Here is a 144179-nt window from a genome sequence, read left to right as displayed (position 1 = left end):
TGACAGGCATGCCCACACAATGTGGTAGACATCCGAAGACTTCTCCACACAGTACGGGTAATTTCCTGTACAGGCCGGATCAGAATGTAATTGCTATCACGACGTAATTGCTATCTTGCAGGATGGGATACGCAAGGTGAGGAGCGCACCCCTGTTCAATATTTCTGCAGGCCCCTCTCGAGTCGGTAATGATGACGCGCGAGTCCTGGTCTGCGGCAGCTAGCGCGATGGAGACCTCCTCCGCATGTGTTATATTTTGGGCCCTGAATGTTAGGTCGCTCACTGCGACGTTTTGATGGACGACTGCAGCCGTGTACCAACCCCCATGGTGAGGACCGGAGGCGTCCACATAAAAGATACCATGTTTGTTCCCATAGTGGCGAGGCAGTGCCTCCGCCCGCGCAAGGCGCCTGCCACTATAACTGCGGACAGCCAAAACTTCAAGCACTGTTGGCACTGCCCCAACATGAAGCTGCGCTCAGAATTCACATTAGGCAGTATCGTAATCGTCGGTGAATGTTTGTTTTATTGCGATAGCAATTATACGGACAGTCTCGATTGGATTTTGCCGTCGCCGTCGCCGCCGTCATGCACCGTATACGTATAAGTATGTATATATATATAAAAGCCCCAAAGAAAAATAATTCAGAAAAATGCTTCCGAAGCGCGGTATCAAACCAGGGACCTCTTGCTCCGCAGCGAGTGGCGCTATCCACTACGCCACGAAACGCAGATCCTCCACGTAGCTAACGGCGAGCGTTATATACACACTCTTTACCGCTGGACGGACTCAGAGACGGCAGGCGATAATAAGCGTTTCTTCATTACCAACGAGATGGCGCAAGGAGCCCGACGGGCGCATTTAAATGTCGTCGGCGAGCTCGCTCGCTTCTTCTCATATTTGCGCATGGGAGAACCTTGCCCTTCCGCTGTCTGCTCGCGCGGTTTTCTCGTGGTGAGGGGAAGAGGTATGTTTCAAGCTTTCACTGTGATGTCCGCGCTCATGTTACGGCGCGTACGAATGTCACTCGAGCTCACGGACGCCGCTAAACGAACAAACAGAAGATGAGCGCGAACTATCAAGTGTCACAGCTCTACACTTGAAGCACGCTAGTTTCCTTCGCTGCTTCGGCCGCCTTTGCAACAGGAGCGCTGTTCCAACTGAGAGTATCCATTGGCGAGCCTCACTTCGTATAGCATTAATTTATTGCTATCGCATTCATTGCTTCGCCCTTGCGGCGAAACCGTGAATTTTATTGCGATAGCAATTATATGGACAGTCTCGGCTGGATTTTGCCGTCGCCGTCGCCGTCGCCGCCGTCATGCAACGTATATGTATAAGTATGTATATATATATAAAGGCCCCAAAGAAAAATAACTAAGAAAAAATGCTTCCGAAGCGCGGAATCGAACCAGGGACCTGTTGCTCCGCAGCGAGCGGCGCTATCCACTACGCCACGAAACGCAGATCCTCCACGTACCTAACGGCGAGCGTTATATACACACCATTTAGCGCAGGACGGACTTGGAGACAGCAGGCGATAATAAGCGTTTCTTCATTACCAGCGAGGTGGCGCTAGGAGCCCGACGGGCGCATTTAAAAGTCGTCGGCGAGCTCGCTCGCTTCTTCTTATATTTGCGCATGGGAGAAGCTTGCCGTTCCGCTGTCTGCTCGCGCGGTTTTCTCGTGGCGAGGGGTAGAGGAATGTTTCACGCTTTCACCGTGATGTCCGCGCTCATGTTACGGCGCGTACGAATGTCACTCGAGCTCAGGGACGCCGCCAAACGAACAAACAGAAGATGAGCGCGAACTATCAAGTGTCACAGCTCGACACTTGAAGCACGCTAGTTTCCTTCGCTGCTTCGGCCACCTTTGCAACAGAAGCGCTGTTCAAACTGAGAGTATCCATTGGCGAGCCTCACTTCGTATAGCATTAGTTCCTTGCTATTTATAAAGGCTGCAGGATAATTCATTAGAGTAATCACAAGATGAGTTGACACAGACCTCATTAAAGCGCAGCTCTGACGAAAGAAAAAAAAAAAGAACCGCTGTCATAGACATCAGCTTATACGCTGTCCCAGCTGTCAATCGACGAGGCGTCCTCATGTCACAGTTGTCAATGTCGAGTCACCGAGCGAAAACATTTACGCCATATTATCTTTTTGCCTTGCTTTATTACTTTATTTTAACATGTCTTCTTTTTCGGGTCTAAAACACACGCCACTATAATGAAAACATTTTTTTCGCACAACTAAGCGTGATTGTTCTAAGACGTCCGAAACTGCACCTATAGCCCACTCAGAAAAATGCGTCACAAATGGGCGATTTCGTAGAGACAGCTCCGTTATGGCAAGGCGTCGAATATCCTCGCACCGGCACACGTGCGGCGCACACGTCACGAGGTTAGCGGTGGCCAAAGCTTAACTCAAGCCTCTCAATAGCGCGTCGAGACACACGCCGAGTCAACGCAGATTATAATATGAACCATGATTATAATACGGCCTTGCGCAAACACCACGCCTAAAGTGAGGGAAAGCATATGTAAGGCGCGGAACTTTCAAGAAAATTTCCCGCTTTGGAGCTCTGTGATCGCTCGATGATAAGTTTATATTACATTTAATAATAATAATCGGTCCTTTATTTTTCACCAAGCATAAGATGAGGGAGGCAGGGAGAAAAAGCTGAAGAGCAGCTTGACTAGCTCCGGCCCCCCAAAATATACACTTCGGCGCGTTTACAGCAGACTGTGCTGAACATATTGAATAACCAAAATGTCAATGAGAATGCAAAGTGACAGGCTATTAAGCAGTGTGCATAAACAGGGCAAAGAAACATCAAGGGAAAAACAAATTAAGAGATGGAAGAGAGAAAACATTTGGGAATAATACAATTCATTTTCATTGAAAATATCATGTAATCACACAACATTTGGTATCAGAAAACATTCGTAACTAGAAAACATTTGTAAGAAAATATTCGTGACTAGAGAAACCAGTGTTGAAATTCATCAGGGGCAAACGAGACAACGTATGGGTTAGATTTATGAAATGACAATGGTGCTTAAAGAACATAAAAAATTGTTTCAGAACAAGCATTAGAAATAAGAGGGGAGAACCATTGCAAAACTATGAATACAATTAAACTTCAACGTTTGAAAAAAAAAGTACGCAGTTTTTTTGTAGATGATCTCTCCGGTGCAATGTTTGTGAACAAGCGATAGCGGCAGGGCCGGTCTCCTTCGATCGGACGCCGCTTTGTCCGGCTCACTTCCTCGATCTCGCTCCATTCCCTTTCAATTTTGAGTGGCGGGGAGACGCGTTGCTATAGGGACTCCGTGAAGCACCCAACCACTTTATCCGATGCGTTTTCAGTGGACACGCGAGGCTCCATGTGCCGCGGTAACGTTTCCTTTCGTATATAAACCCAAAATTTGCACTGCCTGCTTGATCCGAAGTTTCAACGTGGTCGGCGCTTAGAATTTCCTTAGAGTTTTAGCTTTCTCCACCACTGTGCTCTAAACGGCCCCGAAGTAAAGAAATTCTGAGTAGGCATTTTTCACGTGTATACACAGAAAGGTGTACAAACGCTTGACGTGTACGTTTCTTTGTATCACGCGATGCATCAGGTTTCGTTCTCTGATGAGATTATCGGCAATAGCGACAGGGAAGGAAGCAAGAAGGACAAAAGGAAGATAGCGACGTTAACCAGGGCTGAGCTCAGTGGGATACTCTGCACGGGCGAAGGGAGAAAGGGGAATAAAAGAGGAGGAGAGAAAAGTCACTGCTGCCGCTGACGTCATCATCATCAGCCTGTCTACGCCCACTGCAGGGCAAAGGCCTCTCCCATGTTCCGCCAATCAACCCGGTCCTGTGCTTTCTGCTGCCACGTAATACCTGCAAACTTCTTTAATCTCATCTACCCACCTAATTTTCTGTCTCCCCCTCACGCGTTTGCCATCTCTTGGAATCCAGTCAGTTACCCTTAATGACCACCGGTTATCCTGCCGACGTGCTACGTGCCCGGCCCATACCCATTTCTTCTTCTTGATTTCAACTATGATGTCCTTAACCCCCGTTTGTTCCCTGACCCACTCTGCTCTCTTCCTGTCTCTTAAGGTTACACCTATCATTTTCCTTTCCATCGCTCGCTACGTCGTCCTCAATTTAAGTTGAACCTTCTTTGTAAGTCTCCAGGTTTCTGCTCCGTAGGTAAGTACCGGTAAGATGCAGCTGTTATATACTTTCCTCCTGAGGGATAGTGGTAGATTACCATTCATGATTTGATAATGCTTGCCGAATGAGCCCCAACCCATCCTTATTCTTCTAGTTATTTCACTCTCATGGTTCGGCTCCGCGGTTACTACCTGTCCTAAGCAGACGTACTCCTTTACAACTTCCAGTGTCTCGTCACATATCGCAAAGCGCTGTTCTCTGCCAAGATTGTTCCACATTACTTTAGTTTTATGCGTATTAATTTTCAGACCTACTCTTCTACCTTCCGTATCCAGTTCAGTAATCATGAGCTGCAATTCGTCTCCCGCGTTACTCATCAATGCAATGTCATCAGCGAATCGTAGGTTACTGAGATACTCTCCATTAACTCTTATCCCTAACTCTTCCCAATCTAGGGCCCTGAAAACCTCCTGTAAACACGCGGTGAATAACATTGGAGAGATCGTGTCTCCCTGCCGTACGCCCTTCTTTATTGGGATTCTGTCGCTTTCTTTATGGAGGACTATAGTGGCTGTGGATCCGCTGTAGATTTCTTCCATTATGTTTATATAGGCTTCGTCGATGCCTTGATTCCGCAGTGCCTGCATGACTGCTGATGTCTCCACCGAATCAAATGCCTTCTCGTAATCTATGAAGGCTATGTATAGGGGTTGGTTGTATTCCGCGCATTTCTCTATCACCTGATTGATAGTATGAATACGGTCTATTGTTGAGAATCCTGTACGAAATCCTGCCTAGTACCTTGGTTGATTGAACTCTAATGTCGTATTAATTCTGTTAGCAATTACTTTTGTAAATAGCTTGTAGACAACGGACAATAAGCTTATGAGCCTGTAATTTTTCAGGTCCTTGACGTCCCCTTTCTTATGGATCAAGATGATGTTGGCATTCTTCCAAGATTCTGGTATCCTCCCCGTCGAGAGGCACTTCGTATACAGGGTGGCCAGTTTCTCTAACATAATCTCTCCACCGTCTTTCAACAGGTCTGATGTTACCTGATCCTTACCAACTGCTTTGCCTCTTTGCATTCCCTTTAGGGCTTTCTTTACTTCTCCTGTCAATACTGGTGGGATGTCAGATTCCTCTGCGCTATTACTCCTTCTTACGTTATCATCCTGAATGCCGACGTACACTCTAAGAAAAAAAAGAGTATATGTCACTCTTTTAAGTGAATCAATACTTGCCACGTATATGACTCTCTTTGAAGAGACGCGTTAACTCTCTTGCGCGTCTCACGACTCTCCGAAGAGAGTATAAGAATCTCCAAAAGAAGTTCTCGCGTCTCCTTTAAGAAAGTCATATACGTGGCAAGCCAGAACTCTCAAGACTTGACTCTTTTTTTTTTTCTTTGAGTGTAGCAACAGTTCCGCGCTTGACATCCCATATGGTGAATCAGTCCCGTGGCCGAAATTAGAGCAACGTTTTCGTTGCTTTATTCAACTTGTACGCTCTGTCCCATGCATCCAAAATCTCGCGGACGGTGAAGCCACGGTGCTGCTCCCAGTGTTCCTAAGTAATGGACTTCTGAAGCGACGGGTGGAAACAGCTAAGATAGCAGGGGCTGCTGTATTCAAGAGTTACGCTATATTTAAAACGGTGAAAAAAAATAGAACCTGCGCAAGTGCTCGACAGCAGGAGCAAGTGGAATAAATCAAATTAATAAGCGACGCGCTCATCCTAAATACAAATATTCCTTTTCAGGGATATTGCAAGCTACACGCACATACATTCCCGACGCATTTGGGTCGATGAACTTTCAAACTTGATAAAATTTGTTTTCTCGGGAGTTATACCAGAGGTCACTTTCAAAATTCATATTTCGCCGGCTGCTTCCTAATACTGTATAAATGTGATTTTGACTTTAATGACATTTTTATTTCTTCAGACCTCTTCCTCACCTTCGTCTTTCCCGCACGGTTCAATACCAAAATTTTTCACCAAGCTTCGAGCTAACTTAAATAATGAAACATTGCACGTGATTATTCGGGTGTTAATTAGGCAGCAATGTCCGCGACGGCAGTACGAAATTTAAGCTCGCCGTTTTCAAATGAAAAAAGAATGGCGTAAATTTGCTTTTTTTCTTGCTCACTTGACGGATTTCCGAAGCCAATACAGGGCAGCATTGATAAAAAAAGCTTTTCGACGAGAACAGTTCGTGAGAAGAGTTGTAGCCAACCTTTATGCCGGGGATATGATTAAAGATGGCTGGCGAATAGCGACGAGCACTTATTTCTAAAGGGCTTTCCAAAGGTGACCTCCCTGACTCTCGTTCGTGGCGGTCGTCCAGCATCGCCAGTGCATTAGCGAAGCAGCCATCACTCACAATTTGAAGACTTTTATTTTCTTGATTTAGTTTAATCAATGAGTCAGGTAACTGTGCTTGGAGCGGAGTAATAATAGCAGCTACATATGTTTTACAGCGAATCCTATATTAAGCAAATTATAGGCTACTTCGAGGCGTGGCTTAATCAAAATGGAAAAAAGATCCATGTATCAGTTTTCCATCAGTCGCGTTGCAGCATGAAGAAATCTTGTATATTAATGGATAATGTTTCCTTATTTTCTGCTTGTTCTTTGCTTTGTTGTATGTAGCCACCTCCAGACTGAATCATTTTTGTCTAGAGCGGTGGAGCGCGTGACTGTGAACGCTTTTGTCGTCCGCAGCTGCTACCTCACGTTAGCTACAAGCTTCTGTTCATGCTTTAATTATAGCACAAAGGCCTAGCATGCGGTATGACTATGTTTAGCATTATTACGGCATCCGTTTTCGCATATTCTCGCAGAAAACGGCAACTGAAGCGGCCGACTGGGCGCTCTATACAAGTGTGATTCCGAATGTATGTGTATATGTTTGCTTTGGGCTTTTGAATAAATCTTCAAATGTGAGTCAGCGCTTGTGTTCGTGAGGTTAAATTATTTTCGTATCTTTGTGTCGCGCCGTTTTCTTCATAATGCTTCGACGAAGGTGAATACACAACGCCTGTTGCTTTAATAGTGGATGCAGCAGCCCAACCTTCATGACAGTTCGCTGAATAAAAAAAAAGAAGAAAGGAATCCAAGTGAATTCACCGCGTAACCAGGTACATAATATTTTACTATTACTTCAATTAACGAGAACAACTGGAATTGACAGAGATTCCTGTTTTTGTTACGCACATCCACGTGAAGACGATAGATAATAAATCAGAATTTAGCCTACTGGACATCGCATATTACATTATTTGTTGTTTTTAGTTGAAGCATTGTAATTATGAGTCGAACAGACACGAAAGTGGGCGAAAAAAAAACAAAATTCGATGATAAATAAATAAATAAATAAATAAATAAATAAATAAATAAATAAATAAATAAATAAATAAATAAATAAATAAATAAATCATTTCAGCGATGTTACGTGCCAAAACGGCTATATGATTAGGGTGCACACGCTGTAGTGGAGGGCTACAGTGATTTTAGACCATGTGATGTTCTTTAAAGGGACACTAAAGGCAAATATTAAGTCGACGTTGTTGACATATTGGTCCAGAAACCTCGTAGTGCTACTTTTGTGCCAAGGAAGTGCTTATTTTGAAATAAAATCACGTTTTAGTGGTCCGCATCACGTTAGCGCACTTGAAATCACCCGCCTGAAAGCGGTCTTTCTGACGTCACTGTTGCCGTGCCCAACGTTGCCCGCCTTTACTGCGCGGCGACGGGCACTGGCGGCGTGCACCATTTGGGCATCCGGCAACATCACATGCATGCGGCATTTCGTCGAACTTTCTGTCAGAGCGACTTTCACGAGCGTGCAAAGCACACGGGGCGTTACGCATTACCGAAACTACCACTGAGACGCGATAGCGTGAGCGAAGCCGGGCGCCGAGCGAAGCGCAGTTCGGCGAAAACGGAACCTTTGAACCACGCGTGCCGTTCCCCATGGCAACGCCAAAAAGGTACTTTTTTTTCATGAATCAAACAGAAACGAACAAGTAGCATTTTATTACGTTTCTTGATGCACGGAAGGTTCTTTTTTATTGCAGCTAGTTTCATTAATAGTGATTAATTGTAGTCGGACGCTCACACGTCATCGGGGTCACTTCCAAAATGTCCCACACGTGGCGCACGTCGTGTAATACATCTAGCTTAATTTCTCGGTAAGTAGGGCACTGCTGTTGATAATATTGCCGTTTTAGACGTTGTCATACATTGAGCTTTCTCTCTGACACAAATTGCTATTTGCCTTTACTGTCGCTTTCAGGTTCACTGACATTGCACAGAACAAGGACCTCCAGCATTTCGTATCCATCTAAATATAAAGTCAGGGAAGTGTATTGATACTCAGCGAACAGAGTATGCAAGGTGTGAAGATACATATTTATCTGCTGTGCTAAACGCACCCTCAGACACATGTAATTAAATGTTGCTTTACGGAAAGTGCGGTGATTTTATAGGAAATGCGCAAGCACATTTTCACAAAGCATTGAATGAATGCCAGAATTGGCAGAACCCAAAGAAATGCAATGGTTACATAGTACAGAGGTCACCCACGGTGCATTCATCGTCTGCGAAGGTCACCGGTTTAGCGCACATTATGCCAAGAAGTGCAGGTTTCGAAAGTAGTTTTATTAAGTGCGGAGCACATTAGGGGCCCGGCCTGTCGTATGCTGTCGTATGCTGGCATCGTATGCTGTCGTAGCTTGGCGTAACGCAGGCAGAGCCACGAATAGCATAGCCATCTGTAGCACATTGAGCACGCGCTAGCGCCAAGGAGAATACTTATTCCTCTTGTTCTTCGAGCGCCTTGATGATAAGTGCGGAGCACTTTAGGCGCCCGGACAGTGTATGCTGTCCTATACTGTCGTCGCTTGGCGTAACGCAGGCAAAATCCCGTATCGAAATAGAAAAAAAGAGGAAGCAAGCCAGAAATAGAAAGAGAGAAAGAAAGAGAAAAAAGGAAGAAAAATAGAAAGAGCAAGAAAGAAAAAGAAATAGATAAAGAGAGGGGAACAAATAAATAGAAGAGAAAAAAAAGAAAAGAAAACGGAAAAAATAAAAAATTCGGCAGATCCCACGTACCTTGGGAATCAATGTTATGCGAAGCATGCACGGGGTGATGACTGTGGCGTAATTTTTCACATTGAGCAAAACGTTACGGAATGACGCTATAGAGAAATGTGGAAGTGGTATACGCACACTCATAAGTTGAAGAGTTGCATATGTATTATATAACCAGTTGTTTACAGTTGCGTAACGATGCGAACAGAAACATGGGTGTTACCAACACCACACGCGGTAAGCTGATATGTAGTACTTATATTATTCAATACTGGATAGCGCGAATCCGAACAAGACAAAGAAGGAACACCGATGCGCAAGACAGGCGTTGCTCGCAACTAAGCTTCGTTCAGGAAAGTTTCCCTAGATATATACACTGCCGAGTGGCAGGCGCAGGCGCACTGTACATACGTTACAGTCACAGTGCAGTTGTTGCGGTTATGCTTATACTTATCCGTTATGACGGAGAACGCACGCACGCACGCACAAACCCGTGTGCATGTGTGGAAGGGGTTCATGACAGCTCTTGAACAAGGTCATCATCACCGTGATTAGTGAGCCCCAGCAGCTGGACCGGATTTGTTATTAGGATCCGTTCATGATCGCGGCTACGAGGGGTCTGAGTGCAGTGAAGTGCGAGGTATAGTACAGCTGGTGGAAATCCTTGATGCCTCTTACGATGAAATGATCTATGATGCCTCCTGTCCTGGATGTGGCAGCGAGGCCTTTTGATTCCCTGTCCACATCCAAGCCGTCTTTGACGCAGTATAAGGAGCAGGCGTTGTTGGGTCTTGATAAATCAATGTTGAAGTCACAGGTAATGATGAGAAGCCTGGTACTCTCGGCAGATTTAATTTAGGAAGTTTTTGATCCCGGTTTCTGCGTAATCCGTGGTCAACGATTCGGACCACGTGGACGAGTGGATGGTAGTTGAGCGTCTTGCAGGGCTGTTCTGTCTTCAGCTTCCTCCCTTTCCTTGCGTTCGCCGCGGTGGTGTAGCGGTTACGGCGCTCGACTGCTGACCCGAAGGTCGCGGGTTCAATCCCGGCCGCGGTGGTCGAATTTCGATGGAGGCAAAATGGTAGATGCCCGTGTACTGTGGGATCTCGGTACACGTTAAAAATACCTGAAGGTCAAAATTTCCGGAGCCCTTCTCTACGGCGTGTCTCATAATGATATCGTGGTTTTGGGACATAAAACCCCAACAATTATTATTATGATCATTTTCCTTGCGTGTCAGTGTGTGTGTTTTCGCGGTTACGGTGTTGGTTGAGACTCTGTATCGCCTGCGGCACATACCCACAAAACATGAACTCTGGTATGCGGGTATGTGCCACACGTGACTGAGAGAAAGGGTTTCATGACGTACGAGAAAGGTATTTTGTGTTATTCATTTCATGACCAGTGGATCGTGTTCGTCATATACTGATCCCCTGCTATGCCAATTTTGGTATATTACAAGTTATGGAAACGACCTGGAGAGCGCCCGGACGTAGGCGGCTAGATAGATAGATAGATAGATAGATAGATACGTAGATAGAAACGGCCAAAGTGCTTGAGGTTCGCTAAGAAATGCTTCGCAATTAAAAAGAAACAAAGAAGGCTGCCCAGCTCCGCACTTCCTTCAGGCTTGGCACCACTATTGCGAAGCTGCCTTAATATTTTTTTTTCATGCAATGCTGTAAACTGCAGAAACACTTCAGCCCGCCTTCGCTAAAGCTAAAATCCATGGCCTGGTATTAAGGAAGATATCTTACGCTAGAAGCGCTCGCATGAGAAAAATTCCGCCAACCCGGGTGTTGTACCAAAAATTAATTAAGATTACCGGCCGATGACAATGAACAGTTGCAAAAAGAAAGATTCGCGAATTCGGTCGCCGAAGTTGCAGACATTCGGACTATTTGCATAGCTAAGCTCATATCCTTCTCTTCAAGAAAAAGAGAAGACAGAGAGAGAGTAAAGGCCGGGATGTTAACTAGTTTAAGATAACCAGTGTACCATCTTACACTGGGGAAAGGAACGGAGGCACGAGCGGCTGCACACTGCTAGTGATGACGTGTACCGCACAAGACTGACGACTGTGAGGTTACAATAACAATAATCGTTGGGGTTTAACGTCCCAAAACCACGATACGATTATGAGGGACGCAGGTGCAGGTCTCCGTAAGCTTCGACCACCTGGGGTTATTTAACGTGCACCTAAATTTAAGTACACGGGCCTCAAGCCTTTTCATCGCCATCGAAAGTGCTGCCGCCACGGCCACGATTAGATCCCGCGACCTTCGGATCAGCAGTCGAGCAACATAACTACTAAACCACCGTGGCGGGTGACTGTGCGCATGTGCGAGTGTTTGTGTGCTCTCTCACTTTCTTCACTCTTCAAACTTTAAACTCCCACCCATACTCAAAATACGTGTAAAAGCAGCCTACCTACCGGCTTGGCGACCAAGCTTTCTGCCCGCTGCACTTTTAATCACTTCTGAACTCAAACTGCGAGCGGTGCGCAAACTCCCTCGATACTCATATTTCAGAGGAACGCCACACCCACGAATAAGCGAGTATAAATTAAGAGGGGCGACGCGCAGAATGCCTGTGGCCGGCATTTCGGTTGCCGCAAAACCACCACGCGGTGATTTGAATTCCAACCCATCTCGTGGCACGAGACGAGCGAAGACACCGGCTGCGGGTCGCTGCGATCGTTTTCTGGGCCCCAGCAGTCGATGCGGAGGCCCCGGAATTCGGGGTGAGTGAGGAGGGGATGATGGCTGCGCCCAATCTGCGGAGCGCGCGCGCGCGCCACCAGCCCAGAGTTGCGGCGCTGCTGGAGGGGAGAGGAGAGGAGGTCTCGAGCCACGGGTGCTCACACGCGCTCCGAACGTCGAAGCACACAAGGCGCTGCTGCTGCGGCCGTGGCGGGCGCCCTCACTCAGCCGCGGTTCACGTGAGCTCCGAGAAGTCATCGGGTGGCGGCGTTTGGCGGAGAAGTCACGTGCGAGGCGTAGTTGCCTGCCTCCTTTCCTTCTGTGTCCCGTGTGTAACAGTGTGTATCTATTGGGACAACTCTCTATCGGTTGCTCACCCATTTCCCTTTATTTTTTCGGGAGGCACCGGAGGCGCACTACATTAGCTTAGACGTCCACCGCGCCAAGTTTTTCGTCAGTGGGGAGTGTCGTTGGCAGGAGGTCTTTCAAAGACAACGCTGTCAGTTGCCCATTGCGAAGTGGTTTACTCAATTCATCTTTGCAATATTGTGTACAAACTTATCCTACATTATCAACGGCTCGTCGGAGTGATTCCCTACGCTACTGTTTCCCGTGCTCGAGTTTGTTATCGTTTCTGCATCACACCGGAGTTTTACAGCCTGAGCGGGCTTTCGCGCGTGTGTGGGCTTGAGTAGAACGTGTGGCATACGTTTGTAGATACACCATTCTGTGCAGACTACATCTTGTTTCTGAAACAGTTTCGAAAAAAAAAAGTGTTCCCGGTTCGCTTTGACCTTTGGCAACAGTGTGGATCACAGCGGCCACGCTAACCTGTGTATGGTTTAACGACGTCGTATCGATGACAACGGAGAAGCTTCTCCTCGTGACGGGTGACGGCGCAGCGGTGAAATCGTGCTTCAACATAAACTTGTGCACGCGTTTCTCGATAGCCTGCGTGGAGTGATTATCATCTACGGATTACTGCTGCGTTCGACGGTGCACCGGCGTCACTAATGGCGCCCGTAGGAATGCTCACCTTTCTGCTTCACGTGGTTCTGTGTTTGCTTACGAATGGTGAGTTTTTTGTTCTCATTTCCGAACTGTTTGGCATACAATGTTGAACTTGTTTATGTGTACTGTAGTGCAAGGGGCGCCGATAGGTTCGGTATCATTTATTGCCTATTTTCATAAACACGCACAAATGCTTTCAAATGAAGCTTGTTACGAGTTAGATGTATTTGTGGTGGCGGCGGCTGCGTTAGAGGGCAAAAACCCGACGCCGGCGAGTGTACAGACATGTGGCCGCCTACGGTGCGCTGGTGAAATGCGTATTTGTATGCACTGTTTTCAATAATTGCCGCTCACTCGATCGCGGACTTGTTGGCGATCAGATCTTTCATCGAGGTCACTTGTCATTTGACGTTGGCACATTTCATTGTTGCCTGAATATGAAGGCATGGTCGTCGTTGTTGTCTGTAACAAGAAAAGTGTTGTGCTGCTAAGCACGTGCATCAAGACCAAATTCCCGGCATGGCGGAAGGATACAGTTAGGAGGGAGCATTTCGCAATGCGACAGGAAGAAATACAAAATTACGGAAAGAGAGAAAAAAAGAAAAGTGGTACGTCATGCATGCCAAGCTTAGCTTGCCCCCATTTTCCCGATAAAGCAAACACTCCTGAATTTTAGTAAGAGCAGATGCCATATAATCACGACTACAGACACATTATCGGCGAGCAAAAACTACCGCTGCCAATGGCAAACAACACTTAATAAAAACGAAAGGGCACCGCGAATCTTGCCTTAAAACGCATAAATATATTTTTTTCAATTACGACTTGTCCTTGGTGCATGTCTTTCGCGCCAATTGTCCGTTCTGATGACTGGCAAGAGCAATACCTTTGTTATTTAAAGAAAACGAAACACGACAACTAAGACATGTAGTATTACGCGCACATTTGGTTTATTTGTAGTTCGGTATATTCTTCAGTGCCGTACACTTAGAGAGAAAAAAAACTGTACCTGTAACTCTTTTTCGTGGATCTTGACTTGGCAGGTATATCACTCTCTTTGAATAGATATGTTGTCTTTTTTTTCTTTTTTTGGAGAGTCGCGTTTCCCACGACTCTCCGAAGAGAGTATGATGATCTAAAGAGAGTGTTAACATGCACCTTAAGACTCGCGACGGTGGTCTAGTGGATGTGGTGCTCGACTGCTGACACCAAGGTCGCGGGATCGAATCCCGGCCGTGGCGGCCGCATTTTCGACGGAGGCGAGAATGCTTGAGGCCCTTGTGCTTAGATTTAGGCGCACGTTAAAGAACTCCAGGTGGTCGAAATTTCCGGATCCCTTCACTGCGGCGTCTCTCATTATCATATCGCGGTTTTTGGGGCGTTAAACCCCGGCAATTATTAAAACGTGTACCTTTAAAGAGAGCTATATACGTGTCCAGTCAGGGCACACAAAAAAAAAGTAAAATTACCTTTTTTTTTCTTTTGCACGTCCTGCTGGTCAACGAGAAATTAACGTAAGGCTTCCGCATTTACGATTAAAATTCGCGCAGCCCAAAAGTCAGCATGGTAAACACGGCCGAACGTAGTAAAATATCTAGCACATATTTCTGCCTTGACTTGAGGTCCATTAAGCCCAGACAGTGCAAACAACGGTGCACGTGAAAAAAATGGACAAAACAAGTGGCCGTCCTGTCCGTTCTAGAGCAAAGCAACTGAGGTTCCTCCACTTCAATTATTCAACATGGGGCCATTTCCCCTCTCAGTGCCTCTGCCCGTTCGCTCTTTCACATGTCACGTCGTTTGCTCTGTTTGGCCCTAACGTAACCTAATATCATCTCGCCCGACTAAGAACCCTTGTGCCGAAATGTTCTAAAATTTGCTTTTGTATGCAGGCAACTATACGTTAAATAGGCGTTTAAGGCAATCAAATATGACCCCGAAATAGCCTGAAGCTAATCTTGCACAATGTTTTAAGTCTACATGCGCATGGTTAGCCATTTGCCGGATTTTTATTTTTTTTTCTCATTCCCTTGTGTATTTGTCGCAGCCGCTCCTCGTTTTCTATGGTTGGTCATTCTTTCGTGTGAGAGCTATCTGGAGTATACGCCTTCGTGCCAGTATTCGAACGCATTAATTCGCACAGACTCTCCATGATTGGTATAGAATTTAGCAGGCGCACAGAAATTGCTTACTTGCTACTTCGCGTGGGAAAGTGGAGTGGCGATAGAAAGACAGGGTTCTCGCTCTCTCCGTGATTGACCTGCAACATGTGCCAGTCACGTCTCGGTATTGCGTTGGACCGTCCGAACTGAGTTTGTGGACGAAAGCTCCATTACATATAGTGGCTTCGAGCTGGCATCACTTAGGATATACGAAGATATACGAAGAAGAAGCAACTGTTTACGCTGTGTTTACAAGAGCAGGCTTGTCGGAGATCAAGGTTGAAACTAGCCCGCGATTTGAGCCCAGGCATTTTGTATTTCTCGCGTCAGCCGCTTGGCATCTTCAGCATTTCTCTGTCGTATCGTAATAATATTACCACGATAAATTTATATGAGCACCTGACGTGCATATTTGCCGTCGCCGTCATGTTCCTTATAAAGTCCGAAACCATAGCATAGCCACGCGTGTCGTATGCTCTACATTCGCGTCAAAGCTTGCGAAGGCTGCAGACAGGCGCGGCTCAAGCAGAGATTAAACGTGCCATCTTGCTACATCGGGCGAAGGAGCATGAGGCGGTGCCGGTGGGGGGCTGCGTCGCTCCGGCAGCACCTGCAAACTTTGATCTAAAGGGTGCTGGCGCGCGCGCTATCTCTACAGAGATCAGTCGATGGCTCATGCCTTTTTGCGTGTTGTGCTCTCACCGCCTACTTCGCGTCGAAGTGACACACAAGGTAAATGTAACTGGTAGCGAAGCTTCCGTAGAAAGAAGCCTATACGTTCAAAAAATGGCTGCTCATCAGCTGCTCATGGGGCTTAGCGCCATCTGTGTGAGGAGGGAACTCTTCTGGCGGAACAAAAAATAAAGCGGATGTGACGCAACATGCGGTATAAAAGTGACGTCATGTTGTTGGCACTAGCACCAAATACTACCTCAAAGTAGTTTTCTTAGGCCTCTGATAGCTAAGAACACGCGCTAAGGCGAGCAGGCAAGTCCTTGGCGAGCGCGCTTGAAGCAAGCTACGCTGATATCGACTCGACTAAACAGCGGTATTTAAGTGTGCCGCCATTTAATTCGCCTTGGTTCTACCAGGAAACCTTATTCCTGGAGCTTTCATTCTGCGTTCGTGTCATCTTCCACAACGGGATTAAAGTAAGCAGCATCGTACCTCAAATGTTTGCAGTGTCGTAATTAGTCCAAAAAGTGCGTACACAACGGGCACAATGTTTTGCTTTATGTTCCGATAATTTAACTTTACGTGTAATGTATACAGGCATTCTAATTGTAGTCCGACAGGCAACTTAGCAACCTGCTCACCGATAACAGGATATATAGTAGGCATTGCGTGTTCACGAAGGAAACCGGGCAGCAGGAATACTGATCCATGAAAATCCGGCAAGCACAGTACTCCGAACCGTTGCCCCGGTGTCTTATCCAGAAGAGATGGGTCGCCAGGCGTACGGGTGTTGCGAGTGCATCCTTGGAACACCACATTTGTTTCCGCAGGTACAGAGGAAAGCGTTCGGCGTTAAATGTTCACCGCATCATCCCGTTTCCCATTGAACACCGTAATCAACACGTTCACCAACGATGAAACGCACCTCGCTACACCGCGCACAGCAAAAATCAAATTCTCACCACAATAATTCCCAATACGCATGCAAGAGCGAAGCACTAGAACACGTCAGGGGGCGTGTCGTCACATACAAACTTTACGGCCGCGCCTTTCCATCCACCGCAGGGGCTGCACTGAATAACAATGACGTGTGCCTCTATTCAGCGGTCGCTAAGAAAAAGGTTTTTCGTAATGATTAAACGTGATACATTCTTGGTACATTGCACACACATAATATTGTTCAGCAAATAAATGCCATTTGTAAAACATCAAGATTGCTTCATCCTTGAATAAAACGTGGTTTTTCGCTATTAGTGTTTAGTCCCTCCAAACAGAGTCGTGCTTCAATCGCAGCACCCGAACCCCACTTGCTGGTGTCGTTGGCAATAGGTTCTGAACCATTTTTCGCCCGAAGCTTCGCGACCTATTTGGATCGACCTTGTGACTTACAGCATGAATACCGCTTGGCTCACAGGAGCGACAGTATTTTCTTACGCCATCGTAGCGTAGAACTACGCCAGATCGGATCCTAATGGAGCTAGCTGCTAGCCTTTCTCTGTATAAGATTAAGCACTTGTTGTTATCGCATTCATTACTTCGCCCTTGAGGCGAAACTGCATTTTTTTTTTTTTTGTGCTGTCACGACCACTCGACGCTGGTGCCCACGGGCAACCCTGTAGCATTAAAAGCGCTTTGACCACATGCGCCCTGAATCACAAACCACTTCCATCTTCATTTATCACCTTCTGGGCCGCTTCTACCCATTTTTTTCCTCGGTTAGATTATTTTGGACATTTATCCCTGCTTTCTGACGTCGGCAGTCTCGACCTCAGTTACTATTTCTTATGGAGAACTGAAGCGCTCTGTTTGCTGGACTTGAAAAGGCTTGCTGAACTATTATTCACCATGCGCTTTAATATATATATATATATATATATATATATATATATATATATATATATATATATATATATATATATATATATATATATATATATATATATATATATATATATATATATATAAACTGGTTATTTTTCAACTCTTTGCGGATCTTGCAGGAGGATCCGGAAATCCGAAACATGATACAGTGTGTTGGCAAATAACATCAAGCTCGTTTAAAGAGATCTCTTTTGACCAATTTTCAGGTCAGACGAGAACATTGTATCTGCAGTACAATGCTGAAATTCGACGCAGAGATAAAAACAAAGCGGTCGGCGTTCTCGAAGCCCGAAAGCAATTACCCGATGTTTACTTGCTTGGAAGGCGAAACGAGGTCTTCGTGGAAAAAGAGGATCGCAACAATACGTCAATTTCTTTTTTCCTTTTATGGCGTTTAAGCTAAGAAGTACTGAGGTTATGTCTACTTGTCCGTTAGGTTCACCGTTCAATAGCTAGTCTTCAGCGTTTGTGAGTGTGCCTCTACTTTGACATTAGATGTAGAGAAATCGCATTAAACGAATCTACTAATTTATTATATTTTAATGCTATCTAGCCAGTTCAATCGTGATGTGCTTCTGAATATAGCTCTCATATGATCTCTTGATTTCATAAACAGAATTATTCTGGAAACTCACACATATATTCAATAAGTTTTTATGATATCCTGCTATTCTTAATCCTTTAGTGTCAGAAGATATGTGGCACATACTGTGTAGTTCTAAGACTGCGTCGAAGTACATTGTCTGACGTCTATTAGGTTCCTGCGGTCACCCCTCTTTTTCGAAACTGAAAATCGTGAGAGCGCGTTAAGTAATATGTTAATAGTAAACGAATCTCTACTGAGTGTTTCATTTATGTACCTCGTACACTAACAGCTTGTAGCGGAGGACTGCGTCAGAATTAAATTGCTTGTACTCAGGTTGTATACACTCGCTAGCGTCTTCATGGCACTCAAGCATACGCAAATTTGTTCTAAACGGGTTGAATGAGATTCAAGTTTTAGTTACACGCTCGGCTTCAAACTGCAGAGGCATAGTCTGCTAGCAGATGGTATAAAGGTTAACGCAAAAACACGAAAGAAGCAGGGGAGCCAGAATAATTTGACATTAGACAAACAATGCCATGGGAGCGAATGACACGTTACTTTGTAACATCTAAGCAGGAAGAGAAGTTTAGCGGTCTTTTTTTTTTTTCGAAGTACACAAAATCTTGTTTTATTTCGTTGATGCTTGGCAATGGAGCATCGCAAAGTGCGTACGAATATTGCACATGATGTTCAATTTCGGAATGGTAGTCACATTGTGTCCGTGTAACTCTGAATGACATTTATTCATGAGATAGCTTTCCTTCGCCTTTTTTTTTTGTTTTGTTTCTGTGATCGGAGTATGTCGCCTCTGATTGCTCGGGAGATCCCATCATAACGAGCGAAGACGCTGCAAGAACGGTACGGTTCCAGCTGGCGTGATCATGGGCATAATCAAAGCCGCGGGAGAACGACAAAAAAAATGAAAAAAAGAAATAAAACATATGCCAGCCTTCCCGAAATATGCAGTATGCACGAAAAGGAATTCGTTCCTTTTTCGATTACCAGCGGCTTTAACAACTCCACTTCAAAAAGGTGAAAAAAAAGAGGATTTTTATTTCAACCTACCAGAAAAGATTTTTGTGCGATATAAACACTTACAAACGAAAGTGTTGTAAAGTAATAGCATGCATTTACTACGTTTCTGCACCCATTTTTAATGTATTATAGGTTGCGCTAACGAAAAGAAAACAAAGAAAACAAAAGAATGGCGTGGTAACAGAAACCACGAGATAAGCATCAGAGAGCCGCAGCTTCATGACCGTGTGGTATCATAGCGTACAGAAACCGTAATTTCCCTCGCCTTTCAAAAGCAGAAAAAAGTAATGTAAGGCACGTGTTCGCACTTATTTCGTCCTTTTTTTATTTTTTTCTACAGAGCTGTGCTTTCGCATTATGCGTTGCGTAAATTGTTTCTTCGCGCATTCACCGGGTCATTCACTTTCAATCTGCTCGGTTTATATAGGGTTTCTATATGCCATGTTTGTTGTTGCTGCCTTCACGCATGACTGAACTCCGAGAATTCACGCCGTAATTTTCTTTGCAACAAGACCGCGTACCAAAGTTCAAGAGACACAAAAAATGTAAGCATAAGCTAAGTACGAGTCGAGCCATTTGCAAGAACAAACACAAACGCAAAATTTTTAGCGCTTTCTTTCAGCTTCCTTCATTGCGCGTACATTAAACTTTTTTTTCGCAAGTTTCGCAACACTGTGTGCTGCGCGCCATAGGCCTGAATTTGAGCCCGCCTATAACTCTCTTATACAATTTGATGACTCTTCTCTTTTTTTTGTTCTTCGTTTGCGGTACTTCGCAGCCCATCTCCTCAAGCTACTCCGTGTTCGCAAATATGCGTTGTAGAGAAAGAGCAAACATTTTTTTTTCTTGGTCTTTTCCTTCTTATTTGAAGGTCTTCTTTGTAATATCGCCTTGATGTTCGGCGCTTCGCAAGCTCCCTCCTCGTGTCGGCTGGCTCCGGCGGGCGCTTGCGGGAACGGCGCAATTTCAGGAAAATGTGCACGTGTAATCTCGGCGCCAAAATACCTTTACTCCTGCGTCTTCAACGCTTTTATTATTTTTTTTCATTCGTGAGCGTTTTTTTTTCTGTACTCTGCTGGTAAGTGCATCACGTGGTACTGTCGGGCTCGGTAATTTTCGCGAACCTGAATTACGCTTTTTTTTTCCAAAAAAATTTCAGTCAGAAATCAAGCGACCCTATCTGCTTTACACATATACGCATATGAAGCGTTTCGTAAGTATAGAAAGTGATACCGCGGCAGTGACCACCTTTTAGTTCTTGTTGAGAAATTCTTCTGACCAAAAACCGGCCTGAGAGACTCAACCTCAAGCAAAGTTAGTTCAGAAAGTTGGCTGAGAAATCATTTCACCGCCAAGTACGGCATACAAGACATTTCATGTATTTTCTTCATTTCCAACATTCATTTCAATAAAGCGTCATTTCGTAGCTCTAAAAGATTAGATGAAGGAAACTTCGCACAGATTTTAGCATTCACCTTTGAAGTTCTTAAGGTAGTAAGAAAAATTATGCATACCCAATGTGCATGTCTGGAACAACGAGAAGCATCAATTTCAAGGCAAACTTTACACAAGCGCCAGTGGAATTGCGTGCAGGTATCGGCAATGATGGATGTTGTTCTTACTAATACGCTCGTATACAATAGCCACAAATTCAGCACACACGCTGGCCGCTGAAGGCACAGAAGGAGGTGCTTCATTCCATCACTATATAGAATTGCATCCTAAGTATGGCGCTCACTGACTTGCAACAACTCAAACAGTCCGCCTAACTTATACAAACTACGAAACGAATAAAAAAGTTGACCCTTTGAGACTCTTTCTGTCACGGACCTTGTATTCGCTGCGAAAACTAATAACTTATCATTTCCGGCATGCTTGAATGTGACTCCAACAGCTTACTGCTGCTTCATCGAAGACAAGATGAGAAAGCCGAACCTGAAATTATTAGATGCGAAGTATCTTAAGGCGGAGCTCAATCCGGTGGTGGTGGTGGCGGTGGTGGTGGTGGTGGTGGTGTGCGGCGTGACCACCCTTACTGCGCATGCGCATACCCTCTCCACGCACCTCCTCTCCATTCACCATCTCCCCACCCCTCTCCACTTTCCCTCTCCCCACCCTTCTCCACTTTCCCTCTCCCCTTCCCCTCTCCACCTTCCCTCTCCCCTACCCCTCTCCACTTTCCCTCTCCTCTTCCCCTCTCCACATTCCCTCTCCCCTCCCCCTTTCCACTCTTCCTCTGAAACGCGGGCTAGACGTGCCGAAATTCTCTCCTGCGCAACGCCGCGATGAGCTCGAGCGCATGCGCGTCCCCTCCGCTTCTCTCTCCTCTCCCACGCTGCCCCCCTCTCGCCCGCCTGTCGACCGCGTTCCCCGCTCGCCCTGTGAGAATTAATGGCCAGGCTAGATGGAAGGTACGACGCGCGCAGCGTCCCTCTTCGCGTTCCACGACGCGAGGTCGGTAGCATGCCCAACGAACGCCTACGGAACGCGATCGTGCAAGTGCTGCGGCTTCGCATCGCCTCATGGTCCCCTTTTTTAGTTCCTAATAGGTGTTTGCATAATATAGACAGCTTTCATTTTATCTCAGTACTACTGCATACAACGAAACCATAGTTGATGGTAAACTATCGTCTATCCCTTTCCCCATTTGTAGGGTAGCCTACCGGGCACAGTCCCTAATAAATTCTCTGCCTGTATTTAGCCGCTTTCCCTTCAGTAAAAGTTGACTGCCCCTTCAGCTAACGCTAAGGAAAGCATACCCGAAGGCCTATGCCGCCAGGCTTAATTCACTGTTAATTCAAAGCATTTCAGTCACCCTCAATTCACTTTAGGTCACTTTAGCATTTCATTAACCGTTAACGCTCATTTGATTCTCATTTAACTTTAACTCACATGCGGCTCACGCTTAATTCACGTTAATTCACATGTAGCGCGAAGGCTAGCTAACAGCTGGTGATTAAGAGTAACTGGATGGATTCCATGAGAAGGCAAGCGCGCGAAGGGCAGGTCGAAAGTCGGGTGGGCCGATGAGATTAAGAAGTTTGTGAGGATAACGTAGCCGCAGCAAGCACAGGATGGGAGAGGCCTTTGTCTTGCAGTGGGAGTAGTCAGGCTGATGATGATGACGATGAATTCCCATTTGATTCACCTTGCGCATTTAGTGATCACTTCTAATCACTCGGCATACATTTGCAACGTTATTTCACTTTAATTCACACGTTATGCACCTTTAATTTACTTCAATTATCACCCGGCGAATTCGGGTATGCGGCACACGTGACTTTTCGTCTCTCAACGCCGTGCTCTCAACGCCGAATTCGTGCTCTCAACGCCGAATGTTTAAACAGTGAGCCACACAAGGCCTCCTCCTTATTAACGCGTTACGGCACATATAATACGACGAGAAAAAGAAGAAGAAGACGCCGATCGTGCTTCTCCTACGACTGACAATTTGCGAAGTGTGATATTTTGGGGAAAACAGTTGCCCATAAAGACATTCTGGAAAGGCAAACATAAATGAAAGAGCAACGGTGGAAGGAAAGGATGTGAAGGAAATAGTAACAAGCACGTCTGCGCTCGGCAATGCGCCACGCGAATGGGGGAGAACAGTGAGCAGCAGCATGGATACACACTGCGGAAGCGACAAAGCGCATTCCATGGGCGTATATAAACAAAACATTGGCGAATCGCCGAGGCAGGCCGCGCAAGATGAGCTGGGCGACCACTGCAGGCGCTGTCGCTGGGAGATCTGGGTGAGCGAGCGCGCCAATATTTCCCTATTAGGCCTGCCGGGCTGACGGGCGCTCGCGCGTGCCCGGGCCGAGCGGCAGCAGCACGCCGCAGCAAACGAAGTATATGACTGCGGGGAATGCACCGAAAGGGAGACCAAAGGCACGCTGCCGCGACTCCCGCGTCTTTCGGCATCGAGGGAAGTTGCACGGAGACGTCACTCTATATCACTGAGGTGGCGAGGGAGGCAATCCCTTGTGGTCGCGGAAAGGGTGAAGAGAGGCATTCGCGCACTGCGGACGACGCCCTGCAAATGGCGGGGATGCCCCATTGGTCTTACTTAACGCTCGCAATTGCCGAAAGAGACGGCGAACGCAAAAAGACGAGGCGGTTATCCGATAAAAAAAGTTCACGCAAAGTAACGAGTATTTGTTCGTCAGTCTCGCGATCGCGGGAATGCGACACCGTGGCCAATAGGGGTTAAAGGAAATGACGGAAAACCTCGAGGAGATGGGATCAACGTGACCACGCAGTGCTTTCGTGGTAGACCGCAAGGAGATGCACTAGAGCTTTTAATGTCGCGTATAGTGTTCGCGTTTGATTAATCGTTCTGCGACTGATAATCTATCAGATTCATGTCATGGTTTGAGTATTCCTCCTGATACGTCAAGGGTATGCAAATAGTCTCGGGCTTCGGGTCCATGTTCATGCCGTGGCACGCGACATCACCGAGATTTGTCGCTCAGTGCATGTGCAAGAGCAACACATCGACGAATGCAATGAGAGGTGGAATGAAAACAGCCCTCTTTGAAGGAGCATTCCTACTGGCGAGCAGTGCACATTTGGCTAGCCTTGCACATTAGTGTACCAAACAATATTTCCGAATTCATCTGTCCAGGCGCAACGCGTATCATTTATTTGAATAACTTGGATCGAACTCGTAGAAAAGCATTTTCATATTTGTTGTTGTTGTTGTTGTTGTTGTTATTGTTGTTGTTGTTATTGTTGTTGTTATTGTTGTTGTTGTTGTTGTTGTTGTTGTTGTTGTTGTTGTTGTTGTTGTTGTTGTTGTTGTTGTTGTTGTTGTTGTTGTTGTTGTTGTTGTTGTTGTTGTTGTTGTTGTTGTTGACGTCGTCGTCGTTATTGCTGTTCTTTATGTGCATATGCGTGGAAACGTTCGTAAGAAAATATGCCGTGTTTGACACATTGATACTGAAGATACGCGGTATGTGGCAAAGAACACTTACAAGCAAACAAGAACTCGTTAGTCGTGTCCAAGGAGGTAGTAGCACATTGTAAGGTACTCTCTCGAACATATGTAGTACCAGAGTTCATTGGTAGCAGATAAGGAGACCTGTCGACAAAATGCGCGCATAGTACTGATATTTTTAAATATATATTCTTTAGCAGATGTTGTAGCTTTTATATAGTAACGGCTATACCTTTTTGCAGAAAATAGTGTCAGTTTCGGAAAATAACGTTTTCGCGGAAAGTAATATCACACACACGAAAAAAAAAACTACCTAAAGTCAGCTCGTACAAATCAGTCGAGAAACAAAAGATTGCAAAAACGCGAAATGCATTCTAACAGCGATACTAAAGATAAAAGAAAACAGTCGATCCACATTGTAAGACTAAGTTTCGCATAAGGTGAAGTCCCACGGATAAAGAATATGTTGACACGTGACGCTACGCGTAGGACTCTAAGCTTAGACAGATCGGGGAGCGTAAACTAGCGGATGCTGCACTGCATCCTGCAAGACTGCATATCCACCGACCTGCCTAATTACATCCTTCCTAATCATCAGACGGCCTCTGCCACGGTGTTGTGTTCATGGTATTGTAGCCACAATATTCTTTGTTAAGCTTCTTTTTTTAACTCTGACTTTCGCGCTATCCACGATTCCGTTGTCGCAAGCAAGCGCCCCAACATTCTTGATTAGTTCATCTCATTTCCCACCTTAAGCCTGCCTTATTCAAAATCTTTTTGAAATAACTGCAATAAAACGCACTGCACTTTAGCCTCAAATTCGTGTTCTCCTTGTTCAAAACAGTGAACGTCCGCAGCACTAAAAAATTTTTCTCACTGGGAGACTGGTGCATACCGTATAACTCCTTATATAATGCCCACAGTGAGATCACGTGCACACTGGCAGTGGAAGATAAGTATGGTGGCCGGAATATATTTGAGTCTTCACATTCGGAATATTAATTATAATTTACTTTCACTTACTCATACTCACTGGGTGAGGCTTAAACAACGGAGACATCTAAATGAAGCAACACCATGCTGAGGCAGGAATGAGATTAGCCGGCAACTTATTTCCCACCGTACAAGAACAGGAAAAGGAAGATTAGATTTTCTTCCTCCCTTAAGGCCGATCGGAACTGTTCGGGAAGCTGCAGTAATCATAAATTTATCCCACAGGATTCGTTCTTCTGTGCGTCATTCGCCACACCTAAACTTTTCGGACAGCCTTGAAGTGCCGCAGGCCGTAGTTTAGTTGTAAGTAAAAGGCGAGTGCTCTTCTGTTAGATTTTGCTTGACAAAAATGGGCTTTCCAAGAATTTATTCTTGTTCTTTATTCACATTCTGCCACACTTCCAGACCACATTTTTATTTATTATTGTGGCACAGTCGGCGGAAAATGGATTTCATTTCGCGTGCGCGCAATCATGTCTGCCGGGGTTCGTCTCGAAGTGTAACTCTCTCCAGTCTCTTTTGCCATAAGCGCGCACCTGCTCAAAGGCGCGGCTCCATAAAATTGGCTACGGGCGAAAGCAATGTGTAGTACACCGGAAATGACGCAGCACACAGAAAAGCGCGCGTCGCCAAATAGAGCGACGAAGGGATCTTCGGAGCTGCCAACGCGAGATTGGGTGGGGATTTAAGCCCTTAGGTTAGGGATTACGAAAGGAGCAGGTGGAACTCGATTTCTTCTTTCGGCACAAATCCTTCGAAGCTTAGCTTCAGTCTATCGAAAATATTTATATCAACCTACCTATTTCGTAATAACTAGGTTGGGCCCGGAAACGTAAATACAGCTTTCGGTGTTTCTTTTCTGTTTTTCAATATTTCTTTTTTCACTTTGAGAACGGCATTTAAATCAAAAGGACCTTCCTGGAAGAAATGAGAAAATCAGTTGAAGCATAACGAACGCGAAGTGATCTTATTTTGTGCGCTTGTAAAATGCATGAGCAGTTTCGAATATTATGAACTGCAAGGAAGAAATCATTCGCAATACCGCCGGATGAACACAGCCTTCTAATGCCATCACGTGACAATAGTCAGGTGTCTAATTAATACTAACTGTTGGGAGTTTATGTCCCAAAACCATGAGACGCCGCAGTGGATGGCTCCGGAAATATTGACCACCCGGGCTTCTTTAACACGCACCGAAGTCTAGGTACACGAGTCTCTAGCATTTTGCCCCCCTCGAAATGCGGTCGCCGCGGCCGGGATTCGGTCCCACGACCTTCGGGTCAGCGGTCCAGAAACGAAAACGAATACACAATATTTCTCTAACCACCCTGTCCATTCTCAGCTATAACAACATGCCAATACACTGTGATCGTATAGTCCGTTGCTATAACCACTTACTCAAACAAGCTTCGCCTTATTTATACATTTTTATTTTGTCGTTGTTTGTGTATGCATGCGTGCCCTTATCTATGGATTTACATTTCTATTTTTTCACACCCTGCTTCTTAATCGTTATCGTACTCTTCACTTATTATTCTCTTCTACCTACTTTTTTGTTCTGGTAGGCCCTGTATGCAGTGTGCGCCTCCTGATGACAGTTGTCCACTAGCTCTCTCGTACCTGTGATTTTTGTAGGCATGCATACATAATAACACACTTTGAATACTGAAATACAAAAAAGACGCGTACCATCGAAGAAGAATGTAAGACAGGACAGAAAAGGGCGTCTTAAATTCTTCTTCTCCGGTCTTAAATTCTTCTTCGATGGTACGCGTCTTTTTTGTACCTCAGCAAGCATGTACCAACTAGCCGGACAACAAGTTCTACTAAGACACACTTTGAAGCCGCTGAATTTCTACATCTTCTGGTCGCTCAACAATTATGTTCACAGAAAAAAAAGAGACTATTCCTCCATTGCATACGTCAACAAAAGCATCTTTGGAGAGAAGCTACAATGCTTGCAAGGCAGAATTCCTCCAGACTTACGTAGACACACATCCATGCGCAGCGCAGTGTTAGGTTCTTCCCAAGGAGGTTTCAACCTCCTTGACTCTTCCGTAGTTATAGCGTGCAACTCTCAACGACCAGAGAGTGAAGCTCAGTAAAAAAACAACAACAACAAAAAGCAATAAATTCTAGTTAACGAAGAATAAGGGATGCCCTGTGAGTAAGAGAAAACGAGGGTGCGTTGCCTAAGTGAACTACCCCAACTTTACGCTTGCAGAACAGTTACTCACACTCCCACGAGCACCATCACTGGGGTAGAATGTGTCTCTGCAAAAGCGCCGTATAAGAACGATCAACCGACCGGTCTTGGCTCGGCCGAAATGGCAAGTAAAACGCTGGCTCAGCCAGAAAAAGCAGACCGTCGGTCCTTGATCGAATTTCACTTAGCGTCTGGCCACGACAACTTGCCCTCTCTTTCGCGTCTCGGTTCCCATTTCCAGCCAGTCTCCCACATCCTGCCGCCTCACGAAGTATACACCGGACTTGCTTCCATCTGCTCTATCTGCTGCTTTGTTGCTTTCAGTCTACCAGACGACATGGCACAGTTTGCTCTCCCTTTGGTGCCCGCCGTCGAAGGTCTATTTGCACCCCGCTCGTCGGAAGAGCGGTGAACAGCCGATAATCGGGAAAGGAGTGCAACGACACTGGGTGCATTGAGAGCGGTGAGAGCGCACTTCGTGTTGGCGCTTTCTGCAGAAGCTAAGCAATTCTTGAGAATTTAATTCTTTTTTGTTCTTTGTATGACCCATATCTTTTCATACATATATGGTGGTATCCTATAAGAGCACTGTTGATAAACAAACCGCGAAAAGGACGCGACAATACGCGAGTCAAACAGAGACGCCGAGCACTGTTTGTAAAGAAGCCTAGCTTGTCTTGTTTTCCTTTCTTTTTTCTTTTTTTGTACTGCATGTACCATTCCTACCGATTAGCAGGAATTGTGACCTTAAGCCTTATATAACTGTGAAAGATATTGAAAAAACAAAAGATTTCAGGCTACGTCTAAAAATTGGGGGACGCTTAAGCTTCGCCTTTAGGAGTTGAACGCGATAGCGATATCCTGCCTTTAGTGCGTACTTCGACTACTTAGTACATGCTTCTTATTGTATAGGAGAACGGTAATTTGGGCAAGTTGGTTGGCATTCATTGTGTGTTGTTACTCGAGCAGTTCAGATTGTGCATTACTGCAATGTAACTGACAAAGTACGAAGTGGTAGCATAGCCGCAGGCGTCTGCCTTCTCTGCCTCCGTCTTTCGTGGCCGCCCTCGTTGTCGTGCGCCGCTTGACACTGATGCCCCGCCAAAACTCGCCGATGAGGAAGACACTGCCGTATGGTTGGCGCTTTTAGACGACACAGAATCCATCACAAGCGTGTCATGAGCCCAGTGGCGAGAGAGAACGTCTGTGTGCGTGACATTTTAACGGGATAGCGTTAAATAGCTCGTATCGCAGAAATACCGCCGTCGGCGTCGGTGACGGCGCCGTTTGTTGTGAGCGAAAAATCATCTTGTCCGTGACCGAAAAATCGAAAAAGCTGCAAATAATAAAAATGTTGGGTCCGAGTGAGAATCGAACCCAGGCCGTCTGCGTGGCAAGCAAGTGTTCTACCACACAGGCACGCCTCTGCTTGGAGCTGCACTGAAAGTAACTTTCATGCTTCCCAAAAATACGCGTCCTGTATACAGGTGTCACAGTACGAGATGTAATATCGCAGTAATATTGCGTGGTTCAAGCGTACATTGCCATCGGGCGTCACACCATGTCAATATCATAACGACTTGGTGGTAAGACAGCCACCCATTACAAAAGGCACACACATTGCTGCGCGTATTCCGATAAGAACATGTAGTGGGTGCATCGCAACTTCGAAAAAGTTTCTCACGCATAACTGCTCCTGGTTTAAAGCATGCTACGTCCGTTACACAAGGCACACACCTTAGTGGGCGCATTGATACTTCGCAAAAAAAAAAATTGGGGGACACTTAAGGTTTGCATATATATATATATATATATATATATATATATATATATATATATATATATATATATATATATATATATATATATATATATATATATATATATATATATATATATATACATATATATATATATGTAAACGCGCTATCATACAAACAAGAGCTAAAATAAGACTAATGCTTTTTTCGTTTATAATCTGACTCGTGCAGCAACACCTACAAAATATGTATGAAGCACATTCCTATTTGATGGATACGAGTGATCCAAAGGAGAGCCTTTGAACTTGCCATTAGCTAATAGAAGCCTCTGTCTGTTCGTCTGCTGCATGCCCTGCTGGGGACGCAAATGCCGCGACCTTTTACATAAGCCTGACGACGCTCGACTCGTCGCACGTGGCGCGTACACGTTATCGACGTCCGCGAAACAAGGTAAACGCTGATTCTGCAGCGCTCCCATGAAAGCCATCAGGCGCGACGTAAATATGTCTTCATTTGAAAAAAAAAAAAGAATGAAACTTCGCAACTACGCGGGTTCGCCCTCGCCGCCGCTCCGTGCTCAGCGAGCTGTCACCACCTCAGTTTTACAAACGAGCTTTTGAAGAGTACCCACACAAGATAAAAAAAAAAACACACAGGGACGAAGTTCTTCTTACAATCGTTCAAAAAGGCCGGTAGATCGCAAGAAGCGCAGTAGCGCTTGCATGGCCTTCTTCTGTGACGTTGCGTCTTGTCGATGGCGTAGAATTCTTTCTTCCTCTTTTCTCTTCCTCTTCCTCTTTTTTCCCCTCTCTCTCTCTAGACCCTCTTTCTTGCCCCTATTTCCCCTCCCCAGTGCTGGGTAGCAAACCAGATGCTAATATCTGGTTAACCTCCCGGCCTTCCTTTTTTCATCTCTCTCTCTCTCTTGAAGAGTACCGGCTTCGCGAATGTCACAAGCACGCCCGAGGCTGTTTATTTCTGTCATGGAGTGATTGAGAGAGAGAGAGAGATAGAGACCTTTAAGTTGGATTACTTCGCCACGTGCGCGAGGTTTCCCCCCATTAATTAAGTTGAGACATCTTTCAACAGAATAAACTGCATAAAAGCTTCATTGCACTGCACAACATTCCGCGTACAATACGGCATATGGTTAAAGAAGCCCCTGCTCAAACCTCCCTTCGCTCAGCTTGCAATCAACCCAAAGTAACACAAGATTTTGTAAAAATTACGCTTAGACTTTGTACAACTAAAAGCGATGCACGCAGCTGCCCTTGATACAAGGCGTCAAACGCATATCGATATGCACTTGTTTCTGCTAAGCGCCATAGGCCACTGGCAGCACCATGAGGGCATAATAATAATAATTGTTGGGGTTTAGCGTCCCAAAACCACTATACGATTATGAGGGACACCGTAGTGGAAGATTCCGGAAATTTCGACCTCCTGGGGTTCTTGAACGTGCACCTAAATCTAAGTACACGGGCCTCAAACATTTTCGCCTCCATCGAAAATGCAGCCGCCGCGGCCAGGATTCGATCCCGCGGCCTAAGGATTAGCAGTCGAGCACCATAACCTCTAGACCACCATGGGAGGTACCATGAGGACATAGTTTTCAAATAAGACTGAACGACTAGATGATCAGAATCATTACTAATAACACGAAAGAAAGAAAGAAAGAAAGAAAGAAAGAAAGAAAGAAAGAAAGAAAGAAAGAAAGAAAGAAAGAAAGAAAGAAAGAAAGAAAGAAAGAAAGAAAGAAAGAAAGAAACTAAGCTGTAATCATTTTCTAACCATCGGCCTATAGCATGCACTTCTACCGGGGACAGCTCATGCCACCACAATCGTGTCGCTATGCAATAAAGAAATATATATACAATTGCAACCAAACGTATTCATCAATCTGAACGCCTCTTATATCTGGGTAAGGCAACAATATTACGAAAAAAAGATTATGCCGGCGTATTAGTTTATATACACGAGGCACTTCGTATCCGCCAGTCAATAAAAGGAAACCGAATACCGGCAGAACCGCATAGTGCTGCGATGGCCCAAGTCATCAGGCACGCTTTTGCAAATCTTCTACGCAGGCGCCGCTGTTATGGCCTGAACGTCCGTCTTGATTCATTTCCGAAAACTCTATATAACGCGCGGACGACAGATCAAAGTAAAAAAAAAAACACCTCTAGAAAGTGATTTTCGCTTCTTTTTCTGATTTTCCGAACTAAGCCAAACTTTAAATGAAATCTCGAGGGGCGAGACTTCATGTAGGTGAAGAGGTAACGACAGCCGAGTCGATCTATAAGGCTGATCGAATCACCGCTCCACCTAATATCGTTGGGGTATAGAGCTCTCGGAAATTAATTAAGCCATAGCGGCCGGCTTGTTTATCTTTAATTACGCTACCGCCGCCGAACCGGATTTGTTGCACGAGGATCAAGGGAGCGCAATCAATTTCACGCATCTAACGTTCCTTATATGAAGGCCGGCATCGCCGTCGCAAGCTCCACAGAGGACCTTTTACCTGACATCCTCCCACTCAAACTGCTTGAACGCATTGACTGGGTGGGGTTAGCTATAGTTGGTTCATCATCACAGAACATCAGAGCTATGGGATAGGACATGATAGGGAGTAAAACAAACAAGAAAGAAGCACACATGCGGAGCTTGTGTGATTGAGCGAGTCCTCTCATCACTAGCTGCTGAATAGCCGTGACTTGCTTTAGCTCGTGTTGCTTGATGATGTTTTTTTCGTTTACGACTAACTAGCCTAACCTTTAGGCATGTCGAGCCCTGATTATTCCTGCGAATGTATCTCGCGGTATGCTTTATAGGAAGTCCGACAAAACTGACGCTCTGGTTAGTCAGCATGGCTAGGGCATAGGTATTGAGCTGGGGTAATCTTAACGTGTACGATTTTCTCTATAGACGCTACAAAATGCTGAGTGAAGAAAATGCTAATGCTGCTGCTGATGATGATATATTTTGTTTAAAGGCGCAAGGGTCGTTGATGACCAACGAGCGCCAGGGCATGATATCGAAGAAAATTCTGGGTTACGAAAGAAAATGGGGAAGAGACCAGTTACCCATAATTTAGGCTACGGAATGATGTGGGTGAAAAAAAAAAAAGCAGAAGACAGCGATGACCGTGAAGAGTTATGCGGCATTGGGCGAATTGCCTTAATAGAACTGTCTTGTGCGCGAAGCCTCAGCTGATGATGTTTTATGCGTCGTCAGCGCTAGGCAACCGCCATAAAGCCATGAAAGTCCTTCAACGCTTCCTTGAGGACATCGCTATTTGCGATGAGTACTGACTAAATTACGTTGTCTGCATGGTGGTTGTCTCCGCCAAATATTGGCGGGTTCTGTTAGAAAAAGAACTTCGGAACTCGCGGAACGCAAGACTATCTTTATTTTTATCCTAACAACCAAGTTAAAACAGTTAGCCGGCGCCAGGAAACGGCTACAACTACTCCTTCATTTATTAATATTCCCATAAAAGGAAAGCGGCCACTTCTAGTCAACATAGGCGACAGTTAGGTAACATTAACCAGTGCTAGTACACGTCCATGGGTCCCTAAAGTTCTTGCTTAAACTCCGTGACGGCGTCCTAAGCGAACGATATTGAAAAATAATTATTATTCCAGTTTTTATTTCGTGTTGATTACCGGTTTCTATGATAGTTGTAATTCTCTTTATTATTTACTAATGGTTTTGTGGTATTTACCGTAATTGTAGCCCCGGAAACGGTGGCTCTCAATTGAAATGAGAAGCTACTTCTGACATTGCAATTTAGCTTTCTATAAGTTAACGCTCCCCACTGAAAAAAAAGCGGACTGCAATGGTCATTGTTTTCAAATATATCCTTGAAGAGAAAAAAGTGAGCATAACGGACCACACACAAAAAAAAGCCACGGGTATTGCGAATCGATTCGTTTCACTTGGTTTCATTCTGCTGCCAACCGTCTGATTCATGTAATACCGTATGCGATCCATTAGTCGCACTAATGAATAAACAGAATTGGGTGAATTAGAAAGGAAGAGCTTCATTATTCGGCTTCTAAAAGAAAGTACTGAGGGCCGAACTTACTAACCTTTCTTTCTTTCTTTCTTTCTTTCTTTCTTTCTTTCTTTCTTTCTTTCTTTCTTTCTTTCTTTCTTTCTTTCTTTCTTTCTTTCTTTCTTCTTTCTTTCTTTCTTTCTTTCTTCTTTCTTTCTTTCTTTCTTTCCCTCGCCTTTTCACAAGAATGAAGGAACAGCCCAGCATTGGCCCCATTTTTTCGTTGCCCGTGTGCATGAAGAACTAGGTTGGAAAGGTGAAGCTTCGACATGACTTTATTGTTTTGCCACCTAGACCAGTTCCCATACATCGGAGTCCGTTCGATTGCAGAGCCGTGCTAAGCTTTAAGTATATTGTTCATCCATATAGCCGTAGGTGCGAGTGACTGAGGAGCTCATCCACGGTGCAACCATTTCCAGGCTGAGTAAATGGTTCCGCGCGCGGTAGGCTGCTCGTCTCAGTGCTTGCTTTTGTCGACGCTGTGGGGTCAATTTGCTTCGGACGTGCAAGACTGCTTGCACAGGTCGACGGGCTGTGTAGCTTTGCGAATGGTGATGGCTGTGGGGCGTGAGTGAAAAGACGATTGGAAATAGCATCGTTGGGAAGATGGGTCGGGAGCGCTTCCCGCATTAGACATTCACGTGAGCCGGTGTCAGCTTTTGTCAAGTGCATTCCGGCAATGTGTTACTCTGTTTATATGCTATTAAGTCCTACACGTCTCTTTTTTTTTCTTTTTTTTTTCGTAAAGCCATGCAAGTACTTTTATTCGAGACGACTACCTTCGATTATAATTATTGGGACCTCTGGCTCCAAAACAATATTGGGAAGAAGTTTCACGCCTGCTACTTTGTACCTTCCAAATCGACGTCATGTCAGCACCTTGTTCTTGTGCTAGTCAATAGGTGAACAAGAACAAGAACAAGAAGCTGTCTATTGCACGCCTACAAGTGGTCGACTAGCGTGGTCGATGTTAAAATCCGATGCCCGTGCCATTTTTCTGGCCAAGTTAGGCCAGTTATACGATATACAGTGTGCAGTACAGCTTTGACTACGGCCAGAGACTGGCAGAATGCAGCTACAAAAATGATTTGTTACTGATGAACTCTACAGTACCCACGGATTGAAAAGCAAAGATTTAGGGCTAAGCAATGCACGTACTTTCGCTTCCAGCGTCTGCAGTTCGTGTCACATCAGTGCAGTTTGGCACGAACATTTACATCATAACCATTATTACCTTTAGCGGCCATATTTGCAGCGACATGACGTCGTTATCAAGATCACCTGCTCATAGCAGCAGTTATACCAAGACAAAATGATGTCCGGTTCTATTTCGTTAGTACTCTACAAGGCATGGCGTTATTCTTTCTTTTTCTTTGCCACGCCAAGATCATACACGCTGAAGGCTTACGGTGCTCAGAAGTCCGGGCGAGCGTCCTCTGCGTCACGAACACCAATGCTTCGAAGAACAGCGATTTCGATACGTTGCTTTCTTTTCCTACGTTCCGCGCCGCCTCGTGTTTGGCCTGGTGTGACAATAAAAGTTGGGGAACTACGTCTATGCCCCACAAATGATGATGATGACAGCATCAAAGAAGCGACATGGCAGTACAGGAATCGCTATACGATAATCGCGTAGCAGATAAAAAAATAAAGACGGCAATAGTATAGTCGAGCGGTCGAGCGTAGCTAAAACGGACGAGGCCCAGTGAAGGCCCCTTTGGGTCTCTGGACTCTCGTTCCAGACAAACACGACTCTGTCGTCCTCATCCGAGAGGATGAGAAAGGTGGAGGGGGAGCTTCATTGAGTTGTTTGCCAAGGGATCAGAGCCCCCGAAGCACGACGGTTGGGTGCGCCGAGTGGACTGAGGGAAGAGGGGGTTCTATAGTATAGAACACGAATGAGGGGGGGGGGGGGGCAAGGGAGAGAAGAGCGCCTGCCAAAGCCGTTCCCCTAGACTTTGGTTGTTGCCCGCCGAAGGACAAGTTCGAGGCGCTTGGCCGGCGACGTTCGTTGCGAAAGGAGGAAGCGCTCGTAATCCCCCAATTGGCGCTAGCTCGCCAATTACTGCCTCAACAACAGGAGACGGAAACCCCAGTGCGTTTTGTTTCGTCGTGTTCTCTTTAGGAGCGTCCCTCGGGCCCCCTTTGTCTTTGCCGCCCGGGCAGCGACGATTTGTGCCCGGCGAAGGAGTTATTTGCCCAGGAGGGTTTACAGAGCGGTGCTGCTTCCTCCTCCACGTTATCTAGCTATGACGTGCGAAAGGAGAGCCCTCGCTGTAGGCGTGGTGGACTTATAGTTGATGCGTCACTCGAGAGAAGATTGCTGACTCTGTACGGTCGATGCATCCTTCGGAGAGACGAGAGTCGGTCCGAAGGAAGCGCGCAGTCTGATTGGTTACTCGATACAAGATACGCGGCACGGATAACAACAGAAAAATTAAGTGGGACACCCGTGGAGTGAGAACTCCTGTACGTTCAGTGCTTTTAGTGGACGGCGCTTTCGGTGGAAATAACAGCAGTACTAGTTAAGGATAGATCTGCTGACTGGCTAACGGTTAGGGTTGTCTTGAACGTTGATTGAACAGATCAGATTAAGGCACTTGTAAACGAAGGACAATACGGGAAACAAGGCCGGCAATCGGTACGAGTTGATGACAGATGAGGTTACCAGAACCAAATTTAAGATGCGTACTTTATTACAGCACGAAGAATCGTTACGTCGATAATAAAAAAAAATGACGGCAAGGTTAACTACGAAAGTGATATGAAGATCAGTAACTAGCTGACGGTTTGTAATGCGCACAGAAACAAATAATTAGCGTGCTGCTTCGACAGCTTTATCATTTTAAAGATGTGGAACTCCATGCTCCATTATTCTGCGCTTTAGAAATTGTGAGACAACTTACTATGAAGTATTAATTCTCACTCAGTCAGAGCTCCAGATCATCTCAAATGGGCACACTCACTTTGATGTGTTCGCACAAAAAGAAAAAAAAAAAACGAAGGAAGAAAAGCATTGCAAGCACTGCCTTTCCTTTCCTTTTTTTTCATTTTTGCAACCTCGACCATTTTTGCATCGTGAGTGAGTGAGTGAATAAACTTTATTACGAAATCCGGCATGTTTCTGGTCCGGGCTAGACCGTACAGGTAGACACCAGGAGACCTTGTCTCCCTATAGCCTCCCTGGCCTGCTGGGTAGCGCATCGTCGATAAATTAATTATGGTCGGCTCATTATTATAGAAATTCAATATGACAATACTAAGTAATTCGTGCGTACGTCCTATAATGTAGACACACGGCGACACTTAGTGCCACATATTTTGCTGACTATGGAGCCGCTTGATGATAAGTTATATATGCGTACGCGTACATTTATTCGAGTGCACAAGCGTGAGCTTTAGTGACCGTGCGTACAGACGCTGAGCACATAATGATCATGAGTGAACAAAATCTAATTCGTGTTCAGTAGGCGAGCAAAATCTCACATAAACGTGCCGCGATGAAAATTTGCATCGTTTACAGCGCGTGTGAGTCCATTTGCGTATTATATAAAGAATTCTATAAGTACCAAAAATTATTTGTTTACCTCCGTCGCGCATAGTGGCCAAGCGTGTGAAAGGGTACGATAATTTTTTAAAGCGTTATTTTCTTTTCTTTTTAAACTTTTAGCATTTTCTTTAACTTTAATGTTCATGTCATCATGCCTTTCGTTTTTCGTTCTTCCCTTTCAGTGAATACTGCGACTGCTGCGCAAAAAACTTCACGCGTACTTACGGCGCATCTTCGACATGTGGCACACCTCCTAAAGGCAGTTAGAATTCATTTTTCTTGCTCGGCGAAGTTAATAAAATCTGCTTTAATTATAATAAGCATTTCTGATTTATGCACAAGCCTCAAGCTAGGTTAACGGCGTGGTGAAATGGACCAGACGCATACTTCTAATCACCGGCACTCAGCGCCAGAACACTTGCGATATCGGAAGCATGCAAGTATTGTTTCAGTAAGCAGATTCGCCGCTGTAGCCATGCGGCTCGACGTGGAATGTCTGTATAGGTATCAAACGTTTGTTGCGGACAGCCACGCTATAGCCTTTAAGTATTGCGCAAGATCTTCTAAGGCGCCAATTTCGCTCTCTCTTCTTTGAAACACATGGCACGACCGCTGCTCGTGTCGGTTGACTTAGAATTTCTGCTTCTCGTGTTCCTGACAGGCGCACACACATATTATTTTTTGTAAGTAGAATACCGACACGAGCTAGGCAAGGTTCGTGATTGCATCACAACTTAAGCTACTTATGATCAGCCTAGATTATCCTGTCAACTGCGAAGGAAGTTGCGAACACGCTAGGAACTTACTGCCCCCCCCCCCCCTGCCACAAACACACACACTTTTTTTGTGATATGCGGACTCATCTTGTTATCGCTTCGAAATTTTTGTTATATGATTTTGATAAAGTCATTAAAGTTTCATATTAATTTTTATTTTTGTTGTTAAAAATGTTTTCTTGGTTTCTTTTTTATATCTATGATTTGGTCATTGTGAGCCCTATCTTGTACAGAAGCTGTGTTAATTTTTTTTCACATTTAATAAAGTATAAGAGCACTAGGAATTTGTTTTGTTCATCTGATTACGTATTTACCTGCTGACCAGGGGCGCAGCCCGAAATTTTTTTCGGTGCGAGGGTTTAACCATACCTTATGTATGTTCGTGCATGCGTTTGTATGTGTGCGTGTAGATATACGCAAGCAAAATTGACAATCTTCGGGGGGGGGGGGGGGGCTTTGAACCCCCGCACCCCCACCCCCCACCCCCCCCCTTGGCTACGACCGTGCTGCCACGCACGCGGTATGTAATGCTGGCCTGGAAGCCATATCTTTGCAACAACTAATGATTGCTCAGGGATGTTCATTATTAAACTTTCGTCTATTTCACAGAATTTGTAGACACGCAGTGTAGTGCGATGCGAAGATACAGTCGAAACCCGCGATAACGAAGTCCTGAGGGAACGAAATTCTCACCGCAACGAAATATTTTCGGAGCACCGGCGAACACCCATAGGAGTCAATGCATTTCGTAACTCGCGATTACGAAAGATATTCATACCGCAGTCTCTCATTAGCGAAATTCTTTGAAACACGAGGGCGCAAACATTCTACTCTCGCAACATTAACTACATTCGAAAACTGATGAAATGCATTCATGCTACACTTAAATTGTGCAAAACTATCGGTACAGCGCACTTGAGAAGCAGCCGCCATCATTGTTTACAAAAAAACATAAAGCTGGCGACAATGATGATGATGATGGCTTGCCGAAACACCTGCTCGTTATCGCGGACTACGTAGACATATCAACATTCCTCATGGAGTTTAGTTAGTTGGCTTGGCTCTGTGCATGGCTTTGTCGGCTTTGCGCGCACATGGTTATGGTGGCTAACATGGTCGCGTGTGTGGAGCCATTTGTGGAGCGTTTGCTTGGTCGCTTGGTGCAACGTGAACTGTGCGTTGTGATTGCTTCGTCCGATTTTGCTGCCTGCGAAGATGCTGCCTCCAACAAAAAAGCGGAAGTTCATCACGCTGGAAGATAAGGCTGCAATCATCAGTGAGGTGGAAAAGGGGAGGGAAAAAATGGACATCGCCGAAGAATTCGGCGTTGCGTGCAGCTCGCTGTCCACAATTCTGCGCTGATCCGCGCTGATCCAGCACAGCCGGAAGAAGGTTCGCCTGTAGGCGCACTTGATGACGGTACTGGTGACAGCGCAGTGCCGCTGTCACTGACCTGTGCATGGGGCGAACTTTGTGCCGTGACAAACGAGATTCCCTATCGAGAGGCATGAAATTGCTGCATGGTAAGGCCCGCCAAAGCAAACTTACTAAATTTTGGAAATAAAATGCGTTTTTCGTAAATTTCATGTCTTTCCTGCCGCATTCTCGCGCCAACGAAATTCCCGCAAGAGCGAAATTTTGTGCTTTCCCCGCCGATTTCGTTATTGCGGGTTTCAACTGTAGTTCAGTTCTAAATTTATAAGATACACATGCGAGAAATGCCTAAAAAAAACTTCTATACAGTGCTGCAGAAAATTAGCCATGCACCTGAGTTTATGCAGCGGCGCCCCGCCACAGTGGTCTAGTGGTTACGGCGCTCGACTCCTGACCCGAAGTTCGCGGGATTGAATCCCGGCCGCGGCGGCTGCATTTTCGATGCAGGCGAAAATGTTTGAGGCCCGTGTACTTAGATTTAGGTGCATGTTAAAGAACCCCAGGTGGTCGAAATTTCCGGAGCCCTCCACTACGGCGTCCCTCATAATCATATCGTGGTTTTCGGACGTTAAACCCCAGATATTACATTAGAGTTTATGCAGCGGCAAAACGTAACGTATCCGAGCGTAATTGTTGTTGGTTACATAGGCGTGCGCAGATTTCCCCATCAAGGGGGGGGGGGGGGTTCATCGCAGCCCCTCCCCCCTTCTAAGTCAATGTACGAGGCAGATTTCGCCCCCCCCCCCCCCTCTTAGGTGACTACGGCGGGCGGACGCGCAGTCTGTCGATATCACGAGCCACTGGCCTCTAACCTCACTTTCTTCCTCCGTCACGCGCGTAGGGCCCTCTGTCGGAGCTAGTGCGCATGCAGGGCTGCCACGTGCACTACGGCTGGTTTGGCTTGTCGTAACGGGGCTGTGGGCGTTTCGCTTGGTTCGCGTCGCCTGCAATGCACAGAGTGGTGTGCGTAGTACTCGAGCGCTGACAGTTTCTGGGGCAATATGTAACGAATGTTACATCGCTACAACTACGGATGGCCAAAACTTCAAACACAGTTGGCTTTACCCCAACACGATGCTGCGCTCAGAATTCGCATTAGGCAGTATCGTAATCGTCGGCGAATTTTTTTTATTGTTAAAAAGACGAATAGGAAAGGTCGGTGACTTTACTGGCTACTACTTCTCGCTTAGCCAACAATATATACAATACTAAAAAATATAAAAACGGTACACTATATGTCATACAGTAGAACATAAGGTGTACAAACACAGTACAATCCAACAGGGCATGAATGACAAATAAGCCAGAGTTTCTTTTTAACAGCGGCGATGTTCTTGGTCGAGCCTTTCATGTCCGGGATCCTTGGTAACGCTTGTGGGCATCATAAACGGGTATGCGCCACAGACATTGGGTAAATCCCACTACTCACCACTGGTCGACTAAAAATGAAGGCAACAGTTAGCCCAGCAAACGGGTATGTGCCACAGAAATCTGTGCGGCCTTTCAGAAAACTATCGTCATCATAAACGCGTATGTGCCGCAGAAACTGGGTAAATCACACTGCACACAACTTCCAATAAAAAGGAAGAAGGCAACAGTTAACCCGACAAATGGCGTGCGCGTTACCATAGTCACACCACTGTCACGTGATACTTCGTGGTTATAAAAGTTGGTGGCTGTACTACCGCCTCAAAGCTTAACAAAGAGTGTTTAATAAACAGCAGTGATACACCATATAGGAGCATCTTAAGCGAAGGCTTCCTTGTAAACCTGCGTATAAGAGAGGTATGGTCAAGATGCAATAAGACTATACTCCTACCTCAAAGCTTAAGAAAGAGTGTTTAATAAAGAGCAGTGATACAGCATATCTGAAAGACTTGCAAGATATAGAAATGCGTTAGCATGACGAAGGGAACGCCACCAGCTTCGCTTTTTTCATCGGTGTGCGCGAGGCGGAGCTGGTTGATCTTTTTTTTTGTAATTCTGTTCAGCAAATTGCTCATCAAATAGTTACAACATATGACATCGGAATAACTAAGATATGGCAATTTGCCCGATACGTTGCCTTCTATTTCTCATTGTTTCCATTCGTGCACATATGCTCATATGACTGCACCTACAACGACGTTATCATTATTGCGCATACCCATACCAGGAGTGAATGACGTTTGTGGAAGCGCCCGTAAGACAACTGCGACAGATACACCTTTCTGCTCATATCTCGCACAAACTGGCAAGACGCCGTCAAATGCAGATCAGTTCCGCGCGATGTCTTGTCATTTGGGGACCGCATACACAAAAGGCACGGCACACGTAGGCGCAGAACAGAGCGTGGAGCTGTCCCGTGGTTCGATGATAATGTAATGGACTGCATAGAAGACGTGTATGTCCGCTGCATGAATAAGTAACAGACTACCGGTTTCAACGAAGGCTTCCTCCCAATGCATTCTGTCCTTCGCCTCACGCTGTGGCATTTAGCTGATATTGGAGGCTGAATAATGGACACACAGGACACGCCACCGCCGTCTCTGACCACTCACTCCCTTAGCCCTGGACTTTTGCTATGTCCTCTTCTTTTCTTGTAGTTCCTTCATACCGTTGAGCCATGGCTTGTCGATATGCATAAGCCTTCTGCAAACATCTGCCGCCAGAACACAGCTTCCCGTAAAAATCACAAGAAAGAAACTACGGTGCTCATGTCTAAGGAAGCCGCGGTAGACGGCTGAGCCAGGTGGGTAATAAGGAAGTTGCAAGAGCTACGTCCCGTGCCTTCGAACCGTTCAGGGACTTTGCACATTGCTCGCGTCCAACAATATATAGCGGTTACCGGAGGACGCCTGACTATAACCTCGCTCCCAGTGTTATTTGTTCAGCACTTCCGTTCACTAACTGCCCTTTTACGACCGCGCCTTTAACGCGCAAGCGGGTAGCACGAATTGCCTTATTAGTCGAGACTGCATGGACGGGTTCTGAAATTCGCTACTCCTGATAGTCCACCGCCGTCCTCGGACTTCGTTAAAGGCGCGCTTTAATGATCACGTCTTCTCATGAAACGTTAGTTCACGATGCGGAAGCATCAGGTATGTTTAACTTCCACTCGAGTATTTATAAAGCACGTAAAAACCATTTTTACGAGTTCGTTAAATCTTTAGGTGCCGCATTCGCAAAACTTCTCTTTCGGAAGCGCGATTTCCTATTGGTCGTCCGGCTTCGCTAATGATATGTGATACGTGAGCCATCGCGATATGCTGAAATATTTTTATAAACCTTTTTAGCTCGAGACGTTTTCCTGAATAGGGAGGAGCTCAGATGTTTTGGGAAACGAAAGCCTTCTTGGGACTTCTTTATTTGCACCTAAATTCGTAAGAAAATACCGAAGGAAAAGAATAGGGACAACCCACCCATAACAATAGAGCAAGACTATATAAATGAAGACTACATGGAGTAATAATTTCTTTGATTAACGTCCATAGGAACAGCAGAAGAACATTTTCCAAGGCGAAGAACCTGTTCCAATTATATCTGCTTCTTCCTTCTTTGGTCTCGTGCTACTTTCGCCATGTTTCTACTCTTTTTCTAGTTACCGACTTTCGCCATGTTTCTACACTTTTTCTAGTTACCGACTTTCGCCATGCTTCTAGTCTTTTTCTAGTTACCGACTTTTGTTCTTCTACGACAAATTTATTTTCTTTACTTCTGCACGTTCATTTCCGGCATTTCTTGTGAAAGAGTCGCCCGACTTCACGGTTATTCTGCCATTTTATTATTATTATTTTTCTTTTTGCTCCTGCTGCATGGTGATTCTATCGTTACTGTAGTGGGCACTTCAGACTATTCTTTTTTTTATCTGTTTTCACTTTTCTATATGTTCTTCCCGAACGGCGGTCATCTCGTGTAGTAGAGGGGTGCACCGCTGAGGAAAGTTACGCACAATTCGCGGACGTGCACCACAAGTGCGAATCTGGCCCAATTTTTTTAAAGGAAAGAATTCATGGCACATAAGGAAGGCTGCATATCGACCCGGTATACATAGAAACAAGATTCTGGTGAACGTAACTGGCTTCCATTCGCGCGGTCGGACGCACATTTTAATTACATTACGTTAGGACAGGATAGTCGTCCACTCCTCCCTCGACAAGCGTTGTTTTGCAATCGTGCGCTGATGTCGGTTAGCAGACACAAAGGGATAATCCAAACTTAGCAAAGGATCACGGGATGGCGGAGGACTGACGCCATCGAGAGTGGTCTAACGAAATATGTGGATGAAGTGGACAGTTTTTCGGAGGCTAACTGTCACTTGCAAGTGCTACAACAACACAGCACTCCCGGTGTATCTCACATGCTACGAAATTATTATATTTTGACTTCAAAAGAATGACGAAAAGATCTGTCAAAATATATCACCGCGAGTCACGTTTCCGGCACAGTAAATTTTTAACGAAATGTAGCGTATGTAGGCGTATACATAGAACCCTTTGTGAATTGGTTGTATATAGTATAGTACATGATTGCGGTGTGACCAACACAAAACTGACTTAGAAAAAAAAAGAAAGAGAGAGAAGAGACTGAAAATGGTATTCTTTCATTCTATCTTAGACTTTTTTATTTTTCGAAGTCAATTTTGCACTGTCCCCACCACTATCTTGAACGAAATGTTCGTCACAAACTGCTTTGCATCCGCAGTGAAAGATCGCACATCGCGTTACAAAACAAGCGAGCTATATGCTACTCGGCTTCACGTTTCATGCTTCACTGTTTTGAATAGAATCTCGTTAGGCAAGCCTCCTTTTCAGTCGAAGCCAGACTTCTCCTTCCAGAATAGGCTCATTACCAACCACCCTTTGAGAGTGTCCATCTTAGCAATTCCTTGCGAAACTGTGGCTGGCATATTGCGGGTGGCTTCTGTTTGCTGCAGCGCTTCTGTGAGGAAGCGAGTTGTTTGAAATTTTTATTTTTGTGCTCGTCGTCCTATTTGGCTTGGATTTATCACAGCCTACATTTTGAAACTCGTATACACTGATCTTGGACCTCTACGTACATATATTCGAGAGTATCACGAATTTAAAATTTTGACTCCCCACATTTGTCGCATCTCATATCTTCAGGCCAATTGCTTCTTTTATAAAAAAAGGCAAAAAAGAGCAGCCACCAATGTTCAATCCCATAATAGCGATGCGAGTGTTATTGCAATCAAGAAGCTTCTGAAAAAAATGTTGTCAAGAGTGATGGCCGTATCGTGTTTCCACTTAAAGATAGAGGCATTACGCAACCAAAAATTTCTTACTTTCATTGCTGTAGTTGTTTCTTTCCTTCAATTTTAGAAACCTTTCGTTATGGTTCACATTTTAGCATAAGCTGTTTTCATTTCCGCGGTCGTACTTGAGTCAATTATATTTCGTTTTCCTTGATCGCAGAGTTCTGGTGAATTGCATATGGGGGAGCATATGTTTCGTCAACTCATATAACCGAAATTCTAGTAGTGCAATGCCCGCTCTGCAGCATTCTAATGAGAAAGGTTCTGAGGAAAAGGAGGCACGGAATATGCCACATCAGAAATACTTGGCTCAAGTCGAGCGGCTTCGCGTAAGTAACGCACATATTTATTTCATGTGTATATGATCTAACACTGAGTGGGAGAAATGATGTAACACTAAGGAAAAGAAAGGAGATAGCGAAATATGCTGTGGTCGAAAGTACTATTTTCATCTCGCGATAAATCACCGAATTTTCTTCTTTCGTAAAGACAGACTGAACTTCTCTGTTTTTCTTTTTGTTTCTTTTTGTGTTTTTGATGCACACGAATGATGCGGAGTCGCCCACAAGACATAATAATATCAATTGTTGGGGATTAACGTCCCAGGAGGTGGAGGAAAAGAAAAACGGAAGGACAGGGAGGTTAGCCAGTTCTCAGACCAGCTGGCTACCCTGTGCTGGGGAAAGGGGAACAAAACCACGATATGATTATGAGGGACAGCGTAGTGGAGTACTCAGGAAATATCAGCCCGCTGGGGTTCCTTAACGTGCACTCTAATCTAAGTGAACGGGCCTCAAGAATTTTCGCCTCCATCGAAAATGTCCACAAGACACGGAAGACGACTGCATCAATAAAGTTTCGATGTAACATCATAGCACGTGCTACACGTTTTACATGCGCAAAATAAAGAACGGGAAATAAAACAGCAAAGCAGGACAGGCAGAGATTGCAACCGTAAATAAATGATTATGTTCAAAAACTTCCACATTTTCTTTTTTTGTTGTTGCGACCTGCCTCGTTAGACCACCCTGTGCATTTATCCTGCTGCACCTATTGGGCTCAAATAATACTTCGAATGAAAGCGGTAAACTTCAATGATCTTCATGTAGAAGCATGCACCGGCAAGACACTGTTGGAGGAAACAAGCCGTGGCTCGAGCACCTCTGCGCATAGGCGTGCGCCAAATAGCAGAAGGCGGGGGGGGGGGGGGGGAGGGTAGGAGGAGGGCGACCGCCCACCTCCCAGCTCGTCCCTACACTGAATTACGATTGTAGGGCCTCAGTGGGATGGGTAGGGAAAATGGGGGGGGGGGGGCTGCGTTGACATTTGAACCCCCCCCCCCTCCCTCTCAATGGAGAACCCTCCGCTTGCCTATCTCTGTCTGCCATCTTCTGCTCAATTAAAGCAGTCAATAACAACTAATCATCACTAAAAAAAAAGAACATACAGGGAGACAACAGAGAGTGCGTGTTTGCCGCAAGGGCCCCCCACTGGTCGGCGCTTCCGACCATCTTACCCGCATCCCGATGGGAAAGGCACGAACGTAAATAAGAGAACGGTCAACAAAGGGCGGCACCGCCGAAACTCTAGGTACAGCAAACAAAGAAGTGCGATATGAGGATGGAGTGCCTTCTTTTCGCATCGAAAGGCATTCGCGTTCGAAGCACGCACGTCGACAGTATACGAGAAGTAACGATGCCCAGCAGTCCACGGAGACGGGGTCAAAGTGGGGCCGCGGGATTATTGCTCTCCGCTCGTCGCACGAGGGCGCTCACCTAGTGCATGTGCCGGGGGCACGCTGCGGATGGGCGAGTAGTGGAGGAAAAACGTTAGACGAGATGACCTCGAAGAAAGTGGTGAAGCCTGTCCCCTGCAATCTCGCGCTTATGCAAACACCATATGGTTTTGAAAGTCAGTTCTGCGGAATTCCGCAAGGTGGCGGAAGGGTTAAGAAAGAGAAAATAGACAACCACACATTTGTAGCACGAAGCCACAAGGAAATCCATACGGATTCCTCAGAAGTAAAGCCTCTTAGCCGCCGAAAAATTCGTCCTGGTCGGGGTTCAAACCCGGGACCAACGCCTATCCGGGGCGGTCGCTCTACCAATTGAGCTGACTAGGAAGCTAGCAATTGGCAGCGCGAGCGCGAATTCAACGACAACTCGAAGCAACTGGACCCATATTGAAAATCAGTTCTGCGGAATCCCGCAAGGCTGCGGAAGGGTTAAGAAAGGAAAAATAGACAACCAGCCATTTGTAGCACGAAGCCACAAGGAAATCCATACGGATGGATTTCCTTGTGGCTTCGTGCTACAAATGGGTGGTTGTCTATTTTCTCTTTCTTAACCATATGGTTTTATATTACGCCAGGAACTGCGTAAGACCGAAGACAGGGCGACGCCGTGACATATAAATATAACAGATTATAACTCCTTAAGGATATTCGATAGAAAAAAACTCAGGAGGAAAAGAATTGGGTTGCTTTCTATGCATATGCGAGGGTGTTATTCAATTTAGGTTTAAGATAACATGGATCTTAGAGCAGCGGGCAGCCTACAAGTAAGCCAGCATTTATCATTACGGAAAGTAGCAACTTGTCATTAGCTACCGTTTTAGCCAAAAACAGGCCAAAGGTGCACTAATTCAGCCAGATTACAGCCATGAATAGCAAATATTGACCGACACTCTCCACCGCTAATCTCCGCCAGTACAGCATACGAGCAAATTCGACAGCTCAAGACACCTTCAGCAAATGTCTATTGGAAGGCCCCGGACAGTGGGGTTTGGAGGGGGGGGGGGAGGTAGCTGCCAAAGTTGAAACTGCGGTATATTGCTCCGTGATCAATAGTAACATTCAGATGATACAGTATGGGCCGCAGGTCACAGCGCTACTCTCATATTAGATGTCAGTTGAGAGTACCGTTGTGTCCTGTCTTCTATCTTGTGCAGACTTGTTGCGCTAAAATTTACCATGGATAAGCACCAACTAGGCCTTCAACGCATTGTACTAAACCACATTGTTCCACACTTAACATTGCTGTGAGAACATACAAATATGGTCACATTCTTGGGTAAGCCAAAGTCACTGGAACTAAATAGGGCTGACACCAGGCTGTCAGTTCCGTTTTCTCTCATGTCAGGACATAGTGTCTCAGCCACAGGTAGTCGTGCCTTCTATATCGACAACGCCCAATATTTTACGTGTACGACATGTACGCAAAAGCTCAGCAAACGTCAGATAATAATGATTATTGGGGTTTTACGTCTCAAAACCACGGCATCATTGTGAGGGACGCCCTAGTGGAGGGCGACGGAAATTTCCACCACCTGGGGTTCTTTAAAGTGCACCTAAATTCAAGTACATGGGCTTCTAGCATTTCGCCTCCATCGAAATGCGGCCGCCGCTGGCGGAATTCGATCCCTCGACATTTTGGGTCAGCATGCAGTCGAACACCATAACCCCTAGGACCCCCATGGCGGGTAGCGAGTTACAAGGGAAGCCATAGTGGTGATGCACGGAACAAACTTAAACAACATGTTTATTTAACTGGCAGCTGCGCTAAATATAAGTACGCGAGCGCTTCTACAATTATCGACCAGTCAAGAATCCACCTCTCGACCTCCTGCTCAGCAGCAGGCAGCGATTCATCAATGGCGACAGGTATCCTCCCAAACGTAAAACGTAAATGGAAACCGCGTGTATCACGACCCAACTGCTTTACACGAATACCCGTCGCCAGCAGGCGCACCGACGTTTACCTAGCTGGCTTGCCACTGAAACTCACATCCGCGTGGGTGATTACAGTGCGGCAGGGATGTCTTCGAGTTCCCTTAAATAACTCTTTGAAAAGAGATCATTGCTGCCTTCCATCAGTGGGTCATTCACGTGCCAGAAAAGAAGAGGGAAAAAAATGACAAAGCGTGGGCGTCGGGATTTTCTCTTCAGTACCCCTTTCTTCATTTGGGCTGTTCAAAGATTCCTTTGTTCGTGAAGCGCAAAATGAAGCTCATTCTGAATCACTCGTTCTATAGCAGTTCTGTACGTTACGAACAAAGGAACTGCAGCGAAACACTTCAGTATGGCGGTGACGTCTGAAAGATTCTGTCAAAAGAGTGAACGAGGCTTCGTGGTCCTTTTAATGGCTCCGACATTGTTCATTTTACCGTTCCAAAAAGGTTTCGTGTTTCCGCGATGTCTTACTATCTGCAGATTTCTGTGACGCTTACCGCCATGTGTAGAAGTAAGGATAATCACTGGCGGCCGTTTCATTCGTTTTTCGGACATTTCTTTTCTCATCGCTGTTCTTCGTTGGACGACATTCTTTGCTGTAATTTCAATACTGAAGCCCCCGCGCTTTTATCTAATATCGTGTTAAAGGGCCTTAATGGTCAAAAGGCGATGATGATGATGACGATGACGATGAGCCTTCCATCTCAGAATGAAAGTGTCAGCAAAGAACATCGAGGCAATGAACACTAATTCCAAATGGTTCGCTTCTCAATGTGCTCCTTTGTGTGCAAATACCAAAAATTTAGTCGGCACTCCAGAGGTTATTTGTCTCTGCGTTCTATTCCTTAGCCGGCTATTACGCGGTATTGTTTGATAAGCACATAATTTAAAGGTCCAGACACTCCTTACGAAGACAGCCCCGCTGCTGAACTACATAATTACATGATGAAGTGGCTCATCGCGCATATAGGTTGTAGTGAACGCAGCATGGAAGCGCTGGGAAATATCTGACTGAAAAGCACGGTAGACTATTTGCCTGCATTTTATGTGATATGCATGGATTAAGTTCTTCCTATTTAATGGGTGATCGGTAATAACCACGCTTCTCCAATGACTCTTACATAGAAACAAAAATGACGAGGCAGTAATTGAATTTGAAGGCGATAATTTAACTGAATCAACATTGAAACAAATTTGAAAGCATAAATGAGGCTATATAACCGTGACCAGTAAAATGGCACGAGCCTTCACTGTCAATCGTAATTGCGAAAAGCGCAAATTACTGCTTGCCCAGCAACGACTACGTCCTGCAACTTCCATTACGCGTCAAAAGACGCCAGTGTCATATCCATAAGCGAGCTCACATTCGTCCAAGTCTTTTATTTAGGAGATACGTTTGTTTCATTTCGATGCATCCGTCCATGACGCTAATACGTAATGCGTGACGGCAGGCTCGCATACATGCAAGCTGTTTGCCCTTTTAGCGCTTGTTTCCCTCTGATATCTTTATCAGCGCGCGCGGTGACATGCCTGGGCCTAAAGTAATGAATACTAGAACCCGTACGGCGCACCAGAGCGCGAACAAAGTTCTCCGTGCACGCGCTTGTAGCGGGCACGGTCGCTAGGCAGTTTGTACGGCCGACGAAGCGTGTCGCATCAACCAGCTGTGGGTCGTAGCTCTCGGCGGGCGCGTGCACTGCTTCTCATTCCTTATTTAACGCTGCGAGTTAGCAGCTAGCACGTGATCTAATCACGTTCGCATTGCCGGGGCTTTTCAAATAAAGGCAGCCTGCTAAACGGCGCGCGACAAAAAGGCGACAGCGTAGAACCTTTCGCTACGGTTTGCCGAAGTAATTATCTAAAAACAAGCAGTGACATTGCCATAATTATAAAGATGGGGGGATATATTAAAGTATGTACACGACCGCAGAAATAATTGATAACCACACGCGTTAATATTTACAGTAAGCAATCTGTTAATGCTTCCTTTCCTTCATCGCAAACGTCTCACCTTCAATATCGTATAATATTTCTTTAATTTGCGGTATCTGTAGCGGTAAACTCACGCAGGATTACACAGGTGTTTAACAGTACGGATAAGAGCGTAATTCATTGATTGATTGATTGATTGATTGATTGATTGATTGATTGATTGATTGATTGATTGATTGATTGATTGATTGATTGATTGATTGATTGATTTTATTGTTTTTTCTATCTTTGGTTATGTGCTAGTTCAGAGTTACCCCAAGACTATGATAAAGTCACAACTCACCCATAGTTTATTGTTATTTTTAAAATTTACATTCCACACCAGTCCTTCGTAAGATATGCTATATGGCAAACGGTCCAAGGTGAACAGGCCGTACAGGCATAGGTCGGCAAACTCACTCATGATTCGACTCACTCAGACTCAAATCGAGTCGTGGGTCTGAGTCTGAGTGATACCGGGTGAGTAATATTTTGGCGAGTCTGAGTCCGAGTGAGTTCGGTTGTGAAAAATTTCAGTGAGCCTGAGTCCGAGTGAGTCCGGTTGAGAAAAATTTCGGTGAGTGTGAGTCCGAGTGAGCCCCAAGCACAAAATATATTTCTTGACTGAGTCTGAGCGAGCTCCGCACTTTTTTGCCGACCTATGTGTGATGTTCTACAGGCGACGCACTGCCGCTACCGGCAAATTCGCGTGCCGCCGCTCCGGGACTTGCAAGCACCGGCTTCCGGTCACTCAGCCGCGCGGCCAGAGCGACAAGGAATATTGGGTTGCGTTTTCCCCTTCACGAGGGACGCAGCGCACGGACCACGCCTTCGCGAGCAGGCGCCGTTTTTTGGCAATAAAAGCAGTTCGTACCCAGCAGCCGAGCGGTGTGGTTCTTCCCAAGGAATGCCACACAAACCCCGCAACGTAACACTATGGTTCTACCTAAACAACCACAGCATTAATATCAGCCTTAGGTCGGCCCATGTTTATACTCGCGTCGACTCACACATACTTCAAAGCACTAGTGTTCATACGCCAGCTCAATATTTATTAACGCGATAGCGTTAAAGAGCTCATATCGCAGAAATTCCGCCGTCGGCGTCGGGGCCGTTGGTTGTGAGCGAAAAATCATCATCTTGTCCGTGACCGAAAAATCGAAAAAGCTGCAAATAAAATAAATAATAAAAATGTTGGGTCCGAGTGAGAATCGAACCCAGGCCGTCTGCGTGGCAAGCAGGTGTTCTACCACACAGCCACACCTCTGCTTGGAGCTGCACTGAAAGTAACTTTCATGCTTCCCAAAAATACGCGTCCTGTATACAGGTGTCACAGTACGAGATGTAATATGGCAGTAATATTGCGTGGTACAAGCGTACATTGCCATCGGGCGTCACACCACGTCAATATCATAACGACTTGGTGGTTTAAAGACAGCCACCCATTACTAAAGGCACACACATTACTGCGCGTATTCCCTTAAGACCACGTAGTGGGTGCATCGCAACTTCGAAAAAGTTTCTCGCGCATAATAGCTCCTGGTTTAAAGCATGCTACCCATTACATAAGGCACACACCTCAGTGCGCGCAATCTGTTAAACACTCGTAGTGTTGGAACTGCGCACTAGGAACAGAATATCGCTATCGCGTTCAACTCTTAAAGTCTAAGCTTAAGCGTCCCCCAATTTTGATCAGAGGCGTGAGTTACGCGCCCAGGGCAGGTGATACGCCCCCCCCCCCCCCCCCCGCGTGAGAACAGGTGATACACAACACACACACACAATATCTCTCACAGGTAGTTCTTGATAAAAATATCTCGTGTGAGTCATCTCTTGCAATAAAAATGTCCTCACTGGATTGCAACGACTGATAACTCATATTTGAAGGTACGAGATCCAAAGGCGCGAACTAGAGCACCATTTATGCTAAATATCGGCGTTGACACCACGGTTGAAAAAGCTAATAATGCGCTAACGGACTCATGAGTCGACTCACCCAGACTCACTCGGCCTCATATGGAGCCGTGAGTCTGAGTTTGGGTGAGTCCGAGTGAGCAATATTTTGGTGAGTTTGAGTCCGAGTGAGTCCGGCTGAGAAAATTTTAGTGAGTCTGAGTCCGAGTGAGTCCGGTTGAGGAAAATTTCGGTGAGTCTGAGTCCGAGTGAGCTCTAAGGGCAAAATATATTTCATGAGTGAGTCTGAGTGAGGTCCACATTTTTAGCCGACCTACACGTAGAGGTGACGAAGATGTGCTGGCGGCATAAACTAGTCTCAGTCCTATGAAGCCATAGCGCTGAAAACGCAGGCACCAAAGAACATGACAGGAAGTGCCCTACTATAGGTAGCTACTTAGTAGCGCACGCCCTGTCCTTGTCCTCGGTCTCTGTGTTTTCAGCGCTATGGTCCTTAGATCCTGACCTCCATAACTTGCCGTCATCATTCATTACTATTGCTTGCATGTTCCCCTTCCCCAGTGTAGAGTAGCAGGCCAGAGCAAACTATCGCTCAGGCCGACCTCTGCCCTTCTGAAAACAAATTCTCTCACTCTCTTTCATTGAAATTACCGAACCAACTGCATAGCCCAGAAGTCTGCACTCTCAGTCTCATTCTTGTTCTCCTGCCTCTTGAATGCAGTGAGGGCGGCCCGAGAGGAGCGTCGGGGTCCCTTCTTCACGCGTGCACCGCCAGAGCGAGTGGAGTTCCTCAACTCGTCCCAAGCAGTGGTGCCGTGCGAGGCCCAGGGAGTGCCTCATCCCGAAGTGTGGTGGTGGCGCGTGGGCTCCGAGGGTCCCGCGCCAGATATTCCCGGCCTACGTCATGTGCGAACGCACGACGGAGCGCTCGTGTTCTCGCCATTTCGGGCCGAGGATTTCCGACAGGATATTCACGCCGCGGTGTACCGATGCGGTGCCCGAAACTCCGTCGGCTCCATCATCAGCGGTGACGTCCACGTCAGGGCCGGTAAGTGTGTCTATATTCGCTAAAAACATTCATGGAAGTCGGCCGAGGTGATGTGTGTACTACGCGATCGACGGTTGATACGCAAAAGGCATGTTTTTGTTTTTATTCATACGGAAAATAATAAACTCTCCAGCCACTTATAGTCCAAAGTTGCTAAAGGTAAACTTTAAAGACTATAAACTGACCCGACGTTTCGGGACCGATTCGGTCGCTTCCTCAGGGGTAACTGTTCGGCCGGCTCCGAAGCTAGCAACTTTCTTTGGTGGTGTCCCCCTCTCCATCGTCCTTCTACCCGCCGTTCTTGTTGCTGCGGTGTTTTTTCCACTGGTTCCGTAGACCGTGCACGTACACACTCGGTAAGGTTCCAGTTGAGCGGGTAACAGTTAATGTTAACCGCTCAACTGGAACCTTACCGAGTGTCTACGTGCACGGTCTACGGAACCAGTGGAAAAAACGTTGTAGCGAAGCGTTCGTAGTCGGTAATGGGTCGTCCTGAGTGACTTGCACGTCGCACATGGCACCAGCAAGCCTTTACTGTTGAAAACGCGGTCAGATGGAGAAAGGAGTGCAACGGTGTCAGCGAGACCGGTGCAATAGACTGACACAGCCGTTGACGAGTTTGCAGGAAGTGTGGTGTCGTCTTTGACAAGTACCTTGGCCGCAGCCGGTAGACTGTCCGCCGGCGTCAAATCTGGGAATGGTGAGAGCTCTATTTCGGCTGGTGCGCACCGAATTACGGCGTCGTGACGTGCGAGAAAATCCCATCCCAGGATGACGTCGTGGGAGCATGAACAAATTATGATGAATTCGACGGCGTACAGAGTGTCCTGAATCATGACACTGGCGGTGCACACCGCTGTCGGGTGAATACTTTGGGCGCTGGCTGTACGGAGGGAGAGCCCGGCAAGTGGCGTCGTCACTTTTCGTAGTAGTCGGCTAAATTAAGCGTCCATAACGGATACAGCAGCTCCAGTGTCTACAAGGGCCGATGTGCGCACACCATCTACAAACACGTCTACTACGTTTGATGGGCTTTGCTGAGGGCTTTGGCAGTTCGATAGCGTCGCAGCCCTTGCCTCCTGGACTGCGACGATTAGTTTTCCTGTTCTCGTGCGACCGGACGAGGCCGCATCGGCGACAGTGATCGGCGTCGTGGGGACGGTGAACGGCGGGTAGATGAAGCTGGGCGTGACGTCGGCGACATAGGCGGCGGCGGGTCGTAATACGGGTGGCTGGAGTGGTTGGTGACGGTTGATCCGACTCGAGGCGGCTGCACGCGGTTGCAATAGCGGGCGACGTGACCGGCCCAACCGCATGCAAAGCAGATGGGGCGGTTGTCGGCAGTGCGCCATCGGCTTGCCGGGCTAGGTCCCATCCATGTCGCAGGACGCGAGGGACGGGGCGGCGGTTGATACGACTGCATGGTGGTCTGCAGTCGAGGCGTATGAATCACGTCGGCGTACGCAGCCGGCACACTCGCTTCGAAGGCCTGAGGCCTGGCGACGGCTCCGGCGTAAGTTAGCGGGGGCACCACAGGGAGCGCTGGGGGCGGCCTGGCTACAACTTGCGCGTAACTGAGAGGCGCAGGCGCTGGAGGGGGCTGGTGGTATTCCGGCATGACCTCCGCGATTTCCTGCTCGATTGCCCGGCGTAGGGGAGGCAGCAGTGTGGTCGACGGCTGCTCAACATGCTGCGGGTGGGCGAAGGCCAGTAGAGAAAACTGGCGGGCAATTTCCTCGCGCACGAAGGACTTGATCTCGGCGAGTAAGACGGAGTGGTCCGACGTGACCGACAAGCCAGCGAGATCGGCGTCGCGTGATGGAGGTCGACGCGTCATCAGCCGCTGCCGGCGCAGCTCCTCGTAGCTTTGGCACAGTGTGATGACCTCTGCCACAGTGCGAGGGTTTTTGGCGAGCAGCATGGTGAAAGCATCGTCGTCGATGCCTTTCATAACGTTCCGGATCTTGTCGGACTCAGACATTGTCGCATTGGCTTTCTTGCACAAGTCGAGCACGTCTTCAATGTAGCTCGTGAAAGACTCGCCGGCCTGCTGGGCTCGTTCACGTAAACGCTGTTCGGCTTGCAGCTTGCGAACGACAGGGCGGCCAAACACGTCGATGATGGCGGTCTTGAAAGCCGACCACGTAGCGAAATCGGATGCGTGGTTGTTGTACCATAGGCCGGCAACACCCGCGAGGTAGAAAACGAGGTTGCTCAGTTTGCCTGCCTCGTCCCATTTATTGGGGACGCTCACACGCTCGTAGATCGCGAGCCAGTCCTCGACGTCGGTGCCATCCGCGCCGGTGAAGACAGGAGGGTCGCGGATGCGGGGGACACCCGGACATGGCGTCGGTGCAAGAGGAGGCGTTTGCTGGGCGGCGTCTTGAGTCATGGTAGCAGGCACGGTACGGGATCGAAGCTCCAAGGGCATCGAATGCGAACCGTAGTTGTTGAAAGGGCACAGCACCTCCACCAAATTGTCAAGACGTTTATTAGCGGGCACTCGGCGATGGCGACAGTCAAAAGCGGGGCCGACTCTCTGCACGAGGAGCGTGCTCTCAGAGAAGAGGCGACCCACTATGAAGGCGCTCGAGAGGACGACCCATTACCGACTACGAACGCTTCGCTACAATATATATATATATATATATATATATATATATATATATATATATATATATATATATATATATATATATATATATATATATATATATATATATATATATATATTTATACATATACGGTGCATGACGGCGACGACGGCGACGGCAAAATCGAGCCGAGACTGTCCATATAATTGCTATCGCAATAAAATCAATCACGCGCTTTTGCTGTGATTACTGCTCCATGCCGACACCTATCTTGCGTCGGTGGTTTGGAGATTGAAGCCTTGTCTGCATAGGCGTGCGCAGGGTTCCCCATCAAGGGGGGGGGAGGTTCATTGCAGCGCCCCCTCCCCCTACAAAGCCAACGTACGAGGCAGATCTTCTGCCCCCTCCCCTCTTGGGTGACTAGGGGGGCGGCTGCTCCACTCTCCCCCCGTGCGCACGCCTATGCTGTTCTGCATAAACAGGCTGTAAGGAATTGGCTCCAGCGGGTCTCGTTTCGTTAGCTGACCGCTGTCGTCGTCCACATAGCCGATGTTTTCCAGTCAAGAGACCGCTTTCTTAAGAGAACAGATGTTTATTTACATAGTTACAAATGGAATCATTTCATCCAACTTTCATTTCACATTTTTGTACAAACGTCTTCGGCTTTCATCGCCCCGCGTCTGCTATCACTGGGAAACAAGAAACGCCCACCAGAAAGGGTGAAGTGGGCAACTCGGAACATCCGATGGGGAGCATGGTGGAGATGTTAAAGGAGGTTCACAAATGCATCACGCATTGACGACGTGCAAGATCTTTGATGACGGCCATTGTCTCGAGCTCCTGCAAACGCTTATGCTTGCGTTCATGTGAATACAGGCCATGGAACGATGGGAACCTTTCCATCGGCTCCTTCTCACGTTGAGGAGGTCGCGCAGGAAGGGTGTCCGCGACGCCCCCGTCGGGCTTCCGCGTAACGCCACTACGACTTGCCGCTCACTTGACCACAGGTGATAAGCTCCTTCCAAAAGAATGTCGAGCTCGGTGCCTCTGGTGACACCAAAAAATCCGCGTACATATGGCTTCGACACGGGCAGAATCTACGGTATTCTGATCGCCTTACGGCCCATGAATAACTCGGCCGTTGCGGGCGAACTCTTCATATATTCCGTTCCAACAGAGCCGCTCACTACTGTGTAATAGGCGTAAAAAATGAGCTCGCAATTTCATTTAATTTTTTGCTGTCGGTGGTGGTGATATTGACACGCATATTGGAGGAATTTGTTCAGCCTAAACTATCGCGGGAGCGTCATAACATTTGTTGTTCAACTGCCACAGATACATGCTTATTCTAACAATCTCAAGTCGAACTGACAATTTGTAACTGACACATTAATACTTCTAAAGGTAATATCAGATTCTTGCAAGCACATTGCTTTCATACTCTTCCAAATAAATTGTTTGACTTCTTGAATTGTGATAATAGAGAAATTGCAACTTTTTGAATAACTCAAAACAGCTTCAAAAACAACCTTTCTGCTCATCTCAAACGTGAGTTAAGTTCACCACTGTGTAACACATCTCAATAACAACCAGCTTCACATTTCAGTGCGTTCCAGAGTACACAAACACAAACATTCACGTTAAAGCGTATGCTTAGTAGGACATTTGGTAGAGAGCTTTCTATTGCTATTTTTGTTGTTTGCTTTTACTGCGTAACCTAATCTATTTGCACTCAACGCTTAGCACGTGAGCGTAAATCACCTAGCGTAGCAGTGCGAAACGAGCGTACGTGTTCTGTGCATCGCACACCCTCTCCGCTTCGTAACGGATAAATTATCGCCGGGTGCTTCTGTTTACACCGTGAAGGAAAGGTTATTTTTCAAACAAGCGGGCTCTGCGTTTCACACGGCCGTTAGTATAGCAGCTGTCTCAAGGGCTCCTGCCAGCTACTGGTCGTTAATCAGCAAATAACCGGGACGTCAGCACCTGCCATGAAGCGTAAGTTGGCTGCCAAAAGACAAGAGATTCTTGGTTTTTGTGTCAAACGGCGTTCTAAACGGGTTCTAAAGCTATGCAAGTGCATTTCGAGGATGTCTTTATTTTTCATTTTTGATCGCTCGAGTGATTACCAACGTATACAACAAGCAAAAAAAATTTTTTTTTAAATCCACCACGTAACTTTATCTTACGAGAGCAACTGTCGGCTGGCAGAATGAAATCAGATTAGTTGTATATTTCATCCGAATAAATATTAGTGCGGCGTAAGTAGCGGTAGGCGCAATTTGGTTCATGTGCATTTTGATGGAGGCCCAGCGGTAGAGGACCGTTTACTGTGCGATGTCAGTGCACGCTAAAGAAAACCAGATGGTCAAAATTTCCGAAGCCCTCCGCTACGGCGTGCCTCATAATCATACCGTGGTTTTGGCCCGTAAAACACGACATATTATCATTAGTATTACTTGGATTCATAATCATCGGCTAGTTTACGATCTACAGAGCAGATACAATATCAAATATGACGTAATGACTGCGATAACTCATAAATGTCATCTACAGCATCTGTTTTCCAGGCAGTGTGAAAACAAGCTTGTTTTGAACGAAACCTTGTACATGTGCAGGGGTGTATTCGTTCTTTTATTTTTAAATGCGAATGCATTTCTTAGTTGGGCTATGTAAGGCATCCGGCGTTGTCCGCGGCGCCTTCTCCCATAGCAACAGCTGCGGGCGCGCGCGCTTATCCTCGCCCCTAGCAAACGGAGCATGTGGTGCGAGAGAGTGTAGGAGAGGGTAGGTGCAGTGCTTCGCCGCTCCTTCTCTCGCCGTTCGCTCTCTCTCCTCCCTGCGCCCCACTCTCCCGGCCGCTCGCGCCTCACTTTCGACCGTTCGCTGGCTGGGCGCCTCTCAAGAACATCCGGAAATGTGTGCTCGAGACGCCGCTGTGAAACGCCAACGCCGAGCCGAGAACGCTGGCGCCCCACTCTCCCGTCCGCTCGCGCCTCACTCTCTACCGTTCTCTGGCTGGGCGCCTCTCAAGAACATCCGGAAATGTGTGCTCGAGACGCCGCTGTGAAACGCCAACGCCGAGCCGAGAACGCTGGCGCCCCACTCTCCCGTCCGCTCGCGCCTCACTCTCGACCGTTCGCTGGCTGGGCGCCTCTCAAGACGATGGCAGAAGTCGGTGAAGGCGAATGTCAGACGGCAACGGTACCCTCTCTCAGCGCAAGAAATGCATTCGCATTTCCTCACGATTTCCTTTGGGGAGGTGGGGGCATTTTTTTTATAGTCAAGGACAGCTAGGTTCGTTTACCAGAAGTAAACCAGAAATGTCTCACTATAAAACGTGCGTCACATCGCAAGTCTGGGTGAAACTATTAGGTTTTACTGGTTTTATTTTCATTAAAAATGTTTCAGTATTACAGATCAAGCTTACTTCCAACCGCCTTAGTCACATTTGGGGCTAGAATGCCCCAATTATTCAGAGCAGCGATTGGAAGCGGTCGATTTGGAACTTATTCATGGAACATCCCGATTTTAAGAACCACGACGTTGCCTCTACCTTTTTCGTCGGCGCCGTATTTCAATGCTCGCCATTAGATTTGCTCTAAATATTTCACGTAGACGTTGGTTTCAGAGTGGAGTATAAGACTCCTTAACCAGAAAGAAGATCGACACGTCTCGCAAATCCAACTGAAGCCATACACGCAAAGTTCACCGAATTTTTCAACACGTCGCATTGACTAAGCCTTATGCACACGTTACCAGCTCATAGGTTGCAATGACATTCGAATTGCAAGCACTGTCGGGGGGCCAGAAACATATGCACACGTATTCTGAACGTGTCCCGTGTAAGCGACAGAACGAATGAAGCTATAGTTTATTGCATCGCACACACAGAGATCAGCGACCCTTATTTATAGACCCTGTTTTATCTAGGTTCTCGGTTTGACTCCATGTCACCAGAGCAGTTGTAGTTACAAATGCGGTTGTGGCCCCTCTAACCACCACTTGGCCAGACCAATGGGCTTTCCTGTGGCCACAACGCAATGGCCTGTGTATACGCACCTCGCTTTTACACTATTATGGTTAATCATCTCTGTTCTTTTCCTCCTATTTTCCAGAGTACAGAGCTGCATGAACTATAATTTAATCATTTACTGCCACAGCTCTGCGAAAGTTACAAAAGCCTTCCCCCGCCTCCGGCGCCCTTTATACAGCTTGAAAAATTCCTCAACTGAAAGCGTCGGCGACATTTGAATGCCCCCGGACTCTCGTTGTTACGCTTTTACTGCGCCACCGCCACTGCGTGCTAGGAATGGCGGACGCTCGAAGACACGCAACAGAGGCAATTGTGACCGCGGCACTTTCTAAGCAACATGCGCGCAGAACTTTTCTTGCGCCAGCGAAAGGAACTCGCGCTGTGCACATTTTTCCGGCCGAGCGCCCCTCAACAGCATTATGCAGCTCCTGCAGACCACGAAACAACACGCTCCGCTTCCCCGCGCCGAGCGAGGAAGAGAACCGTTGCGCGAAACGGCCACGATTAGTCGTTCACACTCGAGAGCTCAGATTTATAGTCCGCTAGCCGGAGCCGAGTGCCGCCGAGCGCTAAAGACTCCAAAACGCTTACACCAGCACGCCAGGGCAGAAGGAAACGACGGGCGAGAGGCAGAATGGAACTACTGCTGGCGACAAGCTAAGTTATGGGGAGAAGATCGCTGCCTAAAGTTGCGCCGGAATGGAGCGCCATGCGTGGTGCTGAAAAATGTCTTCACTTTCCCCCTCTACCCAGACCGGGGAACTCTTCATTTTTTTTTAATGTCGCGTCGCGAGATGCCGCGATCGCTCGGCTTAAGCTGACATGGTGGCAGGTGCGTTTTCACGTCGACAGCTTCTTCGTGGGAAAGTAGAATGAAGAGCTTACCGCGTGTTGGTTTTTGCGCTCGCGTGGGGAGAATCGCTATGTTTAAAAGCAGGAAGAAAAAAAACAATAAGAAAAACACGGCCAGTTGGGTTTATGCTCGCTCTGCCGCAGCACACACCTGCAAAGTGGCGAAACACCGAAACACAAAAGTTACACAACTTTTGATACCACGGGCAAGTTACAGCGACTCCTTCCACGTAACCGTAATTAAACAAAAGAAAAGAGAAAGAAAAATCAAAAAGCTCGAACTCAAGATTTTATGGGAGAAAAAAAGAGGTAGTCATCGTTATGGTTGTGGCAGGAAAAGTTCTCTACCTTAGATGGCGCACTAGACTGTTTTAACTGCCATTCCTTACAGTCGAGAAAGCATAAGGGCTATTTTGTTCTTTGTCGTGCATAAGCGGCAAGGTGTCTACTGCACATGGTGGACTGTACAGGCATACCTTCAGCTAACACTCATGCCAGGGCTTAAATAGGTGATATAAAGTGTGAATTCCGCAAACATTGATGCCTGTGCATTTGTGTCGCTTTTCTTTGCTCCATTTAATTATGCAGTTTTACAGCCAGTGAAGAGCATGCAGTGCGAGCACTCTACAAAGGGGGTGCTATACTAAAGCCTGTTATGTGCACATGAGTGGACAAAATTTCGCTACCAACAACTTTCCTTCCAAATTACGTTCTCTCCAACGCGTGTCATAAGGAGCCTCTCAAATGCAACGTAAGCGGTTTCGCTACAAAATAGGAGAAGCGGAAGTTTCCGGTTATCCTTAGATGTAATGATCATATCGCGGATTATGCCACATTGTGCAGAACTGGGGGGAGTTTTTAAGTAAACTACGCGGCTCCGAGAGCTTGGATCCTGGATCCTGTAAGGTATTGTTGATTGACAGAACAGGCACCTATCAGCGTGGGTGTTTTGTTATGTGTGACGCAGTGACTTAATTCCCTTACGTCACTGCATTCGTCTTACCTTCTTTCTCCTCCTAAGCGTTGGGGATTCATACTCACTGTTCCAGAGTACGTTGCATGGAGAAAGAAGACATTCAATACAAGCTAACCTAACTTTGTTCGTACCTAATAATCATAACTAGATACAAACAAATCCCAACTACGCAAGCTTTCACATTACTTGACAAAACAAAAGCGATGAAGAGAACGTGGGCGTGAAAAAAAAGTACAAAGGTATTTCTGACGTACCATTCACGAAACAATACAACTGCTTAAGTACTTATTTTTAGCAAAAAGGGTTTCGTATTTTGGGCATTCCAGCGTCCCTAGCACAAGCATTTTTACTTGCGGCAGTCCAAACACACATCTAAAAAATCTATCAGGTAAGTTTGGTCAGTGTTCACGTTTTTCGTCTTGCGTAGAGACTAACTCCGGCGTCACATATGAATGAGTAAGCAAACGTTAATGCAAGAGACGCTGACTTCAAAAGCAACAAACGCGCACGAGGCATACTTAAGTCGTAATTATTGGATGGGTCGCGTCGGAGCTTCGGTTATAATTTGTCAGGGGTTTTCTTTTATGCATTCACTGGGAATTCGAAACGCGAGGGAGGTTTCAATAATTCGTTTCACATGACTCGGGCGCGAACCGAGTCCTCGAGCAGCGGTAATTAAGTTTGAATATGGCGGCTCGTGCCTTTTCGTGCCCGGCTTGCAAGTGAACCGCGAACCTTCGCCATTTCACGTGCGCGAGGCAATTGAATTTAAAGTGCTGCGTGGCGGCCAAGTGTAGTATTAAAAGGTACCCTCCTTGAAGAAGACTGGGAGAAAAAAAAAAGCCCTTACAACGGAGAACCTCGAAAAACGATGCTAGGAAGCGCGCTACAGTGCCAGCAATCAGCGTAATGAGCGCCGTGCGCGAAGCCCGCCTTCGAGAGCAAAGATCAGAACTTTTTATTAGGAACGGAAAGCTAAATATGGCCGCGAGCACACTACCTTTTCAGGCACGGAAGTTGCTCCCGTCGCCGCCGGCAACGTTGGCGGGTATTGCTGCGTGGCAGTTGCTACCTCACTTTTATACGCGGCATTTTTTTTTTAGAGAATCCGGACGAAGAAATCATTATGAACTTCTACGTTAGTGTATCCCTAAGTTGGACAGGGGAGTTGAACTTAGGTAAACGCTTCCTTGATAGAGTGCTTTCTAGTTTTCGTAAGCATTGACTATCCCAAAGCACGCGATTATATACTTGATCTAAACCTTACGAAGGACCCGGAATTGCGTCGTGAGAGCTCGGAAGGGAATGTATTCTATCAGGACGTTTTTTAACAGTAATTTTCTTGGCTCTCCAGCATGTTTCCGTATTGCTAACTCATTTTGTTTCAGATTTTGCACCGTAAGGTATCCTCTACTGTTTCAGTAGTGGTGTTCAGAGTTTCAGGCTATCAGCACGCACTGTCATAGCTTAAGGCCCGGCATCACGTTGTGGCACAAAGTTCTAAGTGCTATTTTAATGCCGTGTTCACCTTCGGGTGGAACGTAAAAGCTGTAACTATTCCCGAGGTGCAACGCTGCTACCAAACAGCTATACCGTTGTCTACAACAATCACCTCCGAAAAAAAAAATTATTTCAGGTGTTGGGCACGCCGATATCAAGATATGAATATGAAGCATAGAGTAGTGGGCCAACTCGGGGTTAATTTTGACCTCCTGGAGTTCTTCAACGTGTACGTTAATTGAAGTGGTACACTGGCGCACTTTTCGTTTATACTGCGAGAGCTCTGCTCCTCCAGGTACAAACCCAGAAAACGCCTTGTCCCTTATATCTGACTTTCGAGCTCAGCCAAAGTCATGGCAACGTCTCTGAGGTCCGTCAGCACCGGATGAAGTACTTTACACAACGCTCGCGATATGAGAAGGCGCAAAGTTCTCGCCGGTGAGTTCGCGCCGACGTTTCTCCAGCGCACGAGCGCGTCGATCGCGTGCTTGGTTCCACGCGCCTCACGTGGACTCCACGGAGGAACGCCGACGTGATGTGATGTCTTGTGGTGCAACTGCAGATGCGGTAGTTGGTGTCACAAAAACGGCTGTCTGGCAACCGCTTCGTCAAAACCAGGCATGGAGGAAAAAAAAAGGAGCGGGACCGTCGAGCCGTGAGGCTCAGAACGCGTACCGCTGGAAACGTGGAAGACGGCAAGTCCAATCCTACCACCCAGCCGACAGAGCTCGAAAGCCTATAACGTCTCGTCCCTTCCCAAAGCAACCACGACTGAGCTGTTACTCGGCAAACTTTGTTTAACCAAAGTTTCAATCACGGCAACATTTGGCTTTTCGCACTCATCGAAATCCAATCGCGACGGCTGGGAATCGAACTCGCGCCCCTGTGCTTAATAGTGCTACGCCATAGCCGCTAAGCTACCCCGGTACGTAGCAATTACATCTTCAGGACTCCGTCGTCTGATAATTGCAAGTGCGAGGTAAATTTGAGAAGATGTACACCGTTAAAAGGAAGACTAAAGAGAAACAATGAATCGGTTTAGATCGATAAATTGGGCTCTGAGCACTCTAATGTCGTTAATTTCGCCATCATAGGTTTATTAATAGAGAAGAAAATAAAGTTCAAATTCTCATTTTTAAATTTCGCGCCGAAATTTCCCGCGTGACGTCACGGATTTCAAAGTGTATTTATCGTATTTTGGCGCCATTCGCTCAACAATATTACCTCAAGCTTGGTATGTGAAGTCCATGACCCCCTCAGAGGACAATGTAGGCTACTTCATTTTTACCGATTAGGAATTACGCAGTTCCTAATAGGCGCCGTCAAAACATGTGACGTCACGGCGAATGGTGCGCAAACTTCAAGGTGGCGTCGCCACCCACATTATGTTTTTGCGCGTTTTCTCGCTTACTAAGCGTCTTCTCGCAGCAAGCGTGGTGTTTTTGGTATTGTGAAAGAGTACTTTACTAATATGAGAAAAATCGTTTTGCTCTTTAGTGTCCCTTTAAGGACATCGCTGCCTCGAAACTTGCGAACTTTTGAAAGCATGCGGGACGTGCACAGATATTTTAGAATGACAATCAGCGGGGGCCCGCGCTCTTGTTCATTACTTATGCCTTCATCTACGCTTTAAGCTAACCGCTGAACATAGCAAGCTTACAGTCTGCTAACCAGGAAACGGTTACAAAATGGAGACCCAATACTTTCATGCAACCCCACGGAGCCGCGCCTTTTTCATTCATATCCTCCACTCATCCATAATCGTCCCTTTAGAGAAAGAGGGGGCTCTTTTTTTTTTTCGCTTGTGATCGTTATTCTAATCTCTTTCGTGCTTTTATAACTCACTCGTCCATCTACCACTCCGGTTCATAGTTAGAGCTCTTGCATAAAACAGCTGCGTTCGAATGACTCAAGAAGTTTGAGGCCGTACTCATTAAAACTGTTGCTGGCAGCCTAGTTCAGTGACATATAGTATATTGATCGTGCCAGAAGTAAAAAACACGCCTTACTGGCTCGGACACCAATTGCACACTAAGCAATATTTTATGCTCTTAGAAGCCCAGATGCTGAGTCTGTTAACCCTCTTGGGAAATAAGTGACTCCTGAATGTGCTTTGGCAAACCTATTTGTAATACGTGTCATAATAAGGACATTACTTTGGTGAAAGAACGACTATTTATTCGTATTGCGCAAGTAAGTTGATGCAAGCTGCCAGACACGATAACCCGCAGTTTCCTTTTTTCTCTTTTTTTTTCATTTTTTTTTGTGAATGACAACTGCGGAGGCGAAGGAAATATGTGGTAAGGTTTCGTCATAATTTTTCCATAAGCTTTGCCCATCGTCCTCCAAGAACTGTTTCTCGTTATGGCTTTGTATGTTCGGGGCACAGAAGTCCGGATGTAAACTCGAATATTTATACGATTAGAAATAAATAAGGCTACATTCGCATCTTTCGTTGGCGCCTTGCGTTCATTGAACTTGCTCAGTTCATGGATGTCAAGAGTACTTGGTTAGCTTAAGCGGTTTTTGTTTTCTTAATTTCAGCCTTTCTCTTCGATGAAGTGAATGGGCGGGCCGCGGGGAGGGGAGAGGAAGAAACGTCTATGACAGGCGTCAATGCCACGTCAGCCGAAGTAGGCTTGATCAGCTCGGTATTGGAACCGAGAACCGAGAGGCTCCGGGCTCACGCGAAAAGCGATCTGCCGCAACCATGCCTACCGTCACACAGCGTGTCGCGTTCCGGACGCAAAACCGCTACGCGGGCTCTTGTATTGCTGCCCGGCCGCTCCGCCTACTCATGTGAAACACACCCCGTGCACAGTATTTCCTACTTGCAGCTGCGGTCACCGTAACTAACGGCAAACTATGATCACCACAGCCGCGGCACCAGAATCGACAGACTATGTTGTCTTGTACAATAGTAGAAACTTGGGCGAGTTGGTCTTGGTTCATGGCGGCGTATAACACAGCGCGCGAACATGAAAAGGACAGAGTATAAAAGTAGCGCTAAATTCCAACCGATCTTTATTTTGTAGAAAAGCAAATAATATATGGGCAGAAAGCGATAAGTACAAGCCTAATCAGAACGTCATCACGTCAACTCGATTGGGGCACGTGTCCACGATTGCCTTACAACCCGGTCAACCGGGCCTTTTTCATCAGTGAGCAGCAGTGGCAAGGCACAGGTGGCAGCTAATCCGTGGAGTAACAGAAGTGAAAAAGAGACACAGACTAGGCGACTGCTGCGTAAGAACCCCATCCGTTGCACTGTCACGGCTTGAGCGCGACTACCAGACCGGGTTGTAGGACACGTAATCAAAGTGACGACTAGACGATGTTCCGATTAGGCTTGTACTTGTCGTTTTCTGCGCTTATGTTCTTTTGCTCTTCTCCAAAATAAAGATCAGTTGGAAATGAGCGCTCTTTTTCTACTCGGTCGTTTTTTTTTTTTTTTTTTGCTATGTTCGCGCTGTGTTATACGCAGTCTAGAGACTATATTGCCGTCGTGTTTTGTTGCCTTTTCCCTTCACACTTCGATTTACAGCCGGTCGTCTAACAAACTAAGAATGACTTTCTCTCTCGGACTTCACTTTTTCGTCTAATCACGAGAATCAAAACAAAAAAAGTGTAGGCAGAACTAAATCGGGTTGCTCACTATGTGTAAGCGATAGTCGCCATGGATCAAAACTGAATGAAGACAGCGTTACTTTTTTGAGAACGAGCAGTCTACAATATCAGACATTAGCCCACATTAGCCGATACTTACCATCATTTAGCTAGCAGAAGCCGACATTAGCCGTACGTCACCCATCATTCAGCCAACATTATCCAGTGCGAACTAGTGTTGGTAGCACGCGAGTAAATATGGTATAGGCTAGGTAATCACCGCTCGACGTCAACAAATCAGAATTGAGGAGGGGGACGTACGATAAGGTCACGTGACTAAGGTATGCCCTTCCTGCGCCCCCTTCTATATGAAAGAGAGAGAGTAAACGTCCATTAGCAGTTCCTTAAAATAAAGTGGGTGGAGCTCTTCGTCCAGTGCTCCACTGGCTATAGCGCCTTACTGGGCCCGGCCAAGGGTTGCCAGCTCGCTTTCCAAAGCCTGTTCCGACAGTCACACCTCCCACGACCAGTGCGGTAACGTGTGTGTGTGTGTGTGTGTGTGTGTGTGTGTGTGTGTGTGTGTGTGTGTGTGTGTGTGTGTGTGTGTGTGTGTGTGTGTGTGTGTGTGTGTGTGTGTGTGTGTGTGTGTGTGTGTGTGTGTGTGTGTGTGTGTGTGTGTGTGTGTGTGTGTGTGTGTGTGTGTGTGTGTGTGTGTGTGTGTGTGTGTGTGAGAGAGAGAGAGAGAGAGAGCGCGAAGTTTGCTGCAACGGGACGCACGGGACACTTGTATCTAAAGTGTGTCTGTTGGTATCCCTCCGCACCAGAGGCACACAAGGTGATATTCAGAGGAGTGTATCTTAGAAAGTGCGTGTAGGTTGGGGCACGTGTTCGTCGGCAGTCGGCGCCAGTCACTGGATCGCTCTCTGTTCAGTTTCGGGAGAGGTGTAGCCTTGGCGCGTCTCCTCCAGCCGTTGAGCTTCGAGGATGTCGGCTCGACCACTTGGTCGCTCGTCGTCGTGAGGGAATCTGAATTCGTTGACAGGCGCGTCCCTTGCTTGTTATGTACTTGTGCGAGCGAAGCGAGACGGTCGGCTTCTTCATTCCTGGGCACACACGTATGTACGGGGCACCAAATGATGCCGTGGTGAGACGCGATGTCAGAGCCTGGTAATTTAATAACAGTGTGTGGCACGTAGAGTCGGCATGCTGTTTGTGAATCCATGAGAATCGTGGAGTATATTCCTCATTAGTCCGCATATGTGACTACCACGGCTATTGCAGCGGCTTCCGCTGCAATCGCCCTGATATCGCTGGAATTCCCCTGGTATCACAGCGGTCTCCGCTGCGATAAGCACAGAAGATGTGCATATAGTCTCTGCTGCCAACAGTTGTCCCTTATTAATTGCCACTGCCATGTACGTGTGGGACCCACCTGGTGTGGTGCCGCAGAGGCAGGCGTTCGCGTAGTACTCGTCGGGATCAGTGCCGTGTTCGCGATGATTTCGTGCACGAGCTTGGCGTCGCGCCAAGGAAACTTTCACAGCGGCGACCGCAAAGATAGCCGCAAAGATAGCGCCATATCCCACAGAAAACAGAAACATAGAAGATTGTTTACCTGGGGAAGTTAACTTCGTGCTCGGTGCGGTGATATCCACAGAGGTGGATTCACAGGGTGAAACAATCCCTCCAACATTTCACTTAATGTTCTTTACGCTTCCTCTGAGGTTGACTCATAGCTTTATGTGGATTGTTACGTGAAGCCTAGAAAGGCTTGAGTATTACCATAATACCGGATCGAATTTCTAGGTTGAGCAGATAAATTTTCCAGCAGTTCAAGAATGTAAAACTCACTGCGCCGACTTGAGCACTTACTTTTTTTTAAATGCAAGACCTGTACTACGCCTGGTGAAAGCATTTAAATGAGCTAAAACAATGTCGGTGACTCTCGCTTCGCTTCACTGGTTTTTTGGTAAGATGTCCCTATTGCACTCTTAACGTAGCTACAATAGTTTTACAGCTCAGTAGCTAATGCTGAAATTCTTCATTTTTCTCGGTTAAGGCTTTTATTTGTCGTCCTCTCATTACGGATTAATGCATGTCTCATAAAGAATCTGCTTCAGAAAAACATTTTAAAGTGCTTTTATCCGATAAATGAAAACGACATGAAAGTTCACGTACAATTTCACGCTCTGATGGCGTCATATGCGCATTGATATTTAAGACATTGTTTTATATACGATCCGAATGAGCCTCCGTTTCGCATATACAGAACATCGAGGACAGCTTCGTATGTGTAAAGAGGCCTTCTTAGGAGAAATGACCACTATTCGACCAATAACCGCGGCGCAGAATCTGCAAGGAAACATCGGGGTGGCACGACCAATGGTCCCATCAGCGAAGAATATGGCCGTCATTTATACCGCAGCGAGAAGCGCGCCTCAAACAAACACAAAGCAAAACAAATATCGTAGCCTCGAGAAAACGTGGCACGAATAATGAGCTTACATGAGAGAAGAAATAAGGCGCTGCCCATTGCAGGAGCAATCATCGCCTTCGGGATGTACAGGCGTTTTGTTGCCTCTTCGCATTCAGCAGAGAGCGGCAAACATTCTGCTTTATCTTGCGGTGCGTGTTATGGACGCGGCCGCGGTCATCATCCGATTAGCCGTGCATGTTGCGTGTGCCTTATTTCACAGGTGGACTATTCGTACAAAGCGATATCCGGGAATCAGGATGGAGAATAGCTGCATACTGAGACTTACGTGTGTTCTCAAGGATCTCTAAGCTGTAAGGGGTCGGCATTGTGGAGAGCGTAGGATGAGTTGAAATGAAAGGTCACGCGCTCCTTTATGCATTCGCTTAAGAAGACTCCAAGGCGAAAGCCATCTTTTTCTTCTTCTTAGTCGATCGTATTGATCCATCCTCCTTTCCCCCGCCCCGAAAGTTTTCTTCACGTAACGTGGATTTGCACTGCCTCCTGGATTGGAGGCATCGCAGATTTCTGTACCTCACGAGGTTTTGCAGCACTGCCTCCGAGATCGGCCCACGTTTGACCAAGCGATGATGGTCGTGTGATGACGTCATCGTGCGACGTCACGTCATGTGACATCATAGTAACGTCACATACTTTGGTAACTTGTGACGTCATGATGACGTGATCACACTATGGTGATCTTTTTGCACCACTTCATGTCCCTTTTTGTGTTTGAGGAGGTATCTAAGGCGTTCGCCTAAAAAGAGAAAACGATGCTGGTATAGCGACAACGTCTGCGGAGCAGTGGTAATATGGACAGATGTAAATGATATTCGAAAGGCGGTGGTCTTACTTACTTTTGTTATCCAGTTGAGCGCTAGTTTCTTGGCCTGACAGAGCATTTCCTTTGTATACATTGTATACGTGATACTTTGCCATCAATTATTCGAAGAGCGCCTACATAATGATGAGATTTCGTAGAGCTTAATTTTGCGGTGTTCCCTATGCACACAGATTAAAGCAAGTAATAGATATTCAGCGGCTAAGGCAGGACTGTGAAAGTGCCTGACTGCAAGCCAAACCGGGCACCGCTGTACCCATGATCTCTTTAAATGAGGCCGCTTATGCCACATACACTAGTGCATGTTATTTCCCGTGCGTGTCGATCTTTCCAGGTGGTGCTCTGCCCGAATACCACGCCGCTACGAGCCCTTTATTAAGGCGAAAGCCTTAGATGCCTCATCAACAGCGAAATTTCACTGTCGGCGTCGGCGTCCTGCGGTGTCGGGCCGAGTGATGCAAATAATCATCATCACGTGATGACGTCACAATGACGTCACAGATCGCCAAAATTTGTGATGTCATTATGACGTCGTCATGACGTCCATGTGACGTCCCGTGACGTAGCGTCATATGATGACGTCATCACATACATCGTACCTTGGTCAAAGGTGGTCGATCACGGAGGCAATGCAAATCTAGGTGAGGTGCCTCCGATCCTGTAGGCAGTGCGAAACCACGTTAGGTGCAGAAAGCTTTCGAAAGGTGGCGAGGCAGGATCAATAATATATCGATTGAGAAGAAAATCAAGATGGCTGTTGCCTTCGAGTCGTCTTAAGCGAATGAATAACGTACCCTGTGAGTTTTTATTCCCTGTAGGCCCCTGGCTTTCTCAAGTTTATGTGAACTCCTTTGAATAACGTATTCCGGCACGCCTTTGTGTGCAATTATGCCGAGCGCGTGTCTCTTAAGGCCGTAAATCAAGTCAAAGCGGCCTAACCAGCCCACTCCGCAAAACATAGTCATTCTCATGTAACAACGAACATTAAACATTTGTAGAGTTTCAAAGTTTTCGGATACGTACATTAATTCCCCCCACTGACTCTGAACTCGGTGCATTTCCCGTTTGAAAAATTATACCGCACGCAAGTTATTCCGACACAAAACATGCGAGCACGATCTCCCTAACTGCAGTAACGACTCGAGGAACAATCGCTATGACCTGCGTAATGAGGCACGTGGCCGTTGTAAACCGTGCTGGTTAGCGCACAGGTTTAAGCGAGGCTGACCGCTGCTGTCTGTATGCCTGCTAAGCATGCGCATATTTCGCAAATACTTTTCCACCAAAATGTTATTTCCATATGTTCAACAATACTGCGTTAACAAAAATATTTATACCTGAAGCCCGCGCACTGGTTTCTTGATGTCTGCCCTCTTTGTCAGCAGGAGTCTGAATGCTGTTTCTCTAGTGACTGTCTTTGTTTTTCCTCACTATTTTTCGCATAAGTTACCTCACTTAGGCTTGGGTTAGGAATGCGCCGGTGCAACAAAGGAGGACCCGACTGAAACAAATGGAAACTAGATTAAATTAATTGCACGCTGTAACTTATTATAGTCTCACTTCCCTTGCGCTCGACTTTACTCTCAGAGCAGCAGTTACTCTCCTACGTAAAGTAATGTTAAGTGCTGTCCCGGATCTTATAGCAACACTGCGATGTGTTACAATGTTTCGTCTATGACAGGAATAAAGTCGTGCATTCTGGAACCGAAGCAACCAACAGCGCCGTATACGGAACGCGCCTTTGATACACGTACAAATGACAGACAAAACTCGCTCGTGAGCCCAAGGCTGTTAAAGCGAAATATTCATAATTTACAATGAAAGCTACGAACAAATAAAAATGATACGTACATAAAGCAAGAGATATGACTGAAGTGATTAAAAATCGTTGAGCAGAGAATGCCGCCGGAGTCAACGTTTCGAGAAGGGGACTTGCCTTCGACAGGGCTTTCCTGGGGAAGACAAGTTCAGTTGTCGAAACGTCGCCTCCAGCAACATTCTCCGTTCAACAATCTTTAATTACTTCAAGTCTCCATGTTACCCTGAACTTCTGTATTGTTAGGACATATAATAATTGTGAGACTGCGCCAGTGGAGCTATACTGCAGGCAACTTAATTTTGAGGGACAAATGCATCAATAAAGCGCATTGTGAGAGCTTTGTAGAAGCCGGCTAGCAATTCTTCCTTCTACGAGAGGCGTCCAGAGGTACAGGAAACTAGCAGAGGCGTTAATGGCGGCGTTACCCGCTTTCGTCGAAGCCATTAGCGGTGTCGCGTAAAGGCTGGTTAGACGGCCATTAAAGGCGGGTACTAACGAGTCATTCTAGTCACGTTATGGTTCACACGCCCCGGCCAGTTTTCTGAGTCCTGCACGAACATCGCAAAAAGTGGGAAGCGAAGGAAAGCAAAGTAAGTCGTATACTTTCAGGTGCTTTGTCTGAAGGTGACGGGATCACTTGATTGGTTGGTTTGGTTTATAGGGTTTAACGCCCAAAAACTAGTCAGGCGCCGTAGTGCAGGCCTCTGTATACTTTCGACCACCTGGGGTCGTTTAGCGTGCAATCACATCGAACAGTACACGGGCCTCTATCCGCTCCCATCGATATGCGACCGCCGCGGCAGGAATAAAACGCGCGTCTTTTGGGTCAGCAACAGAGCAACATAATCACTGAGACACCGACCGCGGCGGCCGAAGAGAATGGCTTGTGTAGTCTATGTATGCACAAGCCGATTCGTAGCATCTCTGCTAACTGGATTACGCGCGCAATGACCACATGTACTGGGCCTCTTAGCCTCCTCACCTATCGTTCGACAGCAGCTGAGCGCTTGCTCAGTAGCTCCAGCGCAAATGGTAGGAAAATTTTACTATTTTAACGCACTGGTAAACAGCGCAGAGGACAGAAGAATGGTACAGATTTAGCGCTTTGTCCGTGTCGTTCTTCTGTTCTCTGTCGTGTTTAAACATGCCCAAGCCTACGCTCTGGCATGATAGGAAAAGAAAGCTGACCTCTTTCTCGCTTAAACTCCGGTGAGGTAAGGAAGAGAGACCGTCCTAACTGCTGCAGTCGATCTAGTCCCGGGGTTTCACAAGGCGTCGTCTACAGCATCCTACAGAAAATCCCCGACAACTGTGCTGCGCTCACTCTATGCCCTGGGTGAGCCCTGTAGTAATATAAGCGTGCATTGAGGGAGGGGACGTCAAGACTACTTTCCTACAATTATCAAAGAACTGCTGGCTCTCACGTAGAATTCTTTTGTCTTAGAAAACCGTCTTTATTAAAATCTTGGGCTAGAGAACCGTAAAGTCGTCTTGTTACAGTTGCAAGACCTGCTCCCTCACTGCCATTCAGCCAATGTAAAAGACGAATGCATTAGCCGACAAGACTTGGCCAGTGAGGTTCCGATTTTGCTGCTAATTGCTCCGGAGTCGTGGGATGCGAGTATTATATGTCAGATCGCCGTTTCAGGAAGTCATTCTTTATGCATGAGCATCTTCTCTTAAATCACAACTTTTTCCTTCTCGGTGAACAGTATGTAGCAGTATAGAGCCATCTTTCCTGGAATAACGACCTCTCTCAATTTCCTGTATAAAAGTCTTTCCCAACATTTCATTCTCCTCTACCCCTTTGTACTTTGTAAAGAAATTTCTACAGCCTGAAACGTAAAGGTGTAAAAGTTTTTACAGTACTGTACATAGCCTTTAACAAAAGGCAAGCTGTACGCGCGTTGTTTGCATCGTAACGGTACAGGGTGCTCTACACGGAGCCGGTCCCGAATGCTGGACACTGTTCAGCGCGTGTCACGGCTGCGCGAAAGCCCCGCGTAGGCAACACGACTCTCGCTGCGCCATTCGCCTATCACACAGGCGCACCTCATTTGAATACTCATTTCCATCCAAAAAAGAGGGCAGCCGCGCGAGGGCACCGTAATGGTGCCCGTAAGTGGTTTCTGAGAGGAATTAAGCATTCGCCGAACCACACTGTACAGGTCCTTTCCGTGCCGACACTCTCGGAAATTGCTTTAATTCGCCGTACCTGTGGTTTGTGCAGGCGTGTTCCCCGAGATCATTTGGTTGCCGTTCCGGCTATTTGGGTTTCGCATACCGCGTAGTCCGCATTCAGTCTTTCGCAGTGTTATTCAATGCCGCCCCGATTTCTACAAGTCTAACTACTACGGCGCAGCGCGTTTTCCGTCCGACAGGCCCTCATTACTGTGCCATAATGATGGTTTTCGACCCTCACAGTTGGAGACATTCCTTCCTACCTCGTGTTCGAGAATGCTTTGGTTGTTACATTTGGAAAGCGTCGTGAAATTTCAGGTCCTTCTTGATTTGTAGCAGTGGTGAACATAGATGCTACAAATGTAGCATTTGTAGGGCTATCGTAGCGGTGCCCGCAAGTGGCAAGTGGTTTCCGCTGCTACAAATGTAGCAGTGGCGTCATTTGTAGCAGGGGCGCTTTCATTTTACGGGAAAATGTTCCCCGCTCAGCATTTCTAGCCATATCATCTTCACAACAAAGTGCCTCTACTTCTATCTTCTTATCTTTCGTCCTATATTATCTTTTCCGCCCCCCCCCCCCCTCGCTTTCACCAAGTGCAGAGTAATCAAATGGGAGCAATCATGATTTAGATCTCTGCTTCTTCATCTCAATTTGTTTTTCTGGCTATACGTTTAAGTATTACTATTAAAATGTCACACAATTTAGACCGATGAGGACAGCTGCGAGTTGCCGTTATGGCGGCACGTGACGTCACAACAACCCATTGAAATCTACTTTGCGATAAGAAATTATTCTGGGCGATGTCAGAACATTAATGACGAACTACTAGAAATAATTGCACACCACAACATTTATGCCTGTATTGAAGGACTCTGTCTTTTTAAATTTGACACAGCAGCCAACTGCACTGTGCAACAATCGAACTTGCGAAGCGGGGTTCCTAAAGCAGCAGTGTATCTCCTGTTGTACGAGTAGTACAGTGTGCGATAAGTAAGGCGATAAGTAGTACAGTGTGCGACCAGTAAGGCGATAGGAGGCAAGAAGGGAAAGAAAAGAAAAAAAGACAGGGAAATTGAGACCAAGAAAAAAGCCCCGACACGCATTTCCACTCCACTGCTATGCACGCTGTCATACTAAGCCACGGTCATATGACCCAACAAATGTTTAGATAACCAACGCTCAAGCTTGATCTTTGTTTGAACGCCGCTGTCTACCGCTGAGTGACGCATTCGACCATGGCACGCGGCCAAACTCATCCATCACGCGAAGTTTCAGGTTATAGGAAATGTGGTTTTGTATTTTTAGGGGGGGCAGGCGCGCGTCAGACGCACGAGTCAGGAGTAGCCCGCCTAAATGCGTAAACACGTCGACAGCGCAACATAAAAAAAATCATGTTTCTCAACGGCCATAGTCTTTTGTCCGGGAACTCGAGCTGGAGAGTACTGAGTGAGTGCGCTTCAGATGCGCGTCGGGAATGGGGGATGAGCAAATAGCTACGCTGAAGCATGCAGCGCTCTGAATCTATACGATAACATGGTCACTCACCAAAAGTGTGGGAATCTTGGTTCGAGTTCGTCACCTGATGATAATTTTGTTTTCCATGTTATTTCAATGGCTTCGAGGAATACCCCTGTATGCATCACGTATGTACCTGAAGACAAAAATAGAGAGGGAAGAGAGGGGAGAGGGATATGGTAGTCAACCACACATAATGCAGTAAAATGGATATATTGGCAAGGTTCGCAAGGACGCTGTTTTGTAAAGACAAGGTGCAATGAAATATTCGTGCCATATCGTTATGGAAAAGGCAGCCTTTTAGAAACATCAAGTACTTTTGAAGAAACGAAGAAGCACACGTAACAGCGTTCGCACTGCGTTGTGGTCACACGGTAGAACGTCAACCACCAATGCGGGTGTTAGCCGGTTCGATTCCCAATGCCACAGGGTACCCACGTTTCTTTATTAAGGGGAGAGGGGTACCCCGACTGTGTGCTGCTTGGTGTGGGTACTCATATCTCGAGAAGGTGCCTTCTGCTTTTCGTTCTCTTCTATATTTCACTCCTCTTTCCCTCTCCCCAACGACGCTGCGCAGAGCTCCCCTATGCGTTGCAGACATAGGTAGGGTGCCCTGATACCAGCGCCGCCTCCATGTACGAAGAAACGCTGGCATCGAATCGCCCTAGACATAAGCGACAGCCATGACCTCACACACCACTGTCTGTCTCTCTTACGTCTCTTGGAAACTCCGCGACCTCCATCGGGCAAGAGGAAAGCACAGCGCTTACACGCGTTCGGTGCGCGCACTATACAAACTGCACCCCTCGCATTCTTGAAGTTGAGCGCGTCACAGCATACCGAGGCTGCCAAAGACACTATACGGAGCTGCACCAAAATGCTTGGCGGAGATGTGGCAGAGGATTTCATCATTGGTGAATCCACGTCGAAGTCTGTCTTGCCGGCCCAATAGCAATGCGCGCTGTGCAAATTGCATTTATTAACGTCCCACACAGCTGCAACTACTTCTAACACTTCTAACCCGTACTACTAGTTCTTAACACTTTATTATTATGAATGATTCCTGCAAAAGAGGGATCACCGATCATTTTTCTCCAATACGTTGGTGCTCTATACTTTTGCGCGAACCTACAGATAATCCACACTTCACAATTCTACAAATCTGAAAAACCAGGACGTATTTGGGGGTGTGTTTCTGTCACAGAACAATAACCGTCATCCATCTTACGTACTGTTCCTTGCTTCATCGCTGCGCACCCGGTGCTTTTTCGGACACGATCGGCGTTGCGCGTTAGAGGCGGGCGTAGCATTCTTCATAGGAAAGTAGAGAACGCACAGTTTTCAAGAGGAGAAACGCAAGCAAGCCAGATCACCATTATTGTTGCGTCGAAGAAAGACGCCCCAAATTCGCCGTTTTTAGGAACTTGGCCATCGGAAAGGGAAAGCGAACAACGTGCCTTTCTTACCCATGCACTTTTCAGTAGATCTTCCGTGTCATTCATGGAAAGAAAGAAAATTTGCATGTCTTGTTCATATAGAGTTAGTGAGAGACATCCTGAAGATTTCAAGTTATAAGGGATCTGTTACATCAACTCTTTATTCGGCAGGGCCGCGCGCTGAACGAAGCTAACGCTTGTGTTAGCTTCGTTCAGATTCGTTAACTTATGTTAACCGCTGGGCAAAAAAAGTTTATTCCAATCCAGTCCAAGTCGGAGTAAGCTTTTTAATAGCGGAGCTGCTTAAGCTCGTGATTCTGTCGTTTCGCGTTAACAAAAAAATCCCAGCATATCCACGGAGTGAATGATGATGAGTGGGCGAAGCTGCGGAGGTTCATCGGTAAACCGTGAATCTTCCGTGAATTCTGCCCAGTACATCATCACCGACGTGAGATCGGGCGCGTTTATACTAAAGGTTCGATGAGTTATGACGACTTGCAGCTCACTTTAATTTTACATGTACGCTGTGAATTTTCATTGTTTAGAAAACCATTGCTTTAGAAAACATCTGGCGTCTTTCGTTAAGCAGCTGGCGTCTTTTCGTTTTGCTTTAGAAACATCTGGCGTTCTTTCGTTTTGCTTTTAGAAAACATCTGGCGTCTTTCGTTGGTTTATTTCATCAATCAACGGCGTTTTGAACAAAATTTTTATTGTTTAATCACGCACAGGAGAAATCTCACCAGGCACTACCTTGGAGGTAAACAATGGCTGCTAATGGGAATGAGAGACAGAAGAAGTCGGCTTTTAGCTAACACTTACACTTCTACTTCTACTAATGTTTCCTACAGGAACATGCCAATGGCTGCTAATGGGGAATGAGAGACAGAAGAATTCGGCTTTTAGTTAACGCGCACGCTGCGAATTTTTTATTGTTCAACAACGCACAGGAAAAATCTCCCACCGGCACCACCTTGGAGGTCAAAGCGTAAGACTGGTTACGCACTACGACTACTACGACTACGACTACGAGGGACGAACGGGTGCCGCCTTAAGGAGCTTCACCCCTCAAAAAATATCATCTTCATGAATGGCCTCTGTCTTTCTAGCGCGTGCAACGCAATACCTCGGCCGGTGCGCGCTTTCTTCGTCCTCTTCTTCATCTTCTGCTTCGCTCTCCGAACAGATGCGCCCAGCGCGCGCTCTCCCGCTGCGCCGATTTCCCCGGCGTGTGATGCAATAGCTCGTATGGAAGCGAGAACGAGTAAAGAGAAAGAGAAATATAGAGAAAGAAATGAAAGAAAGAGCAAAAAAAAGAGATCGAAAAAACAAAGAGCAATATAGAAAGAGATAGAAAGAGAAGGAAACGAAGAAAGAGAGAGACAAAGGGAGGAAAGTGAAAAAAGAAACATAGAAAAGACGAGAAAGAAAGCGAAAGAAATATACAGAGAGAGAAAAAGAAATAGAAAGGACCAGAGACGAGAAAGAGATGGAAAAACAGAGAGAAAGAAAAAAAGAAACAAGGAAGGCCGCCCAACTACTCCGTTCCTTCAGGCTTGCCACCACTAGTGCGTAGACGCCTTAATTATTTTTGCAATCATGAACTCACCCGGCTTTTGGAGCAGTTTTGAGCTTACAGTAAAGTTGAGTGGGTGTGCTGGTGAAGAAGACGAAGTGTGAACAGTTTGCTCGCAACATTTTTAAAAGATGGAGATATTGGTTTCGAAACTATCCATATTCATCACTCTTAATACATAGCACACTTTCTTATTTTCTGCGCAGTCACTTGCATCTTGATACATTCATAGGAGCGCGTTTTACTACAGTTTGTTGAGCGCGAAGTTGGCCTTTGTACTTGTAAATGAATGCAAAACATTTTTGGTGGCAATTTGTGCATGTATTTCTTTGCTCTCTCTGTGTGTTGATGCAGCCGTGAACCAGGAGTTCGACGTACAAGTGTACGACGAGTTCGTCATCAAAGGCAACACGGGAGTCCTACGCTGCCAGATACCGAGCTTCGTCAAGGAATACGTCACGGTGACGTCATGGGTGCGGGACGATGGACTCGTCGTACACGCCGACACAGATTCAAGTGAGACAAACTTTAAACCTTCCAACCGCACAGGCGAGAGCAGATAGCCGATATTATCGGTTATGAAGTTGTTAGGCTAAGACAATAATTACAAGGGCTAATCTGAAAGTAGCGACTGCGTTCGCAACTTAAATGACAGGCGTTTTGTGTATGTTTGTAAAATGCCCACAAGTAATTTCACTCGACAAGCACTATACAGCAGGAATTCCCCCCAAAAAATAATAATACTTAAGAAATAAAAAGAAGAGAGAGATGTTACCACTCGAGGATACAGTAATCTCTAAAAGAGGCATCTCCTTTTAACTTTTTTAAAGCTCTGGAAGGCTTTCTGATTGTTTGTTTTATTGCGAAAGCAATTATATAGACAGTCTCGGCTGGTTTTTGCCGTCCCCGTCGCCGCCGTCATGCACCGCATATGTATAAGTATGTATATATATATAAAAGTCCCAAAGAAAAATAATTCAGAAAAATGCTTCCGAAGCGCGGAATCGAACCAGCAACCTCTCGCTCCGCAGCGCGTGGCGCTAGCCATTACGCCACAAAGAGCAGATCCTTCAGGTAGCTAACAGCGAGCGTTATATACACGCCCTTTACCGCTGGCGGGATTCAGAGACGGCAGGCGCTTATAAGCGTTTCTTCATTACCAGCGAGATGGCGCGAGGAGCGCAACAGGCGTGGTAGCCTTTATGTGAGCGCCTCCGTGCCTCCGACGGAGGCATGGAGGCGCGCACATGAAGGCTGCTTAAACGGGCGCATTTGAAAGTCGTCGGCCAGCTCGTGCGCTTCTTCTAATACTTGCGCAGGGAGAACCTTGCCCTTCCGCTGTCTGCTCGCGTGGTATACTTACGGACATCTTTTCTTTGCAATGAAGGGAAAGCTACGGGGCGGAGCGTCTGCATATGTACTGCTACGCGAAGTAGTCCGGTTTGGCGCGCGTCTCGTAACGCCGTGGAAAGTGATCGCTAGCGTTGCATTTCGACGCAAACGCGGCTTAGCGTCTATGGTACGGGTAAAAGGCGCGACTTTTTCACGCACGCAAAAACGCAAAGTGACAACGTATGAAGTAAAAGAAATACACATATCTCGCTTGTGGGCACTGCGTTCCGTCTGAAAAAGCTACATGTAGAAAATGAAGGAGTATTTTATATATCTCACGCAGAAAATACGGACGCAATTGTGGGACTACATTCATTAACGGTAGGATACGTGCATTGTGGCTCTGTAGCCTTCGCTTCATTGCCAAGAAAAGTTGTACGCGAGTATAGTTGCCGCCGGGGGCAGATGTTTATGCAGCGTAGCAGCGCGTCCATCACGGGCCGCTTTTCTTGCTGTCGCATTCATTGATTCGCCCTTGCGGCGATACTGTGACTTTTTTTATCCTATTCGAGAACTATAAATTATGTGTCACAGTTAAGGCTCTCTTTGGATTCTTCCCATATGGCATAAAATTGATGTTGATTTCCCTCGTCGCGCAGGTGGTCGTTACACTGTGTTCCCTTCTGGCGAGCTCCACGTCCGCAAAGTGGACCCGGGCACAGACAGCCATCGCAAGTACTACTGCCAGGCAAAGCACAGACTCACGGGAAAAGTCCTTAGAAGCACTACAGTTGCCAGGCTGATCATCATTGGTACGTAATCGGTGTATTGGTTCACGCTTTACTAACTGTGCGGCCAACGAGCGACATCCCTGATAATGTGACGTTCGCACTGATCAGTGAGTTACGATGATGGGATAGAATATGTCTGCAAAGCGGCTTAAAATCAATCGTATAGAAGCTTGAGCGAGTTGGTACATCTTTATCACGCGTAAAGCGCAGCGCGCACGAGAACCGACGGAAGAAAGCGAAGAAGCAAACAGGACTAGCGCTAGTTAGTTAGTTAGTTAGTTAGTTAGTTAGTTAGTTAGTTAGTTAGTTAGTTAGTTAGTTAGTTAGTTAGTTAGTTAGTTAGTTAGTTAGTTAGTTAGTTAGTTAGTTAGTTAGTTAGTTAGTTAGTTAGTTAGTTAGTTAGTTAGTTAGTTAGTTAGTTCGTTCGTTCGTTCGTTCGTTCGTTCGTTTGTTTGTTTGTTTGTTTGTTTGTTTGTTTGTTTGTTTGTTTGTTTGTTTGTTTGTTTGTTTGTTTGTTTGTAGCCTGCCAAGTTTGGCACATACCCCCTCTGGGGGATTGGCCAAGAAGACGTATTGTAGCCTATGGATGATAACTACATTAATGTCTACCTTCCTATCATTAAAGTGGAAAAAAATTACAAAAACAAAGAGCAATAGTCCCTCTTTGCTTCTTCTCTTTCGTCCGTCGTTTCCTGCGCGCGCTGCACTTTACCCATGATTAAAATCAATCGCTAGAGGCCAGGTTGAAGCTTCTCATTCGCCATGACGTAGTAGTTTAAAGTGCACGCTCACGCGCATTTGGGCCACAAGCGCATCTCTCGAGCTTGTACCGCGAAACAGCAAACTCGTCTATGTCGACCCATCGTTGTTTGTCAGCTACGCGTTATCGGAACGCCAGCTCCAGCCGGTATTGTCGTTCTCTAAACTTTGGCACGCCATAGCTCCAGCGGAGCTGCGTTGCGGCGCTACCGTTTACGTGTCGATCGGTTGGCGAGCCATATATTATCGCTCACGCTAATCCAGGACCGTTATTGATTGCCAGGCGCATTAGAGCACGCGCTAAAAAGATGAAAAAAAAAAAAACGCCCGCACCCAGGGACATGGAACTGATGCAAATTTCGGACTTGCCCTCCCAGTTTGAGTTTGTCCCAATGGAAATCAACAATGCAGCACCGTAACGATTCCTAGCTCTATCTTTCAAAATTTCTTAATGTATTATGTTTCTTTTTTTTTCTGTCGTGCTGGGTTTTTCACTCAGTATGACTGCAGGGAAATAAAAAAAGAAAGAAACGGGTGAGTGACTACCCAGCGACGTATATTTATAGCGAAGGATGCTTAACATAATGGTACTTAATACACGCATTTTACTCTCGTCACTGTATAGATAAGCATAGTTTAGCCGCCTCCACGTGATTCAGCCATTTAGCTCAGAACGAGTGTCGCAGACATCCCGTAGAGTATCGTTTTAGGTCTCTGTCAATGTCGCTGCCATGGAGTGCGGACGCGGTGCGTAGGCGATACGAAAAAAGCGAGGTCATACGGAGTAACATGCATTATCACTGTGAAACAAGTAATCATATTCTTAGAGGTGGGTAAAAAAGAATATGGGCGACGCTGGAAGTGGAAGACAATTTTTTTGTTGTTGTTTCAGCTGCCACCGGCAGTTAGCTGCTGAACTTCCTCGTTCGATGTATGCAAATTTCCATAAAACTATGCAAATGACCGCACTATGTTTGCACGCCCATTTTCCTTGCTATATTTATATCCACTTTGGTCGACGAATATGTGAACGTCCTTCAGCCTGTCCTACTTCAGCGACCGAGGCCGATGGCGACATCGTTGACTATGCTCGCGGCAATGTTTCCCGCTGTAAGTTTCGTTATTACATTCACGCACTTACTTGTGATTCTGCATTACCTTTTGTGTTTCCTTCTTGATGTCTTAGAACTTTCGGGCCATTTTTCTCCTCTAAAAACACTGCGCGACAATACAATCTTATCGCCTTGCTGTCATGAATGAAAGAGAGTAGCAGTCAGAAAACCAAAAAAAAAAAGAATATGTCTAGCAGGGTATATGGGAATGCATATTCATAAATCATAGGCAGTGTTGCGGCCGCTTCTTTTCCTCAAAGCTATAATTAAGCTCTTAGCACATCTTGAAACAGTATGATATGGGTGCTCAGCCTTTTTAAGTTTGTTTAAATGTTCCTTTGCTTTTCCTTCCTTCTGATGAAAGTAGGTCATATGATAAAATACTTTATCGGGATGCCATTTGAGACCAAATTGTATTTTTATCTGCAAACGCTGAAAAAATTTCTAGCAGTGTTTATAATATCGATTATTCGATTGAAACGAGACTTCGGTACCAGAGCAAAAAGAGAGAGAGATAAAGATTTATTATCAGAATGGCAGAGAGGTTGGCCGTAGGTATGGGCTTTGATCGTCTGCTACTTTCCAATGTTCGTACAACCAGAACACGAAAGGAAAGGAGCAATGAGGGAAGATGATAAAATAAGGAGATGCGTATATACACGTAATAGCATTGTGGCAGATCATCTGCCACAATGCTATTACGTGTATATACGCATCTCCTTATTTTATCATCTTCCCTCATCGCTCCTTTCCTTTATATGTAAAACCGTGCAGCTTGTCCAGTGGCTTGTGGGAAGGCCGTAACCTTTACTTTTAAAATCACCATGTATCGCATCTGACAACGTCGAATGAACACGCGCTGCGCGACACATGCTATGCATGTGTGAAACATAGCAGTACACACCTTCAGTTTCATTACCGAAGCGGCGGTCAATTTAAATCTAAACAAAAAATAAAAATAAATAAACCGCTTGGACAAACATTCGTGTACGAGGATTACTTCTTAAATATGTGAATACTGGTCGCTACTGAGCTCTTCGAATGGTTTACAGAATTTATTCCGATAGCGTGGCTTCAGGAAGTAGCAACTCTAGATGTATGTACACAAAAGGAGATATTGCGTGCAGGTTGTGTGTTGCAGTTCTGTTCGAATAAAAAAGTCTGGTGCTTTACGCGCCAAAACCACGATGTCATTATGAGGCACGCCGAAGTGGGTGACTGCGGCTTAATTTCAACCGCCTGTGGTTCTTTAACGTGCACCTAAATCTGAGCCCACCGGTATTCTCTGAATTACGCCCCCATAGAAATGCGCCCGCCACGACCGGGAATCTAGCCCGCGTCCTGTAGTTATGTTCTGCTGGCTGCGGTGGAGATTAAAGAGCAGCTCGTATACGTCATTTAAATATACTATGACACAAAATTGAAGAATTACGCAACAGTGCGAAAATAAACAAAAGAACAAAACGAACCTACAACACGGCGACAGAGAGTCCACCAAAGTCTTTTCGTGCCTCAGAATACCCGAATAATACGTACATTTCGAAGTCTTGACGCATTGCTGGAAAGAGTCCTTTACGCACTAAATTTACGCTGTGTTTTAACGCGTACTTTCTTTCGAGTTCTGTGCATGGTAAAGAGCACGCGCTCTTTCCATAACGCGTAACGGCACGCGCTCATCTGACTCTGCGTCGGCTAAAGAGTACAACTTCAGAGTATGTTTGCCTTTTTCCCTATATACACAAGCTTCTCAGTGGCGACGCAAACCGTAACCAAGCTTGACAAACAGTTTATTAGGATTCGCATAAGGCATACGTTTTTAATAATGATCGCTTTCTGGTATTGCTCATCTGATAGGAACGTAAAGCTTGGGGAAAGAATTGATCGACGACCAGTCGTGGGGTGGTTTATACTGTTGGATGATGATCGCTTTCACCCATAGCGCCGTTGTGTGTATTATTATTGCACGAAGGTGCTTAACTGGGCTGGTTGATGCCGAGTTAAGCAGGGAAGCAAGCAACTCAGCAACCAGCTCTGTGCCTGCCATCCTGTCTTACGGCCCGTGGTTGCACTGTTTGCTCCATTACGTTTATTACATTTAATAGTTAGAGGGTCGCCGTATTCGTATTGTTCTATCCTCTTGAGCAAGTCAGCCTTGCTGTAATACATCTTTTGTGAACGTTGTTATCACATGGAAAGCAAAGCAAAAAAAAAAGAAACGATAAAGGGCATAACGCAACCAGGTTATACGCATGCCGTGACATGCGGCAATGCACGCAATGCGCTCTCATACAGAAGCGGGTCGTTTGTTACGTGTTGTGCAGTGACCTGTGCACAAATACCACTGACCACTCTGGGCATTGTATGTTATAATTTCTTCAGCGCTGTCATGCAGTTCCGTTTTAGAACTCCGGTGAAAAAGCGGCTCAATATTTCCGTTAATTTTCTTAATGAGAATAACAGACAGTAATGCCAAGGAAAGTATAGGGGGTGTTATTTGTAGTGAATAGGATATAAATGCGAAGAAAGTAAAGTGGACGAAAAGATAACCTGCCGCCGGCAGGGACCGAACCTGCGACCTTCGAATAAGGCGTCCGATGCTCTACCACTGAGCTCGGACGCGTTACCACAGAGCATCGGACGCGTTATTCGAAGGTCGCAGGTTCGGTCCCTGCCGGCGGCAGGTTATCTTTTCGTCCACTTTACTTTCTTCACATTTATATCCTATTTACTACAAATAGCACCCCCTATACTTTCCTTGGCATTATTGTCTGTTAGTTCTCATTAATGTTGTGTCAAACAAAGAAAAACGAGCCCTTAAAAGTAATCTTCTTACCTTCTTGTTAATTTTCTTAGTGTTTCTGCTTCTGCACATCGATCATGACAGTACTGGATTTCTGTTAAAAGTAAAGGTAAACGCATGTACTGCTCTTGCTTCTTAACTGGTACTGAGAATAGAGTCTTTTAGCAAGTTACGGAAATACGGTACGCAAATACGGTAGGGCAGTACCGTAACGCTCCTGCTTTCCCGCTCGTTGTGCTTAACTCGTTCCCAGTGCCAGTGACAGTGCGCCCCCCCCCCCCCCCCCCCAAACGACAGGTTCCTCGTTAACAATGCGTAGGCTGACAGGCAACAATGAGACGTGACAATTTCAGAGTAATTTTTGGAAAAGCTTTTGTGGTGTTGGGGTGCCTTCACCGGCAAAAGCACAACGAGCGGGAAAGGAGGAGTGCTACTGTACGAGCTTACCGTATTTGCGTACCGTATTTCCGTAATTTGCTAAGAGTAGGGAAGGTTGCGGCACCGTTCCATAGCTGCGGGAGCCAGGAATGAAAAAAATTACAGCATATCCACGGGTGAATGATGAAGAGCTTGGGCGAAGCTCCTGAAGCAATCATGGTCTCGGGATCCGCTTCTCGTTGAGCCCGTTTCGCAGCGGCGTCCTTGGCGCGCACCGTCCCGGGATCCGCCTGGCTGCCGCCAAGCGAGCGCCCGCCGCTGCGCGTCGTCCATGCTCCACCAACGATCCGACACGTAGGGCGACGATGCAGGAGAATGAGAGAGGCGCTCGCTCCCCGCGCATCCCCGTGCAGCAGCCAGTCGGAGAGCAGCGGCACTTCTAGTGCCATCTAGTGTCGATTCACACAAGCGCCGTATTGCGCACAATTCTATTGGACCAACGCCATCTACGAAATGAGACGAGAAATGGTAATGACGACACAGATTGTGTACAGCGCCATCTAGAATATCGTCCCTGAACTGCAGTTTGTATGTACTTCTATGAGACAGCGCCATCTATTGCATTATACGGGAGATACTGCCGTTTACGCCGGTAACGCCGGACAACGGAGACGTGACAAGGTTAGACTAAGAGGAGCTACGCCCCTAAAACGCGCACCTGTTGTACCGTAGCCCAGTGCCGTAACCGGGAAAAATAAAGCTGAAGAAAACATACGCCACAATACTTTTTTTTTTCAGGAAAATATACAGTCGACTGTATTGGTCAATATAAATACGAGGTCAATACAGTAGATTGAGAAGAAAAAAGAAAACGAAGATGGCTTTTGCCTTCGAGTCGTCTTAGGCAAATGCATAAGGGACCCTGTGAGTTTTATCTTTCTTTTTTTGTTTTTTTTCTGCGCAGACACGCACGTGAACACAGCACCGAGGCTAACCGATCGCAGGCCCGTGGTTCGGGCACGCCAAGGAGACAACGTGAAGATCCCGTGCGCAGCGCAAGGTTACCCGATTCCCACGTACTCCTGGCACCGCCTCGAAGGCGGCTGGAAGGTCTCGCTCGACTCGGCAGGTCGAGTGTCTCAGGCTGACGGCACGCTCCTCTTCAGACGTGCCGTAGTCGGAGACGGCGGCAAGTACGTGTGCGTCGTCAACAATTCCATCGGCGAGGACAGGATGGAGACGCAACTCACGATCACAGGTAAGCTACCATTCTTCGTATTAACGCTTTCAGGCCCAAATTAATTCGGCTTTTTGTAAGCAACTGTTTTTTTTTTATTTCGGATGCGCATGATAATGGCAGTCTAAACAAATGAACAAATCTGTGCTCACACTTCTTAATCAAAATTAATTACTGATGGAATTATTCATAATTATTATTTGAAGATATTTCTATAAATCTTTATATTTTTATTTAAAAATAACTTGAATGGTACAGCATAGTACCCCATAGCCAACATTAAAGTTTCGAGTGTAGACGGGACGCATAGTCTAGTTTACCTCCCTACCTTTTCTTACATTCTTTCTCTCTCTCTCTCTCTCTCTCTCTTCGAGCGGCTGTAGACTCATAACGATGCCGTACACCGCACAGGACTGCCGGACTGTGACGTTGTGTGTGTGCTCCCCTCCCTTTCTCTCTTTCTTTACTCTTCTTTCAATCTCCCTTTCCCCTGTGCAGGGTAGCATACCGGTTATGCTAAACTGGTTAACATCCCTGCCTTTTCTCTCACGCTCCTGTTTTTCTTCCTTCGATACAAAGCTAAAACAAGTACCCTACTTCCGCAGGGCGAGAGAAAAAGCTGCCCCAGCGAATTGCAGGAACAGCGCGAGCACTTCTGCAATTTTTTTTCGCTCACACGTGAGCTCACTTTCTTGAGCTTACCAGGTTGGCAGCATATGTAGAGCAGATGCTAAATATGAGCACTATTGGATGAACACTTTTTTTTTCTGGTGGGTGGTTGCTGACGACTGAACTGCTCAAATGATAATTCCAATTGGAATCACTGGGCCAGAAAGGGTTAAAAAAAGGACGAAGTTCACAGTTGTTTCATTTCGCGAATCGTGCGCGACTGTTTTTGACAGCGCGAATAATATTGGTTTGCGTTCACGGCGGTGTTTCCAGAACAGCGTTGAACGTGTCAAATGCAGGCAGCATCTCTGATAAGTGCAGGAATCTTTTTTTAAATTTTATTCGCTGTGACTGTAGCTGCATAGACGCATTTAGAAAAACATACGAAGCTGCAACACTGCAAAATAATGTCAATCGCTGTTTTGTGCAGTTTCACAAAACTTCGAAGGATGCAAAAGGAAAAGTTTGATAGTTTTTGCAGAACGTGTAACAAAATTCGCTGGTGGCTGAATAAACAAGGAGCTTAAGATACGTAGCAAACATAACCGTACGAGATGCAAACGCGTAAACAGAACCCAACTTGCGAAAAATAAAAGGATATCGTAAATTCATTTTCAAACAGGCAGCTCAAAACGCAGCTGGCAATCCTTTTTCTTCTCCTATCTCTTTTGAAATGCTTTTCGTAATATTTTATTTCGCGTTATTCGTATGCTTCTCAGTGAGACGTCTCGTTACATTACACAATTTCGAGACAGCGGACTTTCGATTAGAGCCAAATCGTTCCCATATACCGCAACAGCAATCACAACTTTAGCTTTAACATTCCCCTTTCAACTAATTTCCCGCGGCGTTTAATAAATACCTGTAAAACCGAAACGACAGCCAGCGATCGACCCACCCGGTGTTATACCAGGAACGAAGGTGAGATTCAACGGGGGCTTCCAGACGACTTTCCATGTTCATCGTGCGAATAAATAATGAATGATGCATAATGACTTGTCTTTTGTAATCTTTGTTACATACGAGTGCCACCTTAGCACCGAAATTCTTTAAGTGCGCTCAGAACGTTCCCTGTATATAATGCTTCTGTGGACTATAACTTGCCTATCGCATCACTCTTGCATTTCTATGTGAATGTTCAGAAATATCACCAAGCTTATACTGCACTGATTACGAATATTGGTGGCGTTCACTCTTCGTTACATATACACACCTCATCGGCCGGGCAGACAGTCTCCGTCGTGAGGAACGTGCTACTCCTGACACCACTGAACACCTATCGTGGATCTGCTCGCGATATGCTACGCAAGGAGAACCGTTGACAGCCCTCCTTTTCAAATTTATGAATCAGCAATTACCGAAAAAAGTTCTGTTCGGACCTACGCCTGATCCTCGTCGTAAGCGCTTATCCTCACAGCCCTCTACAAATTTTTGCATGAGACTGAAGTGAAGAAGACACTGTAAAGAGTCTTTGGACATTTAAGATTTCGCTTCATGGCCACTTTCACGCTCCTCATCAACACCTTCCCTCTCCTCTTTTTTCCACCCCTTCCACTTCTCCAACGCCGAGTAGCACATTCCTTCAGGCCGACCTCTAAGCTTTTCAACAATAATAAATCTCGCTCACTCACCAAGCGTAGTCGCTCACGATAATTATAGGCTGTTTGTGAGTTTGATGCTAACGAGTATAAGTTCGTGACGCTAATTAATAAGTAAGAGAAGAGGAGTAGCCGGAGCCATGTATATATGCACCAACCTCTCCTTGAACACATTTAATAAAAAAGCGACACCTCGACAAGCGACGCTGCAAATGCTTTCGCAGCCCCATTGACGGCGACGGTTCGTCCGAGGCGAATAGTGGCGACCGAGGGAGCGCCGGCGACACTCAATTGCACCACCTCGGGTCACCCTGTGTCCTCCGTGGTGTGGCTCAAGAACGGACAGCCTGTCGTCTCCTCGCGCGTCAAGATGCTCACGCGGGAGAGATTGCACATACCAAACGTGCTACGGGACGACAAAGGAATGTACCAGTGCTTCGCGCTCAACGACTACGACTGGGCTCAGGGCACGGCTGAGATCACGCTAGGCGGTGAGTATCAAAAGCCATGGCATAATCTTCGCTGTATGCAGTACTCGCGGATTGAAGCGCTAGAGGACAGGGCTACGTAATGCACGTGCTATCGTTTCCGCGGCGTCTACAGTTCATGTCATATCGGCGTAATTTTGACTCGAACGCTTACATCAGAGCCAACCTTACCTTTAGAGGCCAGATTTGCAGCGACATGACGCGGTTATCACGCGCAGTCGTTACACTAATAAAATGATGTCGCGTTTCAATCCGTGAGCACTTTACTTCGCGGTTGTACGTAATTTTAACATGGTGGAAGCAGTGCACCTTTCCGAGGATCTAATATTAGGACCCGACATTATTGCAATAGTATGTAATATTATCGCTGAAAAAGGTACGCAGCAACGTTGTCGTTGTTTTTCGTTGCATCATTCAAGGATCGCGCACTGACACATGCCGTAGAACATCATTGCTGAACAAACATAAGCGTCCTATCTAGTGCGTCTAAATATATGCCTTTATGTCAGCTTGTCCTTTTTTGCCTGTGTCGATAACCCTCAGTTGATGGTACGGAATACCGTATCACATATACCTACGTCATCTCAACGAAACATTTCTTGTCATGCAGACGATCCTCCCGTCCTTGTGCACCGGTTTTCCGAGCAGACAGTGGATCCAGGTGCACCGGTGTCGCTCAAGTGCGCAGCGACGGGTGCGCCCCTGCCGCAGATCACGTGGAGTCTCGACGGAGAGCCCGTTGTCGAAAACATGCGCGTGCGCATTGGAGACTTCGTCACCAACGACGGACAGGTGCGTTCGCCAATATTTATTGTACTGCAAAGCTACATAAGCCTGGCTTATGCGCCCGTCTGTCATACTGTACACTCATCTTTGAATTGCCCTTTCTGAATTCCCCAGCAAAGGGTGGCCAACAAGAAGTTTTTCTGGCTAATCTTCCTGCCTTCGCTTTTATGCTTCCTTCCTTCTTGGTTACTATGATGCTGTTTTTAGTGGCACCAGTACCAAGTGACGCTCTTGTTTCTTTTCCAAGCATATCCGGTCGAACACTTCCGGTTTTAAGAATATTCATTTAAAGTCTCCTAAAAATACAAATCGATGGTTCTGGCTCAAGCTGAGAGCTATATCAAATACACATGATATCGGAGCATAACTTCACTTAAAGGGCCCCTCACCAGGTTTGACAATTTTGAGCTAACGAGCGCAATGCATACACTGAGCGTTCACGATCACGTCTGCCAAAATGTGCAACGCTACGCGCCGCGGAAATGAGTCAAATTTTAAGGTGAACGCTGCTTGCCCTTCCTCTCGCGGGCGCGCGCTTTAGAGAATGAGGGGATGACGTACATGAGAAAATGGCCTTACGTATATGGTAGTGCTGTGACGTCGCTCCTCTACGTAGACGACTGTGCTCTGACGTTGCCAACAGTAGCACGTGACGCTGCGACAATTATTTGACACGACATGTGTCGTTTGTGTTTTTTTTTGCTTGAATGGATTAATAAAACTTGAGAGAAATAATGAGACACACAAAGGGAATGTGTCCGTCGTTGTAATTTTTTTTCGTGAATTGCAGCGAGATGCGGGGCTAATGTGCCTCCCTTTCCCATGCGTTCGTGTCCCCGCCGTTAGCGCATCGAGCAGACGCCCTGGAAACGAAAGTAATGTTCTGGCGCGTTCGAGCACTCATTATGCTCGTTTATTCTACCGCGTCCAAGTAAACGTTAATGCGGCACCGGCTCATGATACCGCCACTGTCGTGCCCGTACAAATGTCTCAACTTTCATGCCCCCCGCAGAAACAGGCAGTTCACCACAGCGAACGCCGACAAAACGCCCATGGCCGCTACATAAAAAAAAAGGTAGCGGCCGTGCAACGCCGCTCGCGTGCTCGGGCTGGCTCGGGCACGCCATGCGCACGTGACCATGCATGCGCATGACGTGTTCATGCGTACGTGTCAAGCGAAGAGGGCAGGGAAGGGATTTGGCTTGCTAAGGCTACACGGGGCGAGTGGCAAGGGTTTGAAACTCGCCTCCTCGCATCGTGGTTTCGCGCCGCTACAAATTATTGTTTTTCTCAGCTCGTAATGAACCTATTTGAAAAATTCTTGCAGCATACTGCTCTTCATTCGGCACACAACAACTTCCAGCGTGTAACTAATATTTGCTATGTGGCCTGGTGAGGGGCCCTTTAAGGTAAAGGGCAATACCGTTCAAAATAATTAATGAAAGTTGATTGAGTTCGATGAAAGATTGCGAGCAGCTGGGATCGCTGCGGCACCTAGCGGAACACATCTCTACCACGCGCATCTTTCTGCGTGGCCTCTGAGATCCACTCGGGCAGCGCGCGAAACACAGTTAACCCAAGAAATACACTAGGTCAAACGAACGTCGACGTGCCAGAGCCACTTCCACACACACATAGATCAAGGATTACAGTCACCTCCAGAATTTTCTTCTGCTTAGCTCACCAAAATGAATGAACAGGTGACACCTGACACGAAACCCTCGCAGGTGAACAGCTTCGTGAACTTAACGGCCGCTACTACTGAGGACGGTGGCCGATACCAGTGTCACGCGAGCAACGACGTGGAAACCGTGTCCCACGGCGCACGGATGAACGTGAGGGGTCATCCGTTCGTTCGTGTCATGCGCAACGTGTCGGTGCTGGCAGGACGCACGCTGATGGTTCACTGTCCGGCCGCCGGATACCCGCTCACTCAAATATTCTGGCATAAAGGTGAGTGCGCAAAACGGATTGGCGCTCCGATAACCTCTAGAAAACGAGACTGAGAAAATGGCACACGTTTGCTTACTGCAGATAGATAGATAGATAGATAGATAGATAGATAGATAGATAGATAGATAGATAGATAGATAGATAGATAGATAGATAGATAGATAGATAGATAGATAGATAGATAGATAGATAGATAGATAGATAGATAGATAGATAGATAGATAGATAGATAGATAGATAGATAGATAGATAGATAGATATAAAAAATCAGAGCAATACGGGAAAGTGCAACCGGAATTGGTTGGAAACCAGTTCCGGAAATTTAACCGGAACTGGTTTAATACCCTGCACTACGGGGAAGGAGAAAGAAAATGAAAGGAAGAGTGGAGAAAAAAAGCAGGCGTGCAAATAAAGAATTAATGAAGGTGAGGACTGTGAGCCTTATACTCTGTCTAACAGGCACGGCCCACGGAAAAAAAATATGTATGTATTTATTTATTTATTTATTTATTTATTTATTTATTTATTTATTTATTTATTTATTTATTTGTGTGTGTGTGTGTGTGTGTGTGTGTGTGTGTGTGTGTGTGTGTGTGTGTGTGTGTGTGTGTGTGTGTGTGTGTGTGTGTGTGTGTGTGTGTGTGTGTGTGTGTGTGTGTGTGTGTGTGTGTGTGTGTGTGTGTGTGTGTGTGTGTGTGTGTGTGTGTGTGTGTGTGTGTGTGTGTGTGTGTGTGTGTGTGTGTGTGTGTGTGTGTGTGTGTGTGTGTGTGTGTGTGAATCAGCGCTTGATAGACTTCCGTTGCGACGACAGTTTAGGTCGGCATTCTAAGAGTGTCAGTTCCGTCAGGTGCCTGTGGTGAAGACGTAACAACACGGCCGATAGCGACAGCCTGTGCACGCTGCAGCAAGGACAGCGACAAAGACCATTTTCGACAGTTTCACGTCTTTCCACTAGATTTACAGGAGGAAGTTTCGGTGTTATGGTCGTGAATGCAAGTGCAGTGGCAGCCAAGTTTATTCGGGCCTTTGCAGCTCTTTTAAAAGCGCACTTCCTTTTGGCCATAAACGATGTCAAACGATAATATTACATCCATACAAAGGAACGTCAAAGGCATCGTGTACGATATATCCTAGCGTTGTCATCACGTAGTATACATCGTCGCCGAGCGACACGTCGAGGTAGCCACGCCGCAAGTGCCTTCTATACAATTGCAACTTGACTGTTCTACCGACACACGCATTTTAGTAAAAGCAAAAAGCTACATTGATTTCGTATAGCCCACTTCATGGTATCACGTACTGCAGGGGACGCCCGGCTACCACAGAGCAAGCGCCAGAGCGTTTTCCGAAACGGCACGCTTACCGTGCATCGCGTGGAGCGGAGTGCCGACGAAGGCTTCTACAGGTGCACGGCCACAGGCCCCTCGGGGAAGTCGGCCTCCAGGGAACTCTACGTTAGTGTCATGGGTGAGTGCCACCCGTCAACCGGGCCTTGTTTTTCACTGCGAAACTTTGGTCTTCCTTTGGTCTTCCTTGCTATGAAGCAGTCTTTTCTTGTATGCGATGTAGCTAGATGCTACGCAAAGTAGGTGTGTGTATTTTCGCGAGCTTTCGGCTAAAATAAGCGTTGTACGGCAGGAGGATCACTTTGGAAAAGTGCAGCCTTATTCACAACGTGAGTACTAAATTGAGTCTGTACCGCAGAGTAAAATTTTGGTAAGACCTGGTCCAAGGAAGCCCGTCTTAGTAGAGTATTGCTGAATGTGATACTGAGTGAGCCCGGCTCGGTATAAATCTTGTGAGTTTGAGCCCGATTGAGCCGGACTGGGCAGGATTTTGTTAAGTCTGAGTCCGAATTAAACAGACTGAATAGAATTCCGGTGAGCTTAATTCTGAGTGAGCCCTTAGCGTATATTATTTTTCGAGTGAATATGAGTGAGCTCTGTTTACTCCGCCGGTCTATGCGTGCGAGCGCTTGTTGGCGACGAAGTTTTCGTTTGAAGGTTGCGGTAAGTAAGAAAAATATTTGAAGACAAATCAGCAATTCAAATGAGATTGAATAAAGAATATGCAGCATATGTCGGTCCCCTTGAGATATTGGCTGCCGCGTCACGTTTTCGCACGTTAAATATTTCTGAGATACTTATTTTCTTTTTTTTTCTTTTTATTCTCGTGGACTGTTTAGTTTTTTTTTTTTTCAGTGTTTAGTCTGTTTACTTCTTTTGTTTTTCTTTTTGATATTTTATTAGGATTCTGTCATAGCCACACCCCGTTGCAGAATGCAGGTAGAAGACGTCTAGGAAATGACTGTTTAAAAAAAAAGCACAGCAGTAAGCGCAAAAAAAAATTGGGGGACGCTTAAGCTTCGCCTTTAAGAGTTGAACGCGATAGCGATATCCTGCCCCTAGTGCGCACTTTGAACACTACGAGTGTTTAACAGAATGCGCGCACTAAGGTGTGTGCCTCATGTAATGGGTAGCATGCTTTAAACCAGGAGCAATTATGCGCGAGAAACGTTTTCGAAGTTGCGATGCACCCACTACGTGGTCTTAAGGTAATACGCGCAGTAATGCGTGTGCCTTCTGTAATGGATGGCTATCTTTAAACCACCAAGTCGTTATGATATTGACATGGTGTGACGCCCGATGGCAATGTACGCTTGTACCACGCAATATTACTGCGATATTACATCTCGTACTGTGACGCCTGTATACAGGACGCGTATTTTTAGGAAGCATGAAAGTTACTTTGAGTGCAGCTCTAAGCAGAGGAAGACGAAGACGACGTTCCGAACGGTTGCGTCTTTCATGTTCTCCGCTTCAAAGGATTCATCGGCCTTAGGCCGAGGTGCTGCTCAAGCCTCAGCTAGCAGTAATGACTACCGTGTTGTGCTTCCCCGCCTGCCTTCCGGTAAGCTGGTCGTCAACTCCGTTTTTCTACATGCAGACTTAGCTGGTCGCCCATACCGGGCTCAGGACTTCAGAGACGCCCTTCGGGATGTCATCGACATAAAGGAAATCAGTTCTATAGGCCAGTTTCAAATGTCACACGTGTGGATGGTGACGTGCAAGTCAACGCTAACGAAAACAAAGCTTGTGACACGTAGTGAACTCTTCGTAAAAAGCCGGCGATGCCTTGTAATCGACCCGGAACCCACAGAAGTGAAGATGAAGCTTCTATGGCTTCCTGAACATTTGGAGGATGCCTACATTCGAGAGGCGCTACAGGCTTTCGGGAAAGTCAGGACAATAACAATGGAAAACTGGAAAGTGGCAGACATGGAAGAAATGCGGACTCTTAATCGTGATGTGGTATTGTCCCTCGCCGATGGAGTTCGAGTGGGTGACATTCCACACCTTCTTACTGTCTGTGGAGTTCAGAGCCTCATACTGATTCCTGGTCGCCCGCCACTTTGTCTACGTTGTAACAAAGTTGGACACATCCGTCGCAACTGCAGAACTCCCCGCTGCGATGACTGTCGACGCTTCGGTCATGCCACCGAGGACTGCGTGGTGACGTACGCTAACAAATTACGGCAACGCACGCAGCAACAAGAGGATAGTTTACAAGAACATATTATGGATGCCACGGAGGTTTTGGATGCGACAGGCGACTCTCCGGCTACAACCGATGCGGATGGATTGAGCAAAATGCCCCCTGAAGGCACGCGAAAATTGCACCCTGATACGGCTGCGGGAAGTGCCACGTGCGAAGTAACAAGAGACCCATCCAAACAGCAGCCCAAAGGTAACGTTGAGCTGCCTGAGGCAAAGGAGGTAGTCCCTGCGAAGAAGGCGGTTGAAGATATTCCACTCGCTTGTTCTTCAGTTCCTCAGCAGCCTTTTCATCACGGTGCAGTGTCAGAAGACGACATGCAAGGTTCTCCTGAGGCTACAATTCCTAAGCGACGCGCGACGTCCTACAGTTCGGAATCCAGCAAGGACAGCGACACTGCGAGTGTGAATAGGAAACCACGCCGTCGGCGAACTTCCAAGCACAAAGGGAAATGTCGGAGGTCACGGTCTAGGAGGCCTGGTGGAGGTTCAAGGGAAGCTTCACCGTCGTCCTCCAGGACTGACCACATGGGACAATAAGCATAACTGTAGGTAACCATCATGGCGCACTCCGAGCGACTCAACTTTGCGACTTTGAATGTACGTGGTCTTAGGTCTTCGCAGAAACAGGCGCAGCTCCGTAGACTTATCGCACGAAAGCGCCTCGACTTTGTCGCCATTCAGGAGACAAAGATCGAGAGTGACGAAGAGACTGAGAGGGCCTTACGCCCTTTCCTGTGTGACTATAATGTTTGTGTTTCACATGCAAACGGTTTATCTGCGGGCTGTTGGTTGTTTCTGCGAAAAGGCCTACCCTGTTCTGCCATTACTACCCGTGTCGATAACGAAGGCAGATATATCTGCTGTGACTTTGTATTGCAAGGGGTGCCATGGCGAATCATTAACCTATATGCGTTTAATGAGGTTTCACAGCGCCTTGATTTATTCAACAATTTATCTGGCCTAATTGTTTCTGATCGATGTACTGTGTTAATGGGAGATTTCAACTGTGTGTGTGATCCTAACGACCGCAGCAATCCTGATAGTCGACGAGATAAGAGTGGCGAGCTTTTGTCTGACATTGTAGCTAACGCAGGGCTTATTGACATAGATGCTTCGGGTCACGTAACTGCGTATACCAGACTACAGGGAGGCTCTTGTGCTCGCCTTGATCGGATTTACGTGTCATCATCACTTATCTCTCGTGAATGGTCATGCAACACTGAACCGGTTTCGTTCTCAGATCATTGCATTGTTATTGGACAAATGGGTGCCAACCGCCGAAATCAATTCCGACCACAATGGGCGCTCTGGAAGATAAACTCAGAGCTTCTACGCGATCAGGAATTTATTTATCGAGTTAGAGCGGCGAAGATGAAATCGTTTTCTATGGGGTTGCATATATTCGCTGCTTGGGAATTGTTTAAACAAGAGGTTCGCTCAATAGCCATCGAGATTGGGTCTGTGAAATCTTACTACAGGAAGAATGAGGAAAAGACACTTCTTAAAAGCCTCTGTAACTTGTATGAGATGGAATGTGAAAAGCCAGGCGAGTGCACCAATGACATCGAAAACATTAAGTGTCAACTACAACATTATGAGACTATCCGCTACAGAGGGGCACGTGTTCGATCACGAAACAGGCAGACACTAAATTCTGAGCAACCGACACGTCAAGCTCTGCTAGATGAACGTAATCGTGCTAATTCTAAAGCAATTCCTGATCTATATGCTAACGGAACTCTGATAACAAACACAACAGACATAATTTTTCAGTTTGAAAGGTACTATGAAGCTTTGTTTAGTGCCATTTCATGCGATTCGGATGTCGACCTAAAGGCTACTTTTGTTTCTCTTTTGAACCCATTGAATGACGATGATTGTGCTGCCATGAACAGTCCAATTACAATACAGGAAATTGAACAGGCAATAGATCAACTACCTTTATCGAAGACACCTGGCCCTGATGGAATTTCAGCCGAGTTTTACAAAACGTTTAAAACTACTCTTTCTCCGATTTTGCTGGATATCTTCAAAACAAGCTATGACATGGAGACGCTCCCACGGTCTTTCTGTAAAAGTCATACGGTCTTGATACCAAAAAGCTCTGATAAAGAAAAACTGCGTAGTGTTGAGGGTTACAGACCAATATCGTTATCAAATGCTGATTACAAAATCTTTGCGAAAGTCCTATCAAATCGGTTGCAATTTGCGATATCGCTTCTTATTGGTCCTCATCAGACATGTGGAATTAGAGGTCGCTCCATACAAAATAATATACACGTCATGCGTACAGTTCTTCAGTACTGCTACAGTTGTCAAAAACAGCTGGCAATGTTGCAGGTAGACCTCGCAAAAGCTTTTGATCGTGTGAGCCATTCATTTCTTTTTTCTCTCCTTGAACATGTCAATATTGGTTCCATAGTACTTAACGGAGTTAGACTTTGTTATAACGATTCTTCGACTCGTCTAATTGTTAATGGTCACCTTTCAAAATCAGTTGCTATTGGCTCGTCTGTAAAGCAAGGATGCCCAATGTCACCACTTTTGTTTGCCCTTTATCTTGAACCACTGTGTTTGAGCATAGTACAATCGAGTCGTATCCGAGGATTCAGTATATTAGGCACTGAAGTTAAAATATTAGCTTATGCAGATGACGTAGCGATCATTTGCACCGATAAACCAAGTGTTGAAAATGCGATATCTGAAATTGAGAAATTTGGCATTGTTTCTGGAGCTCGTTTAAACTCCTCAAAAAGTTTAGGATTATGGTTTGGCTCATGGGGCAGTACGCCGAACCAGTTTGCAGGGGTTAACTGGACTCGCATTCCACCAAAGTACCTTGGTGTACCACTAGATGCGTATAGATTCAGTGCACGCTATTGGAAAGAACGTGTCCCTTTGATTGAACGGCAGGCCCAGGCATTTGTTCCATATCGCCTTTCCATTTTTGGGAGAGCCGAAGCTTGTAATACTTTTTTAGCAACAAAGCTTTACTATGTGCTGCAGCTTATTCATTGTGCTAGGTCTTACGTGCAACGCTTCCATCGTATATTTGCAACGTTCATATGGTCTTCGACTTTTGAGCCCATGCGTCGTGACAACATTTTCAGACAAGTTAGTGACGGTGGTTTGGGTTTAATACATTTGTATCTATGGCAAACAGTTTCACGCTTCTTCTTTTTCCGTGACAATTCCCATCCCATCATTCGTTCGTTCTTGCAAGTTAACTTTGTTAATTGTTTCCCTGACTTGGTTGTTTCCTCAAACTTCTCCGTACGCCCATGCCTGTGGGGATTTATGGAGGAAGTTTACTCTGCTGTTCGATTTCTTAAAGCCCGATTTTCAACAGAATATTTGTATACTGTATCACGCAAAACACTATATAAAGACTTAATATCTATGCTCTTCCCACCTCCGCTGTACCGATCATCATATTTTGATCTTCCAGGCCATGATGTGTTGAAACGAGTGCAAAAAATGTATATATCTCCCAATTCAAAAACATTCTTCTATAAACTCCATTCTGAAACACTCCCTGTAAAAACATGGTTACAAACAAAAGGCATTTTTGTATCCTCGGTCAACTGCCGTCTCTGTGATGTACCTGAAACAATAGAGCACTGCTTCGTGAGCTGCAAAGATGCGATTCTTTTCTGGGATGTCCTTCAGCGAACTCTGCAGAAAGAATTTGAAATTAATTCGTACACTGTTCGTTATTTGATGCCAACACCTCTTGATGAAGTGCCGTACGATATGTTCCTTGTTATTGGTATGCACAGTTTGTGGAAGACGCGAATGCAGGACCGTAACGCAGAGCCGATCACCTCGTCACGTATACATTTCACCCGAATGGTTATTAATTTAAAAGAAGTTTACGACGAACTTGATTTCAGACCGGACTGGTACACAATATTGGCGAGGTGCTTAGCCTCGCCACCTTTTCTGTGCAACACCTGATGAAGAACTCTCCCTGGAATGAAGGACTATAAGTTAGTCTTCCAGTTTTGTGGAAGTGCTTGTACTTTCATTGTCGCTAAGTGTCTGTAGTAGTGTAACTCTACTGTTGTGATACTGTGTACTATTTTCATACGCATTCTATTAAATACCATGATCAAAAAAAAAAAAAAAAAAGAGGCGTGGCTGTGTGGTAGAACACCTGCTTGACACGCAAACGGCCTGGGTTCGATTCTCACTCGGACCCAACATTTTTATTATTTATTTTATTTGCAGCTTTTTAGATTTTTCGGTCACGGACAAGATGATGATTTTTCGCTCACAACCAACGGTGCCGACGCCGACGACGGAATTTCTGCGATACGAGCTCTTTAACGCTATCGCGTTAAAAGGGAGAAGGTTGACACAGGTGCATTCCTTTGCGCCTCCTTGACCTTGCCCCTGTATTTATTTCTCTGCTAAAGCTACTGCTATAGTGTTACATTATATATAATATTATACAAGTATCTACATATTGCTTTTCTCTCTTTTGTGTTTTACTTCTGTCCAGTGGCGCCTGTTGTGGGTCCCTTCTCGTTTCCGGCGAACCTGAAAGAAGGCATGCGGGCCATCGTCACCTGCTCCGTGCTCGAAGGAGACAGCCCAGTACGCATACGATGGCTCAAGGACAGCGCGCCAGTGGCGCCGGACGGCCGGAACGTCAAGGTCGAATCCAGCAACGAATTTTCCTCCACACTGTTCATCAAGCAGGTGAGCAGCGATCTTGACGAATTAATTAATGTCGTTCACCTATCCGCTCCCACTTTATTGCTTTGTGTGTTTCTGGTCATTTGTTCGTTTCGTCGTTCCTTAATTCTCTTCTCCTATCGTCATCAGTCTTTCGGAAATGTTTGCTGGGGCCCTTGACGATATTGGTTGGTCCCACGAGGACGGTTTGCTACGTTTGGTGGCGCTTTCTATTATATTAAACGTCTTGCTTAGCTCGTACTTTATCATTCACTCTTGTAGGGTGTGCATTTCAATTCTTGTCCAATCTTTTTAGTGCTGTTTTTCACTCGTTATCATTCACTCCTTACTAACGGGCATGCAAGTGTTGTGTCCCTCTCAACGGAAATTTTCAGCCTGCTCCCTCGGTATTACTTTTTCGTCCTTTGTGTATGTATATGTGTTCGCACTTCAAATAATAAAAAAAAAATATAATGACAGTTTCGCACCAGTGGCGCAGAGCTTAAAGGAAGAGAGCAGCTTAGTGGCCTTCCTTGTTTGCCTTTCTTTTTTCTTTCTTTCCTTCTTTCTTTCTTTCTTTCTTTCTTTCTTTCTTTCTTTCTTTCTTTCTTTCTTTCTTTCTTTCTTTCTTCTCTTTCTCTCTCTTTCTCTCTGTTACTTGTATCTGTTTCTTGTATCTGTACATCCTGTTGCTTTCTATTTCTTTCTCTCGATTTCTTTCTATTTCTCGCTTTTTCTACCTTTATTTCTTTTTCTTTCTCTCACTCTCTGCTTCTTTCTCTCCCTTTATTTCTTTCTCTTTCCCTCTCTGTCTTTCTATCTTTTTATGTATTTATTTACTTTATTTCTCTCCATTTTTTTCTCTTTCTATTTCTTTAAATCGCTTTCTTTCTCTCTCTCTCTCTTTCACGTGTTTCACGTGCTCCACTTCGCCGGGCAGAGTTTTCGTTTAACGCTCGCACATTCTGCACTCGGCCGTGGGGCTTGCCCAATTCCTGTGGCGCATACCCACCTGTGGTTTTCTTCAGACACCAACGTTTTTACGGCCGGCTTAAGCAGCTCCGCAGTGAAAATAATACTCCGTCAAGAGACAACTCCCTGACGTTGGCGGGGTAACCTATCCGGGCATTCAAAAACTGGGGCCTCCGCATCTACTTGAATGGTTCTAGCGGCAGCTTAAATGCGAAAGGCGTTTTTGTTGTTCTCACGCGTCGTAAGCAACGTGTTGTCCTTCATTGTTTACCTATCTGTACTGTATTACACAGGAGTGAAATCATTGCTGGAAGGTTAGGGAGATACAGATGAGGAGGAGGGTTGAGAGGTTAACCAAAAATTAGCTTCCTTTTGGTAGAAATCACTAAGTCTGGGCTTGGGTGGTCATGAACTAAAGACTCCTCCCCGGAGCTACCATCTCAAATAAATACGCTTGTTCTCACTCTCTCTCTCTTTCTATCCCCGGTGCTCTGTTTATCTGGTCAACTTCGCCTTTCAGTCGCTTTTGCCTAAATTTACCGGTAAAAATGGCACAGCCATAACTTTCTTGTTTGTGTATGCCCTGGTCAGGTTGGCTACCGGCACCGCGGCGAGTACACGTGCGTGGCATCAAATCTAGCCGCGTCCGCAAATTATTCTTCAAACATGGTTGTCAACGGTAAGTGACAGTCTTTATAAGCCTTATCTCAATAATTCAAGTGCCAAAATATGCTTCCTGCTTTGCTTGACTGCGTGTTTGGCTACGGAGCCGCTCAGTAAAGAGTCTAATAATTATGGTCACATAACAAGTCTAGACACGCTTAAACAACGTAGACATCTGCGACACCTACGAAGCACGTATTCGGAAATGAAGAACCGCTCATGTTGCATACGTTTTTACTTATTGAATTATTTGAATATCCTGCAGCAAAACCGCCATTTTCGCTAGTTGGTATCGATTCATCTTGAAAGTAAAGAAGGGGAGGCGCAAAATAAAACAGGGACATAAAGAGGACACGGTCGGTCCCCTCTTTGTGTGTGTTGTTGGTCTCCTCTTTATGGTCCCTGCTTTATTTTGCGCCTCCCCTTCTTTACTTTCGAGATGGTTGAATATCGTTGGTGCTGTTACGCCATCGGTGGGTTCTGCTTTATTCACGTTCCCGTCCTCTCTTGCAAGTACTCCTTAACTCCTTTTTAAAAACTTGTAGTCAAAATTTCTGCTTTTCGATTATTGAATCATCAGCACTTGGCTTACCTTGGTGCTCACTTTCCAAACACCAACACATATCATATTAATGTCGTAACATGTTACAAACCCACGACTGGATAGCTTTTTTCACCTTTCAAGCAAGTGGCAGCTCTACATCGAAACTAGAGCGCGATGCTCCGTCTTACTCTAAATATTAGGCGTTTCTGAAACGTTCACAGTTCGCGTGTTATACGCCCATCCAGAAGCCATGCTACGTCAAAAACATTTATTGAAACGAACGTAGGCCTGGCACAAAGAGTGTGGTTCTCGGTATTCATTAAACAAAGAAGAATTTAAACATTCGCAGTACTCTCCTTCTTGGTGATATAGACATGTTATTCAAGGATTATTTTTATGATTGAGACATAACCACTGTGCTTTTTGTTTTGCTTATTACGTTACGACCTTAGTGCCACCACGGTGGAAAGTGGCCCCACGAGAAAAGGCGGCAGTGGTTGGAGAGAACGTCGTGATCGATTGTCAAGCCGAAGGTTTCCCTCCGCCCAGGATATGGTGGGAGAAATCATCAGGTGGGTCATCGCGCGTATAACCGACGAGCGATTGAAAACAGCGCCACCTATGAAATGAAGTTAGTATTGATGGTGTGGCTTCAAGTGCCAGACCTCACGCGTCTTAAATATGGCGTGAAGGCATAGAGAGAGAGCGAGAGAGAGAGAGAGCATATATTGCGGTAGAAAAAGCTCAGGTGTCGGTCTGGATCCAAGTTCTGACCTCCCACTAAATGTTCAGGAAAGGGAATGGGTGCAAAGAAAAAGAGAGAAAATGCTTTACATATTAATAATATCAATTGTCGGGTTTAACGTCCCAAAACCACGATATGATTATGAGGGACGCTGTAGTGGAGGGCTCCGGAAACTTCGACCACCTGGAGTTCTTTAAAGGGGTCATGAACCACTTTTCCAAGTAATGATATAATGACCTCAGTATCGGAGTTTACTGCCTCCCGAATCGATTGCCGCAAAATTTCTCGAATCCGTCAAGAATGAGCGGAGTTACGGGGGTTTAGCGCACGCTCTCAGCGCTTTCTCTCTTTTCTCGTGCCGACGAGCGCACTGGAAGCTACATAGGGAGGGATGGCACGGGGGAAAGAAGTTACGTCAGTGCGCGTCGTTAAACGCGATCGCTCTCCCGCTGTGATTCGCGTGCGCGAGTGCGGCTACCATGTACTGAGGAGTGCGGCGCCGGCAAGTGGCGGCACCCCGTGGCAAGAAGCGCATCTGATCCGAACGCCGCTCTCGATTTACGTCGGCTATCGGCCAATAAGCATGCTATGTCTCTTGCAACGTAAATTGGCAGATCCGTGACGTCAACGTGCAGACGCCCCGCCCACCAACGAGAGTGAGAACCGGCCTCTGTTTGAAAAGAGGGTGCCTTGGGAAACGGCAACTTCGCGCTCCGCTTGCGGCCTTTACGCGGCGCGCACGACTATAATAATTGGCAGAGCAGTTCATAGACGTGTCAGCTTTCCACAGGATGCGTTTTTTCGACAAGCCCAAAAGGTGCTTCATGACCCCTTTAACGTGCACCTAAATCTAAGTACACGGGCCTCAAGCATTTCCGCCTCCATTGAAAATGCAGCCGCTGCGGCCGGGATTCGATCCCGCGACCTTCGGGTCAGTAGTCGAGCACCATACCACTAGATCACCGTGGCGGGTTTCTTTAACATGTTAGAATGTAGATTGTAGCGAAAAAAAAAAGCTTGAACATTCAAAGGGCCAATTCGAGGGGTATATATCCACCTAATAGCCCAAAATTGGACCGGTCTCGGGCGGTTCACTGGGGGGGCCTCCTAACCATAACTTAGACGAACCTGTTAACCGCGTTGTTTCGGGAATTATACCATGAGGCCAAACATAAATTATGCAATAATAGAGGAGCCACCCTAGAGCTTATACTCTGACTGCGAAATAGTTCAGAAGATAATTGAAGACCCCCAGGATGAACTTGGGGCACGGTGGAGGAACGCACTGACTAGCTCAGATCTGCAGGAGCAACATTGGGCGATCCAGCAAGCCCGCGAAGTTACCGAGAGAGGGGGTCTCTACTGCCCCCGGCACGGCCCAGATCCAGGACATCAATTTGCAGGATATTCAATAAAGTTGTCTTACTCACACTCAGTCAAAGAGCGACGACATTATGCAACCAAATGCTTCGTCTAGACATACTTTGACAGAGGCATGAGGTCTGTGTTCGGGAACATGATACCCGGGCTTATTTCAGCCGCAAGACCGTCCGAGTACAAAGTGATCATCAGCAACTCTCACATACATGCCCTTGAAAACGGCTCGCTCATGGTACGCGAGGCCGAGCGCAACGACACCGGCTTTTACCTCTGCCAGGCCAGCAATGGCGTCGGTTCTGGAATCAGTAAGGTCATCGAACTCAAAGTGCACGGTGAGTGTCGGGCATCGATATGTCGTTGAATTGTCAGCGTAAACACGGATGCATAGCAATGTAGGCACAGTAGATTAGAGTTAGACGATTGTTCGCGAAGTTTTGTGCTAATGATTGCACGCGTACGCGCTTCACGCGCGGTAGACGACTTTTGATTGGTCATATGTCAGTGAAGTGCATGTAAAAGCTGATGTTAATCTAAACAAGTCCGAAACGCCAATGAACGCGGTACTGGCCTGTGTGTTTGGTCGCCTTCACTGGCACCAAGTGGCTCGAGCTTTTGTTATTTACAGCCACATGAAATGGACAGTGTGATAAGGCTGCAAAAGAAGGCGTAATTGAACTGTTCTTTTGTTTAAAATGCAGAAGTAACAGGGAAGCAAATAAAATTTGAAGACGGGGAAACTTCCAGCGGTGAGAGTCGGGCTCGCACCTTCGTTATTAGTTATTACGCTTCCAATTGAGGTATAACAGAACGGCTGTCTCTACGTCAACTTTCTAGGTGTTTGTTTCTCTGCTATACTCGTACCATTATAACTCTTAAAGCGCCACAGCATACAGAATTGCGGTGCACATTCGGCTAGATGAATCTCCACCCTGGCTCTTTCGCAAGCACTGACCTCTCACACTTACATGTTGTTGTTTTTTTGTTTTTCTTTATCCTGGCAGTGTCAGCCCACTTTAAAAACGCATTCAACTCGAAGACTCTCCGCAAAGGCAACACAGCTCGCATCAAATGCGAAGTTTTCGGCGAGAAGCCACTGACCATCTCATGGAGCAAAAACGGTCAATCGATATCTGCGAAGCAAGATCAACGGTAAGATTGTCACATAGAGTCCGCAAAGAGAAATGAATCGATTACTTCAAAGGCAATGCCCACTTTCGCTGCGAGCGGCCCACATAGTCACCAATGCGAGCTCAGCAAGCTTTCATTTTTATAGCGAAGCTTTTAGGCGCCCGTTCCTGCGTTTAGCGACGTCGCCGTTGGCGTTGGCGTTGTCGGCGTAACCTGTAGAGCGATATAACGATATAACGAACAAGGACGAAAGACAGCGAACGCGTAGTCTGCCGATATCACAAGCCACTGGCCTCTAACCTCGCTTTCTTCCTCCGCCACGCGCGCTGGCCCCCTCGGTCGGAGCTCGTGTGCATGAAGGGCTGGCACGTGCACTGCGGCTGGTTTCGCTTGTCGTAACGGGGCTGTCGGCGTTTCGCTTCGTTCGCGACGCCTGCAATGCAAAGAGTGGTGTGCATATGCAAAGAGCGCTGGCAGTTTTAGGGGCGAAGCTCCTTAAGGCGGCACCCGTTCGTCCCTCGAAGTCGTCGTCGTAGTGCGTAACCAGTCTTACGCTTTGACCTCCTAGGTGGTACCGGTGGGAGATTTTTCCTGTGCGTTGTTGAACAATAAAAAATTCGCAGCGGTAGCTAAAAGCCGACTTCTTCTGTCTCTCATTCCCAATAGCAGCCATTCTTTACCTCCAAGGTAGTGCGTGGTGAGATTTCTCCTGTGCGTGATTAAACAATAAAAATTTTGTTCAAAACGCCGTTGATTGATGAAATAAACCAACGAAAGACGCCAGATGTTTTGTAAAAGCAAAACAGAAGAACGCCAGATGTTTCTAAAGCAAAACGAAAAGACGCCAGCTGCTTAACGAAAGACGCCAGATGTTTTCTAAAGCAATGGTTTTCTAAACAATGAAAATTCACAGCGTACATGTAAAATTAAAGTGACCTGCAAGTCGTCATAACTCATCGAACCTTTAGTATAAACGCGCCCGATCTCACGTCGGTGATGATGTACTGGGCAGAATTCACGGAAGATTCACGGTTTACCGATGAACCTCTGCAGCTTCGCCCACTCATCATCATTCACTCCGTGGATATGCTATGATTTTTTGTGACAATATGTAACAAATTTTACATTGCTACAACTGCGGATAGCCAAAACTTCAAACACAGTTGGCGTTGCCCCAACATGAAGGTGCGCTCAGAATTCGAATTAGGGAGTATCGTAATCGTCGGTGAATTTTTTTCACTCTTGATTGTTTCTATTCATTGAGAACAATACTAAATGCTCGTGCGGGGACCGAGTGGCGATTTTTCACACAAATTTTTCTTAACAGATTAACACTAAGAATTAAAAAAATATACAGGTTTGCATGAAAAATACGGCACAGAAAAACAGGGCGATCAGCGGCATATCGAAGCAAGTATTTTGCGAACTATACGTATACTTTTTCGTAGAATTTAATAGAGTGTTACGCACAGAGAAAGAAGTGCAAAAAAAAGGCAAGTTTGAAGAACGCCAAGCTGGAAAAAAAGGTGCATAGCTGTTGGCAGCTGTCGAAAGTGCAGAATGTGATTGGTGTTGTTTTGTGTTTCTTCTTGGTGTGGCTTTGTGTTTTGTGTTTCTGTCGTATGTAAAATTGAAGTGGTCACAGGAAGCTCATTTGTCCAACGATAAATTGAATGAATACCACTTGCGAGTATACTTCTGAGTTTTAGATGAAATGCCATATTTAGGTACGTCAGTATACTTTGCATGTTGTAAGTAAAGTTGCTTAAAAAGCTGCAGCGTGGTTACGCGATTCAGTTGCATCTTTTGGAAAAAGCAACGTTACCGAATAAACGTCTCACGAGTGGTGTAAATATTATTTGTAATGACTCTTGGCACGAACATAATTAACCTAACCGTAACGTTGCACCGTTTTAGGTACGAAATAAAAACCAGCGAGACCGAAGACAGCGTCCAATCACAACTGGAGATTCATGCCGTCGACCGGAGAGATTCGGCACTGTTCGCATGCCATGGGAGCAACGAGCATGGCAAAGATGAAACTAGGACGCAGCTGATTGTGCAAGGTAAGCGCCCATAAACTCTAAGAACCATGACTCTCTTTTTATACACGTGGGAGTCGTATGTGTAGTACTCCCTTTAGAGAGGAACGTTGACCCTCTTTAGGAGAGTCGTGACTCACTTTCCAAAAGTGAGTCAATGCACGACTCTCCTAAAGAGCGCCAACTTGCCTCTCTAAAGGGAGTGCCACACACGTGACTCTTACATGTATGAAAAGAGAGTCAAAGGACACCTTTTTTTTTATTAGAGTGTAGTGTGACCACGTCTACGGCTGGAATACTCAAGAAGGGGGCAGTTAAGTGCCAACGCAACGATATGTTTATGTAGTGCGCCGTAGTATAGTGGAGGACTCCGGAGGTTTTGACCACTTGGGGTTCTTTACCCAGATAAACAGATAATGTTTGTCCAATAAGGAGAATGCTGAGGCTTAATTAGAACTCAATAATATTCAAAGCGGAAGTTCCAGCAGACTGACAATTTTTTCCCGTCATTGAAAACCATCAATGTTGAACAATCTCGTTACTCGACGTGTTTTTTTTTTATTTGGTGTTTAGCACATGCTGTCGCTTTTGTATAGCACCGGCGACTTCATTTCACATATAATAGGACACGTTAAAATCACAGCAACTAAAAGAAAAAAATACATAAAAAGCAGCTAGGCACAGTTCATGTAAATCCGATCACAGAACAACACGAAAACGAAAAACACACAATACGTGTTTGTTTTTAGCGTTTTATGCAGCACTGACTGTTCCTTTCACTTCGTTTTAAGGTATGCTGTCACATTTCCCCTATATAGACAATTTTATTTTCGGTACGCCGATAATCGCTGATCAGTGATCACTAAACCAATTAAAGACAGCGGCACACGAAAGACACCTGAAAGTACGCAAACTGTTCGTCTCTCAAATTCGCAGAAGCTCCTGGGGCTCCGTTCAACGTGCGGACTTCCGACGTCACAAGTCGGTCTATGACAGTTTCATGGGACCAGCCTTACACGGGGAACAGTCCTATCTCTGCCTATCGAGTGCAGAGCAAGACTTCAGGGAGTACGTCATGCTTTACTTTAAATCCATTTAATATGCAGGTTTCTTACCGTCAACCCATTCATGTTCACCGTGTTTATGACCTGATGTCCGCAGCTCTTTACTGGAGTGTACGATAAGTACCGCATCTCTTGCATGGCGAACACCAGTTCTTAAACATTCCACATTGTTAAAGAACTTAGAAGTTCTTCGGGAAACTTCCATGTTCCTAGAAGAATTTGGGAGTTTTTACCAAAATCCCACATATGCAGCAGGCACCAAATTTGCTGGGCCGTACTCTTTAACGTAATGGTAGGGCAGGCTAATAACTTTCTGACCGGCTATATCCTGAAGCAGTAAACGTTTTCTTTCACCAGTTCAGGAGTGACAAAGCAGAATTCACACGCAGCAAATCTCATGTGATACATGTTGTTATTTACGCATATATAGATGGATATGATCTACGAAGTCTTGAAGTTCGAATGGCACAACCAGCGATCGCTTATCCCGAAACCATAAATAGCGCAACATTCATTTTCTTTCAGCCAAATGGAGTGGAGACATCCAGGAAAACAAACTTCAAGGAAGAGTGACTACGCTTACTCTTAGGGATCTGCGTCCAGTCACCACGTACATCGTAAGGATACAAGCAGAGAACACCTTAGGTGCTGGAGAGTTCAGTCAAGAAATACAGGTCACAACCGATGAGGAAGGTGAGCAGTATTTCGAAAACATTGCTTCGGAATATGAAGTTCAGTACTGCGTAGTAAGCAAAATTGCGAGCGTTTTACAGTTACTGCGATTTCGTGAAACCTTTCGCTATTATTCAGTTAACGCTGCCCCCTATCAAGTTATGTGGAAGTACTTGCATAAAAAGATAAGCAAACATGTATCCCTCGGCTGAATGCGCGGTCACTACGACATAAAAGGTTATGCCGCTAACAGTCTATTGAAACGCACACTAAACACGAAAGGGTTTGGTAGGCGACTTCTTGGATTCGTCATTATACCTAACGTAGATGGTTACTGACGGGTTTGAAGGGAAGCTTATTTGCCGAAGCGCAAATCGAGGCTTCAGGCAGCAGGCGCTCATGTGACGCGCTGATACTGGTGCGCAAATTTTGCTAAGAGAAATGCTTAATGACGAAACGTTGAGGATTTCACACGTCTGTTCCGGCTACCTTTCTTAATTGAATAAGGTGTAGTCCGTGATTATAGTTATCTAGAATGCCGAGAAGGAGCTGTACTTACTAGCCGAGACATTCAGCCTTTGAAGCAATACAAGGTATCCTATCTTTATAAACTTTGATTTTCGTCACTCTGACCTTTTCTTGAGTATTTAATACCTTTTCTAGCATCTATTGTAGCGGTGCCACATATTTCATTTACTTGTCAATTCAGTTTTTAAGTAAACTAATCCGAAGTTAGGGTATGGAAATATTTACAGTATCTGCTGTGTTAGAATGCCGTTGCAGTGTGACGGAAAGAAGATTACTTGAAAGAGCTCGTTTTACTTTGTTAGACACAATATTAATGAGAACTAACACATTATAATGCCAACGCAGGTATAGGGGATGTTATTTGTAGTAATTAGGATACAAATCTGAAGAAAGAAAAGTGAACGAAAAGATAACTTGCCGCCAGCAGGGACCGAGCCTGCGATCTTTCCTTCATTCATAGCGAGGGTCTCGTTCTGGCAGACTTGATGCCTTCAGGTAGTATGCGTGGTATTATTGGTCAGCTTCCAGCTCGTAAAAAAGATCACGTGCTACGTGACGCCAACAGGCAGAAAAAGAGTGTTCCACACTCGCCGCCATGGCTGCGATCGGCGCTAACACTCCTAGGTTTAAATGCACATATATATATATATACCCCATAAAGTGAACGGAGGGATGATCGCCGCCGTAGCTCAGTGGTAGAGCATCGGACGCGTTATTCGAAGGTCGCAGGATCGGTCCCTGCCGGCGGCAAGTGATCATTTCGTCCACCTTTCTTTCTTCACATTTATATCCTAATTGCTACCAATACCATCCCCTATACTTTCGTTGGCATTATTGTCTGTTAGTTCTAATTAATTTTAAAGTGTGACGTAAGAGTATTCAATCTAGCACGAAACCTCGTTGTCACAGCGGTTACTAGGTTTACTTTTTTAGAAATATCGAACTATGTGCGCGTAGAGGAATTCAGAGCGGAGTCCACAAAAGCTTATCACTTCGTTTTTATTTCAGCACCCGAAGGCCCACCACTGAATGTTCAAGCTTCTCCAGCGTCATCAACATCTCTGAAGGTATCCTGGCAGGTAAGCTATACAACGTCGCTTTTTTATTAGATTGTCTTCATTGTTTGCGAGTAAGCTCATATCACTAATCAAGTGCCCGAAGCAACGTTGATCTTTCGTTGAAGAAAATGGTCCGGATATACACTTTGACTGTAGGCTGTAACTTTTACTGCGTAATTTGTATTTGTATAGGTAGGTGCCTTGTAACCTCAAAAACAATCTTATCAATTTGAAAACGGATCCCGATAAGCATGTTCAATATCCGTGTGTCCATTAACTACGGAGGTGTAATGCCTCTGCAGCGCATATCAGTCAAGTCGCGTTCAGTATTCATAAAAACGCTCAGTAAACTATGTGCGCAGTGAATTACCTAGCGGGCACGCGTTCTTTTCATGCATATAGGTACTAGTGTATTGCCTGTCTTATCTTTTTTTTTAATTTCCACTTTCTCTCTATCACACCTAAGGTGCAGTACGTCTAGAGTTGCTTGTCAAGCTTGTTGGCAGCTTAACCTCGCTAGCTTGATGCATATGCCTCCTAAGAACAAATATATGAATGTGTTTTAGAAGCTAATAAAAGCAACAAAAATTGTCTTGCCACTGGTAGTAGCTAAAATGGATACCAAGCTGACAGCTTTAATGTAAGAAGAAACGCTTGTACTGCAGCCGCCTAAAAGAGAGTACCAGAACGGCCTGCTGAAGGGATACTACGTTGGTTACAAGAAGCATGGCAGTTCGGATACGTATACATACAAGACCGTGGACACAACGGGCAGCATCAGAGAAGAGGTTGTGCTTACTTCACTGCAGCGTTCCACAAAGTATGCCGTGCTCGTGCAAGCATTCAACGAAAAAGGAACGGGTCCGCCGTGCGAGGAAATACACCTTGAAACTTTCGAGAACGGTGAGTTGTTTTCATTTGATACTGCAATAAAGTTATCTTCTAGGAGGAAATCTTTGTGTGCTTTCCGATACTGGCGTTTATATTTTACCAAAGAGGATGTTAAACACACTAAGCAAATCCCGTGTAAAACACGGGAGCAAGAAAAAAAACTAATCACGTGACTGACTGCCTAGCGATGTAAGGATAGTGAGGATGCCCTCCCCTCTTGAATGTTCAAACCCTGAGGGTAAACTAAATAAATAAATAAATAAATAAATAAATACCTGGCGAATACGAATTTCATAAGGTCATTTTACTTTTGCCACTGTACGCAAGCATAATTTAAGCCCCTGTACGTGATTCAGACATTTAGAAGAGAATGAGCGCCGCAGACATCCGGGAGAGTGACATTTTTTATCTATGCCCCACGTCCTCTGCCCCACAATGCCATATTGCAACATGCGCTAGTGCAACACCTGTGTAAACTAGATGGACAACGATAAGTGCTATTTGATGCTGTTTTGCAGATCCACCCCCACCACCCACGTTAAGCGTCTTCAGCACGAGCTCTACGTCCATTCAGCTGCAGTGGAGCCCGAATGAGGGCGAAGATACGTCTATAATAGGTACGTTGTAACGATTTTTTAGTAAGTTATGCACTCTATTTCTCTCTTTGCCGTCTTTTGTCGGAAGTCGCCCTCGTACTCGTACCTACAAAGAAACGCAGCTGGAAAAAACTGCAAGCGCCTGCAGCTCTGTCTGTGCGCGTGTGCGTGTGTGTGTGTGTGTTTGTGTGTGTGTGTTTGTGCGTGTGTGCGTGTGCATGTGCGCGTGCGTGCGTGCGTGCGTGCGTGCGTGTGTGTGTGTGTGTGTGTGTGTGTGTGTGTGTGTGCGTGTGTGCGTGTGTGTGTTTGTGTGTGTGTGTGCGTGTGTGTGTGTGTGTTCACTTAAATGATGTTAGATCTCATTGACGCTTTGCATATACGTGAGTGTGACACCTATAATAGCAGCGTTTCACTCAGCATCGAAGTTCTTTCTTGTTGTTTTCCAATGCTTGAGAATCTTTGTAGCAATTGCACATATCTGGCCCTCGGATGGCGGGCAAAACGTTTCCCTTTTTTTGCCTAATGCATTTTACGACCTCGATATCCCAGCTCTCGATTCGCTCATTTTCCTCATATCTGTAATAAGTACGAACCGACGAAATATAAACTTTGTCTTGGGTGGCCTTTCCTAGAGCTGTTACGTCATGCTTTCAGGTTACTATATCTACGTGAAGGTTCAGCACGGCACCTGGGAAGAGCATCAGGTTTCGGCTCATCAGACGACGCACACTTTTCAAGACCTTCTTTGTGGAACCAATTACCAGTTCTACGTCGCCTCGTACAACAAGATGGGCAAAAGCGATCCCAGTGAAGTGATTTCAGCAAAAACTCAAGGATCACGTAAGCTATACACGAACTTTTTCTTATTGTGTGACGTTAAACATCTTTTTTTTTTTGCTTTGAAGATTTTCTACCATTGAGAAATATTTGGAGTTATACGTCAATGAAAACGTGAGCATGAGTCTGTTAGAAGCGTAATTGCTTGCTTGCAGTGATTCTTATTCACTGGTCTCCATGGAATTGAATACGTTAGCAATAGTTTACTGACGCACATTACTAATTTACGCAAGACAACTTGCGACACCTATTTTATTTGTGATTCGCTCAATGAATGATATCTTTTAATGTTAACCCGTTCACTGTGGAACTCGTTGTACTGTGGTCGAGTGTATGACAGCGTAAATAGTAAGGGGAGTTGCCAGAATTTTTTTTAGGGGCGAAGCTCCTTATAGCGGCACCCGTTCGTCCCTCGTAGCGTAGTATGCAACCAGTCTTACGCTTTGACCTGCAAGGTGGTGCCGGTGGGAGATTTTTCCTGTGCATTGTTGAACAATAAAAAATTCGCAGCGTTAGCTAAAAGCCGACTTCTTCTGTCTCTCATTCCCATTAGCAGCCATTCTCTACCTCCAAGGTAGTGCCTGGTGAGATTTCTCCTGTGCGTGACTAAACAATAAAAATTTTGTTCAAAACGCCGTTGATTGATGAAATAAACCAACAAAAGACGCCAGATGTTTTGTAAAAGCAAAACGAAAGAACGCCAGATGTTTCTAAAGCAAAACGAAAAGACGCCAGCTGCTTAACGAAAGACGCCAGATGTTTTCTAAAGCAATGGTTTTCTAAACAATGAAAATTCACAGCGTACATGTAAAATTAAAGTGCGCTGCAAGTCGTCATAACTCATCGAACCTTTAGTATAAACGCGCCCGATCTCACGTCGGTGATGATGTACTGGGCAGAATTCACGGAAGATTCACGGTTTACCGATGAACCTCCGCAGCTTCGCCCACTCATCATCATTCACTCCGTGGATATGCTGTGATTTTTTTCGAACGAGAGAGGGGGGGGGGGGGGAGTCCTCAGCACCAGCGGCGCCTAAGCGTCAACGGGGCAATGCTGGCTAACAAAATTTTCTCGCATTTACCGCTGTGTCGCCACTAAATCTATAATGATGTGCGCTGCGTCTCTCTCCCCCCCAGAGCTAGGGGCGCCTAAGCGTGACGCTGTGATAAGTGTCAACGAGACAACACTGACTAACATTTTTTTTTTCTCGCATTTACGTCTATGTCGCCACTGAATTTATAATGATGTGAACTGTGTCTTTCTCTGTCCTCAGCGCCAGTGGCGCCTAAGCGTGACGCCGTGATAAGTGTGAACGGGACGACGCTGACGGTGCACCTGAGCAGCTGGAGCACTGCGGGATGCCCGATCCAGTCGTTCACAGTTCACTACCGCATACAGGAGGAAGACTACGACTGGGTGCTCGTGTCCGACGCTATCCCGGCCGAGCAGAAAGTGCTTGTGATTTCGGGGCTGCTGCCAGGAAAGTGGTACCTTCTGCGGGTGGCAGGCCACAGCGAAGCCGGCACAACAGAACAGGAATACACTTTCAGCACGCTTACGAAAACGGGAGGTACTGCTCGCTTTTTCATCACTTCCATGTTATACTGAAGGGTGACGTTTAAGGGGGGGGGGGTGCTTGAAATAGAACAAATTTTAGTAATATGCGTTTGGAGCTCCATGTCACGCGAGGTTGCTGAAAATTGTGACGCACCGCTGTCACAATGCAATACTTTTAAGCTGCAATCACATCATTTGAGAAGGAAACAATTAACTTTAGAGGGGCCCTGCAACACTTTTCCAAGCAATCATCGAATGCCTTCAATAAAGCAGTTTTACGAAGAAGTTTGCGAATTGACTGCCGAATTTGTTTTTAATCCGTCAAGTACGAGCTGAGTTACAGGAATTTGTCGCACGCTCTAGGCTCTTTCTCTCCTTTCGTACCAGCGAGCGCGCTGAAAGCTACGCAAGAGGCACGAGGGGAGGGGCGGGAGGGGGATGACAAGGGGCAAGGAGCTACGTACGTTCGTCAGCGCGTCATACTTGAGCACTTTCTTTTCTTTTTTTTTTTTCTTCGAACGTGCGGCTTACGTGCAGTGTCATCGCGAGCGAGAGCGTGAACATGTCGCAAAATAACGCGGCGGCCGCGGTAACTTTGCCGCTCACGATGCTCAAATCAGCCAATGGCCGGGGACTTTGAGTTTATGGAGCGCTCGTTTAAGTTTACGCCATCATTTGTCGATGAAAGAGTGAGCGATTTCTAGATGACTTTGAGAATTAATTGTAAATTCCAGGTGATGTGCTGCACTGTAATGTTTGGCTTCCATGTTCTCAGGAGCCCCCACTACCGATCGGCAGCGTTTTCTGACCTTGCCGAAAAAGCCTTGCCGGGCCCCTTTAATAAAATAAGGCTTCTTCGTTCCCGTTGGTGGAGCCCCTTGTCCAGGGTCGCACTGGCTATTGCGGCTCGCCGAGCATGGTCAAGGGTCGCCAATAGGCTTCCTAAGTCCAGTTCGGAGAGTCGCGCTTCCCACGACCGACTGATAAGTGTGTACTTAACCGCTTCACTTGAAGCAGTCACACCATCATGGGGAAGTTTACGAAGGGGAAATGTGCGCTACTAGATCAGTGCAGAATACTACACCAGTACCACATCAGTGTAGCCCACATCAGTGCAGAGAAATAATACGGGTACAACTGCATTACATAGGAGTGGCATCACTAATTGGATTTACTAGTAGTGTCACCAGTCACCACAAAGGGGCACTACATTGGCATGGCTGAGCTAATAAAGCGGATATCAAGGAGAATTGAATATACATTTCTTTATTGTTTTTTGATCGGATAAACGGTGCGTGTGGTGTGTAGTGCCGCCTTTGATGTCCTTTCTGGTTTCGCACTATAGGTACAACAGTGTACTCCTTTCAAATGACTTTCGTATGGGAATATTCTTGACCCGAAGGTAGCGGGTTTGATCATAGGCGTCCGCAGGGTTCCCCTTCAAGGGGGGGGGGGGGGAAGGTTCGTCGCAGCGCCCCCCCTCCCAATTATGTCAATGTATGGCGCTGACTTTGCGCGCCCCCTCTTAGGTAAATAGCCCCCCCCCCCCTGCCCACCCCGTGCGCACGCCTATGGGTTTGATCCCGGCCACAGCGGTCGCACTTGCGGTGGAGGCGAAAATACTAAAGGCGCGTGTGTTTAGATTTAGATCCACAATAGGCCAGGTGATCGAAATTTCTGGAGCCCTTCACTACGGTGTGCCTGGTAATTGTATGGTGGTTTTTGTATATGAAACTCCAGCAATATTTTATTATATTAAAGGATTGGCTTTCCCATGCAGATTAAGAACAACACTTGCATTCTAACTACAGTTGTCTCAATTTATCTAGCTAAAAGAAGAGTTAGGCACCTGGCGTTGGTTACGATTAGCGTCATGCCGCTCTCTGTTAAATAGTGTGCTATAAAGTACACCCCACTCAAAAAGAAGGAGCCAAAAGACCGTAGATGTTCCTGTTCTACTTCTTTTATTTGTTACAGCGAGCATTCCACCGCTGAACAGCCTTGAAAGCCGGCGGCCCGCCTTCTACAAGAGCGTCAGCATCATGGTACCCCTCGTGTGCGTGGCGGCGATGCTCGTTCTCATCGTGGCTGTGCTTGCTTTCATCATACCCCGGAGACGTAGACAGGCGACGCCTCATCACTACAGAGGTAAGGAACGATTACACTAGTCTAATGCGCGGGCTTTATACGTGGGAGATGTTTCACGTCACCTAAGAAAGCGGCCTAGCGCGCATCAAATAAACTTGAAGGCACTGTGCACCTCACATAGGGCAATTCTATCTAGCCTAACGTCACCGTGTGTATACATTGTTGACAGTGTTGTCTAGATGGTTATGTCATGTCTGTGGGTGGTAATTCATCCACATGAAGTATGTGGCCCCTGCTGATTTCAGAATATCAAATAGAGGGACACTATTTTTGTATTTTTGGGACGTCATATTGGAGTGTCATGCTGCTATTCAAACTGTATACTGCATGTGTTGCATATTTGTTCTGGTGTTAATGGGAGAAGGCTGTTTTATTTGCAATTTTTGGACCGTGTATGTTCTTTGTTCGATTCCTCTAAGAGCTGAACAGTATCCGGTGACTTATTTGAGCGCCGACATCTCCTTACATCATTCAATAAAGAAAAAAAAAGGTCTCATAGCGAATGCACGTAATAATAAACGTTTAAAATTCTTTCCGCAAACTAAACGCAGCTATTATTGGGAAATAAACTTATATAAAGCACTCTTTGTATGGGTCGCGTCAGCAAACCGCAAATTCGCAGCTTCCGTGTTCCTTTACTCGGCTGGAACGTATTCATTTTAATGTTTAGGCACTGAATTTTTAACCATCCAATTTGCTGGCTAATTGAAAGATGATATACGTGATGCGCTTTTTCTGAAGGTGATTCGTTATGGTACGCTCCGTGAAAGATAAATCGGTGACATCGTGCACATATCCATGTTATTTGTTGCGCTGTACTCTATAGCAAGCATGAACATAACGTGTTGGTAATTATAAACTGCATCGCGTATCTGCGCAGACCCATGCCCAGATGACAAGAACATGGAGGCCCTGAGCCTTTCCATATTGAAACAGACGGGAGAGCACATGGAAACTGCTAGCCCCGGCAAGGAACCGCTCTACTATCCATCCCCTTACGCAATGGGCCGAGTGCAGACACTGAGTAAGCAAGGCGTTGGTCCCTCAGACGCCGAAGCTGCCGCTGCAGCTGCGCAAACACTGAAGAGGGCGAGAAGGGAGCACATCTACGAGGTACCTTACCCGAGATGGGTGCGTTTTCACTTTTATTCTATCGCACTGTTTGCCTTTATCATTTGCCGATATATCGCAGTGCGCCTAGCGTCGACACGAGCGCATGCGCATCTGATGGAACGTAACCGAAACCCGACACTAGTAACCCTTACGAAAATTCCATATATAGACCTATATAAAAATTCCCATATATGGCTACATCAGAAACTGGGCATATCAGGTCATATATGAATGTTCCCCATATATGTGCCATATATGGCCCGGTATGCCCAATTCCTGATACACCCATATAGGGATGAGGCCTATATATGGATGCAAGCCATATATGGCTTTATATGGTAGTTTCATATATAGATGATTGCTATATATGGATTCAGCTTGTGTGGCCGGCATAAATTATAGCTGCACAAATTATCGTACAGCTATAAAGGTTGCTGCCTGATAATTAATGATGCCCCCAAAGGTCTGCCGTGGCTGTCGTGTTTCCAACGCAATGGTTGCATCCTCAAAATATTATTGCTCAAAATTATTTTCAAAACATTATTGCTCAAGTTTTCCTCAACACTGGGCATTTAAAAAAAAATGGAGGTCACCATAATCCTTGACTTGGGTATCTGGTAGTGGCACTCGCACGTAGGCGTTCGCGTGCCCTGTTGTATTTCGTGGTTAACATCGTGTTTCGTCGCACTGCCAAAGCGGATCTCAGAGGCCACGTAGAAAAAAGCGCATGGTTGAGATCTGCTCCGTCAGGTGCCGCAACGATACCAGCGGCTCGCAGGAAAACCGCCTGCTCTTTCATTGAACGTATTCAACTTTCATTAGTTATCCTGACAGTGAATTGACCCTTATCTTGAGTACAGTTATGCTCAGATGTCATATATATATACAATATAACTGTTAACTTCAACCAGGGCCATTGATTTCGTACCAGTATTATTTTTAAAGGAATTTTTCTGAATATTTGGAAACCTAGACTTAAGTGATCCACCTGAAGTTCTTGGAAGAGAAACAAGAGTGCCACTAACAAATTGAAAGATGGGCAAAACTGTGAACAAAAAAATTAACGCGTGTAAAAAAATCCACGCATATCCACGAAGTGAATGATGATGAGTGGGCGAAGCACTGGGGATCGTTCGGTAACCGTGTGTGTACAGTTATATACAATGTGTTTTATTGGTCATAACTCGTATGTCGTGTTCAGTTGTGGATTCCGTTTTGCCTTCATTATTACTGCTTTGTGGTCCGCGAAATGTAGAGCCAACAGTTCTTCGATCGGATCTAGCCTGAAGTTTGCAAAGACGAGGTCGCGCGACGCCGCGCCCGAGAACGGTCTATTTTGGGACCATGTGCGCGCTCAGACGCGCGCTCTGTAGACGGTTTTGCGCATGTTGTCACCTGTTCACCGATGCGCTTTTTTCGAGCAGCTTTCGAGCGGCGCCACGCCGAGTACGGTCTCTCTTTAAGCCATATGCGCGATACGCTCTCTCTGTTTTGCAGCTGCGCTTTGACTGCAGACTACGGCGGACGGATGGACATTGTGAAGTCTCAAGGTGCTTCGCCCCTAATAGTTGACCTGTGCGTTCACATCGTCGCTCTTTCTTCACTGCGTACTTCGTATAATACGTTCTTGGACGTGGATAGGCTTCATGGCATGACGAACTAGTTGTGAACGTATACTCTGTGAACTTAAATTGTGTGCATAGCGATCATAAGGCTGGAAAGAAACCTGTTACATTAAGTTGACCAGTAACGTGGGTCGTAGTATATACGTATATATTGCCTATTTGTATACGCTAGTGCGGAAAATTGGTTACGTCTTACGCGATATTTGTCCGGTCAAATTCACAGATTGAAGAGGAAAGCTACCCTCGCGTGGCAGATGGTCCAAATGAACACGTACCGAATATATACCAGACACCTAAAAAATCAGGTAAGTGATCCAACACTATATATAGACGAGCTGAGTACTACTGCGCACGTCTCTATAAAGTTGCTGTCTGTTGTGAAATACTTATGTTACCGCTTGCTTTAGTTGCTATTGCATAAAACACATTACTGTTTGGAGTGAGCGAGGCTATAAAAGAGGCTATATGCATTTCTTTCTTTGAATAACAGCGATGACAGCAAATATGAACTCGCGCTCCACAGCACATATGACAATCGATGGAAGACGAATACTGAGGGAACGAGAAAGAAGCCACAGAACAGCTTTCAAGTCCTCGAGTCTGGCATCGGACGGGTGAGTGCTTGACTTATTAGAAAACAAAAGAAATGTGGTTGCGCAAGTTGTCACCGATAAAAATATTATAATCTACAGAATCGCCAGAATCGCCTATATTTATCCACCGACTCCTCGGATGAATTCGCAAATACTGATATTGGCGTGTTACATTACCATGCGATGGGAGTGGCGTTGCCGGTGCACCTTTTCAGTAAGATATGTTCTGATATTTACTTTTCCTGTTTTTTTTTCTTGCGCAAGTTTTCGAAAAATAAGTCTGAATCACTGTAATGTATCACGCAGGAATCACTGTAATGTTTGCGCACCTTTCTATGAAACAACTTTTTTCCGCACACACACACACACACACACACACACACACACACACACACACACACACACACACACACACACACACACACACACACACATATATATATATATATATATATATATATCCCTTCATCATCATCACCTTCAGCCTTTTCTGTGACCACTGCAGGACGAAGGCGTCTCGCAATGATCTCCGATTTACCTGAAGCTTTCTAAAACCTGGATTGTTACGGTTTCACCTGCTCAAATCCAAAGTCACATCTACCAAGCTTGTTTTTCTGACATTCGTGCATCTTCGTATATGATTCAAACATATGTTCCTTGTTGTTCTTTTCATTCCTGAATAAAGCCATTCCGCCGATGACAGTGACAGTGAAGGAGCGTCCTACACATTCCAGCGAACAAAGGTAGGAAGTTACGGAGACCACACGGAGATCTCGGAGGCGGAATGCGACCGGGAACAACACGCCAGAGGTGCGTACAGCGACAACCGTGCATTTTTAACTTTATTACGTAGATATCCATGAAGATGTTCTATGCACTGCAGACAGCGGAAGGACGTTACGTAGCTCGTAACTGAAAAAAACAACAACAAAGCCGTCTGTACACGTGCATCTGAAAGCAGTGCTTCAAGGAAGAGCGCCAACGTTATGAACAAGAACTACCAGTAATTCTATAAAGTAACAAACAGTTGACGTAACGCGAAGCATTGGAGCAAATAATTGTTAACTTAAAGGTAGAAATGACAAGCTAAAGAGAAAGCAAAATATATTGAATGATAATATACCCGACTCTTCTAGCCTGCACGGTGCTTTACCAAATAAGTCACCAAGACAACCATTTCACACGTTCACTTTCTTGGGTATTTGTGTATATGGTTAAGAAGGATGCAAGCTCACGCGACACTAGTAGTAGCCCCGTGAGCTTAATCGGGATGAGGTAACCGACCAATAAACTTGCGCACGCTAAATGACAGCATCCACGCTGAAAAGTCCGAGGTCCTCCTTATGCAACATGTAACAAAACCAACAGAAGAAGCTTACCGATCTCGTAATTTATCTTTCTCTTTTCGATTAGCCGCAAAACGCCTGGAAGCACTAGGAATCCACGTTAGCCCCGGCTACAGCATAACCTGAGGTCTACTGCGCTCCCACCGTCGGGCGGATGTGAGAGAGACTTGCGTGTGACGCCACAACATTCCGCAGACGCCCCCCGGCCGAAAGCACGCAACTGTGCGGACATTGCAGCGCTGTCCATCGTCACTGTGCCTCCATAACGTGCCGGTATACAATGTGGACAAGTACTGAATACCAGCGGTCTTCTGGAAGCCTCGAGGGGCCTCTGAAGCCTGCAATTATGTGCCTCAAGTTAACTGCCGAGTGATTTTTTTTTATTTGTACGTGACTGTGATTTCAAGGACACTCTTGATGCATTTGTGAAGCAGTGGAATATTCTTGTGTCGTGCGAGAGCTTTTCTTACTGCCAAAAGTGTCGTCGAGAGTTTCTACTGTGAGAGTGAAAGACGTAATCACTGTTTTTAAGCAACGCATTTTGTTACACAAATGATTTTTGTTGTTGTTGTTGAAAACAAATAGATCGCAAGGCACTTGCTATGAATAATATTTTTTCGTCCAGTACAGAAAGACGAAACACAAACGTTGTGCAGTTTAACAAGAAAGAAAAAGGAGCGAAAAATTGAACAGTAGTTGGAATGACACCAATTGTAAAATAAATCACAAAGAGCTGCCGGAAATTCAACGGTGCGGAGTTCGTACATTTATGCTGCCATGTCTTAACAGCAACACTATAAACCAAAATGATGCTTCGCGCCCTCTTTAAGGAGTCGAAATTAGGGCTGCCGCAACTTCTGACGATTGCGTGCAGTGAACAAAAGTGTGTCACAAGACGAATGATGTAGTTCTGCCCGTGAAGAAATTTTTGTAATTCAAAGTTACTTTTTCAGTGATTTAACATTCGTTCATGTGCATCAACAAGACAAATCATGCTCCTTAGTGTAAAACTAACTTGTTGTGCCAATCAGTTCATTCACCTTCTATTACCTATTATTGTTGTATATCGCCATAATCAAGCAAAAGGACATTACCGATAATGTGTCCTTATTGATCCGTGACAATTATTATGTCGTACGGCTCCCCTTTTTTAGCAAGAAAAAGGAAATTCCTAGTTTTAAAAATCAGTTATAATAGCGTTTGTTTTGTTGTCATTAACTGGGGCGACAGCCATTTATATAGGCTACCTTATAAAGTGGGCAATGGTGCACGAGCAACATAAGACGGTAGCCAAATATGCCAGTTTTCGGTATGTTCTTTAAGCAATACGTTAAAATTGATCGATGAAGTTCTAGGTGATAAACATTTAGGTCAAAATGTTTTGTTTCGCCGCGATTATTGATACCTAGCTGTCATTATTATGTCGATGTCATGTTCTGTCTGAATAGATGTGACTGTTGGATACATTTACATTTGTTTTAACGTGACAATCGGAACCAGTTAAGCACATATGCAGTGTGGCTTGAAAGCACAGTCTATGAACAGCCCCTAACTGAGAATTAAGGTCCATTTTATACTGCCAAGGTAACTACGGTGCTCTCCTGAACTGCTTTCCGCTAGTATTCGAACTGTGTTTCAGTTTTTACTGGGCTTTCGAGCGTGCATTCCAAGTCGACTGAATTTTTCTATCAGAATGTGGACATATGACGCACTGTCTACTGCCACGTCGTCATACTCAAATATATACTGTAATGTATCGCGCCGAAATTCCAAGGCAAAGCTAGTACCCTCTAATTCTGTAAATGAGTAAATAATATTCAGGAAATTTTCTTTATCTGACATTCTCATTGAATTCCGTTTAACGTTTTCTCCAATGCTTCTACCAGTGCGTTTTATAGTTCACCAAATAGATCTCGGAGTAGAAAAGCGTATGCATTTGTCATTTCTAGTACGTACAAAGAAACTTCAATATGTTATTGAATTTAACGTGCCAGTAAGTTCATGAATTCATAAGTTAATATAAGATTATCAACGACAATCAGTAAAATAGTAAAAATCATGAATATACATAAAAAAGTAAACAAAGACCGCATTGTCTTAATGTGCGATGTAAAAGATGGTTGCGGTTACTACACTGAAAACTTCATTCATCAAAACAGTGTTTGCGCTCCGTATCAGCTGAAGCACCGCAGGAGGCGTTATGAGGAGAGGATTCTCAGCGCCTTGAGTTCGCTCTGCCGACCTTCAATGGACTCCTGTGCACGCTATCCTGTTCGCGTATGCAGCATCACGTAGCAGCTGAACAAAATAGGCGCTGCTTCGGTCACATCTCTGTGATGACAAATTATCCGAAACGAGTCAATGTTCCCATATATTACATTTTTACTTAAGAGTACATAACATGTAATTTCTTTTTTCGACAGGAATCTGCTGCCAGAAACAAGTTTCGGACAAGCGTGCATCTATAAACAGTGTCACTCTCAAAAACGCGTGTGTAACGTTGTACACTGTGTTTCAGACGCGTTGCAGAAGCCGGTGTGATATTTTTTTTTCCTAACAAAATGTAAATACCGACGCTGTCGACGCCTGCTTCAGTGAAGCAGGTAGCATTTCATATCTGAGATACAAATGGATGAAGCTGCTACATCGATGTAAAGACTTTCTGTTGACAATTTGCACGTTACATGTCTTGCGTGAGTGATGTATGCTGTGCAATAGGGCAGTTTCATAATACGAGAAATGAAATGTCATTGCTCATTGCAGAACAAGCTGCGAAAGTCACAGAAACATTTCGCTCACGGTAAATCCTTTGTTATACTTAAGCCCCGTCATTTTTTTAATGACGTGTCACTCAACACGTTGCGAATACGAGAGGATAAAAAGGATGGTTTAAAATCCAGTCATGCTAACTATCCAATATTTCATCGTTGGTTGTTGGACGCTTACATTCCTTGGCCTTGAGAAAGTTCCCATTGATATTCTAAAAACGTTTATGTTGAGTTTCCACAGACGCAATAAATGTTGTATTGGATTGCTATTGACTTCCGTGCGAAGTTCTTGTGATGACTTTATTTTGAATACTTCTTTCTTAATAGGTTATTTCTTTCAGTCAAACATTCAATCACGCCAGCCCTCGCGTTATGAATCAATGCAATGAATTTACGCATCATATCATGAATTTGTTATTCACGAATATATAATTTGAAAGGCAGCAATTTATACAGCTGCGTTCAGTGTCCACAGAGCACGACCGCAAAGTTCATAGGGTTCATAGGGTAACAGCAGCGTTGTGAACACGACATGGTAGACCTTTTGTTTGGTGGACACGTTGTCGAGTTTTCGAAATTTGCAGACGACGAAACAAACGTACTGAGTTCATTGAACGCGTGATCGAACGCGTGATTATTAAGGCGAAAGCCTCAGATGCCTCATCAAACGCGAAAATTGACCGGCGTCCCGCGTCGGCGGCGTCAGCAATAGTGATGCAAAAAATCATCATCACGTGATGACATCACCATATCACGTAATCATGACGTCACAGATTGCCAGAATTTGTGCCGTCATCATGATGTCACAGTGACTTCAGGCGACGTGATGACGTCATCACATGACATCGTAGCCTGATCAGCGGTGGGCCGATCACGGAGGCAGTGCAAAACCAGGTGCCTCCGATCCTGGATGCAGTGGAAAATCACGTTATGTGCTGAAAGTTTTCAGATGGTGGCGGGGCAGGAACAACACATCGACTGAGAGGGGAAAAATGCCCCCACCTCCCCGAAGAGAATCGCGAGGAAATGCGAATGCATTTCTTGCGCCGAGAGAGGGTACCGTTGCCGTCAGACATTCGCCTTCACCGACTTCTGCCATCGCCTTGAGAGGCGCCCAGCCAGCGAACGGTCAAGAGTGAGGCGCGAGCGGACGGGAGAGTGGGGCGCTGGGAGGAGAGAGAGCGAACGGCGAGAGAAGGAGCGGCGAAGCACTGCGCCTACCCTCTCCTACACTCTCTCGCACCACATGCTCCGGTTGCTAGGGGCGAGGATAAGCGCGCGCGCCCGCAGCTGTTGCTATGGGAGAGGGCGCCTATGGGAGAGTGCGCCGCGGACAACGCCGGATGCCTTACATAGCCCGACTAAGAAATGCATTCGCATTTAAAAAGAAAACAGCTTTCGCCTTCGAGTCTTAGGTGAATGCATAAGGGACGCTGTGAGTTTTAAAGACGATAGTCTTTCTTGGGGAACTTAAACGCAGAAATTTTGGTCTGTCTGTCTGTCTGTCTGTGTCTTTCTGTTTGTCTGTCTGTCACCTGATTCAGACACCCGGCCAATGTTGAACCACTTGCTTACCGCCCACCCATCTTGAACTGGTACGGCTGTTCATACTTGTGAACGTTGTCGATCAAAAAGTAAATATTACGCACATCTGAGGCGCAACATCACTAGGTAAGTACTGGGAGGTGTGTTCCTTTAATAGAAAGTACATAGATACATAATTCTAAAGACCCTAGTTTCTTAAGCTGCGGCTGCGCCTGCGCTAAAAATGCCAGGCTATGCGCGCCGACGAACGCCTTCTGTCACGGAGGAAGGAAACCCTCTGCACAAGCTCATGTTTCCCGATGTGTTGCGAGATGGCGTCCATATCTCACACAGCGTAGGGTTACTGTATATGCTACCTTTAGGTAGCAGAGTTGCGCATAGGTCTGGCTAGCAACCACAGCTATGCGGTGAAGTCGCACTCAGTTTTTGCAGGCGACATGCCTACCGTGTCACCGATTAACTGTCAGGTGTATCGAATACCGGCAATAAACATTGACTGTCGATGACTAGTGTTAATTCAGTTCGCTGTGCGGCGGCGTCGAAAAATACAGAAATTGGCCCGAGCGTCTGCTTCTCCGCAATACATGGTTGCTAGCGGCGTTTGGAAGACAGATGCGCAACTCTGCTACCTAAAGGTAGCATATACAGTAACTCTAACGCAGCGTAGACGCAGCGCCTCGTCTATCGTCTTTACACGGCATTTGCAGCGGAGCACGCAGATACGCGGCCAATTTTTTTTTTTTTACTGGTACACATATATTCTTATTCGAAAAGCGATCGTACTTTCTAAATACATGCTTTTAAATTTTTTTCTTCGATACCTCATTCGTGGTGTTGAAACTTGTGCAGGGTGCCACATTTCCTTGTTGCACTACCCATTTATTATGGGCGACAATGTCGAACAGTATCTGTTCTGTAGAAACAGAACAGTCCTCCTAGAGAACTGCTGCTATCTGGCCCTGAGTGAAATATTGCTACGAAATAGATTTGACCGGGAACCGAAACATTTTTTGTAGGGTACACATCCCGTCTGTGTTAAGTTATTTCCTGCCTCGTGCTTGGAGGGAGTGTCGACTACTTGGACTTTGATTGAAAATTTTCGAATCGGCGCATAGATAATTTTAAACAGTCTCGCATACACTTCGGTTCTTGAAAAAGGTGCGTTAAATTGCTTCTGGAGTCGGTTCTTTTTTTTAACACGAAAGTGTTTATGCCGGGGTCCACTAGGACTTCAGTGACGTATTTCCGTCACGCAAATGACGTCGAAAAAGTACACACGATCAGATGGAAAAGAAAAAAAGTTCCGTTAACGGGCATCGAACCCACGACCGCTCGGTCCGCAGTAACAGATGCCGGGCACGCTATCCACTGCGCCACGGTCACTCTTTTTTCTTTCATGGTATTTATTACAATGCGTATTTGAAATTATCACAAACGCTATGACGTAGTGATGCATTCACCTAGCGACAACAATCGCACATAATAATAATATCTGGGGTTTAACGTCCCAAAACCACGATATGATTATGAGAGACGCCGTAGTGGAGGGCTCCGGAAATTTCGACCACCTGGGGTTCTTTAACGTGCACCTAAATCTAAGTACACGGGCCTCAAACATTTTCGCCTCCATCGAAAATGCAGCCGCCGCGGCGGCCGGGATAAATAATCGCACAAGCACTGCACAAGCATTCAAAGGCTTACAAGCATATATACTGTGCAAGTCCAGAGAAACAGGGAAAGTTCTTCAAAGCTTGACACACAGGGAGGCTGGTAAGGATGAACACCTCATCAAGATGGGGTGCCAGTCTGGTCTGATGTCAAGTCTGGTCTGATGTCAAAAGGCCCTTCATCAAGAGACGTTGGGAGAAGGTAACGTATAGTATGTGAATTAATGTTAAAATATTTTTTAACAGTTCGTTGAAGGATGTCCCAAAACAGAATGGCATCTTTGCAGCTAATAAAACAGTGTTCTACTGTCTCTGGTACATCGCAGAGACGACAGTTAACTGAAGAAACAAAAATACCTTTCCTCTGCAACCATGATTTCACCGGCAGTGTATCAGTATGGAGTTTGTAAAAGAAGGTTTTTGTTTGAGAAGAAAGATGCATTTTCCGAACGCGTTTTAGTACATCATGTCCTGGAAGGTCAGAATATAATGAGCGGTAAAGTGGAGGTGAAAAAAGCATGGATAACAAATCCTTGTAGAGTCTCTTGCGTGGTACCGTGTATAAGTATTCTATAGAAAACCGGACCTTGAGAAACCGAACAGCGATGAAAACTTCCTGCATAAATCCCCACAAACACGGGCGTACAGAGAAATCTGAAGAAACAATCAAGTCAGGTAAGGCATTAACAAACGTAATCTGCAAGAATGATCGAATAATGGGATGGGAACTGTCGCGAAAAAAGTAGAACCGTGAAACAATTTACCATAGATATAAATGAACTAAACCAAGCCCCCCCTCCTTAACTGGTCTGAATAGGTTGTCCCGTCTCATTGGTTCAAATGTTCAAGACCACACGAAAGTTGCGAAGGTCCGATGAAAGCCCTGAATGTAAGATCGAGCGCAATGAATAAGTTGCAATACATAGTATAGCTTTGTAGCTAAAAATGTATTGCAAGCTTCAGCTCTCCCAGATATGGAAAGACGATGTGGAACATAAGTTTGGGCCTGTCTTTCAAGCTTAGGAACGCGTTCTTTCTAGTAACGTGCACTGAATCTGTAAGCATCTAGCGGTACACCAAGGTACTTTGGTGGATTACGAGCCCAATTAATTCCGGCGAACTTTTCCGGCGCGCTACCCCATGATCAAAACCATAATCCTAAACTTTTAGATGAATTTAAACGAGCACCTGATACACTGCCAAATTTACTTATTGTAGATAGCACATCCTCAACGCTTTGTTTGTCTGAGCAAAAGGTTATTCCAGATATGTGTCCTAACGGTGCCCTTCTAACAGATACAGCAGAAATTATCTTGCGATTCGAAAGGTACAACAAGGTGTTGTTTAGCGCTCTTCCTGAGGACCATTGTGACGAAAACAAAACAAATATGCTTTCTCTGTTAAGTCCATTGAACGAAGATGATTGCGCAATCATTAGTAGTCCCATCACGTTAGAGGAAATTAAGCAGGCCATTGATCAACTTCCTTTGTCAAAAACACCTGGCCCTAACGGGATTCCTGCAGAATTTTACAAATCATTCAAAAGAACTCTTAGTATTATTCTGCTGGATATATTTAGAGAAAGTTACGTTATGAAGACTCTCCCGCAATTTTTTTGCAAAAGCCGTACTGTTCTCATTCCAAAAAGTTCTGAAAAGGAAAAACTTCGTTTCGTTGAAGGTTACAGGCCAATAGGGTTGACAAATGTTAACTACAAAATTTTTGCTAAAGTATTATCAAATCGGTTACAGTTTGTGATGTCAATACTTATTGGTTCTCACCAGACATGTGGAATTAGGGGTCTCTCCATACAAACAAATATACACATCGCTCGAACACTTCTCAGTATTGTTACAGTTGTCAAGGACAGCTTGCTATGCTACAGGTAGACCTTGCCAAAGCTTTTGACCGTGTCAGTCATTCCTTTCTGTTTTCCCTTCTGGAACATGCAAATGTTGGCTCTGTTCTGCTGGAAGGCGTCAAACTTTGTTACAATGACTGTTCAACTCGTCTGATTATTAATGGTCAACTGTCAAAAGCGGTATCTATTTGCTCTTCTGTAAAGCAAGGCTGCCCAGTGTCCCCACTGCTGTTTGCACTTTATCTTGAACCGCTATGCCTGAGCACAATACGATCGAATAGGATTCGCGGCTTCACTATATTAGGCAATGAAGTTATTAGCTTATGCAGATAACGTAGCTTTCTTTTGCTCAGACTGCGCCACGATCACAGACGCTAGAGGCTTTACAAACGCGCCATTTATATCTACCACTCTCCCGGTCGGCTGGTGGTGTTGCCCTCTGGGAGCGGTAAAGTAATTCGCAATTACTGTGGCCTCCGCGATAAGCCCCTGCAACGCGTTACAAGTCCGTCCCATTTGGAGCATTTTCAATAAAAGTTCAATTTTGTCAATGCCTTAACACACCGCGAGGTGGCGACCGTAGCCCCAAGCGCCGTAAAAGCATCGGCCTCGCTCACAGCACCACGCTAATCCAAACCAAAAATAGCTCTGCGACGCGCGCCTGCCTCACCTGGCTGTAACACCGCGTTCCCCGCTCACGCGCTCACCCCGAGAAAAATCGCGTCCGGGCTACCGGGGCGGCACGACGCGCTTTGCGTTTCCCTCTAGTCCGACCGTGGTGTTCAATCACATCTTAACATGCCGCGGAATGGCGACGAAGTTCTGCGTCCAATATGCGACGCTCCTCTGGCTATCACACCTCGTTCTCTGATTACGCTTTCACCGTTAACTACTACAGCTACCACAAGGGTTTGTTTAATCATTTAGCATGGACGTTAGTCGTCAGGATGGAGATGTACAACCAATCATCAAAGTGGGTATATCCACGTTAAACGGTGCTATAGCTGCCAGACATCAATATACATTGTGCAAGCTCTCTGATATCAATGTGCAGTAAACATTCAATTACTTCTGTAAGGGCACGCTTTATTTCGTGTTTACTGATTCCTATGACGGAGGGATCAACCATGTTTTTTTTTTCTTTAATTCGCGGTAATCTCCGGTAGGACAACCTAACGAGTAGTTCGTAGTCAGAATATAATGTACGATACATAGCTCATATCACTTTTCGTACGTCTTTTTTTTTCGAACACAGACAAGCAGCGGTTGCGATTAAAGTATGACGCGCGAAAATAAATATATATTTAGAAGACCTGCAAAGTTGGACAATGAAGGCTCTAGAGCCGCCATAAATGGACAACACATGCAAAACGAGTATTTTCTGTTCCAACAACATTGCGCAGACCTTGAAACGTGTCGCCTTTGTTTATCCAACTCTCCTCTTTAGAAAGCAGACATTAACTGCAGTGTACATACTCAAAGACAGTGCAAATCGTACTCATTCAGCAAAAATGAACTGCAAACTGGTCTTAACACTTTTAAATGAACAAGTACGTTCGACAGTGACTGCAAGTGCTTCATCCACTTAAACATTAAAATGTTTTAAAAAACTCATGAACAGCTGTCTGATTATGTTGAAAAAGTCAATAATCGAACGCCTGAGCGAGACTTATGTGTACCGCTTTTTTTTTTTTTTTTGCTCACCAGTTCGCAATCAAGCTGTTCCAAGTTTCACTTACGCACAAAATCAACCTTGAGCTTCGTAATCTTTCTTTTCAATAACGCCAATACCAGACCGAACATTTTTTTCTTTCTTTCCTTTTCGTTTTCTTTCTGAATATTTTGTCACTCTCATTCTGCTCCCGTCATGGCAAACCTTTTCACTACTTTCCCGATAAATAAGATCACATCTCGAAATTTTAGGCATTAACGTGAACCACGTTGCTAGGGGACTTGGCAGGCATAAATACGTCGGCTTCGATACAAGTAAGCTTGAAAAAAGCATGTCACACTTCAAAAAAAAAAAAAGGAACAGAAAACAAAGTCTACTACGAAGCATTTATTTACGATATACGTATATCTTCTTTCTGGCGACACTTCGTACCATCGTTTCTATCGTAATATAATACCAGTGCCCCCTCCATGAGTGGCCTTTCCGCGAACGCTGGGCCCGGTCGTTCACTTTTGTGCTTTTGTCAAAGTGTGGTTCCAGCGTCGAAGAGCTTTTTTTGTTGGACGGATCATCGTTCTGGAACGTTGCCCTTGGCACGCGCGGACAAAAGTTCGCATTTCGGCACGGGCCATGAGACACCCTATACGCCCTTTTATAGCGTCCAACCGAGAAGAGCGAACAATGACGAAACAGAATAAGGACCTTAGAATAGCCCTGAAGTGTCACAGATACCAGGAGATGCCGTCAACCAAGGGGACACGAGCATAGTACAAAAGGGAGTCGACGCAATATGTGCTCCTTTTTTAAACATGTCAAAGCAGTTTTCTCGATAAGAGTGTATATACTCTTTCACCCTTTCAGCCTAAAGAATATAGCGCCGGCCGATGGCTACTGCGCCCTTTGTTTGGTCTGTGTCTACTTTTGTGAACTCTCATATAAAGGCGTCTATACAAGTATTCGCATCATTAGATTGCTTCGCTATAATTTTAGCATTTTTTTTACTCTGGCAGAAGTACGGGTTTAATAAAAGTGCAACGACGGATGACGTCGGCATTGGTATACCGTTTCTAAAACCGATAGGACCTATGGATCGATAGTAGGTGTATAACGGACCAATCCACAGGTTCCACACTAACTGCACCTTCCTACCTCTCTTTAAGGCGATAGCCTTACGTGCCTCATCAAACGCAAAAATTGACCGTCGGGATCGGTGGTGTCGGCGTTAACAAGAGTGACGCAAAACAACGTCATCACGTGATGGCGTCACTGTATCAAGTCATCATGGTGCCAGAGAACACCGAGATTTGTGACGTCATCATGACCTCACTACGACGTCACATGATGACGCCATCACATGACACCGTCGCTTGTTCAAAGGTGGGCCGATCACGGAGGCAACGCCAAGCCAGGTGAGGTGCACAAAGCTTGCAATGCCTCCGATCGTGCAGGCAGTGCAAAATCATGTTACGTGCGGAAACCTTTACGTGCCTTCTTGTGTCCGTGTGTCGTTTCTCGCAACATCAAAGTTGTTCACATGAATCACCAGCAAGAGGAGGCGGGATCTATAGGTCGACTAAGAAGAAAAAGAAGATTGCTTTCGCCTTCCAGTCGTCTTAGGTGAATGCACAAGGGACCCTGTGCGCTTTTTCTTTCCTTGCATTACTTAACCACCTTTCCCACAAAGTAGGGTAGAAAACTGGACACGTGTCTGGTTGACCTCCCGGTCTTTCCCTCCGTGTGCTCGTAACATCGGCACGTGTGTACCTGCATACAGGAAGATCGCCTTATTTTTCGTGCTGAAAGAAAGCATCTAAATTCATTCATCAGTATTTGAACGGGCTACTCACTCGCATAGAAGAAGATATCGGGCTAGTGAAAGACAGCAGCCAGAGATGTGTTCTGGGGTATGCGCAGATACGCTGTATTATTGGCCACTACTTCGCTGCTCGCATGACATGTGTAAACGGACTTCTACTCGGTGCCCTGTGACAGCGGAGAGTGTCTACTCAGTATTATCATTCTCAACATGCTTCACGCGATTTTCGCGGTAACTTTGACCACATAAAGCACGTCAAAAGATCCAAGCAAATGGACTCATCACGAAGACCATGGATTCAGCTTTACTCAGAACGCAACAACTCAAACCAAAGTAACCTAAGAGATAAATTTTTTTTTTCTCTTTCTATAAGCGCCTCGACGCCAGCGTGGTCCATGGCCCCTCTCTGAAACGAGAGGAAGCCGCAGTACATGACGCAAACTACAAAGAAACCTAAATCCACACATGAGTCTGCAACTACGGCCTGTACTCTTATTTTCCGCTGACACGGCGGTAACATGCCCAACGCCCTCCCACATGCATATGAGGATGAGCTACAACATCACTGTTCACAACTATTTGACATCCCACCACGCAGCGTTGATGGGTACGGCTGCTTCGCTCCGACTCGACGGACCATCTCGAACAACGAGGATTGCGAAATCGATCAGTCATAGTTAAAATGGTATTTGGACAACGCAGCGAAACACCGACACAAGAAGAAACAAAGATGAGACAAGCGCTAACATCGTTAAAAGGGCTAACATTGTTGACAGTTGGCGCTTATCTCGACTTCGTGTCTTTTTGTGTCGGTCTTTTACAGCGCTATCCAGATACCATTACATCTCGACTTGCTCCACTGAGCGAGAATGGCAGCTAAGGCCACTGGACCCGTACGCTCAGTACGTATAAAGTGCGTGCTCCGCTCAGTACAAAAGTGGCCACGCTGGCTTTGTCACAGGTTTTATTCGTCTCTCTCTCTCTCTCTCTCTCTCTCTCTCTCTCTCTCATGTATAGAGCACTGGCCTGCTGTGCGCAGAAGCAAACATTTCCCCAACTAAAATCCTATATGATATGCGGCTCTGGATAAGCGCGGATATTCAATAAACTTAGTTGACATCATTTCAGAGTCATTTAGAATACAATACCTGCATGGCTATTCCTACTCCAAGAGCAGCTCTTGAATAGTTTGTGCAATTTGACCACCGCACAGACACCGAGTGGTTACTAAATCCGTTAATTGAGATTTATAACGTTAAACTAACTACTAAGTAGTCTCCCTCGTTACCGCATGCACCTCCTAGAATATCGTAAGCATGGCCTCACAGTTGATCAGCCCAGAAAGCCGTACGAGCCCTACTGCAGTTCTTGAAGACAACTGGATTGAATAATCGCCTGTAGGTAAGTTGCACTGTGCGTGTGTGTTATGAAATGTGTGCACTGACGGTTTTCACTTTCACTCTTTCTCTCTTTTACCCCTTATTCCCTTGCCCATGTCATTATTATCATCGTCATCATCCTGTCTGCGCCCACTGCAGGGCAAAGGCCTCTCCCATGTTCAGCCATTAATTCAACCCGGTGCTTGCTGCGCCCACGCCAGACCCGCAAACTTAATCTCATCTGCCCACCTAACATCCTGTCTCACCCTCGCGCGTTTTCCTTCTCTTCGAAAACAGCCTGTTACTGCCATGTCTCCCATTCCCAGTTTACCCATGTATAGGAAATAGAAAGAGAGAAAATCTTGAGTGAAAATCCCGGAGATGTTAGCCTGGTTTGTCCTCTGGCTTGCTACTCCTGGTGTCGGGGGATGACTATGGTATACACAATGATGACATATACGCACAAATAGTACGTATACAGTCACAAACGCACATATATACATAAAAAGAGTCATTCACAAACATTGGTTAAGTCGAGTGTTCCTCAAGGACACCAACAGCGCTTTTGTGTTGCGCATCGCACAACCGCTGTCTTGCCACGGGCCGAGAAGGTGCCGCAACTCCAAGCTCGAGCCGCGTTGCAAATGAAGTGCTGCCTTCAGAATCTGTCGTTCGGCGTCGTAACGGAAACAGTCGCAGAGTACGTGCTTTAATTCTTCCCCAGTATTACATGTGGTGCCAAACTGGACATAGTCTAGTTATTCTCCCCGCCTCTCTCTGTCTATCTCTACAATATGGTTAGTTGAGGTCTCATCGGCTCATCAATATTCGCTCGTTTTTCTTCACAACGATGCTTTACCCACCACCTTAGTCTAACGTCCCTGTTTTTGTATCACAAAAACAAACAAGGATGAAAAACGAAGTATGATTCCACGTCTTCAACTCTGTGGGAGAACATAAATATACTAAAAGAAATAACACACAATATTCACAGCTATAGGCAGTATTTAGCCTTATTTGTTATTTCTTAAGCTTCCTTCTCACTTCCGGTGCTGCCTTTCTGACGTGCAAGAAGCGCAAAGATGCCGAGGAGCCCTTGTCGCGGCTTCAACAAACCGCCATATCACAGATACGACAGGCAGCAAGGTGCAGGTTAGAGAGGCGCGATAACCCTGTGAAGCAAATCGCCCGGAAAATTCGCGTTCAATGAGGCACCCTAGACACATTCCTCGAGAACATAACATAAAAAAAGAAAACAAAATTTTAAACTTTCACGCCTGGTGTGCACGTCAGTGATGCACGCTAGGCATCATCTTACGGCTTATTGGTCACGATGATGTTCCGGCACAGCCCGTTGCAATTAATTTGTTTTTCTTGCAGTTTCTTTATTTCGCTACTTGCATTCCCGTTCATTCGCTATTGTGCACCGCTTTCATGGATGCCATACTTTTGTTTGGTTGTTGAGCACGCGATATCAGGCGTACGACACAACAAGTGTAGCGTAGAATCCTTAAGATAATAAGAAAGGCCGTGAAGAAGTCATTCGTAAATCATATACGCCTCATTAATAACTACAGGTGCGATGCCGAAATTGAAAACAGGACCAGTCCGCCTCGGTGGCAGAATGGTATATGGTGCTCGGCTGCTGACCATAATTATTTTTGCCACAGAGCTGCTATGCTCGAGGTTTACCGCGTCTCGTACATAGAAAATTATCATCATGAACGGGCACGCGCTTTCTTCTGCTCTTCCTCACCTTCCTTCTTTCTCTTCTGCTTCGCTCCCAGAACACGCGCGCCGGTTTGTCCGGCGTGGCACGCAATAATTCCGATGGCCGAAAGAACGAGTACAGAGAGAGAGAGAACGAAAGAGAGAGAGAGAGAGAGAAGAATAAAAACTCTTCGCGAAAAACTTTCTTGGCGAGAAAAGATTCGAACCCGCGTACCCACGACCCTAAGGCGGGCGTCGTAACCACTCGACTATATAGACACGCTAGCAGAGCATAGCCTTGTACAATATAGTATAGCAAGGAAGTGACCAAGGGAATTGAGGGTGAGGAAGAGGGAAATGAAGAGGAGGATCGAGTACAGAGAAAGAAAGAAAGAAAGAAAGAAAGAAAGAAAGAAAGAGAGAGAAAGGGATAGAAAGACAGAGACACGAAAAAGTTACAAAACACAAGAAAAGATAGCATAGCAACAAGTGGGAAGGAGGGAGGTGAGATGTTAGCCTAGCCAAGACAGGACCAGCCAGGTGCCCAGCAGCTCTACTGTGACCCAGTCTTTTTTCGTTGTAATTCGTAGTATAGGCCATAATTTTTACCACACCTCTGGTGTCGCTAGAAAAGCGTTAAAAGAGTAGCAGACGCCAAAAGACAAAATACAAACAAGAGAGAGAACAACTTTATTGAAAATGCCTGCAGAAACGAACAAAGCGAGCGTCCGTAATGCGCGCATTTCAGCGCGGCAGCTGTAACTCGCAGCCAACCTCAACGTTCTCCTTTACCATGCAGTAATAACGTGCTTCAGGCCCCCTGTCTTTGTAACATAAATAAATATAACCAACCAGAGATACGCTCAAATCCTACTGAGCCGAAATCCGATTGCCGCATAACCAAAAAAAGAAAGAAATAACGAAGCACGCTGGCTGACCAAGCACGTCGATTGGGCAGGCAGACATATATTTGGAATTCGTAACGCAGCGCGAGCGAATGCTTCCACCGAATGCGCCGCTGTCTATATATAGGCAGTGCGTGGACTCGTGCAAAGAAGAGAAGGAGGGACGGTCTTAGCGGGGCAAAGTTCGCCGGACACACGAGATTGGAAACGTTCATCGATCGGCTTAGTAGAGAGCGCCAGCGGCAACGGCTCCTCGTCCTGCTATACATGCCAGCTAAAAGCGTGATTGGTTCGAACACATACAGACTTGCTGTAAGCGGTGTGGCTCGCATAGGTGGGACGTTACATACTGGGGGCATACGGCAGTTCGTCCCACGAATGTTACGCGTTCAATTTGTCGCCCATGGCTAACCGGTTTGGTACCATGGCTAACCGGTTTGGTGTATACACTTTGCACTGTATATACTCCGATGCACACACTTTACAGCAGCGTATATACCGCAGTGTTTGCTTTTGCGCATTCGGCGAACACCGGAAGTGACCGGTCATTGTCAGAGTACACAGTCGACCAGAGTATATCAAGGGACCCCTTACAATCTACGTAGAAGTAATGCTTTAGGCGCGCATCGGGTTTCCAAAACAACTGATCCGGGCTGGCCAATTATATAGAAGCCACTAAAGTGCTTGCGCCACTCTACCGGAAATGTTTCTTCACCTCGACTCCAACGAACCTAAACTGCTGGTTCATAATAAAGTTTATTCCTCCTCCTCGACTCCTGATAAAGAAATGCGGGATGCGCCTGTTTTATGTGAACGCGAAGAGCAGCTGCAGCTGTTACTGTGGTTTAGCTTCGTTGTCATAGATCCGCACTTGGACGTCCTGTAATAAGAATTAACTGACAATTAAACCAAGGAAAGTATACGGGATGTTATTTCTAGTAATTGTGGCACAAGTGTGAATAAATTAAAGTGGACGAAAAGGTAACTTGCCGCCGGCAGAGACCGAATAACGTGTCCGATGCTGTACCAATTGAGCTGCGGCGGCGTTCCTCCTCCCGTACATCTTTTATTGGGTATCTCAAATGTTTCTCGGTTGCGACTGTCTGGGAGCACGCGGTCAACGCTGATATGTGTGCGCACGTATTACTTGTTTTCTCTTTCTTCCTTGCTTTCTATATTCTTTTATTGCGATAGCAATTATATGGACAGTCTCGGCTGGATTTTGCCGTCGCCGTCGCCGCCATCATGCACCGTATATATATATATATATATATATATATATATATATATATATATATATATATATATATAAAAGCCCCAAAGAAAAATAATTCAGATAAATGCTTCCAAAGCGTGGAATCGAACCAGAGACCTCTTGCTCCGCAGCGAGTGGCGCTAACCACTACGCCACGAAACGCAGATCCTCCACGTAGCTAACGGCGAGCGTTATATACACACCCATTACCGCTGGACGGACTCAGAGACGGCAGGCGCTTGTAAGCGCTTCTTCATTACCAGCAAGATGGCGCTAGGAGCGCGACGGGCGTGACGGGCGCATTCAAAAGTCGTCGGCGAGCTCGCTCGCTTCTTTTATATTTGCGCAGGGAGAACCTTCTGTTCGCTGTCTGCTCGCGCGGTTTTCTCGTGGTGAGGGGAAGGGGAATGTTTCAAGCTTTCCCCGTGATGTCCGCACTCATGTTACGGAGCGTACGAAAGTAACTCGAGCTCAAGGGACGCCGCTAAACGAACAAACAGAAGATGAGTGCGAACTATCAAGTGTCACAGCTCGACACTTGAAGCACGCTAGTTTCCTTCGCTGCTTCGGCCGCCTTTGCAACAGGAGCGCTGTTCAAACTGAGAGTATCCATTGGCGAGCCTCACTTCGTATAGCATTAGTTTCTTGCTGTCGCATTCATTGCTTCGCCCTTGCGGCGAAACTGTGACTTTTTCTCCTCTTCCCTCTCCCCCCACGTAGGGTTGCAAATGGGGTGCAACGTGGTTACCTCCCTCCTTTTCCTTTGCCTTTATGTCTCTTTATCTACGCATTTAAACGTGGGAATGTTAGTCAGCGCCACTCGTAGCCATGACGGCGAGTGTGGAACGCCTTTTTTTTGCCTGGTGGCGTCACGTAGCACGTGATCTTTTTACGAGCTGGCAGCTGACCAATAATCCCGCGCATACTACCTGAAGGCATAAAGTTTACCAGAACGAGAAGGGTCGAGTCTCCAGATCAAGTCTGCTAGAACGGGGGTCTCGTTACGGCAGACTTCATGCCTTCAGGTAGTATGCGAGAGATTATTGGTCAGCTGCCAGCTAGTAAAAAGAAGACGCGCTACGTGACGCCAGCAGGCAAAAAAGAAAGAGCGCTCTACACTCGCCGTTATGGCTACGAGCGGCACTGACAAACACACTCATGTTTAAATGCTCAGATATACCCAATAACGAGTACGGGAGGAGGACCGCCGCCGTAGCTCTATTGATAGAGCATCGGCCGTGTTATTTGTAGGTTGCAGGTTCGGCCCCTGCCGGCGGCAAGTTGTCTTTTTTTGTCCACTTAAATTTCTTCACACTTATATCGTAACTACTACAAATAACATCCACTATACTTTTCTTGGCTTCATTGTCTCTTAGTTCTTATTAACGTTGCGTCTAACAGAAAAAAAAGACGAGCGCTTCAAATCCTCTTTTTTTTGTTCATTGGATGTACTGTAATGCTTCAAGCTGTCGTAGTGTCCCGATCTTTGCGTTATAAAGGAAAAAAAAACACCGCGCAGTGGATTTTGCTCCTACGCAACTATAGCCATGGTTGGCAACTTAGCTAACGTGTCCGGGTCACTCTATCGATGAATAAATAAAGCTTTATTGTTTTTGAACACGCAAGTATTTTACACCGGGCTCCACAAAAATTCACTCGCGTCTTTTCCGTCACGGAAACGACGTCAGCAAAAGAGCGTGCTTGTTTTGATTCTTCTTCAATGCCCAGCGCGCAAAATTTTTGATAAATTGAGCGGTTTGACTCCACCAAGCAATGTAGTATTGTGCGAAAGCATATTCGAGAGCCGCGGACAACGCCAAACGCGGTTAAGGGTCTTGAAGGACGCATAAGCGCGACAGGTACGCTGCCGAAACCGACGAGGAACGCCAAGCCCGACTGGCCGAAGTAAACGCGCACAAGCGTTGCAGAGACGAGGAAAGCTTGGCCAGATCATCGAAAGCCTCCAGTATAACCACTGAATCAGGGTGAAGCCTGGTGTTTTTTTCTGACATCCGCGAAATATCTGCAAGTGTTCTCGCACTAAAAGTACTCGCCTTGAGAACAAAAGCCGAATGATTAAGAGCGCCATGTACTCTACTATGAGACAGCTGTTCACAATTAAAGAACGATGGACACAGTATTCTCTTGCTACGATTTATACCACTGTTGCTGTGTTTAGAAGATAGATTCAGAGTAGGGTGTGCTCTACGTTGGGACAGCTATACGCAGCTGTCGTGGATACACGGCTCAAAAATGTACTTAGAACAAAAGGCAAACGATTTTAGTACTATGTATTCTACTCTGGGGGAGCTGCATCTATCCGCAGACCCCCGATAGCTGAGTTGAGAAGAAAAAGTTAGCGTAGCTTGCACTGGAGACGCAATGCTAAAGAGACAACGGAGCTGATGGGAACCTATGTAGGTAGTCCTGGCGGTTGTGTTGCAGAGTTTCGCCCTCTTTTTTTCTTTATTCTTCTATTAGGGGCGAAGCACCTTAGTACCTAGCTTTGTGGTCGACTGTCACTGTCCGCTGTCACGGTATATAGAAAACCGTTGCTATAGTCGAAACATGTGTGTGTGTGTGTGTGTGTGTGTGTGTGTGTGTGTGTGTGTGTGTGTGTGTGTGTGTGTGTGTGTGTGTGTGTGTGTGTGTGTGCGTGTGCGTGTGCGTGTGCGTGTGCGTGTGCGTGTGTGTGTGTGTGTGTGTGTGTGTGTGTGTGTGTGTGTGTGTGTGTGTGTGTGTGTGTGTGTGTGTGTGTGTGTGTGTGTGTGTGTGTGTGTGTGTGTGTGTGTGTGTGTGTGTTGCAATTACGATTAGGATTATAAAGTCTGAGATAAAAGTCATATGCAGTACTCAAGACACTCCTGAAATATCTTAATAAAAATGAAATCGAATGATAAAAATGCACCATGTTCAAGGCACAAATCTGGCTATCACAATTCTGAAGGATGTGCACAGTGTGATCTGAAAGGTGTCGTGCCTGACAGTTTGTCTTTAACGAGCAACCCTGCAGAAATGCTTTCGTAAGCGCTTGAGTCGGAGACAACTTTAGAAGTCGGCGGCATTTCCTCCTCAAAGGCAAAATATATGTGTGTATGTTGCGATTACGATTTGTGTATGTTGCGATTACTTCGTAAGAATTGATATCTGGGCAAGTTGGAATTGGCTATGCTTCTTTGCAACGGGCGTGTGGTGTGTCGTTACATTATGGACAGCGATTGGATTATGCAGTATATGATGTCTCGATACACTCTACGATGCATTTAATATGACTGGAAGCAAACAACAACCACCCGAGGAACAGGCATAGGCCTTGTCTTTGCCAACTTTATATTAGATCCACACGAAGAACAATTGGTTCTCCATTTCACAGACCACAAAGCAGTAATAATGAAGGGAAAATGGAATCCTCAACTCAAGACGATACGCTAATTATAACAAGAGGATTAAAACAGAAGAGCATTAAAGAAGAACCAAATAAATGCATTTGTGTATACATACACTTTATGTCACTCAATTTGCATTCACAATGGCAACGTGCGGGTGACGTACGGTGACACAGCGGTACGATACCCAGGGCTTCGCCACTCGTCATGATTCACATTAATGGAGATGCGGGGATATTTTATTTTCCTTTCTTTTTCTCTCTTCTCTCTGTTTTTAATGTATGTCTTTTTTGCCTCTGCTCATTTCTATTTAGTTTTTCGCTCTCTGAATTGCTTTCTCTTTCTCGGTCTTTCTTTCTTCCTCTATCTTCCCTTTCATTCTTTCTCTCTCTCTCTCATAAATTCTTTCGCTTTCTCGGTCTTTTTCTTTTTTCTCCATGTTCCCTTTCTCTCTCTCTGTATTTCTCTCTTCCTCTTTCTTTCTGTCTCTTTCTCTCGCTCTCTATTTCTTTCTCTTTCCTTGATTCTCACTCTTTTCCTCCTTCTTCTTTCTGCCTTTCCTTCTCTCTGTTTCTCTTTCTCTCTATGCTATGGTATGCTCTCTCCCCTCCTCCTCACTTTCACACGTGTCCTCCTCACCCGCACTGTCCTATCCCACCCCCTTGTTATACTATGCTATACAAGGCTATGCTATGCTCTCCTAGCGTGCCTGGATAGCCGAGTGGTTAGGACGCTCGCCTTCGGATCGTAGGCACGCAGGTTCGAATCTCCACTCGAGCAAAAATTTTCCCCTTCTATTTCTCCCTTCCTCTGTCTTTCTCTCTCTCTTTCTGTACACCTTGTCTCGCCAACCAGAGTTATCGAATACGGCGTGGAGAAATCGACGCACGTGTTGTGGCAGCGAAGCAGAAGATGAAAACGACGAGGAAGATGAAGAAGAGGACGAACGAAGCGCGTGTCGGTTCATGATGATGACAGCGTTCTGTTTCGGACAGACAGATTACGCCCGGCTTAAACAGTTCCACTGTTAAATGGTAAACGACTTGCAGTATACGATGTACTACACTATATGAGAGCACGAAGCACACCCTTCGAAGTGATTCCTATATTAGACAAAGCATGCCACACAGCTTCCTTCAGATGCCAGTCTACACAACATTTGTAAAGGCAACAGGCATAACGTTTAAATAATGAACATTCCGAGCCCTATGGTCATTTAATTTGGTTGTTATCGAGTTAACTAATATTGTTTTGATTGCTGCATACAAATTTTATCGGAGACCTTGTAAGGTTCCAGACGGAGAAGAAATAAATGTAAAATTGACTAGTAAATTTGGGCAATCTTTGCAAGCTCCAGGAATGAGGATCCTGCACTAGACATTTCAGATGCGCGTTTGGCGCAGGAAGGTTCGGTTTAGGGATTCGGTGGTGCGTGAAAAAAAAATTACAAAAATGGCAGGCAAATCAATAATCTTACGCGCTGCGCGAATTTATGCTTTCTTACTTTCTTAACGACCAACGAATCGGCAACTACTTCTATGAAGACACGTTTCACTTTCATGTTATGGCCGATTCCCATGAAAGAGGGATCAACCATCCTTTTTTTTTACAGGTAACTATAGCATACTCTCTTTATCTTACCAACAAGCGAGCGCCATTTCGAAGGCTGTAGCCGGTCTCCTTTTACTAACGGAATGGGCCTACATGTTGGAGACAGAAAGAAAGAATCGCAGTTTCGACGAAAGAGCGAAGCAATAAATGCGATAGCAACAAAACGCAATCTTATGCAAAATATGGCTAGCATCTGACTTCTTTCGCATCCGCCCTGGCGAAACTCAACAAAACGCTGGCGCAAGGAAACGCGGACGCTGCAGCGAGTGAAAAGACCTTCGTGCTGTATACCGCTTCAACGCAAACCGAGTGGTCAGAACACAGCGCGTACAAAGTTTTGGGCAGTCTAATAATCTCTCAAAACCGGCCGCTCAATGTACGCAGTTCGTGTCGGAGCCACGCCGCACCCCCTCCGGGACCCCCCTTTAGCGTTTCGCGCGACGGAAGACGGTCGGCGCGTTTCCTCGCCGCTTGAGGTGCGGTGGTCGGCTGCCTTCGCACGCTTTCACTCGCACATGGTACGTGCGACGTGTGGAGCAACGTTATTACCCTCGGAGTCCATGCGATACCTCACGGCGACGGCAACGGCAAAAATGCGCCTGGAG

The 144179-nt window shown here is 45.9% G+C and overlaps 1 protein-coding gene across 1 annotated transcript; it reads left to right on the top strand.

Moving 5' to 3' along the window:
* The first annotated feature begins 51971 nt into the window (after positions 1 to 51971).
* On the top strand, positions 51972 to 125028 carry LOC119381657 (Down syndrome cell adhesion molecule-like protein Dscam2). Its single transcript, XM_049412857.1, has 28 exons — positions 51972 to 52029; positions 52625 to 52951; positions 78709 to 78870; positions 80346 to 80498; positions 86491 to 86784; positions 89255 to 89521; positions 90129 to 90310; positions 92032 to 92257; positions 93563 to 93724; positions 100319 to 100518; positions 102058 to 102145; positions 103126 to 103245; positions 104957 to 105130; positions 105800 to 105947; positions 107844 to 107992; positions 108905 to 109036; positions 109558 to 109725; positions 111241 to 111311; positions 111956 to 112193; positions 112700 to 112798; positions 113432 to 113617; positions 114891 to 115187; positions 117152 to 117322; positions 118203 to 118435; positions 120284 to 120365; positions 120551 to 120674; positions 121339 to 121463; positions 122067 to 125028. Exons 1-28 carry the CDS (start codon positions 51972 to 51974, stop codon positions 122123 to 122125), a joined length of 4695 nt encoding a protein of 1564 aa, XP_049268814.1. The 3' UTR covers positions 122126 to 125028.
* The last annotated feature ends 19151 nt before the right edge of the window (positions 125029 to 144179 follow it).

Source organism: Rhipicephalus sanguineus, chromosome 2 (assembly GCF_013339695.2).
Source record: "Rhipicephalus sanguineus isolate Rsan-2018 chromosome 2, BIME_Rsan_1.4, whole genome shotgun sequence".
Taxonomy (NCBI): domain Eukaryota; kingdom Metazoa; phylum Arthropoda; class Arachnida; order Ixodida; family Ixodidae; genus Rhipicephalus; species Rhipicephalus sanguineus.
This window is presented reverse-complemented; position numbering and strand designations above follow the sequence as displayed.

Coding starts and splice junctions, on each gene's coding strand:
- LOC119381657 (XM_049412857.1), top strand. CDS start 51,972: ATGAGTCGACTCACCCAGACTCACTCGGCCTCATATGGAGCCGTGAGT. Junction 80,499..86,490: donor TGCCAGGCTGATCATCATTG/GTACGTAATCGG, acceptor TTTTCTGCGCAG/ACACGCACGTGAACACAGCA. Junction 107,993..108,904: donor GACGCAGCTGATTGTGCAAG/GTAAGCGCCCAT, acceptor TCAAATTCGCAG/AAGCTCCTGGGGCTCCGTTC.